The 144,179-nt window shown below is 32.0% G+C and overlaps 3 protein-coding genes and 1 long non-coding RNA gene across 11 annotated transcripts in view; 2 read left to right on the top strand and 2 right to left on the bottom strand.

Moving 5' to 3' along the window:
• LOC139492177 (inositol 1,4,5-triphosphate receptor associated 2-like) overlaps nucleotides 1–23,508 on the bottom strand; it is a 455,884-nt gene extending 432,376 nt beyond the window's left edge. For 4 of the 6 annotated variants that reach the window (XM_071280344.1, XM_071280342.1, XM_071280345.1 and 1 more), the window contains exons 1-9: nucleotides 23,398–23,508; nucleotides 18,899–19,130; nucleotides 16,707–16,822; nucleotides 9,784–9,851; nucleotides 6,971–7,034; nucleotides 4,039–4,197; nucleotides 3,157–3,325; nucleotides 2,262–2,339; nucleotides 543–599 (exon numbers count right to left, since the gene is read on the bottom strand). In XM_071280344.1, the coding sequence (XP_071136445.1) occupies nucleotides 543–599; nucleotides 2,262–2,339; nucleotides 3,157–3,325; nucleotides 4,039–4,197; nucleotides 6,971–7,034; nucleotides 9,784–9,851; nucleotides 16,707–16,822; nucleotides 18,899–19,081 (894 nt within the window). In that variant the 5' untranslated portion in view covers nucleotides 19,082–19,130; nucleotides 23,398–23,508. Of the gene's footprint in view, nucleotides 1–542; nucleotides 600–2,261; nucleotides 2,340–3,156; nucleotides 3,326–4,038; nucleotides 4,198–6,970; nucleotides 7,035–9,783; nucleotides 9,852–13,446; nucleotides 13,551–16,706; nucleotides 16,823–18,898; nucleotides 19,131–23,397 lie in introns of those variants that run through there. The other 2 variants (XR_011656711.1, XM_071280346.1) reach the window with 1 other exon arrangement.
• A 90-nt stretch (nucleotides 23,509–23,598) lies between these two features.
• LOC139492180 (TPR repeat-containing protein DDB_G0287407-like) lies at nucleotides 23,599–50,421 on the top strand. 3 transcript variants are annotated; one of them, XM_071280358.1, is made up of 18 exons: nucleotides 23,599–23,685; nucleotides 25,484–25,538; nucleotides 26,208–26,393; nucleotides 27,139–27,323; nucleotides 28,223–28,333; nucleotides 36,656–36,773; nucleotides 37,123–37,218; nucleotides 38,141–38,255; nucleotides 40,531–40,674; nucleotides 41,773–41,891; nucleotides 42,625–42,730; nucleotides 44,678–44,817; nucleotides 45,697–45,903; nucleotides 46,707–46,919; nucleotides 47,661–47,852; nucleotides 48,402–48,544; nucleotides 49,624–49,696; nucleotides 49,936–50,421. In XM_071280358.1, exons 2-18 carry the CDS (start codon nucleotides 25,494–25,496, stop codon nucleotides 50,278–50,280), a joined length of 2,538 nt encoding a protein of 845 aa, XP_071136459.1. In that variant the 5' UTR covers nucleotides 23,599–23,685; nucleotides 25,484–25,493; the 3' UTR covers nucleotides 50,281–50,421. The 3 variants fall into 3 exon arrangements, with proteins under 3 accessions (XP_071136459.1, XP_071136458.1, XP_071136457.1); XM_071280357.1 differs by having other exon boundaries at nucleotides 23,617–23,712; XM_071280356.1 differs by having other exon boundaries at nucleotides 23,646–23,760.
• Nucleotides 50,422–67,332: 16,911 nt separating this feature from the next.
• LOC139492497 (uncharacterized) lies at nucleotides 67,333–68,705 on the bottom strand. Its single transcript, XR_011656861.1, has 2 exons — nucleotides 68,624–68,705; nucleotides 67,333–67,852 (listed from the first exon to the last, which is right to left on the bottom strand). It is a non-coding gene; the product is annotated as an uncharacterized lncRNA (long non-coding RNA).
• A 16,657-nt stretch (nucleotides 68,706–85,362) lies between these two features.
• On the top strand, nucleotides 85,363–143,312 carry LOC139492496 (uncharacterized). The gene is made up of 6 exons (XM_071280672.1): nucleotides 85,363–85,516; nucleotides 98,778–99,354; nucleotides 119,641–119,742; nucleotides 139,519–139,818; nucleotides 141,228–141,784; nucleotides 142,231–143,312. Exons 2-6 carry the CDS (start codon nucleotides 98,781–98,783, stop codon nucleotides 142,264–142,266), a joined length of 1,569 nt encoding a protein of 522 aa, XP_071136773.1. The 5' UTR covers nucleotides 85,363–85,516; nucleotides 98,778–98,780; the 3' UTR covers nucleotides 142,267–143,312.
• The last annotated feature ends 867 nt before the right edge of the window (nucleotides 143,313–144,179 follow it).

The following is a 144,179-nucleotide window of genomic DNA, read 5'->3' as shown; positions in this document are numbered from 1 at the left end:
TTTCTCACTGACGTATACCAAACATCTCATTCTATTCTTTCAAATCATTTGCAGTAAACAAAAAAGAGCATCTATTATTTCCTATATGTCATATGAAAATCACAAAAGAAGTAAATTTGGCAACTTGATCTCGTGTTTTAATTCATTGCTTCTTGATTTTTATAAACATAACTTAAATCTCCTTGAACAGAGAAATTTCTTATCATACTTTTTGCAATTATGTAGTCATATAGGATTCAGTATATAACAGATAAATTCCTCAAAAAGCTGTTAAATATACTGTGGATTCACTATATTCGTTGGATACCAATTTTCGTGGATTTCGTGGGTACAGGTGAACCACAAATTAAATGTTCAACAAATTACTAATTTTCTATAGGCTTGTATACAAACCTCGGCACAACCATGAAATTAAATATCCACAAACATGTAAGTTTTCCTTAATCCACAAAAATTGGTACCAACAAAAATAAGTGAATCCTCAGTAGTATATATCTTCTGAGCAATACACAGAAAGACAAACCTATAAAAATGAAACTTACTTCATTGAGTTGAATTTCTTGTAAACTTTTAAGATCTCTGGCATGGACCAGCTCATGCTGACAAAACAAAAGATAAAGAATTGATTAGTAATCAAAATCATCTTTAAAACTATCTATCAAACCTTCATATGAACCATTGTTGAAAAAGTTGAAAAATAAATTATCTGAAAACTTGAATGCATAAAATGTGTCAAATGAAACAGAAATGAAAAATGAAGTAAACTTCAAGGTACAATCTAAAACCAGATGCTCCGCAGGGCGTAGCTTTATACGACCGCAGAGGTTGAACCCTGAACGGTTGGGGCAAGTATGGACACAACATTCAAGCTGGATTCAGCTCTAAATTTGGATTGTGATTAAATAGTTGACACAGCATAGGTTTCTGACACAGAATGAATGTGTTCTAATGAACTTAAAATTTTTGTTTTCTCTTAGAGCAATTCACTATGCTGTTGAATATTAATCCTCTCAAAAAAATGTTTGAAGAAATTTTCTTTTTTATTATGAAATTTCAAATGAGAAAAATTGAACCCAATTTTTTTAATCACATCCCCCTTTCCCTTATTCCAAAACTAATCTCAATTAAAATTTCTAATGGAGTTTGCAACAATAACTACTCATTTAAATACATCATAAAATATTATGATGTAAAAAAAACTGCTTGTTATCACTGAATGGTAAAGATTATTTTAATTTATCAGTTGGTAGTAAAAAGTTAATATACATTGTATATTGTATATAACAAAGATTTAAGTTGATTCTGGACAAAGAAAGATAACTCCAATTAAAAAAAAATCTTGCTATTGCACAATATTTTGCAATTAGATATTTCTTGCTTACTATTCTGGACAAAGAAAGATAACTCTAATTAAAAAAAAATTTGCTATTTCACAATATTGTGCAATTAGATATTTCTTGCCATTGCGCAATACTGTGCAATTGAAAAGACTTGCTATTGCACAATACTTAATATAATAATTTTAGATCCTGATTTGGACCAACTTGAAAACTGGGCCCATAATAAAAAATCTAAGTACATTTTTGGATTCAGCATATCAAAGAACCCCAAGATTTCAATTTTTGTTAAAATCAGACTAAGTTTAATTTTGGACCCTTTGGACTTTAGTGTAGACCAATTTGAAAACAGGACAAACAAGAATGTGTCCACAGTACACGGATGCCCCACTCGCACTATCATTTTCTATGTTTAAAGGACTGTGAAATTGGAATAAATTCTCTAATTTGGCATTAAAATTAGAATGATCTTATCAAAGGGAACATGTATACTAAGTTTCAAGTTGATTGGACTTCTACTTTATCAAAAACTACCTTGACCAAAAACTTTAACCTGAAATTTGCACTATCATTTTCTATGTTCAGTGAACCGTAAAATTGGGGTCAAAACTCTAATTTGGCATTTAAATTAGAAAGATCATATCATAGGGCACATGTATACTAAGTTTCAAGTTGATTGGACTTCAACTTCATCAAAAACTACCTTGACCAAAAACTTTAACCTGAAGCCAAAAACTTTAACCTGAAATTTGCACTATCATTTTCTATGTTCAGTGAACCGTTAAATTGGGGTCAAAACTCTAATTTGGCATTTAAATTAGAAAGATCATATCATAGGGCTTGTACAGCTTTTAAAGTTAATGTAAGAAACCAGTTAAATTTTATTAATGATCAAATCTGAACAGTTCTATTGATTCATATTACCTTATACTCTGCAGCTTCTTTATTCAATAATTCTTTCTGGGATGTAAGACTTTCCAACTGTGATGTTAATTCAATTAACTGTCAAAAAAAAAAGAGAAAAAAAAGAATTCAGAAATTGATATTAACTCTAATCCTCTTTCATATTAACGCACAAATGCTCCACAGTAAAATAAAAATACAGTAGAAAATCCTATAAATTTTTCAAACAAATAATTAATTTTGAAATTATAAAGAAACTAAGGGTTCGACTCCCTGAGGCAAAGTTGGCCTTAGAGGGATATGGCTATTTGTTTTAGGTCATTTTTGGTCATATAGCTCAGTATTTATAAATCCTTTCAAAAATTTGACTTTGAGCGTTCCTGATGAAGTTAAATCCAGACAGCATTTATGACGCATGAATTTGTATTACATGTTGTTTTCATTTCTTTAAAGTACATGATCATTTGTTTTAAATGAGGTTTTTTTACCAGGGAAGGAAGTAGGAGTGGGTAGGAATTGAATTAATAAATACTCTAAGAAATTGATTTTGATTTAATCGGTTAAATTTCTCCATCTGTCTGCATAATCTTTATAATCTTTATATATCATGGCCTGAATATGTCAAAAGAATTACTAATGACAATTTCTGTACTATTCTTTATTTTTCTTTTAGCTGTATAAAGGCAGAAAGGGTGTTCGCATATAATTTTTAGTAAGTTGTTTGGGAACTACTTCTATAAGCATAAAGTTGCTTTTCTGTGATTTGGTGTTGGGTATATATATAAAAACAGGTGTTCCCACTCCCAAATACATTTAAAAGGGAAAGGCAATAAAGAGTTGAAACAAAATTAAGAAACTTATAATTTCAATATCAAAATGTTTGACTTTGAACACACTAATTATCTTAACCCTTCACCTTTAGTTGAAGGTCAGAACATTGATTTTCATAACTGAGTTTATCCTTATCAATCTGTGTTATCTTAGTTGATAAATCTTTCTTCTTTTCTTGTAATTTTGAGATTGTTGATTTTAATTCTTCATTCTCTGCAATTGTTTCGTGTTTAGAATCAGCAGTCTGTTGTAAGCTGTAAAAAATAAAAGTAATTTAACAATGAAACTGTGCATGGAAATTTTCTTTATATCATATTAAAACTGTAGGATTACTCATTTCAATAGTGTAAATTCAGAATCGTTGGTTAGTTCTTTCTGTAGGTCATGATATTGTATTTTTCTACTTTATACAATAGTCTTTGATTGTCCCTTCTACATTTTGTATATATGAGTTTACATGTATATTGTGCACATAAAACTACACTATAAATCTTATATATTTATAGATTATCGTTGATCATCTCAACAAGATTGGTTTTCTTGCTTGAGCTAGTACAGCGAAAGTGAGAATAGCAATCGTGTTGAGATGACCAATGATAATCTGTTTATTGCTATTTTACCTATGATGACGATGACAATTTCATGTCAATTTCCTTAGCAACATCACATGCCTCCTTAGTTTCTAGCAAAACTATTTTCCATCTCAAGCAGTAGCATGATATGAAAAATTATCACAACAAAAAATCGAAGGAAAAATGCACAAAATAGCAATAAATGTATTTAAGAGCCAATATTTGGCACCTGGAATTGCAAAAAATCAAAAAGTTTTATAGTTATAACTGCAGTGATCTGGCCTTTAATTTGATGTTTTAAATTTCTTTATTATTGCATGCCAATCAATCAATCATACATTTAATATTTCTTTCTCTAAAACAAAACTCAATTTCATTTAATAAGTTACACACACCTTTTAACTTTTTTGTGTAATATATCGATTTCATTTTGGTTTGTGGTAACAATATCGTCTTGTACATCAATCTGTTGTCTTAGCTTTGTGTTTTCTTCTGTTAGTTTTCTGTTCTGATGCTGAAGGTCTTCTATAGTATTCTGTTGATCTACAGGGTCACTGAAAAATATCAAGATGATGTTTATTTTCATTTATTCTTCTCCTCACTCAGACAAACTCATATTCTCTAATCAAAGCATCAAGGATGTCAGAGGCGGATCCAGCCATTTTAAAAAGGGGGGTTCCCAACCCCGGACAAAAGGGGGGGGGGGGTTCAAACTATATGTCCCCATTCAAATGCATTGATCGTCCAAATAAAAGGGGGTTCCAACCCCCGGAATCCTCCTGGATACGCCACTGGATGTTGTGATTCGGGCTATTTTCCATCTACTGTAATCAGGCTTGTATTGTTCACACTGGTACATAGTGCTCAACCCCCTTCTCACCATAAAATTTCAGGTAAAAAATCTTTTTGTATCTGTTATAAAAATTTCTAACGAATCTCCAGTAATATCATATAGTGTGATGTAGTTTGAGGCATTTTCTTGGAAAACTAAATTAAAATCAGTATAATGAAGTTTAAGGTCTCTGTGGAAAAGAATTTAGTATGGTCAGCAGTATTTGCCCTAAAGCCTTTAAGCATCAGTGTACTGTGATGCTATCTGAATTGATTTTCATACAGATTGTGAGGGAATTTCTCGCTGCATTGAAGACCTGTTGGTGACCTTCTGCTGTTGTTGGTTCTATGGTCAGGTTGTTGTCCCTTTGACACATTCCCCATTTCCATTCTCAATTTTATGTCTTATAAATATAATGCTATAAATTCCAGAAAAAAGAATGTCTTGCAAGATACCCTGCTTACCAAGAGGCTTTATCATGGTTATGAAGTCAGACAAAGAACATACACAATTTACTAGTCAGAATCAAAATGGAGATTGCAAAGATGCTAGTCCAAAGTGAAAGGGTTGGAAGAAACCTAAAGAACATCTAACTTAATTAGTCACAGATCAGGGGTTCAAATAAACATTTTGCACTGAAAAGTTCTGGACCTTTACAACACTAAAGTGGAAGGTCCACACCCAAGGATTAAAGGTCCAATTCCAAACACTGACTTTTAGTTACTGTGGATTCATTTATTTTCGTGGGTATAAATTTTCGTGGATTCAGGAAAACTTGCATTTTTGTGGATATTTGATTTCGTGGTTTTGCCGATTTCTGTGTACAAAGCTGATAGAAAATTTTGCACACATTTCTTGCGATCATAACTTTCATAGCTTTAATGTGGAACTCTTTTTACTGTAGCTACACTCAAAGTAGTTAAAATTTCATCTGCCGCGTCCTTTTCTCTTAGAAGACTTGATGCCACACTCATGGTTTAGCAAAGTTGGCAGCCCATGCATTAATATGAATGTGTACCTCACCCAAAGTACCCATTAAAATTGTCATCTGACACGCTGCACAGAACTATTAATGAATCAGGAAGCATATCATTAAACTAAAAATAAATTTCTGGACAAAACTAATATATCATGACTCATTACCACATCAATTTACAAGTTATAACTAGAGGCTCTAAAGAGCCTGTGTCGCTCACCTTTGTCTATGTGAATATTAAACAAAGGAAGCAGATGGATTCATGACAAAATTGTGTTTTGGTGATGGTGATGTGTTTGTACATCTTATTTTACTGAACATTCTTGCTGCTTACAATTATCTCTATCTATAATGAACTTGGGCCAGTAGTTTCAGTGGAAAATGTTTAAATTTATAAATTTTATGAAAATTAAAAATTGACTATAAAGGACAATGACTCCTTAGGGGTCAATTGACCATTTCCGTCATGTTGACTTATTTGTAAATCTTACTTTGCTTATCATTATAGATGTTTACAGTTTATCTCTATCTATAATAATATTTAAGATAATAACCAACAAGAGCTGTCAAAATGGCAGTAAACCGGATTCTTTAACATTTATTTGTGTCCTGGCATTTATCAATATTACAAGGACCAAAACTCCTAATAGGTAAAATTTATGATTATCAATATCAAACTTGACTTCCATGTTGTCAACAATAACAACATATTTATATAAACTAGATAGAAAATGACCCTCTAGCAGGACAAACTGTGTGCCATTATTGAACTTGACCTCCATTTTGTTGTCAGTAACAACATATTAAAATTTTAAAAGGTTTGGTTGACTGGTTCATGAGTAAATGCACGGACACGACATTTTTTAAACTTTCAAGAACAGTAACTCCTGAACGGTAAAAGTAAAAATCATCATTATTGAACTTGACCTCCGTTATGTTGTCAGTAACAACATAATAAAATTTTAAAAGGTTTGGTTGAACGGTTCATGAGTAAATGCACGGACACAACATTTTTTAAACTTTCAAGAACCGTAACTCCTGAACGGTAAAAGTCAAAATCGTCATTATTAAACTTGACCTCCATTTTGTTGTCAGTAACAACATATTAAAATTTAAAAAGGTTTGGTTGAACGCTTCATGAGTAAATGCACGGACAACATTTGGTTGCCGGCCGCCCACTGTACATTACCAAATCAATAACTGACATTTTTAAAAACAGCAAAATTTCCTTAAAATTACTAATTCAGGGGCAGCAACCCACGGATGATTGTAGCCAAGTTTGGTTTAATTTGGCCCAATAGTTTCAGAGGAGAAGATTTTTGTAAAAGTTAACGACGACGGACGACGACGCCAAGTGATGGGAAAAGCTCACTTGACCCTTTTGGCCAGGTGAGCTAAAAACTTCAATTAATTATTGCAATTTTCAGGAAAAACTCAATACAGATATATCTATTCTTTTTATTTGCAATAACTTAAACCTCACAATCATTTCGGAATTTAAAGAAATCTATCAACTTACAAATCTGTGCCAAAGGTATCAACAATAGATGTATCCATGTTGTGTCCTCTTAAAATGGAAATATCTATAAAAAGAAATAAAACTACGATTAATTAGGGTAATTAGATGGCAATTTGCATGGTCAATATAAATAATTAGATCATTGACCCCATGCCAAATTTAATACACAACATCTAAGTATAGGCATGTAGGGAATTTGTACTGTAAATGGATTTTTGTTTGTTTATTAAATTGTATACTTGATTTAGTATGATTAGAAGGTGATGTTGAGTATATATCAATGAGAATGAAACCAAACAACACAATTAACTAGAAAAAGACCTCTAAAGATCAACAGTCTTTAATCATGTGTTACAATGTGTTACTAATAGCAAACTGCTAATTATGTCTATATACAATAATGTAAAGTCTTGAAGATTTGTGAATAAGTTTACAACAATACCAAAGATCTGACACTGTTAATTAATTCTTTAAGAAAATGTACTACTTCAGTTCAAAATAAGAAACTGTACGTTCAGAAATAATTGCATGCATTTATCACTCTGATTCAATGTGCCAGACCAAAATGTGAAAATAATTAGTGTGATTTTATGAAAATCTGCATATAGATATAGGAAGATGTGGTATGAGTGCCAATGATACAACTCTCCATCCAAGAAACAATTTAAAAAAGTAAACCATTATAGGTAAATGTACGGCCTTTAACACGGAGCCTTGGCTCACACTGAACAACAAGCTATAAAGGGCACCAAAATTACTAGTGTAAAACCATTCAAACGGGAAAACCAACGGTCTAATCTATATAAAAAACAAGAAACGAGAAACACATATAAACTACTGTACATCAGATTCCTGACTTAGAACAGGTGCAAACATTTGCAGTGGGATTAACGTTCTAATAGGTATATATGTATCAGATAAAAAGTAAATTCACCAAAATGCTGAACTCTGAGAAAATTCAAAACGGAAAGTCCCTATTTAACTGGCAAAATCAAAAGCTCAAATACATCAAACGAATGAATAACAACAGTCTTTATATAGCTAGCTAAACCTTTCACTTGTATGACAGTAGTATCAAATTCCATATATATAAAAGATTATGATTTCTTATCAGGGTCTGTGCCAGTCGCATAATTTAATTAACATGATTAATAGAATACTCACAATATTATCTGAATTCATAATATGAAAACCTGGTAAAGAGTCTTACAACATTATAAATAAGTTTACCACAATATCAAAGATCTGACATCGTTACTTAAGTTTAAGATAAGATAGTTTTAACCAAAAGCCTGCAAAAAAAAAGGTAGCTTAGTTTTCCAATGTTATGGGCAATTCATTGAATTGGCAATTGTGTAAGATTCAACTTAAATGTCTTAAAAGGAAAAAATTACAGATCACTGGGGATGTTTTAAAGAATTGTATTTTATTGTCAAACCTGCGACTTTTGTCGCAAAAGCGAGGAATAAGGGATCCTACATTCCGTCCTTGGTGGTGTCCACAAATATTCACTCTGTGGTTAAAACTTATTGAAATTTCAATAACTTTCTTAAACTATCCTGGATTTCTACCAAACTTGGACAAAAGCTTCTTGATGATCATAAGATAGTATCTAGAAGGGATTTTTTTTAACCTAACTTGGACAGAAGCTTCTATCTATCAAAAGACACAGTATCTTGAAGAAAAATTTTCATCATTTTTTTCCCCTTTTTTGTTAAGTCTGTGACTAACAGCAAAAGAAGGGGAGACACTGGGTTCTACAGAACCCTTACAAATTATTTTTTTAAGTGTCCATTTAACTTGAAAGAAAATGATAAAACTTATGTTTTACCCTTTAGGTTCCTTTATCATGTTTATAGTAACAACACTGTTACCATGTTGCAAGGGTTTGCAAGATCATTAAAAACAATTAAGATGTGGACCCCATGATTTATCCAATTTTCATTCAAATTTGGTTCACAATTTTTCCAAAAAGAATATTTTTTTTAATCTAAATTTATTCAAATTATGTTTTTTCTTTTGAGTGGACATTTATTTGATATTTTCTTAAATTAAAAAAACAATTGCCATTTAAAATATCTCCTTAACAAAGCAAAAATAAAACTTACAAAATAAAAATACCCCATCAATTTACATCCTTTTTAAACAGAAAAGTTAAAATTGTCACATAATGGGTTCTTATTTGCATTATAAACTAAAAACTTTCAATATTCTTAATTCAAGACAATAATTCAATTACTGTAAATTTAGAAATTATTGTTTGTATTTATTATTGCAATTTTGTCATTGTAGACCATAATGCGATTTTAATTTTCCCGATATTTAGAAAAATTCTGTTTAATTCATTAAAAAAATTCAAAATGCAAGTTTATATTATTGTGATTATAACCCTGGCACATTTTTCGCCATAATAAAAACATTGCAATAATTTCTGAATTTTACAAGATACAAGATTTAAAAGAATTTTGACAATCTGAAAGGTGTCCTATCTTGCCTTAAATATCATATACTACCTAATTTAAAGGAAAAAAAACATCAAACTGAATATTAAAACCCTCCTCCCCCCGGAAAAAAAACCCAGTTGCAGCGTAAATGAAAACTCTTACCAGATTTTACAATGCCATTTACATTGACCAAACTTCAACAAACCTTTGTTATCAAAGTTTATTTAATCACCCAGGTACTGAACAATATCTTATTAATATTGTTAGCACTTGATAGAGTGTTGGTAAATAAAACTATTAATGGTACTACCAAATGCCATAAAAAATCAATACCAAGACAGATGCTATTACTTAAAATATTATTCTCACCTTTTGATAAACAGATAGGGCCCTTTGATCTTCTATCCAAACCATCTTCTTGGCTAGATTCATTCTCACTTAAAAAACATATATATAACTTGACATAGTATTTTTTGAAAAAAAAGTTATTTTTATATTCTATTAATAAAATATTGAATATCAAATTGCTTGATACTGCTTGATTGCTTGAAATCAATTTGTAATTTTTTGTTTTGACTTGGACAGCCACATTCAAAATTTCAAATGGTCATTAAAAAAAGAAAGTCGTGACATCGACCAGAAGATGAAGATGTTCTTTCCAAAGCATCTTCTTGGCTAGATTCATTCTCAATTTAGAAAAGAACAAAACAATTCGATATGAATTCAATGGAATGAAAAGTCTTCAACATCCTACTATACTATATATAAACAAATACTAAAATGTCAAAACTAATGAATGTCAAATTGCTTTATATTGTTCTTAACAAAAAAATCTGGAGAAATCAATCACAATATCTACTTTTTCTTTTAACTTGGACAATCATATCTAAATTCATATAGCATGTATAGATTTGCTATCTATCAGCAAAGTTATACAAAGAATCTATGACTTCTACAGGAGTGTTTTGATAATACATCATTACAATAATAAGTATATAACATTGATTGATTGATTGTGATTTAAAATCAGCAGTCACATAATCAATAGCGACTGATTGAATGGTGTCTAATGCCACTTTCAACACTATTTTTCTATTTTGTGGCAGTCAGTTTTTGTTGGTGGAGGAAGCTGGAGTGCCTGGAGAAAACCATGAACCTTTGGTTAAAAAACTCATAATCATGGTCAATTAAGATTAGAGTTGAGTGCAACAGCCCTGTGTGGGATTTGAACTCACAACAGCAGTGTTAGCTCTCTAGTGATATATTAGTGCACCAGGCCCCCTAACCAATGTCAAAGTGAGAAAAAACCTGCATAATAAATACTTTATATTGAGTAAATTGCTATATCAATTAGATTTTTTAATCATACATGTAGTAGGTTTTCCAGGATTTCCACCTTCTTGCAATTTTCAAGATTATTTCAAAGCTGAAAACGATTATGTCAGGATTTATCTAGTTCTCAAGGTAGTACATGAAGATTTTAAATATTACATTAATGTTTTGAGAGGCTTATCTACCAAAAGGGAAATGAAACCAAAAACCTGGTATTACCAGTCACAATATCAAAATTCAAATTTGTTTAAGTACACAGAACAAAGCAAAACTCAAGGCAAAAGTTGTAAAAATTGACATTTGAAAATTGAGAATAGGCAAAAACTAAAACATATTACACTTTTATAGCTAATGATATCGATTACTCCGTATAATACATCTACATAAACCGTATTTAATGATATAAAGTACACCTGTCTGTATGAATTTGATAGAATTTTGTAAAAAACTAATCCATTAAAAATCATAGCATTTATATCTACCATCACTCTAACAAAGTAAAACTTTATCAAGCAGAAAATGTTTTTTTCATAAACCATCAAAAGATTTAATTTTTTCCGAGACAAAGTTCACAGGTGCACGTAAAAGGTAAAACAAATATAGAGGAAATAGCTGCATTTATTTCTGCCCTTTAATCAATAGAAAGTTGATAATCTACATATTTATCAGCTATAGACCAAAAGAGGTTATATATCATGTATATAGACTTTTGTATATAGAAATTTAGACATCAATTATGTATCTACATAGAGAAACTGATATCAAAACAGTGTCAAGGTCCTGTACCACTTAAAAACGTTACAAACACTCAATCAAATACAAGATGGAAAGGATGAATTTTAAGGCAATGTTGATTCATTTACTTCCTGCAATCCTGGTTTGATGAAAAATTCTATTATCATTGATATTGACAGGGCCCCATGAAAAGTCGATGAACGATATTTATATAGCTCCATAAAGAAAGATACTGGCATCCCCCCCCCCCTTAAATCTGCATCTGTTTTTTTTGTTTGTTTTTTTTCAATATTAAAAAAAAAATCCAATGAACTAATCTAATATGAATCAGTACACAAGCAAGTTGTTCATCTGTAAAAGTTAAAACTCTATTCTCTCTTTTAGATATATTATGCAGTTCAATCAATTTCAAAATGCAACCATTTTTTTTGGCAAAGTTAGACTTGGTTAACTGTAGCATAAACCTGAACCCTTATTAATGACCAAATGATATTTCTTATTACTGTTAAGGTTTTAATTTTATATCTTCTCCAGTCATGCTAGTCAGTATTGTGAACTTTATAAATAAAATTGACAAGAATTTTTGTTTTTAATTTTTGATAGCACTTGTCAATGCTTGTTACATTATCATTCTCTAAAACAGACATTTTTTTGGGGGGTATATAGTGGTCTCATTGGGATTCATACATCATCTCTACCCATATTATCAAATAAATCTGTTTGCATATTAAAAGAAAAAGTTTTACTAACCCCCAGAGAAGGTAAACTGCCACCCTGGCCTACACCAGATTATCTTATTACACACAATATTTGTTTGTCATTATACATAGAAAAGGTGAATATATTAAGTTAAATAAATATGACCAAACTCCATCCAATTAAAAATTCAATAAACCGTAAAAATCAAACAAGGATTTTAAATTCAAATAAAAGTAGCACCTTCTTTGTTTTATTTGTTTTTCGTCTATATTTTTTTTTGTTCCTCCGACATTAAAATAAAATTTATTCAATTCAATGTGTTTCCTATATTTATTGAAGTCAATATTTTCATAGTGAGATTACGTTAAATGAAACGTATTGATCTGTTCTTTTGTCTGAGTGATCTCTTGTCTTTAAAAATAATCCCAGGGTTTAAAAAAGATAAAAGGACAGCATTCATTTGAAAAAATAACAATCATATCTAGTAACGCCATTTAATAAATTGCAATAGTATGACCTATTGACTTCTCTTTATAAAGTAAAAATAAAACATTTTTTATGACTTGAAATAAGCCTCCTAAATTACAAGCTACAAGTCCCACTAAATATAAAATAAGGTTGGTTACCCCAAAATACATGGTGTAATTTATAGGCCAATAAATGAAGTTTCAAATTAGAAATTAAAATTTTCTTGAAACAAAATCAATCTTAAAGGGTAAAATAACTAATTCAAAATTTCACAGATAAGGAAGGAAACTCAAAAAAAGTTTGTGCATTCTTCATTTTCTTTGTTACGTAAAAAGTTTTCCAGCACAGTTGTCCTATTATTGATAACTGAATGTTTTCAACCTGTCTGATCAATACATTTTGTTCAAATTATTCTGTTCATTTTTTCAATTGACATATTCTACCAAAAATTCCTTATAACATCCTGGTAAACATAGAGATTTAAAATACCATTACATTTCTAGTAGTTTTAGCATCACATCAATAACACATACTAACTATAGAAGAATATTTCAGATAACATCACATTCAAGCATTATTTAATCAGCATCCCATTTATATGTTGCTAAGCCCTAGGGAGAACACTGATTGTACGAACATATTCATACTGAAATCACAAAAAAATCATCATTCTAAAATAATTTACCTATTATTAACAAATATGAAAAAAAAAATCTTCTTAAATTATTCTTTTTCTTCTTTTCACTCATTTTAATTTTTTTAACATGGTTTCTTTTTAGGAAAGATAAAATAGTTTACCTTAAAAGAGGTTATATTCATCCCATTTCTTACAATTCCATTTTACCATATTACACGAAACATTCACACTGTAGAGCCTATTAAATCTAGAGTGCCCTTAATATCACTATAATTGTCAACATAGTAAAAGGCCATAAATTTTCCCGTTACAGGTAATTTTAGACCACTTGATCAAGTCGGAATTTTATTTTCAAAAGATTACGACAAACCAGGTAAAGGGCAGTCGTTTGTTTTGATCTAATAACCAGCCTCCTTATAAATGATATATATGTTTTATTAAGAATTCGTAACATGTAGATTTGACATAAATTATTGTTGTCGTTATGTCATTAGAGAACTCCCACAACTTGAAGTTTTTATTGAGTTCTACATGATGAAAATAGTAATATACATATATAATTTTGATATCTATAATCGTAATGATTTATGTTTTATGGTAATACTCCCAATTTTTGTTTTCACATGGTCTGTAACTTGACATATACCATAACAGACTTTCAAATGTTTACTTATACCAAAATTATCAATACAGTTTGATGTTTAGTTAGAAAGTTGACAAGAATAATAATTACATTTCAGGATATTTGGGTTTGCATTAGCCAATTTTGGCTGCTATAAAAAAATGATTGGCAAAACAAAAATGTAAGCCATATTGTGACTTTATCAAACTTGAATAAAGAAAGGAACTTAAAGAAAAACTAGTTGTTGTAGCCATACAGCACTAAATACTTGCTTCTAATAAATATGAATTAAAAAGGAGAAGTGAAGCAAAAAAAAAAAGGGCAGGCATATATATAGGGGTCATTATTTTGTTTATACACTTTTTTTCCCCATTATAGCAAATAGCAAAATGCATGGAGTGTAGGTAAGGTAATATCATTGGCTAGTTTGCTTGTTAGCTGAACCCCATTAAGTCATTATAAGGTTAACTATACTACCCTCCTTTCGGATAAGTCTATCCTAGTCATACAGACAGATTGTTATATGTCGGACTAGTCAATGCTTTTTTTGTTGAAATACTAAAAAAACGCCCACTTAAAGTATAGAAAAACAGGAAGAAGGTTTCTGGCAGATTTCAAAAGAGCTTACACATTCATGGCATTACATTTACAACTCATCTCTGCCAAACTGTTAACTAAATACAATAAATGACTGACCCGTGTTAAAGAAAGCAATATCTCTTGCACGTATAAAACACCCTTGTAGATTCCGAAAAAGAGCAGGCTAATGTCGCTACAAGGCAGCACTGGCACCAGCAAAGTGGAAAGGGATTAATATTAGTTACAATAACTTGTTCCCAATCCACTATAAATAAATAAGTTTAACCTAACTAAATACGAAGTATCTCTCTATGGGAGAACTTGAGGAAAGGGTGAGGCCATAAAAAAGAATAGGTTTGTTTGCCCAAACCCTACCTACCCAGAAAAAAGCTGCCTACTCAAATTCTTTTATTGTCTTAATTTGAAGAAGTTTTTTTTTAATCAGATAGGCATGAAGACTAATGAACATCCGATACTTCAATTTCTTAAAAAAAAAAAAAAAAAAAAAATGCCTACCTACCTACCCACTGTCTCAACCTTGGGTAGGGTTTGGGCAAACCAAAATATTTTTAATTGTGGCCTGATATAACATTTTTTTAAGTTCACTAATCATACTGAAAAATTTAAAGTATCATTAAACAGGCAGAATGTGTCTGACATAATAAGTTACAATTCATTAAAGTTAAACTGATGATCAAATATGAATTCATTCTATTCAGTAGTACAAGCAGAAAGTGTGACGGAAATATTTGTTGGATGAACAAAAGGAGAAACAGCCCCCTACTTAATATAACCCAAAACAAGAATAAGACTAGAATAATATGACCTAGTGAAACTACAATGTATATATACAGTGCAGAATAAATTTTCAAAAAAATACATTTGAAGATATGCCTATACTATAGAAAGGTTGAGAGAATCTGTCCATTCAGCTTATTCCTAAAATAAATTTTATAAAATAAATTCTATGACATTTATAAGGGTAGAAAAGTTACATTCAAAGACTGATGAAATTATATTCAAATGATATTCAATTATTTAACAAACTTAATTCCTTTATATTATTAACAATCCAACCAAAATCAATTTCCACTTTAACAGGTAGCTGTGTTCATTGCAAATGAAAAAAAAATCAAAACTCAATAAGTTTTATTTTCCTTGGCATTATATATATTTTTAACAGGCTCTTACTAGTAGATTATCATGATGTCAGATAAACTCATCATACATGTACATACCAGGATTAAAATTTTGTAATTGGGCCAAATGCTCATATCAGAATCAGACAAAACCTTTAAAAGGGTCACTATTGACCTTCAAATCCATTAAAAAAAATGTTTATTATCTATCGATTTCAAAAGACTGGATAAACTTGATGTATCATTTTGGTTCTTGATTAAGAGAACAGATTAAAAACTTGAATTATTTTTTTGATACCGTGTTGTTATCATTCTTAATGTGTGTGTGCACAGAAATCCAAATATCATTCATATATCATTTTAAAAAGTAGATAGGACAGTTTAAACTATAAAAGAGGGACGAAAGATACTAAAGGGACAGTCAAACTCATAAATCTAAAACAAACTGACAACGCCATGGCTAAAATGAAAAAGACAAACAAACAACAGCACACATGACACAACATAGAAAACTAAAGAATAAACAACACGAACCCCACCAAAAAACTACGGGTGATCTCAGGTGCTCCTGAAGTCTAAGCAGTCCCTGCTCCACATGTGGCACCCGTCATGTTGCTTATGTGAAAACAAATCCTGTTACTGTTTAATATAAATTTTCTATTTCTGTGGATTCATAATTTTTTTGGACTATGATTATGAATAACAAATTTTCTATAGGCTTGTATGCAGACTTAAGCAAAACCTTTAGTATCTTCAAACATGTTAGTTTCCCTTAATCCATGAAAATTGGTTCCATGAAAATAAATGAATCAACAGTAATCTATTTCAATGGCATTTTGTCTGACATATGACAATTAGATACCGACTATAACTGTTAGTGATTACCATGGTTACCCAAAACAAAATCCACTTCAGCTATCAAAATTTCAGTCTTCACAATCATACTTAAGCCCTACAGCCCAGGCCAGTTAACATGATGTCAAGGCAGAAATGTTTTACTACAGATGCCTTATGAGTCATGAAATTCTGATTTTGGGGATAGTGAGTTGAACATTTTCATGGGTACTGGTTTTCAGCTTACCTTCGCTTCCGAATAGCATCAATCCAATGGTACATTACTTGTCTGTAAGTTTCAATATTAACTTCATCTCCGCCTTCATTAAACAAATGTTCCAAATTCTGTAAGTCATCATCCCTCTAAAATCAAATTGTACATTTTTTATTCAAGTCTTGCAGTTACAGTGACTTGACTGTTAGTGTTGCTCTCCAACAATTGCAATTCATTCAAAATTTTGACCAAATTGCAATTTGTTTTATAAAATTAAATTGTTCAACTGGTCAGAAATTTGAACCAACTGCTGTAGAAAACCACAGCCAAGTCATGAAAGTGCAAGGTGATAAAATAAAACATACTTACAATCCTTTAAGACTTTAACTCCACTTTAATGATGTTGTGACAAAATTAGTTTATCAGTTTGTATAGTTATATTATATTCATTTCCATGCTGAAGGGGAACTGTTTATTTTGAATTGCTATTAAATTATCCAAACTAAGCTTTCATATAGTTTTTCTTTCTAAAAGTATTCTATATTTATAAGAATCAGACATTATGTGAATTAAAACATTTCATATTCAGTAAAACATAGTTGATCTATTGCATATAGTATAAGGGAAAAGACCAAAACTCAAAACCTTAACTTTGACCACTGAACCATGAAAATAAGGTCAAGGTCAGACGACACCTGCCAATTAGACATGTACACCTTACAATCATTCCATACACCAAATATAGTAGACCTATTGCAGTGTTTTCCCCAGGGCCTTTTACTGAGTATTGCTTACAGTACATTTTTTTGTATAAGAAAAACAGACCAAAACACAAAAACTTACTATAACCACTGAACCATGAAAATGAGGTCAAGGTCAGATGACACCTGCCAGTTGGACATGTACACCCTACAGTCCTTCCATACACAGAATATACTAGACCTATTGCTTATAGTATCTGAGATATGGACTTGACCACCAAAACTTAACCTTGTTAACCACTGATCCATGAAATGAGGTTGAGGTCAAGTGAAAACTGTCTGAAGGACTTTGCAAGATAAGCACATACAAAATATAGTTATCATATTATTTATAATACTAATAACATTATAAAAAATCTTAACTTTTTTTTTCAAGTAGTCACTGAACCATGAAAATGAGGTCAAGGACATTAGACATGTGACTGACAGAAACTTCGTAACATGAGACATCCATATATAAAGCATGAAACATTCAGGTCTTCCACCTTCTAAAATATAAAGCTTTTAAGAAAAAAGCTGCAGGCTCAACAAAAATGCTGTGAAAGTATTGATTTTTCATATTGCAATTTGGTCAAAAGTTATTTCAGACAAAATTTTGATAAAGTATTAGATACATGTATCACAATTGTTTCTTTAATTGTATTCTCAGGTGTGAATTGAACAATATTGAAAAGAATCAAATTAATAGGATAAATGTGGCTCTTTAAATATTGGTAAAACCAAACATTGTAGCTCTGGGAGCGAAGGAGCATTATCAAGAATGTTTCCATAGTACACAGATGCCCCACTATCATGACTATCATTTTCTAAGATCATAAGATAATATCATAGGGAACATGTGGACTAAGTTTCTACGTGATTGGACTTCAACTTTATCAAAAACTATCTGGCAGGGCTCACACTACTTCAGAATTATAGGGAGAAGTGACTTCTCTTTTTGAAACTGATAGGGAGAAGTGGTGAGATTTAAAAGAGAAGTGCTCATTCGCGCGGTGCACTACAATGCTTGGATTTTACTATAGTAAATAGGGTCATATGTAAATAATGTTCTTTTTATGTTGTTCAATTCATATCTGAGTATACAATTAAAGTAACATTTCAAATTAAAAGTTGTTTAAGTTTTACTAAGGTTCTTGTGAGAAACTACCAACTAAATATTTAATATCTAGTATCCGGACCAAAAACTTTAACCTGAAACAGGACAGACAGACGAACGAACGCACAGACCTGTAAACTTAATGCCCTTTACTATCATAGGTGGGGCATAAAAATATTCTGAATCTTCAACCACAATTAATATACAATGCTCTTTGGTCTAGTTGTTACATGTACATGCACATTTGTATCTCTTTGACATTTTCCCCATTTCCATTCTCAATTTTATCTACATGTAGATCTGCATATTTAATTTTTTTATCTCCACTTTAAACAAATGTTAAATACAGTTTATCTACAATATAATACCTCACTTATTGCACTAGATGTGAATTTAAGATATTCAATCAAATTAGAAACAGGCACAACTCCGGCTTTCTTTACGTCACATGTTAAAAATAGACTGTCTAATAAATCCTCCTCCGTAAAATGCTGACTATGGTTAAAATCCTCTCCTGATGAATTCATTTCATAATCCTCATCAGTGTCCATTTGTAAAACATAATGTATATGGTACTTTCTTTTCTAGGATAATTTTGTTCTGAAACATGAAGACACTTTAATCATGTTTATTGTACTAAAAAGTATCCTTCCTTGAAACATACAGATTTGTAATAAATGCATAGCAACATCACATTACTAATAATTAATCTAGTAACCTTTTAAATTTTAAAATAATTGCTTTGAATTATAATTTTTCATAGAATAACTTTTACTCCAAAAACAATTGTTCAAATTTTTTGTTGACTTTTCAATTTCGTAGATCATTAAACTCCACTTTTATTTTAAATTTCACCACAATATAAATCACTGTGCCTATAACAAATAATTACAGGTGTTTGGTTTCCTGTTTACATCAAATTGTTGATAGTGACATTATTCTAGCACTTTTACCACTCCAGGCAATAAGTATCTAAACTGGTGCATACTATTTCCTAAGTATCGGTATGAAAAACTAATAGATCACCTTACAAAGATGGAATAATTGAATACTAAGTCATACATCAATCATTGATAATCATTAATTAATATAATTACATGTAAGAACTGTTAAGACATTATTGATTCCCCAAGTTATGAACATTATGATACTATATACTAAACAGAAGAATAAACTTTATTGAATTTTGAAGTTAATTATTGGTTAATAAAATTACATATTTGAAAAAACATGAAAATCATATATATAATAATGAATAATAAATAAGTTTTAAAGGCAAGTATTGATAGATTAATTGAAAATATGGATTAACAAGATGTTGGGTATATGTTTTGTTCAAGATATCATTTTGTACAAACAGGGTTTAAGCTAGGATTTAGAGGGCTTTAGACACTTCTATGCGCTAATAAAATTAACCTTTTTTGTGTAACAGAAAGGGACCAAGGATGTATATTACTAGCTTCATCTTTGACTTTGTCAGATTTTAAAGGACTTAGGCATGATTGGCAGTTATTGTATGATTTGACTGTGTTGGCTCTTTAAAATTATGAAAGATTCTGACATGGGATCCGGAAATTTAGTTCACAATTTCTCTTCAGTTTGTTCCAGAGGACATTCCTGATTAACAAAAGAGATTCCATTTTTTTATTAAACAAGGAATTATAAAACTTGCAATGATTATCTCACTGCATAATCATTTTCCTCATAAAACGTCTAAATCAATATTTGGAAATCATTTCTATTAAGTTTGAAATGAATAAAATCCTTTTTGGAACGATTATAGATACTGTAACTTTTATAGTGTAAGGAGATTGTAAACAAATCAAGAATAGATCACGTTTTCTACTTTCATTTTTAAAATGAAATGAAAACGGGAAGTTTAACATCGATAATAAATTCAAAACGAGTCCGGATTCATCAGAAAGTTATAATTTTTTTATTTAAATTCCTTTAGTAAGAGATATATATTTGTCTCTTTCGTTTAATTCATACTAAATGATTTTGTATTTCACATTTTTGCTGTCTATAAAAAGTCAAGGGAATACTTTCATGCATGCGTAGTGCACAGTACAGGAAGCACCTGTTTGACTCGTGTCAGTCGTGAAAACATCTCTGATCGTTTTGATTAAAGTTCTATATTTTAAATGGAATTTGTCTTAAGTTTTTGATGAAAACTTATATCAAGTATGACGAAAATGCGTTCAAATGACGAAACTATGACAAAAACTAACTCCAAATTGTGATCGTTTGAGAAATATTGAAATTCAAATGCAAACTGTCAGGGGGGAACCATTTTGATGAAATGATGAAACTGTACTCCTGGTTGATGAAATGCCGACTGACCAATCTTCCTGGGGAAAATAATGGTGAACCAAAATAATTATGATGGTCAATTATGATGTTTAATTAACGGATTAGTGACCCGGTTCATTCCCTCTATTCCCACTTTTTATAAATCTGGTAAGAAAAGGTAAAATTTCATGTGGGAATAGAAGGAAAACTTGTGCAAACAAAGGATTATACTATACAAACATTTTTTAATCAACTGTTAATTGACCAGAGTTTTTTTTATTAGAACAGGTAATAAGTTAGTTTTGCATCTGTTTAAATTCTGTTTTTTTTTTAAACAAGATAAATAATGAAGTAAAGTTAACAGTTTTCACCCATTATTCTATATCTTTGATTATTGGTCCAAGTAATTATATTTTAAAGTATACTTTTATTCCACATCTTAAGCCAACAGGAATCACCAAAATCCTTAAATTATCGTTTATTTAAAGTTACTTTGGAGTTTGAGAAATATTTATTTTGGATGACCGGCAGATATCCTTATTTCTTAAATATGGAACTTTGAACATGAAATCTCCAATAGAAACTGGAAGATGGCAAAACATAGAAAGAGAAAACAGAAAATGTGTATTGTGTAATTCAGATGCCATTGGTGATGAATACCATTACATTTTTAATTGTTCAGCTTTCGATAATTGTAGAAAACAATGTATTGCATTTTACAATTATTATTATAGAAATAGAACAAACACATTGAAGTTTAATGACTTAATGATCATGAATTCCCCAAAATGTACAGAACTGAACGAACTTTGTAAACTTATTAAGGAGATCAATAACAAATTGAACTTTTCTGGGTGAACAATTGTGAATGCCTCTATCTACTTTCATACATTATTTATTTATGTAATTGTATTGAAATATGTATAATTAGCTCTATATATATAGATACCTTTCTGTAATTTGGTTTGTGAGAATAAAGATATATATACATATAAGATTATACTTGGTTATAATATTATTTATATCATGATTTATTAGTAAAACAGACAATTTTTTAAAGTTACAAATTCAAAGATTTAAAAATAAATCTGACTCCAATCTATTTATCATAATTTTTCTTCATTTTTAAGTACAAATTCAAAAGTGTAAAAATAAATCTAACTCCAAACTATTTATCATAATTTTTCTCTATTTTGAAGTATCAATTTGATGAAAAAAGAAACATATTATTATACCTAAACAGTGTACCAAATATGTTATGCTTTAAAAAAAAAATACAGGTAAATCTTAGGTGAAATTCTAATTAACCCTGATTGTTATAAAAACAAATTATTTATCAAAACATCTATTGTTATTTGCAAGTGGGAATAGAAGGAATAGTATTTTTAAAAAGTGGGAATAGGAGGAAGACACCAGTGACCCATCTGATGGCGATAAGTGGATTAGTTGTAATCACAACTTGTAACACCTGTTGCAAATGTTAATTACCTCAGGGTCATAAACTTGTCATAAACATAAAGACAGGTAGATTTATTGTATTTTAATAAGAAAATATTTTTACATTTCAAAATTTAAGTGACAAAATTGATTTGAAATACTTTCGTCAATGCGAAAACCATTTCGAAAATTACAAAAGTGACGAGCGCTAGCAAAATCGCTGTGTACAAATTATAATTTGTATTTTGACTTTGTACAAAAAGTGCTTGATCAAATACAATTTGTACATTTTTTTTGTACAAATTATAATTGTTGTTGTAATTATAATTAACCAATGCTATTCGAACATTCTAAATATTTTGAAGTCTCCATAAGTCTCCAGCCAATGCTTCGTACTAATTCACAAAAATATGATTTTTGGTAAGTAAAATATCCAAAATATTTGTCAGAACTGCAAGTACATATATTACATTGTATTTTAGGCATGTAAACTTGTATGTATGTCCAGTGGCCGATCCAGAACTTTTTGTAAAGGGGGGGGGGGGGGGCTCCAGTCACACTTCAGTGATTCCCTATATAATCAACCAATTTTTTCCCATGAAAAGGGTGGGGGGCACCCCCCTGGATCCGCCTATGGTATTTTTTAAATTATTTTGATGATATAATTGAAAAATGAAAATTTTGTCTTATGAACATGATGAATATAAACCATGATAAAAAAATAGATTTTTTTTTATTATTGAATTGTGCATTATTTGCATATTGCATTGCTTAATTGCCTTCTCTCGACTCTATTGTTATTTATCGAAGTTATCTGATTTATGTTTTTATTCATTTATGATAATAAAAGAAAAGACAAAATTATTTCAATTTTATGTTGTATAAGGCTGCACCATACATGTATAAAAAGGTATAAAATTCACAAATTTCACTATTTTTACAAAGCATAATGATTTCTTAGTAATGAAGTCATAAAAAATATTTCTTATTTATAATTTTACATGATAAACTGCACACATTTGCGTGTTCAGGCTAAAGTTTTTTTTACAATGTTGTAAAAAAGGTGTTTTCATATGAAATTAGAGGGGAGTTTGTGAAAGGCGAAACACTTTTGATTTCAGACTTTAGTAGACTTTACTTTATACAGTGTCTCCGGTCAATAATCGTTTAATATGCTGATTTATTCGTCTATTTTTTTTTCTGCTGCAGTCAAACTATCGCGCGCTGTGATGCTGGATGACATCCGGTCAGGATAAAAATTAGAATTGATCAAACTTGGATCCAATCCGTATTTGTTTTAAAATTAGAATTTTAGCGGATTTCTAATAAAAAAACATTTGAAAGATCCTGTCGTATTCGTAAACAAACAACATGTACATGAACCATGTGGAGCGTAAAGAAGTTGATACTGAGACCACAGATGACTGTTAGTGCATGCATCTAATTCCTTGTGGTAAAAATACATATTTTTTTGCCCCATGTTTAAGGTCAGATCTAACAGGTAGTATGAAAATTTTTGCTTTCAAAATGATATTTATAAGAGTTCAAAACTTTGTTGCTGATTTCCACATTAATGATTAAAACAGGTCATGTTGAATGTGGGCAGTATTTTAATAATGAAACACATCAAATGTAGTTTGAGGCAGGTTTTACCTGATGAGCTGGGAAATAATTATTTGGCATGAGTTCCATATGGGTCAAGATGCGTATTAGTTTCTCCATCGGCGGTAATGGTAATGTTTTCTTCTATTGCTCAGTCCATATTGTTAACTTAAATATGTGTGATGGCTCGTTTCGAAGCTGAGACATTTTCACATATGTGGTTAAATTTTCGGGGTACAAAGTGAGATTGTTTTTTCCATAAATTAGCAAACCCCGAGTATCCTTTTGTGATGCGGCTCCTCGTGGTAAAAAAATCCCATTTTTAACACAATAAGTTCTTTGAAAATTAAATACTTTGAACACATTTAATAGCTCCATAGATTTTACACATTTATTCTGTGTTCCCCTACTTTCTAAATTAACACAAATGGTTAAGCTCAGTCACTTTTTTATCATAGAAAAGTGTCAAATATCACTACACAGAGATTTTTTGTTTACACATGACTTTTGAGTTCCTCATTTCAAGGCGCATTAGGGATATTGTCCCATATGTCTACCCCAATCTAGACACAATAAATTAACCCTGTGTTCGCTATCCTACTAAAATGGTTACAATTCCACAACTTGGGCACTAGTTAGATATAATAAAGAAGATATGCATAATGGTATATGATTGTCAGTAAGACGAGTGTTCACAAGAGCATAAAGCATAAGCGTAAAAGATTTATTAGTCGGATATACATTAAACAATACAACATAAGTTAGCTGTTATCGGACCAAATGACACAGAAATTAACAACTATAGGTCACTGTACTGCCCTCAACAATGATTAAACTGATACTGCAAAGTCAACTTATAAGGCCTGGAAATGACAAATATAAAACAATTTTAAACAGAAAACCAACAGCTTTATTTATGTACAAAAAATAGACTGAAAAATAAATACGTAACACAGCAACAAATGACAACAACTGAATTACAGGCTCCTGACAGGCACATACATGTACATACAGAGTATCACAGGATTAGCTAAAAGAAAGCTTTGTAGCATTCATAGAAAATCATCATTTTAAAACAAATAATTAAAAAACCTAAATTGAAATTTGTTTTAGCAATTTGAATTAAATACTTACATGTACAAGTATCCCCTTATGCATGACATTACATTATCATAACCATATGATTAGAAATTCTTTCAATTTTTTTCATATCTATGAACTTATGAAGTGATAATAAAGTCTTGGATGGAGAGTTGTCTCATTGGCACTCACACCACATCTTCCTATATCTATTATAGGATTGTAAATATGCTTTTTTTATCAGTTAAACAGTTTGGTTGATAAAATTTGCAATTTGATCATGTTGATGAGAGTTTTGAATCAACTGCAAAAGGTCACGGGGGAGCAATACTTACAGTCAAGTCACAGTAACTGCCCTCTAATAATATAAATGGTTTTCTGTAAAAATTTCACAGCAAGCAAAACTAGTGTTACATTTTGTATCTTAGCATGAGAACTGTTTAATCAATGAAAAAGGGGATGGGGGTTTACAGATCCAGTTGATAATTAGATTAAAACTGCTGTTAGTATCATTTATGTATGTATCATTCATTTTTTTGCAGGATCAACAAGATGTACATGAAATACAGAGAAAGACTTGAGAAAGAAAATAAAGAGGTTTGTAGATATAAGAAGATGTGGTATGAGTGCCAATGGGATAACTCTTCACCCAACTCTTTTTTTTGTTAAATTAAACCCTTATAGGTCAAACTATGGTCTCAACACAGAGCCTTGGCTCACACCGAACAGCAAGCTTTTATATATATACTTTTTATTTTTCAACATTGATAATATTGTTAACAGTATGTCATAAACCATTCATTGATGTATATTTTGGGAAGCATAGGTTTTGTGCTTATATGTAAACCAGGATTTGGAAGTCCTTATCTAGATTGGCAGCATAATTAAGACAAGGTATAATATTGTTTAAAGAAGAAGAATATTTTATTCAAATCATGGGCCTAGAATAACTATATGATTAGGCAAACAACATAAGTTACATGTGTACATGTTTTAGACAAGAAAAGGATGAAATAGCAGGAAAAAATCTTTTAAAAAAGATTGAAATGATTTATTGACATAGTTTTCTATTGATAGACTGCTTTTTAGGGGGTAGGTAGGCAACATTAAAAAATTAAAAAAATTGTTTATTTTTGCCTTGTGTTTATTAACATTTGATGTATAACACCCTCTAGTAAATGTGCTACTATTGTATTCTGCATAAAGGGTCTTTCTGATAATTTTCACACTTTTTTACACATTACATGTACATATGTGTGCTTTCAGAGTGTTGATGTCAGTGTCCAAACTACAGTAAAATCTTGTTGGAATGAAGTAGATAAACAGTGTCAAGAATACAAGCCTTTTACATCCACCAAACCCCAGGGAAAATCAGGATGGAAGATTGTTAGAGTGTTTGTCTCATCCACATTTACTGATTTCTTTAATGAAAGGGAAATTCTGGTTAAAAAGGTAAATGTATTCTCAGTAATTATAATTATACCCCTGCTTTGAAAAAAAGGGGGGTATACTGTTTTACTTTTGTCTGTCCTTCCGTCAGTCCATCAGTCTGTCAGTCAGTCTGTCCGTCCCATGAATATTTTTTGTCACATTTTTCTCAGGAACTACACTACCAGGATTTCTGAAATTTGGTTTCAGGCTTTATATAAGTCAGCTATACTGTGTGATGCGTTTTCAGATTCATCACTCGACAACTTCCTGTTTACCGAACACTTACATATTTTTACACTATTAACATTATCCACTTGCGACGGGGGTATCATCAGTGAGCAGTAGCTCACAGTTTCACTTGTTGTTTTTGCCGTACCCTGCAATTTATTGGGATTGATTTTGATTGATTTTTGGTGTTTTATTGCCACTTTTAAGCACCGCATTTAGGCTATTTTGTGGCGGCCAGTTTTTATTGGTGGAAGAAAGACGGAGAAAACCACTGATCTTTGATAGGAAGACAATCCTTAAGTCAATTAAGATTGTGAGACATAGAGAAGCTAATATGGCTGTGTCTTAAAATAATTGTATAAAGCTTTATATTTCTGAAGGAAATGAACCTGGAAACAATTTATTGAAGTTTCTGGTGTGCCATTCATCAATTGCTCTTGACTTCATTTTCATTGTTCAAGAAATTGATTTTTAAACTTTGAAAATATATTACTTGTAATAAAACTTCTGTTCAGTGTTGAAAATAATTTTACTGTAGATTTTTCCAGAATTAAGAGAATGGTGCAAGTTGAGACATATACATCTTATAGAATGTGATTTACGATGGGGAGTTCCAAAAGAGGCCACAACACAACTCGTCATTGATACATGTTTAGAAGAGTTGAATCGATGCCATGAGGATACCAATGGTCAGCCTTTCTTTTTAGGACTGATTGGTAAAAGGTGAAGGTTAAAACAAAATTAGAAATATTTGGTCATGTGAAATTCACTTTCTGGTTTTCGAAAACCACTCAGTCAACCAAAAATCTACGTATTTATCACAAACAAATAAAAATAGATATAAAGTATAATTTGGTCAAAACATGTTGTTTGAATTTAAGGGCTTAGCAATTATATGTAGTCCAATAGTAAGTAAATCTAAAGCATTTGGAAAATTCATTCGTACTTCTGTAGTAGGAAGTTTAGATTTAGATTATGGCACATTTGGAAAATGTCAAAATATGAACTGATGTGGAAATGCATCTACCCCTGGATGATTGATAAACTTAAAGATGATACAATGTAACCTGTAAAAACTATTTGTGGATTGAGGTGAAATTATATATTCATAGACACTGCCCTTCATTATGAAATTGGGACACAATCAGCGCTTTTACAGCCCTATAAAATAACATAATAAGCATTCAATTCTTAAAATTTCATTTTTATGCTACAACCTCATATTACAAGTTATTTTGTATTTTTCTTTTTTCGTTCTATGCTGTGTTGTGATGTCACAAGAAGCACTATATGGAAAGTTCAAGTTTATTTGGAAATGTAATCTAATTTTGGAATGCCTATTGATTGTTATTAGCCAATCAAAAGTATGAATTGTGAAAATAAGAATTGTATACTGTAAATTCAGAAATTATTGCATGCATTTTTTTATTGCGATTTTGTCATTTTAGGCTAAAAAGCAATTTTGATTTTTGTGATATTGAGAAAAATCTTGTTTAAATCATATAAAAAATTTCAAAATACAATTTTAGATTATAATTTCGATTATAACCCTGTTGCATTTTCCCCAATAATAAAAAACATGAGGCAATGATGTCTTAATTTACAATATTTTCACTTCCTAGATATGGATGGATACCTGACAAAACAGACGTTTCTGATGAATTAAAAGATAAATTTCAGTGGGTTGACAACACTTCCATAACTTTCATGGAAATACTTCATGGGGCATTAAGGTAAGTCAATATCCCACATCAGATTTTACTCATATCAGTAAAAACTTGTCAAACCATATAAGTGAACAAAAAGATTGATTTAATGACTGATCATTTCGTGTTTAAAGCCACTTTCAGCATTTCACTTTTGGCTATTTTGTGGCATTCTGTTTTTATTAGCTCACCTGGCCCGAAGGGCCAAGTGAGCTTATGCCATCACTTGGCGTCCGTCGTCGTCTGTTGTCATCGTCTGTCGTCGTCGTCTGTCGTCGTAAACTATTTCAAGAATCTTCTCCTCTGAAACTACTAGGCCAAATACTTCCAAACTTTAACTGAATGTTCCTAAGGGTATCTAGTTTATAAATTGTATCCGAAGTTTTGATCTATCAACAAACATGGCCGCCATGGCTAAAAATAGAACATGGGGGTAAAATGCAGTTTTTGGCTTATATCTCAAAAACGAAAGCATTTAGAGCAAATTTGACATGGGGGTAAAAATGTTTATTAGGTCAAGATCTATCAGCCCTGAAATTTTCAGATGAATCAAACAACCCATTGTTGGGTTGCTGCCACTTAATTGGTAATTTTAAGGAAATTTTGCAGTTTTTGGTCATTATCTTGAATATTATTATAGATAAAGATAAACTGTAAACAGCAAAAATGATCAGCAAAGTAAGATCTACAAATAAGTTAATATGACCAAAATTGTCAATTGACCCCTTAAGGGGTTATTGTCCTTTAATGACAATTTTTCACAATTTGTTCATCATATTTGCTAACTTTAAAAAATCTTCTCCTCTAAAACTACTCAACCAAATTCAACCAAACTTCAACTGAATGATCAGTAGGGTGTATAAAATAAAGTTTATGTTTTATTATCTATTTCGTCAAAAAACATGGCCGTCATGGCTAAAAATAGAACACAGGGTAAAATGCAGTTTTTGGCTTATATCTCAAAAACTCCAGCATTTAGAGCAAATAAGACAAAAAGTTAAAGTATTTATTAGGTCAAGGTCTACCTGTCCAGAAATTTTCAGCAGAATTGGGTAACTGGTTTTTCAGGTATAATGCCCCTGAATTGATGATTTTAAAGAAATTTTGCAGTTTTTAGCTCACCTGGCCTAAAAGGCCATGTGAGCTTTTCTCATCACTTGGCGTCCGTCGTCGTCGACGTCGTTGTCGTCGTCGTTAACAATTTTTCAAACATCTTCTCCTCTGAAACTACTGAATGGATTTGAATGAAACTTAACATGATTGTTCCTTAGTATATCCTGCACAAAATGTGCGCTTCGATTTTTGATCCGTCAAAAAACATGGCCACCGTTACTTAAAATAGAACATAGGGGTCAAATGCAGTTTTTGGCTTATATCTCAAAAACGAAAGCATTTAGAGCAAATCTGACTGGGGTAAAAATGTTCATTAGGTCAAGATCTATCAGCCCTGAAATTTTCAGATGAATCAAACATCCAATTGTTGGGTTGCTGCCACTTAATTGGTAATTTTAAGGAAATTTTGCAGTTTTTGGTCATTATCTTGAATATTATTATAGATAAAGATAAACTGTAAACAGCAAAAAAGATCAGCAAAGTAAGATCTACAAATAAGTTAATATGACCAAAATTGTCAATTGACCCCTTAAAGGGAAATCACACTATTGTTTATACGCATCGCTCTCGGCGCCGCCATAGTGTCGTAACTGTATTATGACGTCGCCGTTTTGATTCCGCCGTAAAGGTTGCTAATTTATGAAAAAGCGAACGCTCGAAGGGATGTTCCACTGAAGCAGGAGAAATGATAATGGACATATCATATTTTTTACAACTGATATGTTGTACTAGCAAGTTTCTAGATTGTATTGGGGTTTGCCTGCGGAATACAAAATAATGGGCAAATACTGCAGAATAAAAGGGAAAAAAAAAAGATTGAATGATGAGGTGCTAAAATATAAAGAATAAAAAATCTTGGAAAAACAAAATAAACATTAACAAATGAATGACCCACTATCCAGACCATTATGATAAAAAGGATCTAGCAATACAAAACACATAATCATCATGCATAATCAACACTAAGAACGTTGGAAGTTCATAGCATATTCAATGTAACTTAGTACCCTCTCCGACCATTTTCTCGATAACGAAGTCGGTGACATATAATTTATTTTTAATTTTCTGATGTATAATTATATTCAATATCTAATTGAATTCTTAATTTCCAAAAATATTATGGACTCATCTTGACCTTAAGTGCAAAAATAAAAATGCTACTCGATATGGACAAAATGTATGGCAAAAAATAGCCGAAAGTGGTCAGCGTATCGCCGCGATGCAGTATGTAGGGTTCAGCGTATATTTTCGGGGGGGGGGGGGGGGGGGGGGGGGGGGGGGGGTACATATAGACCAAGTGTACTGACCAGCATGTTAGCGTATAGCTATCGGAATCTGTAGTTTTCTGTTCAAAAGAGGGTTGTAAATAAGAACAATGAGTTTCAACTTACTGTTTTCTCATATCACATGCATGCAACGTCATAACTATTATAGTCTTCTATACTACATGTATAAATAATTCATCAAACATCTAATTTCATATAAGTATTTATCCGGCTCAGCCTGTCGGGTTTTTACAAAGCAGAGTCAAATTCATATGTTCTAGTTCTGAATATGCATTAAACTTGCCACTGGACGTAAATGTGTGAAGTCCTATTTGAAATCGTTATTTATTTAATAATGTGACGACAGAAATGATCTAAGTGTCGTCCATCTTTCCCAAATGTTCCTTTGATATCTACCGCCTCTGAACCCTGAACAGTTGGGGAAAGTTTGGATACAATATTAAAGCTTGATACGGTCTAAATTTGGATTGTGATAAAAATTTTGACATAATATAGGTTTCTGACTCAAAATAAATGTGGTCAAAGGTATTAAAAACCTATTGTGCAATACTTTGCAATTGGAGATTTCTTTTTGAGATCTTTCGAAAAATTTGCAAAAAAGAAATGAAACGCCACCCCTCCCCTCTTGGAGTAATTACCACCAAACTCAATCCCAGCCTTCCCTGTGTGGTATGGAATCTTGTAGTATAATTTTAGATAGATCTATAACACAAGTTATTGTAAAATAGTAATTTTAGTAAAATGCTTGTTTGTTTCCCCTAATTCCTGAACGTTTTGAGCAATAACATGTACCCCTTAAATCAATTTCAGATTTTCATTTGTGATATGGAACCTTGTGGTACAATTTCAGAAAGATTCATTACTTCTCAATGTCATATTAGAAATTTATGAAAATCAAAAGGGTATTTACATCAACAGATATAAACAATTTATCAAAGTTGTATGAAAATTGATGAAAGCGATATTGAGTTATAATTGTCCGAAAACTGGAAAATCCCCCTTTTTTAATGGATAACTCGGAAACGTAAAATCAAAATTTATAAAAAAAAAGAAAGGGAGTTCACGTCAATAGATATAAACAATTTCTTTAAAGTGTATGCCAATTGGTTAAAGCTTTTTTAGTTAATGTCCGACATGTTGACGACGGACGGACAGACAGATGTATACCATAATACGTCCCGTAACCGGGCGTGTAATAATTCAACACGTACTATACATTTGGCTTTACCAGTCTCCAACAAGAGAAATATTTAACACACACACACACACACACACACACACACACACGTATTTATGTAGAGATATACACATGTCTCACAGAGTACTGCTAAACTGTAACAAACACATTTAAATTAATGGTCCGTCTGGTGAAAGAATATTCCACTCATATAGACAAATGTTTTGTGCTGATGTTCGTGTAATATTTGCCACTGAAAGTTTTGCAAAAATCAAGAAAGCAATGGTAAAAAAATTAATAAATAGTAATAAAAGTTCAGATGTAGGTTCGAGTTTAGATCACTCAATGTGATCACTGTCGACAGTGATAAAGGGATATTGTCAAAGACCGTGACTGAAAAGGACATCCAGTTTTTTTACTCTTTATTCTTTGGTTCTTTAAACAAAAATAGCCAACATGATATATCAGAGAGTGCTTAAATATTGGCACAGAAATTCAATTAATTATTTTCAAATTAGCTATCATTAATGAGGGGTTGGGGGTTGAGGGAGGGGGGCTTAAAAACATGAAATCCGGAGGTCCAGAATTTAAAAAAAAATCCTGACAATCCGAATATCGAAAAAAGAAATCCCGGATCCCGAAAGGGTCAATCCCGAAATCCCGAGCTTAAAAACACTTGATCCCGACGTCCCGAAAAAGGTCCTGCCCCCCTCATTAATCAGTATTGGCAAAAATAGGTGCATTTCCCACAATAAAGATAAATGTGATAAAAGAATATACATTCAAACAAAAAGAAGTGCACCAACAGAAAATAGAAACCACATTCTTAGACCCTGTTCACACTAGCATTTTTTTTTATCGATCTTATTTGAATCGATCTAAATAAAACCAGTTAGCGTTCACATTATCTTTAATCATATCGATCTCTATCGGTCTAATATGAACCACTGCGTTCACACTACAATTAAAAACGCAATCGATCTAACCTTTTTTCCCTGTCAAACTGTAAACACCTGACTGTGTATAAATAGAACTGATTTGTCAAATAATTAATCACAATTTAAAATTTTGATACTGGTGTTATTGCAGTTTTCTTTAATTTTGAAAAAAATAACTGTAGCAACGAAGTTACAACACAACGCCGGAAATACTGCGGTTCCTGCAAAGAAAAACATAAGAAAAAAAGACACAGATTTCGCAAATCTATGCTATGGCGAAGACAACATGTTTACAGTTTGTTTTAAAGGTCTTTTAACAGAGAAATATGGGCTAAACAACGAACCTCTGAGATAGTTTTGCCGCTATACATGCGCATACGTTATTTTTGATTCAATCGTACTAGTTTAAACCGATCTCTGCGTTCACATCTAAAGTAAGATCGGTTTACTTTAGATCGATTCAAACTAAACTACCTCTTTTTGTGTTTTAGTTCAGACCGATTGAAGATCGATTCAATGCGTTCACATTAGCCCTTAAACCGATCTAAAGTGAACCGGTCTAGTTTAAATCGATAAAAATGTCCAAGTGTGAATGGGGTCTAACTCTTAATTTCATCGGATCTCAAAATTTAAACTCTTACCAGAATTTTTACTCTATCTAACAGTATATAACTCAAGGAGTTTCTAAGTGTAACTCGAGCTTAAACTAGAATTCTTACTGGAAAAAATATTCGAAATCAAAATAAAACTGGAACTCGAACTTAATTTGTGTCGATTATGGAGCGTTGTGTAATAACAGAAATGTTAGCCAATTTTAAATTTCTTCCGAAAACGGTGTCATTGAGGGCTTTTTTTTTTTTAAAGTGCCGAGTTTGTGGCTTTTTAAACACGGCATTTCGGGTTTTATCTTCCCGGTGCAATGGACAAGTTAGTGAATTTATTTTGTTTGTAGTCTAAATGGAACGTGTTACTTTTCAGCCCAGATACCCTCAATCTTCAGAAGTAGAAGATTCTAAATCTGCAAGCCGTAAATTAATTCTTTAATACGGCATGAGGCACACATTAGTTTTTCCTATACAACAAATGCAATTAAGAAATTTAGATTACTCCAACTTTGACAATTACTTTTTAATAAACTGTTACTGTATGTTTAATAATGAATATTCAAAATCCCTTAAAAAACACTATTATATAAAAAAAAAAATATATATATATATAATTTAACCCAATAATTCCAAGCATTGCAAGAAATGCTGCTATGCTAGCAACGTCGTTCTATAACGTTAAGAGAAAAAGTTATAATTCCCGCCAAAAATTGATAATAAGATTATTTCCACTGTAGCGGATTTGAAACATCGGTGACCCCCCTTTTTTATTAATGCTTTTAAAATCTCCCCTGAAGCTGCAACTAATGCAGAAGTTTGAAGGAAAAAACATTAGTAGATTTTTTTTTATTTCAAGAAAAATCTATAATAAACGGCAATTAAAAATGGCGGGAAATGTAAAAAGGCCTTAAAAAATAAGGAAACTGAGAAAAATAAATGTGTATAAGATAAAAGTTACAATTGACTGTTTTAGTTAAACCAGTTAAACATAGTTTTTCAATAATTTTGCCTTCTTTTAGCATTTTTGAGCGCTATTTCTATATTACGGTATAACGCAATTCTTTACTTTTTGATGACGTCATATCTCGAAAACAACATCGGTGACCCCAATTTTTTTTTCGCCTAAAATATTGAAATAAGTATGATCTGTCTAAATGCAAAATTTCAATGAATTATTATTAGTAGTTTAAATAGTGTGATTTCCCTTTAAGGGGTTATTGTCCTTTAATGACAATTTTTCACAATTTGTTCATCATATTTTCTAACTTTAAAAAATCTTCTCCTCTGAAACTACTGAATGGATTTGGTTAAAACTTAGCATGGTTGTTCCTTAGATTATCCTGCACAAAGTGTGTGCTTTGATTTTTGATCCGTCAAAAAACATGGCCGCCATTATTTAAAATAGAACATAGGGGTCAAATGCAGTTTTTGGCTTATATCTCAAAAACGAAAGCATTAAGAGCAAATCTGACATGGAGTAAAAATGTTCATTAGGTCAATATCTATCAGCCCTGAAATTTTCAGATGAATCAAACATCCAATTGTTGGGTTGCTGCCACTTAATTGGTAATTTTAAGGAAATTTTGCAGTTTTTGGTCATTATCTTGAATATTATTATAGATAAAGATAAACTGTAAACAGCAAATATGATCAGCAAAGTAAGATCTACAAATAAGTCAATTGACCAAAATTGTCAATTGACCTCTTTAGGAGTTATTGCCCTTTAAAGACTTTTTTCACAATTTGTTCATCATGTTGACTTACTTTAAAAAATCTTCTCTTATGAAACTGCTGTATCAATTTCAGCCAAACTTAGGCTAAATGAGTTTCAGAGTTTCAGAGTATCTAGTATAAATTTTATATTTCATTTCCTTGTATGTCAAGAAACATAGCTCCTATGGCTAAAATAGATTATAGGAGAAAATGATTTTTTTTTGCTTTTGAAGAAAATAGGAAGATTCAAAGAACATTTAAATAAATTGAAAAGCCAAAATAATCATTGATGAGAGATTAAACCAAAAAAATTCCGGTGAGCGATTCAGGCTCTTGAGAGCCTCTTGTTGGTTATTATCTTGAATATTATTATAGATACAGATAAACTGTTAATAGCAAAAATGTTAAGCAAAGTAAGATCTACAAATAAGTCAATTTGACCAAAATTGTCAATTGACCCCTTAAGGAGTTATTGCCCTTTAAAGCCTTTTTTCACAATTTGTTCATCATGTTGACTTACTTTAAAAAAAATCTTCTCTGAAACTGCTGTATCAATTTCAGCCAAACTTAGGCTAAATGAGTTTCAGGGTATCTAGTATAAATTTTATATTTTATTTCCTTGTATGTCAAGAAACATAGCTCCTATGGCTAAAATAGAACATAGGAGAAAATGATTTTTTTTTTTTGCTTTTGAAGAAAATAGGATGATTCAAAGAACATTTAAATAAATTGAAAAGCCAAAATAATCATTGATGAGAGATTTAACCAAAAAAATTAAGGTGAGCGATTCAGGCTCTTGAGAGCCTCTTGTTGGTGGAGGACCCTGTAGTGCCTGGCAGGAAAACTGACAATCCTTGTCAATCAAGATTGGAGTCTAGCACACTTGCCATGTGCAGGTTTAGTGTAAACATATTTTATTAATTAAATTCAGGTAAAGTAATGTACACAAATAGGCATTTACATAATAATACAAGTGAAATAATTAATAGGATCCAGAAACAAGCTGTTAGCTTATGTGCAGGTTTCAAACTCACAAACTGAGTGTTGACAGTATTTGAATTACTTAGATCATTTAGCCATCTAGGCCACTTGAATAAGTGGAATACCAATGGTCGTATGTTACAAAATTGGAGGACTTATTCAAAAGATACAATTTTAAACGATTATTTGCAATTCCATTATTCTCTTCAAGGGCTCGTTTGACTGTAAACAGGGAAAATTTTGTGCAGGTGATATCCCTAATGTTACAATCAGTTAAAGTAGGAAAAAGAAAACCCACACCTATAGTTTGCAAATAGTTCATACCAGTTATATAGGTCTTTGTTAGAATTTAACCCCAGTGTAAAGTTTATGGGTTGAAATCTTAAAAATAACATCCGATTAAAATATTGCCTTTTTCCGCCATTGTTAACCTTGAAGACAATTTCATGATCTTCAATTAAGTAGTATTTTGTGTTATGGTTTTGCTATATTTATTTGTTTAATTTTTTATTTATTAAACAAATTTGCTATTGCAGATGCAAGAGTCCAAATGCAGCCTTTTTCTTCAGATCAGATGAAGTGATTGATTCTATCCCTGAAAAAGCTTTAAAACGATTCATAGATGAAGAAACCCTGAGCAAACAACATCTTATTGTAAGCTTTTTAAAATGTATAGTATGCAAAAAATGCAACATCTTGGAACTTTACCTAGGACATATATATTTAAGTGTATAATGGTTGAACTGTTCAATTTACCCATCTTATAATTGAAATTTGCTGTATTCGATATTTAAAAAATATCACAATGGTTTGTTGCCAATTAATACAATTATTTATATTGTTGACATTGTTAAAAAAAGGTTCAGGGAAAAGCAAAATTTAAATGATATGACTAAGGGGAGACAACTTTGTTTTTTTTGTAAACTTATTTTTCAGTGCTTGAATGATATTTGGGTTTTTTCATAACATAGATTTTGTTGACATTTTAAAAAAAAAATTTTAGGCTCTGAAAAAACAATTACAGAAGAGATTTCCAGATCAAGTTTACGATTATAATTGTAAAGTGGACGGTATGCAAGATACTGCAGGCAGAGAGAGGGTAGGTGCAGTGCTATAAACTTAGAAATAAGGACAAGGTATTTATAAATGCTCATAATGTGGCAAGGCAAGTATCAAAATCATAAGAACATACATTCTGATACTTATATTTATATGAATGTATGCACATTTTTGTCTTTTCCTCAAAAATGACATTTATAAAAGCACACAATTGTTTCTGAATTTATAGTTATTATAGTCCATAGAAAAAAAATGAAAAGAACACTTCGTAAATTTTATGTATTCAAAGTCCTTTTCTGGAATTACATTCATACAGAGTGCTCAAAGCAAAGTATTTGAAAGCCAAGGATGTTTAAGAACCTAAATAAGTGAAGAAGGACCAGAAAGGACACTAAAAATTATTGGCTTTTCCCATCTAAGGTTAACTTTGCTAGCAAGAATTTTTTTTTTAATACAGATTATATAATTTTTACACAAAGGGATTACTTTGAATAGTAGTTATTGTTTCTAGATATAACAAGGTAGAATTTTTTATGCAGTGAATTGCATGTTAATGTCATGAATTATCTCCCTTAACAACCTTCTTCTGCATTATGTTCTTACACCAATAAAAAACAAAAAATGAGGCCTGTAACTTACTGGAGTATTTAAATTTTAAACTTTGGCCTAGATTTTACCAATCCATATGTTTACATTTTGGATATTGGCAAATTAAATGTTGTAAAGCAGAAATTCTAATCTTGTCAAGTGAATATCAGACAATATTTGCATATTGCTTTTATGTAAAAATTGGTTCTAAACCAAGAACTGCAAACCAGGGATTTTTTCTTACACTTTAAATCATTCAATAGCATAGAAATGATTATTTCCCTTCTGACTGTTTTTGCAAACACTTCTCTTTAGTAACTTAGTAATTTTTACCAATACTGACAGACATAACAATTTTCTGCTATACTTTTTAGGTTAAGTTTTCTGAACTCGATAAATTTTCTGACCAAGTATTAGACTTCTTCAAGACAGCAATTACAAATATGTATGACGACAACAAAACCAGTGATTATGACGAAGAAGAAATTGGTTTGTATTATATTGATTTATAAAGAAAAAACATATAGTCTTCCAACAACAAATTTTACATGAGAAAAGGTACATATGTATGATGATATGTCAATCTTTCTTTCACTATTTGTAAAATGAATTATATTAAACTTGAATTAAATATTTTGGATAATTCTGCAATTGGATTGGTTAACTTGACAAAGTTCAAATACCCTATATGCAAATACAAAGTTTAAAATGGTCATAAATGTTGAAATCAAGGCACTCTAGTATAAATTAATTGTTAATCAGGCTTCACAGGAGATATAGGTTCATATTTCATGTCAGTGTTCTATATCCACTTTGCCTGAAATCTCAGAAAATAAAAAAACAGTGACATGGAATAGGAGTTCATATCCCCTGTGAAGATCTAGAATGAAATATATAATAGTTATCAATGTAGAAGAGCTAAAATTCCCCATTTGGTAAATGTATGGCTTATGGTATGAAGTATAAGTGCTTGGTTTTTGTGCTGAGAGTAGTATTCAATTACTATAAAATAGGCAAAAAATAAATTACAAGAGGCTGTCACAACGACAGCAAACCGGATTTATTAACATTTATTTGTGTCCTGGCAATATCACAAGAACCATTACTGATGAATGGTGAAAGTGAAAATCGTCAATATCAAATTTGACCTCCATTTTGTCATCAGTATCAACATATTAAAATTTGAAAAGCTTAGATTGAATGGTTCATGAGTAAATGCAACAACCTGAATGGAAACGCCATTTTACGATCTTTCAAGAACCATAACTCCTGAACGGTAAAAGTCAAAATCGTCATTATTGAACTTGACCTCTATTTTGTCATCAGTAACAACATATTAAAATTTCAAAAGCTTTGGTTGAATGGTTCATGAGAAAATGCACGGACACAACGGGAAAAACCATTTTTCAATCTTTCAAGAACCATAACTCCTGAACGGTAAAAGTCAAAATCGTCATTATTGAACTTGACCTCCATTTTGTCATCAGTAACAGCATATTAAAATTTCGGAAGCTTTGGTAGAACAGTTCATGCATAAATGCACGGACACGACTGGAAACTCCATTTTTCAATCTTTCAAGAACCATAACTCCTGAACGGTAAAAGTCAAATTCGTCATTATTGAACTTGACCTCCATTCTTTCATTAGTAACAACATATTAAAATTTGGGAAGCTTTGGTAGAACAGTTCATGCGTAAATGCACGGACAACTCCATTTTTCAATCTTTCAAGAACCATAACTCCTGAACGGTAAAAGTCAAAATCGCCATTATTGAACTTGACCTTCATTTAGTTGTCAGTAACAACATATTAAAATTTTAAAAGCTTTGGTTGAACGGTTCATGAGTTAATGCACGGACAACATTTGATTGCCGCCCGCCCGCCCGCCCGACTGCCCGACCGCCCGCCCGCCCGCCCGGCCGCCCGCCGTACATCCCCAAATCAATAACCGACATTTTTGTCACAAAAATCCGGTTAAAAATTGTTTAATGTTCCCTACCTACCCATTTCAAAAAGCAGCCTACCATCAAAATTGAATGACACACATCGTTTCCCTATTCACTTATTTTTTCTCGGCTCATCTTCTTGGTTGTGCCCTTCACTACCATTTACCGACTGTGCAATATCTTCATGGGCAGTCAAGGTCGTTAAAAAAACCTTGTTATACTCACTACTATTTCTGCACCTCATTATTTATGGTTGACAGATACAAGATATATGCTGTAACAATTTTGGTCTTTTGTAGACAAGATATATGCTGTAACAATTTTGGTCTTTTGTAGACAAGATATAAAAAAGAAGATGTGGTATGATTGCCAATGAGACAACTGTCCACAAGAGACCAAAATGACACAGACATTAACAACTATAGGTCACCATACAGCTTTCAACAATGAGCAAAGCCCATACCGCATAGTCAGCTATAAAAGACAAGATATATGCTGTTACAATTTTGGTCTTTTGTAGACAAGATACATGCTGTAAAAATTTTGTTCTTTTGAAGACAAGATATATGCTGTAAAATTTTTGTTCTTTTGTAGACAAGATATATGCTGTAAAATTTTTGTTCTTTTGTAGACAAGATATATGCTGTAAAATTTTTGTTCTTTTGTAGACAAGATATATGCTGTAAAATTTTTGTTCTTTTGTAGACAAGATATATGCTGTACAAATTTTGTTCTTTTGTAGACAAGGTATATGCTGTAAAAATTTTGTTCTTTTGTAGACAAGATATATGCTGTAACAATTTTGTTCTTTTTGCAGAAGAAGAGAATCAGAAATTTTACATAGAAAATAAATCTGAATTAGTAGTCGGACAAGATAACTTACTGAAGATTTTGACATCATACCTGAAGGGGGAGCCACTTTCAGATATACCGGAATCTGACGACAGCAAAAGTTTTGTTAGTAAGTCATTTTTATCATACCTTTAAGATTTACACAAATATAGAGGTTACAACGAATTGATTTTATCCACAACTCAGAATAAGTGTTGAAAGCAGGTTGTAAAGAGTAATTTTTCATGCAACATATTTAAAGTGTGTATGCCCCCGCTGTAGGCAACAAGGGCATTAAGTGTTACCCTTGACCTTCCTTCATTCTGTCCTTCTGTCCGTAATGTTTTGGTAAAAAATCAGCACTCTAACTTTAGTTTCCCTCATCCAAATTTTATGAATCTCATACACAATGCTGAGAATCACAACACACAGACAGATATATAGTTGTTATTATGTTGTTAACCATGCTAGAGTTATGCCCTTTATAACTTGGAAAATTGCAAAACTTTTAGTTGCTGCATCCTTTCTTAAATTTGTCTCATGCAAATGTTATGAAACTCGTACATAATGCTAAGAATCACAACTCACAGATGGAGTTAAAATTTGGGCATTGAGTCCTTTACTGTTCTAGAGTTATGCTCCTGTTTAGCTTGGAAAATAGCAAAGATTGATCAGGAGCATTCGTAACCTCAGACATATCTTTCTTTTCTTTATTTCATGTTTTTGTGCTTGAAGCTTATTATTAACAACATTGGAAAAAAACAAACTTGCAGGCTACTTTTTTATTTTTTTTTGTTTTTCCTGAAATGACTATTTTATTTCCCACGCATCTGTGCACTTATCCCCCTTTATCAACCTTCTAAGAAAAGAATCATACTATTTTTACCCACCTTTACGACCTTCTTGAAAAAGAATCACTTATTATCTTTGTCTAACACATTATTTTTCGGAGATGAATCTGTAGTTTTATATTGGATAGTAGACCAAATTGATAAAAAGTGTGAAAGTTGCTCTTTACCTTCAAATTGCAATTCCTTATTGAATGGTTTGGCAACTTGATTTAAAAGTTTTATAAAGTCAACTCTATTTCCAAAGTTCAAAAGTTTAAATTGACTTCACCTTAAAACCTACCTGCAAGGAGACATAGTTAGAGATTTTTAAAATAATGTCAGACATAAATCTTTTATTCTTGTTTTACTTTAATGGATAAATAATTTATTCTTCCTAGGAGATCTAAAATTTTGGGGAGAAACTGTGCCAGAGGATAACATGATAATGTGTATAAAAGGTCATCCTGGATATGGAAAGTCCACACTCCTATCCAAGGTTGTTAATGATTTCCTCAAGGTGAGTATATATTGTATCATTTCATAATTAACACTATGAGAGAGGAGTAGGAGCGGTCCTGATCCTGAAATCCCGGGCATAAAAACAAGAAATCCCTAGGTCCCTAATTTAAATAAAATTTTTAAAAAATTCCCGGATTCTGAAAGGGTCAATCCCGAAATCCCGAGCTTAAAAACACCTGATCCCGGAGTCCGGATAAAGGTCATATCCACCCTCATTATGAGTATAGAGAGAACAGAGTAAATATTTTGCAAAATCATACAGCAATTTGTTTGAGAAAGTTCAAAGAGAAACATATGCATATATGCTTATTGCAAACAAGGTAATCATGAGAACAGACTGTTGTTATTTTGATGATGAAATGAAAGTATTCTACATCCTTTATACTTTATAAACCAGGGGAGACACCTCTTATTTTATCAAAACTTAAGATGGCTTTTTGGACATTGAAAAAACTGCTTTTATACATTTGAAAGATTATGGTGACACTGATGGATCCAGCCAATTTTAAAGGGGGGTTTCCAACCCAGGATAGAATGGTGTTTGGGGTGGGTTTCCAATCATATGTCCCCTTTCAAAAGCATTGACCAACCCCAGGAACCCACCCCCTAGATGTACCAGTGGACCAGTCTATGTAACATTGAGTAGAAGATTTCTCTTATTTATTTAAAAAAAATTGTGAACAAAAAATATGAGTTTTACTTATTCAATTTCTTGTTTCATTTTATTAAAGGATGGTTATGAAGTATTTTACCATTTTGTTGGATGTTCAGCTTCAAGCAAAAATACAGAGACTTTGTGTAAAAGATTAGTCAGGGCACTGGAAAAGAAAGTTCTCAGTAAGTTATGTTAAATTTAAAGTCATATGAAACCTCAAATTTAAAAAAAATTATGCATATGTTTTTTATAACTGGATAGTTTTCATTATAAAACCTATGGACATATACTTTTTTATGTAGAAAATTTTTTGATTTGTCCACATTACTTTTTTTTACATGCTTGTTTCCAGGAAGCAATTTGCCAACATATTTTTCGTATGCAAACTGCAAAGTGACCTTAGCGTGACCCGTCTCGTAAAAATCTTGTGATCGCAATCACATGGATCTCTCATTGAAATAAACTATTATCTGATTGTACATGTTATACATGTGCTCAATATCCATGCTTCTTTGTTGATTGTTTACTATAAGGTGACAATCGGTAAACTTCGGCTTCAAAACACGACAAATAATTAGCCACTATATTTTCACATCATCCCGGAGTCCGGATAAAGGTCCTATCCCCCCTCATTATGAGTATAGAGAGAACATCATAACAGACAGAGAGAAAAAAAAATGACGATAATATGATATTTGCGTAAAAAATGATAAAATCGTGCACAATAGACTTAAGTTTATGATACATACATGCATTGGTTCAAGAATTGAATAAACATTATTTTTCACCAGTCACTCGTTTAATATGACTTTAAGCTATTCAGTAAATAATTGAAGACAGTGTGACAGTGTCACTTGGTTTTCACGATAACCCATCAAAAGAGAACTTAAGGTTACTGATAAAAAATTGCAACATTACTGTTGGTTAAATTTTTACATCTTTCAGTATGTGGTTTCAGAGTAACAAGACCTTAACATATCAAGCACTACCTCAAATGTGCTTCATCAATTCACATGAATCATAAGAAAGCCTAATAATTGAGTTGTAAGACATTTAATAGTAAATGTGAGGCAACTCTTTACGTATAAAGATATATTTTTTATGGGCCCGCAACGAAGTTGTCGATGCCATATAGCTTTACCCTTGTCCGTCCTTCCGAAATTCCGTTATTCCGTCATTCCGCAACAAACCATTATACAGAGTTTATTTCTAAACGCCTTCAGATATTGGGCTGATTTTTGGTATGTGAGTTAACCATGATGAGTTACAGATCAAGTTTAAGTTTCGTTCCGCTCTGCTAATTTTTGCTGACATTTCGGGGTTTGGACTTTGATAAATTATTGAAAATCACAGTTATATGGATTTTTTTCTATACGCCTCCAGATTTTGAGCTGATTTTTGATTTGTGAGACTACCATCATGTTTGTGTCCACATGTGCTTACATTGAAATTGCAGATTTTTCAACTTTTTGGGACGGGGCCATTCGTGTCACTTTGACACATCTAGTTTCTACTGCAGAGCTATTTACTGACATATGCATTAATGAGGGGGTGCAGGACCTTTATTCAGGACGTTTGGATCGGGTGTTTTTAAGCTCGGGATTTTGTGATTGACCCTTTCAGGATCTTGGAATTCTTTTTTTTCGAATTTTGGGATGACGGGATTGAAATTTCTTTAAATTCAGGGTTTATCTAAGTCAGCTATACTGTGTGATGCGTTTTTAGTTTGATCACTTGACAACTTCCTGTTTACCGAACACTTGTATGATTTTACACATGATAGCCAAGTTGAAAATTTTCGTCACATTTTTCTCAGGAACTACAAAACAAGGATTTCTGAAATTTGGTTTCAAGATTTATATAAGTCAGCTATACCGTGTGATGCGTTTTCAGATTCATCACTCGACAACTTCCTGTTTACCGAACACTTGCATATTTTTACACTATTAATATTATCCACTTGCGGCGGGGGTATCATCAGTGAGCAGTAGCTCGCAGTTTCACTTGTTCTCTTTGTCTATCTGCCTATTAATAAACTACTAAAGGACTAACACTGTACTGAAAAGGAACACATGTAATAATTAACCATGATCTTAGTAATGTTTACTAAATCTTACTTTTTTTAACAGAAAAAGATGAAAACACAAATCATGCTATAGACGGTGAAGAAGGTTCTGTACAAAGTTCTATGGAAAGGCTGAAATGTCTTCTGCCAGTTTTGAGAGAACAACAAACAAAGCTTTGTATTGTTATAGATGCTGTTAATGAGGTTAGCATTTAACTGTAAAGATTGTTCCTTAATCATAAGTTTTGATTATGATTTAAAAAAAATTCTTAGAGTTATTTTATTTGTCTCAGTGGCAGATCGAGGGGGGGGGGGGGGAGGTGTCTGGGGTTTGGAACCCCCCCTTTTTTTTTGATGATCATTGCATTTGAATGGGATCGTATAGTTGGAACCCCCTCCCCCCCTTTACTCTTTTACTTTACATTTCAAAATAGCTGTATCCGTCGCTGTGTCCATTGACAATTTTGGGGAATGCCCCCGGAATGGGGTATGTCAGGGCACTCACTAAGGTTCTTTTATTTCTGATGAGTTTGGTAATCTGACTTCTGTAACTATATATAGACAAATAAAACTGTATAAGTCTTTCATACCTACAATTTCAGAGCAAATTTCCTTCAGTTGTCTCTTTTCTGAATGATATGTAATGTTTTTATCTGCTAACAAAGATTGCTGACATTATGATAAAAAAAAAAACTGATAATATATATAAGTGAAATTAAATTCATACTATTAAAACAGTACAATGTAATAGAATACACATTAAGAATGATATTTTGTGTCTATAAATAATAAATAAATATTGCTGTATTTGAATATAAAAATAAAACCAGTTGTAAATAATCACTGCTAGGGATTTAAAAATTGTGCAGCGCATTACGGGTAATGTTTAATGCATGTGTGCTTCATGCATGTGTTGACTCATTTATTTTATTCTAATAAAATTGAGAATGGAAATGGGAAATGTGTCAAAGAGACAACAACCCCACCATAGAACAGACAACAACAGAAGGTCACCAATAGGTCTTCAATGCAGCGAGAAATTCCTACATCTATTAGGTATACTATAAAAGTTTACAATTTAAGCTTCCAGATTGTAATACTTATAACCACCTGTCATGGCTGCCACCAAGATTCCCAGGTAATATTAAATGCATCATTAGCTCAGCAGATACCCATCCACCTACTGTTGCAAGGTTGACGGAACACAGTTGTTATGTTTGTGAAGTTGGACCAATCAACAAAGAGGCTGCAGAGATTTTAGTTTCAAAAACTTTGAAGAAATTTAACAAGGTATGCAATATGTAGTAATGCTAGAAAAACGAAAAACTGTGGTTCTATAAAAGATATATATTATGACATGGGACACAACTCAACAGTGGTATCAGTGATGGTATTTGTTTTGTTCAGTGTGTTGTTATTTTTATAATTTGGTTCCATTTTGCAATACACATGTATATGTTCATTTGTAATTGTTGTATATGTATTTTGATGAAAGGCCAATGTCTCACATGAATTTATTTACTTTAATACTCACTTTCTATCTAACTAGCTAAAAGAACTTAAGTTTTCATCGAAATTTGTATAAATACTTTATCAAGACTTGTTGCAAATGAATTATAACCTTTCCCAGGAATCAGTACCTGTTTATTTGGGTATTTAAATTTTTGCAATATGATATGTCCCATTGAGTAAATGAATAAATGAAATAGCTGCATGGTTGTATAATGGAGTTCATTTCAAAGGGAACCTTTAGACATTGATCCATAAAAAGACTCATTTATTTGTTTGGTTGTACAAAAAATGAACACCCATTGATGAAAATACATTTTGATTTTTCTATTGTCAGCTCTTCAACTACTGTGAGTGAGTAATGTTATTCCTTTATACACCTTATCGCTATTTGTCCGCCATTGCTGGAAATCACACAGGTTCCCGTAAAATTTTGACGTCATAAAACAAAATGTCTGACGCCACAATGGAAAAGTGATTGTTGTTGACGTCAAAAGTTCAAGCGGACGGGTCAGCCGGGAATAGCGATAAGGTGTATTATACAATTAATACAATTCTCAGCTTTTAATGATTTGACTTTGAAGCAACTGGATAAAGACCAACTATCTTTGATTGTATCAAGACCATGCGCTACAAACCCTTTATGGCTCACCATGCTGTTAGAGGAGCTTAGAATGTTCGGAGATTTCAGGACGTTAGACAGCAAGATAGAAAAAGTCTCTGATTCTGTAGACAGTCTGCTAACAGATATAGTAAATAGAATCATTGCTGAGGATGAAACAGGCCTAGTGAAAAAGGTATTTATAGTAAATATTTATTCTTTGCTAATTTTGAATTTATTTAAACAAGAGTTGACCAGTTTAATAAATTTGGATAAATCAAACTTTTTGATTGAATTTGTCTCATTAAGTTTCCAGTCGTTTACTTTTGTTACATTTACTAATAAATAGACTGAAACATAGGTATCTGAACAGCACTGAAATCATTGCAATGACCAAACCTAAAATTAGACTTAAAATTTTACCAGTACTATTAAAATAGATGTTTCTTGAGTTTGATAAGTGATCTGTAATAGTTCAAATCTATTCTGGGCTATTTTTGATAGTTGGTCTTATTTACAATCATACCACATCTCCTTATTTTCAATTGTTTAGGTCTTTATAGATTGAAACAGTGATGTTATTTAGCATACTTTTCACAAATCTGGGCCAATCCCCCAGCTTAAAACAAATATTATTCACAATTCCCATTTTATTTATATACACTAATAAAACTAAATAAAAATCATATTCTAAATTTTTGTCTAAGTCATAGCTAATGCCCCTTTAACGCTATATACAGTGAAACCTGGCTAAACCGAATCCTGCATAAACCGAAAACCTATATAAACCAAACTTGTTCTTAAGCACCATCATATCAAATTGTATGGACTGTGAACCTGATAAAAACCAAAACCGAACAAAATCTTCAGTCCTGAAGAGGTTCGGTTTAAACAGGTTTCACTGTATATATCAGGATTTATTGAAATCAAATTTCAGAGTCTTTGTTTACTGGCCTGTGCAATTGAAAGCATACAGTTACATGACCTGTCTAATATGTTGGGAGATATCAGTAACAAGGAACCAGTGGCACCATTGTACTGGTCCCAGACTAGAAGAGTTTTGAGTCCATATATTAAAGAAATAGGAGTCCAGTCCAATATATCATTTTATCATATGGAAATTAGAAGAGTAAGTATTAATGAAGGTCAAGGAAACAATTATTTATGACAACTATATATATTTGTGCATGTGAATTTATGCCCTCGAAATGGACATTAATTAATAGCTTTAGAATATTGGATGGGTCTTTCTAAAATGAAACCATCTACAGCTTGACTCTGTTCATCCTTTTGTCCCAAAGACCATAGGTGGAAAAAATACCTTTCGTAAAAGCAATCTTGGCTTTTATAAAAAGAAATGAGTTGATATTATTTAGTCTGCAGTTTGATAATGTTGAGTTGAAGGGCATGTGTAAACAATTTTAAGATCTACTATGCAGATATTTTTCAGATAGTTTTTTAATCATTTATACACAGGTCATCATGTCTTTGTTACATATTTGTCTTCAGGATCAAGTCCCACATTTCCACTAGCTTATATTTATTTGTTACTCTTTTTTTTGGTTCTTTAAGCACTCTTACATTTAGAAAATGTTAATATATTCTGTGAGTAGGTCAATAAAATAATATATTCACTATTTAGTTATATCAGTTTAAATGGTGTAATTGTTATTTTTAGATTGTCCGCCAGCTGTTAATCACCAATCATGGTAGAGAATGGTACAGATTATTAGCCTTGTATTATACAAAATGGTGTCCTGATGAAAGGTCAAGGTCATTGTTTGCACCAAAATACTGTTTGAATGCCAATCTAAAAGCAGAGTAAGTAACATTGGTACTGTAAAAATATTTATATGAACAAATATATTTTAAGCATTTAAACCAAGTCAAGGTTGATTTAATTTTTTTTATCCTTGTTCTTACACTATTAGGGTGCATTGTTTTCCAGTCTATGCTGCTGTATTTCGTTTTTTTCGTCTGTACAATTTCAGGTTTTTGATTTATGCAGTTTAACATGAAGGTGTGGTTAAATAAACTTGAAACTTTAGACACATGTCCATTATGATATCTTTGTACGAACTTTTACATTTGTTTGACCCAAATAACACAAGATATCTTATGATATAATGTAAGGAGATGTGTTATGTTTGCCAATATGACAACTATAAAAAAACACCACATGTTCATTGTAAAGCTAACTTCAAAATGTGATGACATATTAAGATTTGAATTAACATTCACTGAACATAGCCATAGATAGTTAATGTTAACATTATGGACACATATTCTTATTCATATAATATATATTAATTATTGTGTGTGGTGAAGAAGGAAAATTGCTTCATGAGGAAAACTTTGGACTTAATAATTTTTTCCATATTGACCAATGGGTTATATTATGAAAAATATTTTTTGGGAATATAAAGGATGTTCTTAGGTGAAATTAAAAAAAAATCAAGAATTTAAAATTGATACATTTACTTTAAGTAAATGGAAGAGTACTGATAGTTAAGGAGCGAAATAAGCTCAAAATATTGAAGGTTATGGAACTTCTTTATAAGATATTAGATTTATTTTAAATGGCAGGAAAAGCCTGACTCAGACTTTTGCCTTATATTTGTAATTGTAATATTTGGGTCTGAAATCTCAAGAAACAAATCTAGAATTTGCTTAAATTTTGGTAAATGATTTTTCAAGTGCTTTCAAGTGCTGTTGTAGTCTTGTATGAAAAGAAAAATGAGTGCAAAGTATTTTACCTGTATTGAAGGGGGAAAAAACAAGGGTCAGAGTCCAAACATCTGACACAAATTCCTAAGTACATCCTTAAACCAACACTAGAGCTAGGTTGTATGGTTGATCTTTACAGTACATAATCATATATTAAATTTATATTTAATTAGATTGTTGGAGTTTTATGATAAAGATCCAGCAGCTGAACTTATACATGACAGGTTAAGAAGTCAACATTTCGAGGTGAAAATTGATTAAATATTTAATGCATTTTAAGTATATGAGTTTTAAGTACATTTTTTAAAAATTGCATTATTATATAAAAAAAGTAAAGATCTTCTTTCAATGACAGAATTATAATTAAAATCACATGGATTAAATGATTTTATTGCACAAGAAAATGCTGTATACAAACAATGCTGCCAAAATTAATAACAACCTCAAAAATGTCTGAATATACAATATTTTTTGTACCTTTTCAGAATTTGAGATGTCAATCACAAGCAACTGTCACGCCACTATTATTTCCTGTTGTTATTTGTCAGTTCTGTTCAACGAAAACATGTCGAAAGAAGTTCAGGATCCAGAATAAAGACTGTTGTGTAGTATGTAAAAGTTCTTTGACGTTTAAGAATGCTGTGGCAAATTTGTGCAATTTTCATGCTTTTGGTCACAATGACAAATATGGAAAGTGTTTATATTGTAACATGATAGTACCTAAAGAAAATAGTAATGTGAAAAATATGATGGGAAACGTAGGTAAATTGTGTATGAATTGTAGCTTTGGACATGTTCACAAAAAGTGTGCTATGGTGTCTATTAAGTGATTTTACGATTGAACGAATTATAGTTTTGGACCTGTTCACAAAAGGTGTGCTATGGTGTCATTTAAGTGATTTTATGATTAAATGAATAATTAGCATCAATATCTTTGCTAGATCTTTATGGAATTTTACGAAATTGCATTAAAAGGGGAAAAACATCATTGATGTCTCTTTTTCTCTGAGGGATTAGTGTGAACACCTGTGGGTGTTGAATTGTACATACTTTGTAATACAGGTCTTTAAATGATAACTTAAATGTTAATTGTTCAATCAATATAATTGATTTGTAAATGAGCCTCCTTGTTGGTTTTTTGATTATGTGATTACATGGTCAATTTTACAGTGATTATTTGATAACCAGACCAAATATTTCATAGTTATTTGGTATATAAGACTATTTTTGATTAATTGATTATCTTAAAAAAATAGTTAATGATTATGTGATTATATTGACAAACAATTTGTGATTATGAGATTACTTGGAGACCCCAATGAGGGGCCTCGTAAATAAGAAACTATTATTGTTTTCTATTAATTTTATACTTATATTGTAAATTTATTTCTGTTAGCCAATATATTGATTGATTGATTGTTGGTTGCTTAATGTCCAGTGGCAAATATTTCATGCATATTCAGGACGAGAACAAGTTAACAATAAATACAATAGGTAGGAACTGTCAAAAAAGAGGCCATCCGGGATGATGGTAGGGGAAATTTGGACTGCCACTGGAAAATGAGGGTATATTGGATATGGACAGAAATTTTGCCTTGAAACAGGCCACCTACGAACCCCTCAAAGAGTTGTTGCAAGGGTTCTTAACGTGCAAAGAGCATGGCACTCTCTTTACACGAGGCATCGGATTTAACGTCCCCATTCTGACCGGACATGACTACGAACTTGATACATCCCGCACAGCCAAACGGACGCCCCACTTCGGTAAGCGTTTTTCTGCCGGTCGGGAGAAGACCAAGTGACCATATTTCTATTCCCCAGTCACCCTTGGGGGGGGGGGGGGGGGTTAGCCAATATATTATTTGCTTATATATATTGTATCTTCTGTATCACAGAGTCTTGCTAATGAGTTTTGATATTTATTTTGAAGTCTCTATTTCATTGCTTTAAAGAATTGATTTTTGCAGTTTACTTTGTGTGGCACAAACTGTGTCATACCTGTACACTATAGGACACATTGGTTTCCCTTTCTCCCTAATCACAAAATCAGAATTCAATAAAAAGAAAACTCATGGAAAAGTTCACCATATAATACTGTTTTGCACATCCCATTTTGTTTTTGGTATGAATTATATGTGTGATCTTACTAGTCGAAAAAATGGGCTTTGAAAGGGATTATCATTTTGTGACCTAATGGACTAGTACCTCTAGTTTTTTTCATTATGCATTTGGGGTCTGTATTATTCAACATCAATCTGCAAGGAATAAAATAATATTCATTTTCAAATGAGGTAAATTTTGTGAACTCAAACAGTAAATAAACTAAAAATTATCAATAGTCAACAATTGTGCTGTGAAAATGATAAGTTTTGTTGAAAATGAGCAGATGAGTATCAATACTTATTAAAGAGCAATCATCATCAATGATGCAGAGGGGCAAAGGGTTATTTTTGTGCAAGGTGTTTTGCCATTTTTATTTCACTTGTGAAAAAGATCAACGTGTAAGACATTTTTAATTGTTCATTCATCGTGAAATGGCAATTTTATTTCACGTTCTTCTGTGCAGATACCCCCCTTTACGCCCTTGATGCAAGCATTTCACATATAATATTCCGGTAAAAAGCATTTAATTCATTTATAGTTTGGTGCCATATTTTGGTTCTATTCTTTATGGGATTATAAACCATATCAAAGTCACTGAGATAATTGACATGTTATTGTTTTTATAAGCAATATTTGATATTATATTTTCTTTATTACAAGTACTTTTGTTGTTAGATTAGTAGTTATCTATTTACTCTCTTTAATATACACATATATGAATTTTTATTGTACTTTATACATCTTTACAACTTTATTAATTTAATAAAAATTATAGCCAAAATATCTTGTTTAAGTATTAATATCCAAATGATTATAGAGATATAATATGGCGTTTTAACCAATGCAAGAGAGGGCCTCTATTTGGCTGTTTACAAAATACAAATATTTAGCCGTCTAGTTTTAATCAAATGTCTCTATAGGTCGTGACATATAATCAATGTGTTAACAAAAATTTGCATCAACTTTATGAGTAATTGAGAGATGACCTGTTGCTATGCCGTATAGCCTTACATGTATGCTATGAACTTCGTCAGAGATTTTGTAAAGCATTCAACAAAAATGTCAAAATGTGAGACAGGGGTTTATTACTATCTGGCAATGATAACTTAAACAATTGTGTGAAGCTTTAGATTCCAAAAGGTAGAGATTTAGTTGCTTCATACCTTGTATGCAGATACCTTATGTTACCAAGTTTCCTTCTTGTATATGTCGAATTACTTTGACTTCATTTTCATGGTTCAGGTACCACTTGGGAAAAAAAGTAGTTTTTTGTCATGTGAAATAATTTATGTTTATTAATTGATTACAGACTTCGACAATCAACGCTTTTTCAAGGTCTTTCTTATAAATGTTTACTTCGCCCCTTATTATTAGTAATAGGATAGCTATATATATTAGGTATATGGGTGCCTTGCAGTGTGTCAGACAGGGTTCACCTGACTTGAACCTCATTTCGTGGATCAGGGATCAAGTTTAAGTTTTTGTGGTAAAATCTGATCCACAGATTCTGTAAGAAATTGGTCAACTATTATGTCTATATTTGGTGTATGGAATAATTGTATAGTGTACATATCTGGCTGACAATATTTCATCTGACCTTGACCTCATTTTAGACCATCGTTTCATGGGTCCATCCTCAGTATGACCTTTCCTATCCCATCTCTTGTGTCTTAATAGTGTTGCTGATGCTGCACATGTTGGCTCTTTGTAGCAGTTTTGTGTTAGAAATCGTAGCTGCCACAACTATCCTGTTAATTCTATCTATAAAAAAGAAGATGTGGTATGATTGCCAATGAGACAACTGTCCACAAGAGACCAAAATGACACAGACATTAACAACTGTAGGTCACCTGTTTCTTCTTTTATATTGATTTTGGTGTTCCTACTGAACTGGTTTGCTGTCCATATTTTCCTAAGCTTGTACAATGTTGATCTTAATGTTTTATCCTATTATGATCTATTATTATGTCGGCTGTTGCATTGTTGTTGGTATCTAAAACAGCTCAGGTATGTGAAACTCTGCTAATTCTATTTCTTCGTTGTCCAATGTAACAGGTGGGATATAATTGTTTATCTGAACAACACATCTTCTTATATCTATAGTATTCTTATTACACTGAATTCTGCTTTTCTTCTTGTTAATTTTTATGCCCCACCTACGATAGTAGAGGGGCATTATGTTTTCTGGTCTGTGGCGCCGTTCGTCCATTCAGGTTAAAGTTTTTGGTCAAGGTAGTTTTTGATGAAGTTTTCGATGCATCTGAAGTCCAATCAACTTGAAACTTAGTACACTTGTTGCTTATGATATGATCTTTCTAATTTTAAAGCCAAATTAGACTTTTGACTCCAATTTCACGGTCCACTGAACATAGAAAATGAAAGTGGGAGTTTCAGGTTAAAGTTTTTGGTCAAGGTAGTTTTTGATGAAGCTGAAGTCCAATCAACTTGAAACTTAGTACACTTGTTGCTTATGATATGATCTTTCTAATCTTAAAGCCAAATTAAACTTTTGACTCCAATTTCACGGTCCACTGAACATAGAAAATGAAAGTGGGAGTTTCAGGTTAAAGTTTTTGGTCAAGGTAGTTTTTGCTGAAGCTGAAGTCCAATCAACTTGAAACTTAGTACACTTGTTGCTTATGATATGATCTTTCTAATCTTAAAGCCAAGTTAAACTTTTGATTCCAATTTCACGGTCCACTGAACATAGAAAATGGAAGTGGGAGTTTCAGGTTAAAGTTTTTGGTCAAGGTAGTTTTTGCTGAAGCTGAAGTCCAATCAACTTGAAACTTAGTACACTTGTTGCTTATGATATGATCTTTCTAATTTTAAAGCAAAAATTGGACTTTTGACTCAAATTTCACGGTCCACTGAACATAGAAAATGAAAGTGGGAGTTTCAGGTTAGAGTTTTTCGTCAAGGTTATTTTTGCTGAAGCTGAAATTCAATCAACTTGAAACTTAGCACACTTGTTGCTTATGATATGATCTTTCTAATTTTAAAGCCAAATTAGACTTTTGACCCTAATTTCACGGTCCACTAAACATAGAAAATGAAAGTGGGAGTTTTAGGTTAAAGTTTTTGGTCAAGGTAGTGTTTGATGAAATTGAAGTCCAATCAACTTGAAACTTAGTACATATGTTCCCTATAGTATAATCTTTCTAATTTTTATGTCAAATTAGATTATTACCCAATTTCATGGTCCATGGAACATGGAAAATGATAGTCTGAGTGGGGCATCCGTGTACTTTGGACACATTCTTGTTAATCCAAAAGTTACAGTTATCCTTTGTATATCCGTTGTTCTGGTTTGCATATGTTTCCTTGTTGCTGACAAAAGATCTAAAATAAATCCTGACGTAGACTACGGGCTTAGTGTGGAACTATTCTGAAAGGTTACATTCATGTTAAACTGCACAACTGAAGTGATCATAAAATATTTGTTCTGACGATTTTACCTGGAATTCAATAATTTTTATCATCTTTTTTAAGGTTTCTCAATGAATACTTACAAATATCCTTTTTAATCGATAAAGTTGATAATTTGGGGACTATTCTGTTCAATGCACTGCTCTACTAAATTTCCCAGTATGAACATTTGATTGAGACAGTCCCAAGTCAGGAGCCTGTAATTCAGTAGTTGTCGTTTGTTTATGTGTTACATATTTGTTTTTCGTTCATTTTTTTTATACAAATAAGTCCTTTAGTTTTCTCGTTTTACATTGTCATATCGGGGCCTTTTATAGCTGACTATGCGGTATGGGTTTTGCTCATTGTTGAAGGCCGTACGGTGACCTAAAGTTGTTTTAATGTCTGCGTCATTTTGGTCTCTTGTGGACAGTTGTCTCATTGGCAATCATACCACATCTTTTATAATCATCAACATAATGCAAGATGCTATTGACAACTTTCTAATGAAAGAACAAGCTGGGTTCCGAAGATGATCATCTTGCATTATGTTGATGATTATTCTGCAGAGGACTTTCCATGTTCAGTAAGTAAAGTTTTCTCCTCTCCGTTTGTCACAGTCTTCTAAATTTCTGTTTTTAGAGTTCATTTATAATTCCTTCTGGTAGTTCTGTTGGTATGTCTTTCCTGTTCCAAATCTGTTAAGATAGATGGCAGAGGTTTAAATACATTTTTTTTTATATTTCAGCTTGTACGTTGTATACATACCTTGAGCCTTACCATTACTGAGTGTTTTTATACTAGATATCATCTCTTATACATGTTTTATGGTTCAATATTCAAATAAACATTCCCGGCTGGTTGAATATCTGCTAGTACTTTATATTTCTGTCTGGCAGGGTTCGTCTGACTTTAACCTCATTTCCATGCGGCTCAGTTGCCATTGTTTAGTTTTCCTGGTAAATTCTGTTTTTCAATTACATACTTTAAAAAATTAATGCAATCCAAGGCAAATTGAAAAAAGGGGGAGTACATAAAAACTGACAAAATATTCGCAATGGTTAACTATATTTAGTGCATAGGATGATTATAAGGTGTACATAAAATTGAGAATGGAAATGTCTGTCTGACATGTAACATCTGGTCATTACCTCATTTTCATGATTTATAGTAAATGAAATAGGCTTGTGATAATAGCTTCTATTTTGACAGTGACAACAATAATTAAAATGCAGGAACTTTAAACCGCAAATATTAAAAGCAATGTGGGATTAACAATGTGTGGATCGACTTCTTAAATGATTATTCGAGAGCACCTGGATCATGCCTTGTCACGATTTGGATAAGGGTGTAAAAAATAACTATAGATGTTGCTGGTTATCATTCAGATACAGGAGGTTTCTGATTCGGCTTACCAATAGTTTTTTTACAATCTGGGAACAACCATCAGGAAAACACTCATGTGTCGATACTTTCTTTAGCTTAAAAATGTAAACAAATAAGAAATAATCTATTTTTGTATAAAATCAACTAACTAAAAGTCGTATGCTTAGTAACCCTGTTTACCAACCGATTCATAGTCAAATGTTGTTTCAGGTTTCAATACATATTCTGGTTGTATTAAAAGTTCCTATTTGACAATCACAAAATCGAGTACCAAGTCAGGAATATCACAGTTGTTGTCCATTCGTTTGATATGTTTTATCATTTGATTTTGCCATTTGATTAGGGACTTAAAGTTTCCGTTTGAATTTTCCTCTAAGTTAAGTATTTTTGTGATTTTACTTTTTTCTAGTATCCATTAAACATCGTGAGTGATATAATTCTATTCATTTTTCAAACGCGTAAGTGTGTGGTTTAACTTGGATCACTTGTTCAGTGGAAACCGCTACCTGGTATCTTGCTAATTTAGTTGTTTCTTTTTGTCTGTAGATTTGCAAAAGTTTCACTACATCTAACTTTGTATCCTTTGTCAGCTCTACAATTTTTTCAACATCTTTATACACGGTTCAAGTGCAATGTGTTTTGACGGTAAATGATTGTCTTAGATTAAGATTGTCACAGTGTCTTTCCTCATCTATATTTTTTCTTCGGACTAAGGAATTTCCATTGTTTCAAACATCCAGTCGTCTCCTCCTTCCTTTTAGAAAAATGGTATAATTTGCCCTTTCCATTTATCTACTACTAAGTGTTCCTATCAGTCTGACTATTGCTTAATAATTTAATATTCTATTTATGTGACAACACGTAAACCTTTATATTTGACCTAAACTGCTATTTCGACGTATATATGCGTCCCTCCTACATGTCCTAATAGAAGTTCATGGGGATACTGTGTTGTATATAAAATATTTTATAGCATGTATTCCGTTATTGGGCAAATACTGTAATATTTTTTTTCACATTGAAAGAGTCACGATTCCAAATGTTTCTGCCACCACAAGTTGGAACTAATAAATACCAACAAAGACACTACTATTGAATGACAGAACTTTGTGTCTTGTGGTTAAGGCTGGTCATAATGATCTTGGTATTTTATCTGTGATCCTTTGCTTAAGTCTAAGGTAGCAATACACAGTTAGGAGTTTAGTTTCGCATTTTGGCACCGGTGGATTTATCAAATAGGAAAGTTATTGTGTAATAAAATTCATTTTGAGACAGCTGAGTGCTAATTTAGCCTTCAAAGATGGTTTATAAGAGCATCAAGATTTTTTTTACATGTTTTACGGGCTATTTTCTGTTTGACAATCCGTATATTCATAGCTAGACCGGCTATCGGTCCAGAAATTAATGTAATGTTTACAAACACTTTTTTTCTACACTAATTTTACACGCAATTTTACAAAAAATGAGACGAAAGACATATGATTTTCATTGGATTTGCTGAATGATATATGTACACAGTTTCAGAAAAGTTATTACTTCAAGCGATTGAAATTCTACTTTTAGACAAATTTTGGGGAAATATGTGACATCTTTTCCCCTTTTTGCAATATTTTATAACACATAAAAGCAGATTGTTGCCATAGATACACCCAAAAGAAATTATATTTTTACCATTTTATATACTGAATATAAAATCTATGGAACATTCTGATTACATACATATGCACATATATGACACAAACAGTAAGATTGATATTGCAAGAAAGCAATGAAAAGGGGATGGTAAAATCTATAAGGGCAAATTTCAATATTTTTTCCTAACTGTGTATTGCTACCTATAAATGCTGTGATGTTCATAGGTATTTCGCACTAAGCAGTACTATATATGAACACACAACGGTATAATGCTAGGTTTTACAAGTGCTCCAATAAACCTCTTTCTGAATTATAAACATAAATTTTATCTGGAATTAAAGCCGTGCTTGAAGTTATTGTGATACTGCCTTTTATAAAGGTGGCGTTAATCAGATGAGAATACTAGAAAATTCCAAAGACCTTTTGGAGAATATACAATCTAAGACTCTTTCATCTTGCAAAAGTATTAAACATTTGACTTTCCTACACTCTACACACGTTTCTCCTTTCCAAAATCAAAAATAATATTGAAAGAGTAAGTATTGGTTTGTTTCGTACAAAAAGAATGGCCAACGAAGCTACAGGTATATTGTCTTATAGAGGGATAAATCCCTCTGATTCAAACTAAAATTTCTGTGAAACTGACATTATGATGCTAGATTTATTAATTGACAACATATTTGTTACGTTAGGAGGTTGTGTTTTTTAACATTTCATCTTGGGGGAAAGAAGACAGGATGGTAGTGATGACATTTCCGCTATTATTTATAAAACGGATAATTTATATCGGCCAACCAACTCGTTATATCGTCCGTTATAATTATGGATGGGATGATTTCAACTTAACTACTTGGAACTGTTGGTTTAATCGCCTCCCTGTGAGTATTAACTTCAAAGAAAAAAAGGGATGGGATATACTTGGGTAAAGTATAGAAAAGTCAGTTATTTTAATACTGTTACAAGCTGAAAGCGGTTTAGATTGTATGTACTCAAAAAGATCTTAAGATATTTTTATTATCCACATCTGATTTATCCCACCTAGTTTATGGCACCGACGGGCATACCATACAGACGATTTACTACAATGATTTTTCATTAAGCTTGAGATTTTGACAGAATGTTTATGTTAACATGCATATGCATTCTAGAAATATGCAAAGAAATGTAAACCTTCATGTCTTATTTTCGAGACATTTCAACTAGATGTCCGTATGTTTTAGGTAAAAAAATAAAAATTCAAATACCATTAGTAAAAATATCACAACTATAAAACATGTACCATTCGGAAAAATAACCTAAATCTAAAACGTCTAAACTTAAAGAAGTACTTTTACTGTTCAACACATTCAATATATTAACCTTCCTTTTTAAATCCTTTTATTACCGGTGTTTGAAAATTTTCTTGCCACTTCAAATGCATAAACAAAATTCAGTAGTGATTTTATTTGCAATTTAAAAACGTTCTCGCAGCAGTTCACAGTTTATTGCATTATTTTCATGATGTGCTTATTGAATAGTCTAAACAGAAAATTGTGGGTTTTGTAAATGGTGAGATCCAATTATATATTTTGTATGTAATAACTTACCGATTCATATTCACCGATATATTATCCACATTGAATTAAAACATACCTAAACGGTAAAAACTGTAAATTTACAATAAAAACAAATGAAACAATCAACAACGCTCTTTAAATGTATTAGTATTTCGTGCATATTCCAGACTAGTCGATATCTAATTATCCATCTAGATAACCTCCGATGACGTTCATAATGAATGAAATCAACACAAGTAAAGGCAACAGTAGTATACCGCTGTTCAAAACTCATAAATCCATGGAAAAAAAACAAAATCGGGTTAACAAACTAAAACCGAGGGAAACGCATTAAATATAAGAGGAGAATATAAAATTAATATCAATATAAATAAACAGACATGGTTGTTAATTTCTGTGTCATTTTGGTCTCTTGTTGACGGTTGTCTTATTGCCAATCATACCACATCTTCTTTTTCAGATATAAAGCATAAAAAATATATGTATATCATCATTTTACCTTATAATTCGTTTTTGGTATGAACAGACGGATATTGTGTTAGTAAATTTTCAATATTTATTACTATATATTTTTTGCTTGTTACAAATGGTTATTGAAGGTACCAGGTTATAATTTAATACGCGAGACGCGCGTTTCGTCTACATAAGACTCATTAGTGACGCTCAGATCAAAACAGTTTAAAAACCCAACCAAATTAAAATTTGAAGAGCATGAGGACCTAAAATTCCAAAAAGTTGTGCCAAATACGGCTAAGGTAATCTACTCCTGGGGTAAGAAAATCCTTAGTTTTTCGAAAAATTCAAAGTTTTGTAAAAACTTTAATAAGTTAAGGAATATATACCTCACTCTGCTAAGCTCTCATTTCTTTGCCCGGCTTAGGCTTAGGCTTTAATCAGTTATTTTTTCTAAATTGTTAGAGGTCTGAAATAATTATATCTATGATTACTTGACACATCAATTCACATGATTTGTTTTAATAAATGATGATTTTTCTTACCTCTTCTGTAATACTTAAGTACAAGTTATATGCAATTCATATCATAGATCGGTATTATCTTGAATAATATATTTATTTATCATTGAACACGCATAGAGTTAAATGTGCATTTGGCTTATGAAATGTACAATCTAATAAACGTTAAAAATAGTTTAGTTTAAGTTTTTCGCGGATTTTCAAATTGTGATAGTTTAACTGTCTCAAACAAGTCAAAGTGTATGTTGTTATGGTAATTGTAATAATTTCCACATAAAATATCTTCACTACTCCATAGGTTTCGCAAAAAAGAAGAAAATTGAAATATACAAATGTTTAGCTTTTGCTAAGATATACCATATTATTATATTATATTTTGACAGATCATCTAACCCCTTTATTTGTATCTTATCATGTTACCTATCCTTATCGAGGAACATATAGGAACATTTCTTGTTGCGTCAGAAGCACTTTTCTGGATCTACCTTCTTCAGGAATGCTCACACACAAATAGTGAAAGTTAAAGATCATAAGTACATGAATCTGAGAGAGTAAAACATTTGTCGGTTTATGCTACATCACCGTATAAAATAACTAAATATATATTCGAACGAGTTTTAAAGCGCACACAGTTAACATGTTTGGAAAATACGAACGCAATAATTGATAGTTTTAATAAAAGCCTATCTCCACGACAGCTTTAAAAAGTACAAGACTGACGGATAAATCAGTAGGTCTTTGAATGTGCTAGAGTAATCTTATTGTGCAAGATGGTACTCTACATTTTAACAACAATCTTTAATCAACGAAAATTGAGTGAATATAAAAGGTTTTAAAGAAAATACCGAATGTCAAGGTAAAAACAATACATGGATTGGAAAACAAGTGACTTGTCGTGACTTGTCACTTGTTTTCCAATCCATGTATTGTATTTGTGTACGTATTTAATCATCTGTTTACTGAAGACAATATTGTTTAAACTAAGATAAATATAAAAAGAGAAGGCCTATTCAACCTGAAAAAATCGAACGCTCGATTATATATATCTAACAACTTAATGAATATAAGTGTCACTTTCTTTTGAAGCTATCCACCAAATTCAACCATTTTTTTTTCATTTTGCCCTTTGTCGAATACTTATCAAATATAAAAAAAAGACGTGAAGTTGAAGAAATCGTTAAAAATATTAGAAATATGATTGAAAATACAGAAACACAGGCTTTGCTTTATTGTGGAAATTATCACATGTACATACAATGCATTTTTTTCAAGTTTTGTAATAATTATTGAAAATTAGATTTCTGAAATCAGGCTTTCTTTATCAAAACAATGACGCGATGATTTACACAGACTGATGCAATCCATATTTCAAGAGGAGAAATTACCATTTCCTCATTATTTTGACTTGCTTGTTGTCGCATATTTTAAGATGAACACCCCATTACAATACCATATACTCTGATAGATTATTACGGTATAAAGATGTGATTGTAATGTTTTTTTTCAAACATTAGGAATTTGCAGTACTGTTAATTTAGCGGAACAATATTGATTCATGATAAATGTGCATCAAATATAAAAATGCTGACATATTCAATTGTATGTTACTTGATAAGTGTATTCAGTAAAGGTTGAAATAATAATCATCATAATTTAATAAGGTTCAGGTACATTGATGTTTCATGTACCAATCAATGTGATATTGTCAGCTTAAGAAGAAAAAATAAACGAAGATAAGGGTTGATTTTGTAAAAACTTAATAGACTTAGGTTAATCATTTAGGTTCAACTCACTCATCAGTCGGTGTTTGCTTGTGGTGAGTATGTTTATTGCAACACTTGCCTTATCTACATTTTTAAATTCTCCATTTCTGATTCGTCCATACCTGTATTAAACTATATTTATCTTCTTAATGAAAGTTTATATAAACTATAGGTACATATTTGAAGTACATCAACACCAATAATACATACAATACATACTTAAACATAAATTATGTGACAAAATAGCAGAAGGTGTTGTATTTATACATAAACATTATTTTAACATATAAGTTCTAAGCTTAAAAGATCTAAATATAGATTTACCTAAATTACACAGCTCTTTTACATTGTTGTACTCATTAATTAAATAAATTTGAACATCGATGGTTTTATTTTTAATATGGCTCAATAAAACCTTGAAAAATAATAAATTTGGGGATGAAATGAAACTCATCTTCTATATATAGATATAGGAAGATGTTGTGTGAGTGCCAATGAGACAACTCTCCATCCAAATATCATTTTTACAAAAAGTACAAGTTCTATTATGGCTGGTTATACCATAAATTCTTCCATTTACATCACCTAAACAAATAACAAAAAGTTCATTCTTTATAAAATACAACCAATTACACTTATTATTTGGTTATCTCTCTCATTCGCAATATCAGTAATTATAAAGGTTTTTCAATATACAGTTTGAAGTATTTAGCAATTTAAACCAATATTTTAAAATCTTGCAATCTGCCAAGTTCTTGATATATCATCATAACATTGTTAGTAGACAATTTAACACCAATGTCACCAAGTATATTTTTACAATAGTTCATGTAGACTCTCTCTATTGCCAGGGCTTTATGCGCACCAAGTCAGGTACAGCAGATTTCAGTGAGTATGAAGCTATAGGTAATATCTTTGGTTAGCTTGCTTGTTAGCTGAACCGTTAAGTCATTGATAGGTTAGGTAAACTACCCTCCTTTAATAGTAGACTAGCCCAACATATAACCAATCTATCTCTCTGTAGGAGTAAGCTACTTTAAAAGGAGGGTAGTATACCTTACCTAACAATGACTTCACGGTTCAGCTAACAAGCAAGCTAACCAAAGATTTTACCATTAGCTACATACTGACTGAAATCTGCTATAATTTTTTTTTTTTATCATAATACCATTTCTCATCAATATGGACCCTTCCACCTTTCCTTAAAACTACAATTTTAGTGCTATCAATACTAACACTAAATAGCCATTTTGATGTATATTCATATAATGTATCATGCATATTAGGGTTCGTGTTGATTATTTTTTTAGTTTTCTATGTTTTGTCATTTTCACTTTTGTTTGTCTGTTTGTCATTGTTATGAACGTTTAATTATATTTTCATAGTTTTGTTAAGCCGAAAATATTGTTCCCGGCAAAATTGTCAGTTTCCTATTTTGCGTTACGAAATTCCGCCAACATGTGGTATTCGGAAAACATCAATTGTTTTTCGGTTGTTATTAATACTACATTTCATTAGAAACTGCATTTTACCTGCTTTATATTCCTAATTCGGTGTAAAGTCGGATGACATTGTTCATTCCTTCAGTATAATTCTATGTTTACATTATTAAAAAAAAGTCACATCACTTAAATTTACACCAACAATGAAACAAATTCTTGAATACAACCAATCAAGAGATCATTTGCGCTTTGATCAATTCACAATATTCTAAGTTTGTAAGAGAATGATAATCCCTTACTTTATGGTAAGTACTCGCTATGGCTCGTACTTAACCATGAAGAAAGGGATTATTATTCTCTTACATATACGAGACATATCTTTAATTAATTATCACATTCTTTTTTCTGTCTTCTTAAAGCTTTTCAACTTAAACTTCGTACTTTTTTTGGCCTCTTTAACTTTTTTGGATTCGAGTGTCACTGATGAGTCTTTTGTAGACGAAACGCACGTCTGGTGTATATACAAAATGTAGTGCTGGTTTCTATGATGAGTTTATGTACAACCACTGGCTCGATGCCACTACTAGTGGATATTTATTTCCCCGAGGGTATCACAAGCCCAGTAGTCAGCACTTTTTGTCTGACATGAATTGTCATTGATATGGATATATATATAAATTTACTATTTACAAAATTTTGAATTTTTTGAAATACTAAGGCTTTTCTACCTCAGGCATTTATTACCTAAGCTGTATTTGGCAAAACTTTTAGGAATTTGACCCTCAAAGCTCTTCAACTTCGTACTTTATTTGGCCTTTTTAACTTTTTTGGATTCGAGCGTCACTGATGAGTCTTTTGCAGACGAAACGCGCGTCTGGCGTATATACAAAATTTAGTCCTGGTATCTATGATGAGTTTACTTTAAAATGCAGTCGTAATTACTGATATTCAATTGTCAGTGACAGAGCCTCCTTCGTATCGGATCGCTGTTCCACATCATTCTCTTTTCTTTGATTTAAAATATTGCAAATCTCTTTGTGCCTTTTCGTCGACTTTCAATAATTGTGAAATGAATATTAACGTGCTTCTTTCAGTTTAGATTTTAACGTTTTTTACTTATAGGAGCTTAATTTTTACCAGATTTTGTTTATTGCAAAATATGTGTGTTTTTTTTTAATATTGGTTTTAATCTTTCTGTGAATCAAAAGTAAATTCAATGTGGTTGTATGCATTTTAGTTCGAATATTTATTATTATTGCCTTTAAAATCACTCAACAATTTTTGAATGGTATTCGTTCCTTTTTTTAATTTGGTATAAAACTGGTCAACTCTTTCTCAATACGTTTGAATATTCCATTCATATTGCCCTTTTATAAATACTGTTTGTTTTTACTTTAAAGACTCATGTCAGTAGTGACTTTGCTATGTTCACTCATTCCATCTTAGGCTGATATTTTTTCAATGCTTGGCGAGTTAGTTGGTATTTCTAGGTCTACGTCAGTCTGATATGTTATCTTGACGTGTTGAGGTGTTGCTGCTTAGATAAACGTTTTCATCAATTGTTTCTATAAACTTGTCATTGATGCCTATACTTATAGTTTGATTTTCTAACTTGTGAGTTGCTGTATTCCTATGTTTTAAATTGTATGTTTGCCATGTTGAAAACAACAGTGAGTTCAAAGTTTGGTAGTATGTTCGACTGTATTAGCCGTGAAGCGAATGTTTAAGCTTTCTATGGAATCTATAGTGTTGGATGGTGGTCTATAATATGAGTGCCAATGAGACAACTCTCAACCCAAGTTATAATATTCAAAACTAAACCATTATGGTTCAAATACAGTCTTCAACATTGAGCCTTGGGTCACAGCGAACACCAAAATAAAAAAGATCAAAAATGACTAGCGTTAAAACAATCCAACAGGATAACACTTTCCCCACGAAACATACACAAGAAATTCCAAAAAAATATAGTCATTTTAATTTAATATATTTTTATTTATATTTTTACCTGAGATTACCTGTAAAATGAGTGCTTGCAAAAGCTGCACGTAAACGTAAAACATTACAATCCCCAAATGCGCGCAAACTTAGTGCGCCCACACATTAACAAGTTTAGGGCATATCCAACAGTTTCAGGGGAGGTAATAACAAACGTTACCGTCGTCTATTGTTTCCCATAATTTTATGGTGTTTCAACGACGTCATAATGGCCGTCTGGAAAGGACGGTTTCTTTTCTCAAAGGAAAGGACACGGCGGGAATAGGCAAAAACCTCGTACAGAATATTAACAGGACTAGAACTCAAAACTTATGGAAAAAGATATCTTTATCCTCCTGGTGTATTATAAAAGAACTGCGTTTTTCTTAAACATTACTAGACCATACTCACTTAAGTTTCCGATTGAAATTACCTTCAAATTAACAATACAGTAGAAAACAACGAGAGCAAATGCATAATGATTTCTTATTGCAGTAGAATGCAACACGAATTGTCATTAGTTCTTTAACAAACTTTTCCGAGATTTGTCATTCAGGATAGAAAACTCAAAGTTTGGTTTTACTTGAGAAAGATGAAAAAATTGGTTACTGGAGAAAAATCAAATACGGCGTAAACTATTAACATTTATCATGCATCTAGCTTTGCGTTGAAATGCTAATATATACAGTAGCTCTTTAAATGAATACGACCTTTAACCGGATATTGCTGACTTCTTTTCTTTCTTCCTAAGAATTCCATGTATGTAGTCAGCCTCAAAAGAATAAAGAAACAAGTCAGCAAGAAGAAGGGCACTATTAGTTCCCATGGGTATGCCAATAGCTTGTTAAAAACACAACCTCCCAACGTAACACATATGTTGTCAATTAAGAAATCTAGCATCTTGATGTCAGTTTCAGAGAAATTTTTGTTTGAATCAGAGGGATTTATCCCTCTATAAGACAATATACCTGTAGCTTCGTTGGCCATTCTTTTTGTACGAAACAAACCAATACCAACTCTTTCATTGTTTTATGATTTTGGAATGGGGAAACGTGTGTAGAGTGTAGGAAAGTCAAATGTTTTAATAATTTTGCAAGATGAAAGAGTCTTAGATTGTATATTCTCCAAAAGGTCTTTGGAATTTTCTAGTATTCTCATCTGATTCACGCCACCTCTATAAAAGGCAGTATCACATTAACCTTAAGCACGGCTTTAATTCCAGATAAAATGTATGTTCAAAATTCAGAAAGAGGTTTAGTGACGCACTTGTAAAACCTAGCATTATACCATTGAGTGTTCAAATATAGTACTGCTTAGTGCCAAATACCTATGAACATCACAGCATTAGACTAAAGCAAAGGATCACAGATGAAATACCAAGATCACTATGATCAGCCTTTAGTAGTGTCTTTTTGGTATTTATTAGTTCCAACTTGTGGTGGCAGAAACATCTGGAATCGTGACTCTTTCAATGTGAATTTTTTTTTACAGTATTTGCCCAATAACAGAATACAGGCTATCGACAAAATCGACTAACGTCCCAGTTCGACCATTCAAATCCCCAAGAATTAAAACGTGACCAAGTTCAGAGTATAACTCAATGCTATTTTCTAACTCATTGTATAAATCACAATCATATAACTTATAGTATTTAGATTTAACTGGGGGTATATAAATACAAGCAATATATACAGATTTGTCTTTGGTTTATATACCCTGACTTTGACTTCGGTTGCCCATTCATCTTTTCTTTCAATGCAAATCTGCTTTACGGTTGTCTGAAGTTCTGTTGTTTGAACGGCATGCACGTCAAATAATTTTCTTTTAGCTGTTGGTTCAATGGTAGAATTACCACAAAATAAGCAGTCTTCTTGAAAGCTGAACTGTTTTTCTGATCGAAGTGTAGGTGGTGTAGCTAGCGGTGCTGGTGATGTAGATTTTCTTTTTAATCCTTTGATGACGAGTGGAATTACGTAAGAACGGCGGCAGTGTAAATGCACAAGCTGACCTGACCTGGTAACAATAGTGTCTCCTCTTTCTATACTTGCATTATTTATTCCAATACTGCCCTTTTCTCGCAGTTCAACCGTCTTGCTTCCATTTTGTATATCATCATTACATATTATGCAAGTATCCATGTTGTCTAAATTTCAGCAACCTACAAAATATAACGAAACTTGTAAATATATGTTTTATGATTGTTACAAATTATGCAAATTTATGTATATAATACTAATATACAATCAAAATTGTGATGTATTTTTTTTTTTTTTTTTTTTTTTTTTTTTTTTTTTTTTTTTTTTTTTTTTGAATACTAAATTGTTAGTTCCATCTAACTGTAATTTACTTAAATAATAAAACATGATTCATAGAAAATCCATATCAGTCATTTTCGCTACGAATTAATGATATATAGCCATTTCTATTTTTTAAATATATTTCTCTCACTGAAATATCACTATTTCGCTATTGGTCAATTTCTCTTTTGTAAAACTGTTGAAAAGTTATTTCATTTTGGAAAGTTATATCGTTTTTCCTGTTTCTTTTTCCATGAGTTTATAGCAAAATATCGAAATACGTCAAATAATGACATGTTTTTGTTAATCCTGCGCTTCGTACTTTTTTCCCCCGAATAGGGGAGGTTAGGGTAAAACAGTTTTATCGTTTTTTAATGCGTTCTTTGTAATGTATTTTGTTTTTGTTTTTCAATTTCTAGTTTTATATACTTAAAAAACATAGCAGTTCATTTTATTTACGGCTATATTAATGAAAGCAAAATATCAAATATCAAAGGGAGATAATCAAAATTCGCGGAGTAGAATGTCTTTGTTTTGATTAAAGTTACGCATATATTTGGAATAATTGAGTGTGTATTGGTTTCAGATTTACTACAAATTATAATATCTAAGTTATCATTTGACATACATACCATTCTCTGTTGAAATTGAGAGTTTCAACGTTGTTTACTTCGTGTACCGTTTACATGACGTCATCTTTAACTGTGTATGGTGGGCGGTCTTGAGAAAAATACTCGACGTTATTTTGTACATTTTATTTCCGATTTTTAAATAGGTTCCGCAAAATATATTTTTGTATATATTTTTATTATGTTCTTTTTCAAATACAACACAATGATTTACCAGTTTGAGGTTAATTTTTACATTGACTAGACTACTGCTTAATATTCAACCATACAATAGAGTCTAAAATACAAGTTTCAATATCAATATTAACAGTAGAAAAAACATTTTTTAATCAAAATAACACTACCTCCTCCCTGAATAGATTTAGCTTTCAATCGAGGGAATGAATGACAATTATAATCAGGTAAATGAAATGAAAAAAACCTTTTCAACCCAACATTCCGTAAGAAAAACAAGATCATATGTACATAAAAAATTTACAAATGCTTTATCATCAAGTTTTGTTTGTAAACCACCATTAATATTCCACGAGATAAATTTTAAAGTATCAGTTCAAATGTTAGATAAAACTCTAGTTGGAAGTCCTTCAAGGCTATCCGAGTCTTCCTTCTCAGCCATATACTGCTATCGGGGCCCGGTTCATTGTCGTAACTACCAACTGTGCTCTTCGTCTTCGAGTTCCCAGAAATAGCACCACTCGGAAATACCACTGTTGTCTCCTTTATGAATTGTTTGTGTTTTAAAGGGTCGAAAACATCGTTATCAATGTAAAGCTTGTCCTTCAGCAACACCGCCTTGACATTTTGACTTCGGGCTTCTTTAAAAATTGGAATTAACCTTTTCCGTTTAACACGAATATCTGATGGGTACTGCTCACTCAGACTGAAAGGAGTTGCCTTTAACTTATTCGCTGAACGGCGCACTTTTTCCCGGTCTTTCAAACTTTCTAACGATGCAATTATGGGACGTGATTGAATTTGCTTGAATTCACTATTTATGTTGATTTCAGATCGGATAAATCCTTTTATTGACTGTCGGTATTTTCACCCGGTTCGCCAACGACTCCGTTAAACACCAAGTCATGGTTCAGAGATTCACATTGCAGATCTGTCACGGTTGATTTCAGTTCTTCGTTTTGTTTTTGTATTTTGTCTAGTTCCTTTATAATTTTAGACCCTTTGCCTGGACTACCTGCCCCACCAGCGGCAATAGATGCCCACATGGTATCCTTCTCTACACATAACTCCTCTAGTTTTATTTTATGAGAAACGCAAATATCTTGTACTTCAGTCATCTGTGAAGTTAGGGTTTCAATACCGGTTTCAGTGTTTTTTACTCGAATATGCAAGTTCTCCATATTTTCACAAAACTTTCCAATTTATCGATTTTTTTGTACATATTTTCTTAATTACTAAGCCGGCTATCGATTGCTGTGATGTATTGCATAATATGACCAAGCACGTTGCTGGAGGGGGCCAGGAAAAGGGAGTGGGTACGGGTACTGAAGCGGTGTACTGGTTTGCGTATTGTAGGCATGCTTCTGATTATCCGGTGTCTTATCTGACGACAAGTCCTCGTGAATAGAATGAACACTGATGTTGTTTTTCGAAAGTTTTTTCGATCCGTTTTTATAAGGTTGTTGTGTTGGAGAATCAAATGATGAGTCTGTATTAATTGACAAATCTTTTAATTTACGCTTTGCATTTGCATTTAACTTGTCTCTAGTCATGTTGATAGATAAGGTTCGGAAACAATAAGTTCAATCGAAATACTGATATTGGTAACAAGTTGGCAACATTGTTGACACTGGTATAATAATAATGTAAACAACCGATTGTTAACTTCCGGGTTTGGGTGTACTCGAATATTTCGAACGGCGTGATCTATTACAAAATAACCTTTGCTCGGTAAACGTGATGTAACGATTGTTTTTATACAAATTTTCAATATACAGTATCGTCCTTATAGAATAAACATCTTCTATGAGTCTCGTCGTGTAAACTTAATTATAAACAACAATAAAACTGTTTTTTGTCTCACCATAATACTACAGACGACCTTAACAAACCCTGTCACGTGGGGCCTATATCAAGATCTATCAAAATTCACGTAGAAAAAGTGCAGTGTATATGCTTGGATTCGATCTCAGGACCTTTCGCATATCAAGCCACGACACATACGACTCTACCAGGAGGACTGGACACGAAATCACAATAATTTAACATACTTAAAGATCTTCAGTGGGGCGAGTTGGCAGACATTTTTTCAGTAGGGTTTAAACCTTTTTTCGTTAATAAGTAAGTTGTCAGATTGATTGTTCAATTTGATTTTACGCCTTTTTCAAAAGTTTGGCGAGTCAGTGAATAAGAGTGGGGATCCGGATTTTTTTTTATAAAGTGGCAATAAAGTGTGGGCCGATAGGCAAGTGGGGCGAGTTGACATTGTTTGATATCTACTTATCGTGTTCGGGGGTCATAAAGGGTAAACATCATACAGTAATATATAAAGTATATTATAATGGTTGTGTGGCGTTCCAAACTAGATTTTATGAATTGTAATTTTTTTTCCGTCCAATCTAAAAGAGCTGGGATGTAAAATAGTTATCCCCCTCGGACTTGGTGTGTCAGTGTTAGATCATCCTCTAGCCTCCGGCCATCGTTGTGATCTTACACTGACTCACCGCGTCCTTGTGGGATAACTATTAAAGAGACACCAAATTCTACAATTTCATTGATAGAGAGCACTGTATTCTTATTTGAAATGTATTTATCAAAGTTGTACTAAATCGAACATGTAAAATGTTGTTTGTTTATAGTTGACACTTGTTTGGCTAATTATAGTAAGGTCGGTTCGATTGGGATATTGAGTTCATGGTTTAAAGTCATTCTATCCATATACGTGTACAGTAACATTTTTTTATTTTTTTTATTTTTATTTTTTTTGAAGTAATCATACTTTATTGATATTTTTACATTTGTTAGTGGATACATCAAATACCGGAACCTTATTCCGGCCTCGTTAACCGTTAGTAGCATATAATTAATTTGATAAGTATTTAATTGTTAGTTTCTTTAACTGTAATATATACATTCATAAATTATTGTAAATTATAATATATCCAACTAAAAACATTATCAATATAGAATGATCAATAAATCTGAATAGATAAAAAAAAAAAAATATATTATAAAGAATAAATAAATAAAAAAAACACAGAAGTTTTGAATTTTGGAAAAAAATGAAATAAAAAAAAAAAAATAATAAATATATTTTACTTGCAGGATATATTTATTCAAAAAAAAAAATATTTGCATACAGGCAATAACTTAGAGGAACATACATGTAGTTATAAACATAGACAAAACATCAAGCATATATATAAAACCAGCATATAGCAGTATTAAATTATAACATAGGTGGTGGTGTGGATAAGGAAAGGAATGTATGTATAAATAATTCTGGTACATAATGTACCAATTTTTGATAATAAACTAGTCTTCTAAAATCGGAAGCCAGGGGTCCCAGCAGATATTTGCCTTATGAAAAGGTTTTCTTTTAAAAAACAAATTCTTTTCTAGTACCAGAGATAGGTAGTTTTTAAGTCCTGTAAAATTTACAATATTTTCACAGAGTTTAGTTCTGTAAATATAGAATTTTGTCAGGAGTATTATTAAGTTTGTTATCCTATCATTTCCATTGTTACCTAAATTTCCAAATAAAAAAATATCTATATTAACTGGAATCAATATTTGTGTTTGATTATAAATCCAATCACCAAGTTCAATCCATAAATCTGAAATTTTATGGCATGTCCAAAATATGTGCTCAATATCTTCAATAGCTTCATTACAGAAAGTACATTTCTCTGATTGTTTTACCGTAATTTAAAAAAAAATTCATTTGTGCCTATGATTCTGTGCACTATTCTGTACTGAAACCAATGAAGTTTTTTGTGGTGTCGAAAGACATATTATGCACTTTTTTCCAATAATTTTTTTTTTAATCTTAAAGACCATTTATCTTCACAAGTAGGCCTAGTATTACTTTTTTCTAAGAAAATATTATACATATCTTTTGACCCTTTAACTGACAAAAAAGATGTTCTAATATTATTTGGTAGAACTGGTCCATGAACTTTATAAAGATTTTCTATAGAGATGTTATGTTTGAGTGAATTTTGATATGATTTTATTGCTGATATAACTCCATTATAAACTAGAATGTTAGATTTAATTTCATAAATATTTTTCCATTGTTCAAACGACATTAATTTACCCTCATTATCTACCAGATCATTAATTAACAAAATACCGTTATCAGCCCAGTCTTTATAGAACACAGATCTGCTACCTATTTTAATATTTTCATTATTCCAAAGTGAAACTGTTAAAAATTCTTCTTCATTTTTTGGTTTAAGTTTATTTTGCATTTCTGTCCATGCTTTAAAAACATCTTTCCAGAAGGGGTTTTTACATTTGTTTGGTGGGCCTAGAAATACTAGATCTGCAATATTAATATTTTCTGTGCTTTTTATAAGTTTTTTGAGTTTTGTATTGTTTTTTAGCAACCGTCGAACCCACGTTAATTTTAATCCTTTTATATATTCTTCAATATCTAACATTTTCAGCCCCCCAAATTTATGTTCCAGACATAATATTTTTCTTTTAATCTTGTCAGGCTTGTTTTCCCAAATAAATGAATATAGTGTACGAATAAGTTGTTTAAGAGTAGTATCGCATGGTGTTGGTAATGTTAGAAATAGATGATTTAATTTTGAAATAATTAATGTCATGATAATTGTTATCTTTCCCACTGGAGTAAGTGTTTGTCTAGACCAAATATTGATTATATTTCCAATTTCTTTTATTTTAGGATAATAGTTCAAAGATTCCATTTCTTGCAAATTGAAAGGAAAGTTTATTCCTAATAGTGTAAACCTACTGGAACCCCATTCCAATCCCCACTTTACACACATGGTATCTTGACTATATTATTTCTTTCCTATCCAAACTACCTTAGTTTTGTCTAAGGGAGCTACCATTTGATTTTTATGGGGGGGGGGGGGGGGGGCACTCTGTTCTGTCCTGCCTTTTTTTTTTTTTTAGTTTATCCTGACTTTTTTTACCTAAATTGTCGTCCTGACTTTTTTTTTTGCAAGTGTCTCATCCTGTCTATTTCTTTCAAATTTCATCCTAGCCCCCCCCCCCCATAAAATCAAATGGTAGCTCCCTAAGTTGATACGGAGACCAGACATTTCAGCATATTTATGTAATAAGCGGAGAGATGCGTCAAGGGACTCTGGTGTACCGTCAAGAATAATTGACATGTCATCAGCATATTGTCATCTATTTTAATTCCCTTTATTTCTTTATTTTTTCTAATTAATATTCCAAGTATTTCTGCACATAAAAGAAATATATAAGGAGATAACGGATCCCCTTGTCGACAACCCCTTTGCATTTCAAAGAATTCAGATAAAATACAATTTTGAGAAACTGCAGAACTTATATTTTTGTAAAAGGTTCTCACCCATTGTTTTATAGAGGGGCCGAAATTGAAAAAATCTAAAACTTCTTCAATGAAACTCCATGATACAGAATCAAAAGCTTTTTCAAAATCTATGAGAAGGAGCAGTCCTGGTAAATCATTTAGTTCTGTATGAAATAATATATCGTAAATAAGACGAGTATTCTCCCCTATAAATCTACCCGCAATAAAACCAGTCTGATCACTGTTAATAATTTGGGGTAGAACTAATTTTATACGCTCAGCTATGCAGCTTGATGCTAATTTATATGTGGTATTTAGTAAACTTATTGGTCGCCAATTTTTCATGAACTGTCTAGGTTTATCTCCCTTTGGTATACAGGTTATAATACCTTGTCTTTGAGTAATTGATAATTCCCCCTTTTCGTAACCATTATTTATAGACCGAAATACAAATTTTCCTATATCTATCCAAAAAAACTTGAAAAATTCATTTGTGAAACCATCTGACCCAGGGCTTTTTTCATTTTTCATTTTTCGCAAAGCTGTTGTTAATTCCTCATAAGTAATTTCACCCTCCAAAGATTCTCTGATGGTATTATTTATTTTTTTAATATCAGTATCAGGGATTTCATTTTTAGGTTGACCTTATTCAAACTTTCTGTTTTAGTATAAAGCCTTTTGTAATAATTGTTTGCTTCTTTTAATATTTTATCTTGCTCACTGATAGTGTCACCTTTTTCATTGACTAATTTTGGAATAGTTTATTTATAAAATGTTTTGTTTCTAAATTTAGAAAAAAGTTTGAAGGTTTTTCTCCTTCTTCTATCCATTGCATTTTGGATCTGATGTAAGAGCCCCTCATCTTTTTTTGTCTTAATACTTTAAGCTCAGTTTTCTTTTTTTCAATTTCAAGAAATATTTCTTCTGACAATATTTGTTCTTCTAGTTTTTTAATATCTTCTAATAGTTTTCTTTCTTTTTTATCTTTTTGTTTCTTCCTAAAAGAAGCAATTTCAAAAAATATTTCTTCTGACAATATTTGTTCTTCTAGTTTTTTAATATCTTCTAATAGTTTTCTTTCTTTTTTATCTTTTTGTTTCTTCCTAAAAGAAGCATATGCAATTGATTTTCCTCTAATTTCTGTTTATAAAGTTTCTAAAAAGAGTTGATCGGTTATAGTAAATTGAATTTCTAAGTCATTTATCTTTTCTAATGTTTCTCTGTTGTAAACTAGTGATTCATATTGTTCTTTTACTTTATTTATAGTCTCTTTAACAGCAGCTGAATATTCAATGTCATGTAAAAGTGAATTGTTAAATTTCCATAGACCTTTACCAATTATAAAGTTATTCGTCTTTAAATGTAACATTATTGGGGGGGGGGGGGGGGGGGGGGGGAGTGATCCGATCTATAACTGTTAAGAATGTGTATATCATGTACATGTTGATTAAGGCTTTTCGATAATAAAAAGAAATCCAATCTTGCTTGTTTAATGGGATTATTTTTTCTCCATGTAATTTTTTTTGTTCAGGGTACAATTCCCTATAGGGATCTGTTAAATCATAATTTTCTATTATATTTAAAACTTTCTCTTTGGCTTTCGGGTTATTTACATTTTGGTAATTATAAGTATCAAGATTTTGGTTTTGGACTAAATTATAATCTCCAGTTATTATAAATGATTGGTTGTTCAAGTCTTCTATTGCATCACTTACTCTAGAATAACATTCAGGTGAATCTTTATTTGGACCATATAAGCATATCAAAGTTATTCTTTTTCCTTCAATTTCAATATCAATTGCTAACAGATTTCCTTGATCATCTTTTTTTTATCCTATGTATCTTGTATTCAGAGTTTTTGGTAAAAAATATTGCTACCCCTCTTTTGTTTGTTGCAAAAGAATTGAAAATACAGTATCCTCCCCATAGATTTTGTATTGATATTTCTTCTTTTTCTGAAAAATGTGTATCTTGTAAACAATATATGTGGCAATTTTTTGCTTTTAGATAATCCAAAACATCTCTTCTCTTCTCCTTTGAATTTAAACCTTGACAGTTGTATGAAACAATTTTTATACCATTATCACTCATTTATTCATATTTTTTTTTTATAGCTGAATAATAAATACTTGAGATTTGATAGTGTATTGCGATCGATTTTCCTATAGTATTTTATATAAATAAGTGATAGTGTAACTCTGAAATGTCTGACCTCCTCTACGTTGTCTGCATTAATTTCCTGCTGTATCCTAAATACATCATAGTTTTCAAATAATAAGTAATACTGTGTCAAAATGAAAAACAAGCATAAAAAATAAAAGAAACAAAAAGAAAGAAAATTTGAGATCATAGTGTAAATATCAAAGATATAATAAAAATTAAAAACAAATTACTATTGTAGTGAAGAGCAACCTATCCACTTGTGTTCAAATATTTTTTAATACAGAAATACTGTGTTCAAAGGGAGATAAATCTATCTAATTTAAATTATAATAAAAATTATCTCCATCATATAATGTGTTTTCTTATCAAAATCTAAATGCATTTAATATACACTGTTTTGGTTGATTAAAGTAGGTTTTAATTTCCTTTCAATTCAAATGACCCAGACCGAAAGAAATTAAGGGTTAATGAAGACAATAAAAATGTGTATATTTAGTTTTGTACAAACAGACAAACAAATGTTTGGTTTTCAATAAAATCAGTAGATATTGTTCATTTAGTGTTAACATTTTCAGGATTTTGCAAGTGTATATTCAATACACTTCATGATATTTACACCATGAGCACAGGAAAACATGTATATGTAACTGAGAATTAATAGCAGCTAATATAAAAGCTCTTGACATGTACAAATTAAGCTTCAGTCATGCACATTTTAATTAAGCGTCAGGCAAATCAACACAACTAAAAATCATATTAATATAAGCTAAGCAGTAAGCACTAGTGGAAAACATAAAGCATGTTTGATAAGGATAAGCGATTGATTCTCTTTTAAAAGACATAAAATTTTTAAATTTCTCAATAAATTTTAAATTAATGGTACTCTTTGTGAAGCCAGCTTCACTTATTCATTCATTTGTAATAATCTCACCTTCTATCATGGTATTATTTGAGACAAGATAATAGTATAAAAAAAGACCTGTTGCACAAGGTTTCATTAGAACAAGGCTTCTAATGATGAATTTTGTGTAAATCTAACTGTTTTACAGTTTCTATTATTGGGTGAGAACTGACCTTACGACCAGTCATTTAAGCGTGAGAAAAAAATAGTCATTAAGCTTCATAATTTGGACTCTATATAATATGTATATAAGACATACATAGTTTAACCTAGTATCCTATTTTGACTGTTTCAGTGGGGTAGGAAAACATTCCTGTTTTACCGATTTTACATGCTGGAAAGCACTAAAATAAAAATTTAAAGCTGTAGTTTAGCAAACAAATAACGCAAAAAAAAAAAATAAGAAAATACACCAACATACACACATCACAAAAAGTAAAACAAAAACAGAACATTAACACAACTGTACTTACTGCTATGTTACACCCTAAAAGATATTAAAGTATTAAGTATACATTTTTGTATTCAAATTTATTTATGCATACATATATTTATACCGGACAAGTAAATATACCAAAAAAAAACCACAAAAAAAAACCAGAGATACATATATATATATATAATTTGTGTTACGTTTGTTCTACATGTATAAGTGTTGATCAGACACAACTGATGTCTTTACGGACGTTCCAGACATCTCGTGCATTAAGACGGGTTTCTAAAACCAAGTGTACCCCTCTTACTCTTATCCTTGTTTGTAGTTTTTCTTTAGTCCTGATGTTATATGCCATTTTCGCAAGATCGTTACGTGCCTCTTTCATAACAATGGGGAGATCATCAACAATTCTTATCCTTTTTTTTGCAACTTTGTAAGCCTGGGCCATAATAAATTGCTTGTCGTCATAGTGCATGAGCCTAACAATAATTGCATCAGGGCGTTTTGTACCGTCAACTGGAGCTTTTGCAGGAATCCTATGTGAATTTGCAATAGGGAAACTGTCGGCTTTAAATTTTTCGATACCAAGATCTTTAACAAATAAGTTTTCAAGCACTTCCCAAATTATCTCATTTGGTTTTTGTTCGATTCCATAGATGAGGATGTTGTATTTCCTATCATTTTTCTCAAGTAGTACTTGACATTCTTTGAGTGAGGCAAGTTTTTTGTCTATGTCTAATTTGAGCTTTTCTAATTTCTCAGTTTCTAAACAATTGAACTGAGATTCCAAATGTCCCACACCTCTCTCAAGCTCATTGTGGTCTTGCCTAAGTTGTGTTACCTCAGTGTATGTGATACTAAGGTCAGATTTTACTTGACCTACTTCAGATTTCACATCACTAATAAGTTCAGTCAAGTTTTTTTCAACGGAGTCAAGCCTAGATGAAAAGTTTGTGACCTTACTGTCTATACTCATCATTATCTGTTTAAGGTCAGTGACGTCTTCTTTTGTCGCCATGTTATTCATTCAAATTTCAATCAGTCAATCTATCTACGTATATTTTTTTCGATATATTGTTTTCGCATTGGTTATTTGTTACCACAGTATTCTGAAAGTTATATAACTATATGTATAAACACATAATAAATGGATAAGTTACTCTTTTTTCTTTAGCTTGAAATTTTCATGGGCGCCGCCATGACAGGGGCGATAATCGATAAATGAAGATTAATATGAATTATATTATTTATTTTCAGATTCGTGGGCCACAAGTATGTGGAAACCATTCACGTGAAAATCTGCTTAATATAATAGCTGTGTATTTATATTAACTTTCCCCGATCTTATATTCATATTTATAATAAAATGTGCACTTTTCTCTGCAAGTAGCGTCTCCCATGTAAGAGTTTGTGGTTATTTGATAAATATTTTATGTTCGTTTGAGTTAACAAATTAGAATTTAAGTCGAATTCATGTTAACTCATCGAACAGGGTATTTTCAAACACATAATGCAACAGATATCTTTGAAGATTACGAACACAGCTTCAGTCAGAATAGCTCATAAGAATCTTAATTAGTAACAACAAATGAAGATATAACCAATAATCTGGACAAAAAAGTTATCAAAGGTACCAGGATTATAATTTAACACGCCAGACACGCATTGCTTGTACATACAAGACTCATCAATGACACTCATATGAAAATAGTTATAAAGCCAAACAAGTACAAAATTGAAGAGCATCGAGGAGCCAAAATTCCAAAAGGTTGTGCCAAAGTTGACAACAAAGAGCAATTGAGCTGATATGTAAATATTAGACTTGATCAAAGCGGTTGATGTAGCACCACACATGTGCTTTTTCAGAAGCGAGACCATTACGGAGTAAAAGGCATAATACTTGAATGGATTAAGGCTAGGCTCACACAACGTCAAAAGTGTGTAGTAGTTGAAAGCTAAGCATCAAGAAAAGCTTTTGTGAAATCAAAAAACAGTTCTAAGTCAATTGATGTTACCTTTGTACATCAATGTTATTGGAGATGAAATAAAGTTTTCATTGATGACATTAATCAGTTACTAACTTACTAACCCTGTTGCGAAATTTAGTGGTTTTGAAGTTCAACCAAACAAACTGCAAAAAAATTCTTGTGATCGTACTTTTAAAACCAATGTATATTTTTTGGCACATTCCTTTAACATCTAGGAAGCTTTGATTTATAAATGAACATTTTTTTTTGTAATTTTAGGTCAATTTCGGTAAACATTTTCCCTAATTTAAATTGTTTTTGGTATAATTAACATTGGCCGCCATGCACGATTCAAAAAGTTTTAATATTGATGTATTATATATCAAAATTAGAACCTTTTGGTAACCCCACAATGGATCGTAGGAGGCGGCCAAAGGTGTTTCTAAAGCTTTTAGGTCTGAAAATTGCACAAAATCATCATAACTCGACAAAATGTCTAAAATGGGCCTACTTTGCAGAATAGTATGAAGAAAAGAATTTATTTATGTAGCATGAAATCTTTTGAAAAAGACCCATTTACGAATAAATTTTTTATCCGTTTTGATGTTTTCTGACAAAGTTGATATTTTTGGCCATGTTGTGCCATAAATGAACCATGTCCAAATTTGTTTAGGTTAATCGATGCCTCTGCTGGGGGACTGATAGTCCCCGAGGGTTTTATAAGTGCAGTGGTCAGCAGGCATGGGGTAATGCAAATTTGTAATTGTAATGCATGGTAATATAGTGCATAACATTGTAATGTAAATCGCCCCATGTCTGGTAGCCAGTACTTCGGTACTGTCATGAAAATATGGTGTTTATGTTATTAAAATTTGCTGTCACAAAATTTTGATTTCTTTTGGTTATACTTTTTGGTCTTTTTTTGTTTTTATCTCACCATATTTTTTTATAAGCTTTGGATTTGCAAATATTTTTATTTTATTGAACGGCATTTATTTCCTGAATATCCCCTTTATAGACGTTTCGACCACTTGTCCAGTCAATCTAGCATAAATTTGACCCTAACCTGAAAGTAATTGCAACAGAAGATTTTTAAGTTTGAATCTTTAGTATTATACCCCAAATATACACAGAAAAAAGTCCCATAAAATCTAACTTGAGGAAAACTAAAAAAATCACCATTTAAAATTCCTATGGAGATTTGCATTGAAAAGGGAAATAACTCTTGCAAAAAAGGCAGAAATATCAATACAAATTGATACAAAATTATAACTTTACTGCTTCTATTTATCCGAATGTATTGATTCTTGATTTTTTAGAGGTCTTTAGAGTATAACAAACAACTCTAAAGGTGTTTTCATATATTTTAACAAGCTATAATCTAGACATCGTAATTTATTAGTTGACCATTTATTGAATTTTTCAACATGTCAAGGTAAAGAATCTCAAATTTATTAAAAATAATTAAGCATGTGTTCTTCTTTCTGTGGTTTAAAATTTCTTAAGATAAGTAAGTTGCTGAAAAAAATATAATATTCAGATATAAACAATACCAAATTTTCATATTATTTTTTTAAAATGGTTATAAAGCTTCAAATTTGCAATTTCTTTAAAGAAAAATGTACGAAAAAAAAACTACCCATAACACTTCGGTTTTGTACATTTCATGAGCAGAAAATTACATAATTAAGTCAAATACAAACTTATAACCCCATCAAATTATCATACTATACATAAATTTCAAGAAAAACAACCAAAATCTGACCAAAAAAGACTAACTTTTGCAAGAGTTATCTCCCCTCCCAATGTTAATTTCCATAGGAAATTTAAAATGCTGATTTTGAGTTTTCCTCAAGTTAGATTTTTTGGGACTTTTTTCTGTGTATATAAAGGGCATAATACTATAGATTAGAACTAAAACATTTTCTGTTGCAATTAGTTTGAGGTTAAATCTTAGTTTGACTGGACTACACTGAATGTTATAACAAAACAAATAGTTTTCGGAAGTTCTATTAGAAATGTGCTTAAAAGGGCACTAGCTACGAGATATATATAAAAAATAAATTATGATTGGTTTTTTTAAAAACAATAATGAAAGTGGAATAGTGAAATAATAATTCGCCTTTAGCAGCTAGTACGGTTCAATTTTGTCAAAATAAGCTAAGAATCATTGATGATGAATTATTCACTTACAAGTAAATAACTCGACTTCATTGAATCGGTATTTGCTTAAACTTCAATTTAATACCTTAGGCTTAGGCCGTGTTCACATTGACCTAAACTCGGTGTTGTGTTAGTGTTACTCGCACATAAACTAAACATTATTACGTTCCCATTAATAAAACTCAATGTAAACATGTAGTTTAAATCATGTTTTGTCTACATGCAGTCGATAGTCGATGTAGGCCTTGTATAGACAAGTGTACACAAAACTTGGCATTCAGAACTTTAATTTCCCAATGTATATTTAAAGAAAGAAACGAATTTTATATAAAATTAATACTTATAAAACTTATTAATTAAGTTCTTTACAGACATATTTGTCTAAACTTGATATATTTATTTGTTATACAAACACTTTACGTAGCTTAATTAACCTCTTATCTAGACTCATCCATCATCATTGCCGAACACATAATTCATTTGAAAAGGTCTTTCAGAAACGACTGGACGTACACAGAAATATTTGCCACTGGTCTTTGTTCAAACAACGATTCACTCAAAAATGCATAACTGAAAAAGGTTGAGGTTAATTGTTTGTTTGTTTAGCATGTCAGATTCGTTAATATACAATTTTTTATAGATAAAAAAACAACTTTACCCCTCCCTTTGCCAAACACTCCTTAGAGAAAAAAATACTAATTGATACACACATATAAGATAGAAATGTAGTGATCCTTAACATCGGATTTTTTTTCTTCGTCTGTAAGCACGCTGATGCAGCCTACGTTTTAATGCGTAATCGAGACATCTTTAAACTCCTGCAAATCATCCAAAATGACTTTCAAAAAGGAGCAATCACTTTGCTTAAAGAAAAGGGGGAGTTTCTGAGTCAGAATTTTTCTCGCGCAAAAGTTTATATATTTTTTTTTCGATGGAAACAATTCAATATTTAAAACTATAATGTATGGGGAAACTTTGGATTCAAAATATTTGTTTATTCTTATCATCTGTATGACCCGATTTTTTTAGAATCAATTTGTGGAAAAATCCATCACCCAACTTTTTTTTAATTTCAAGTAATCGTTCCCTTACTGCTAGAAAAGTTGTCCGAAAATAAGAACCCAGTTCTACGTAATGAACATTTAAATGACATATAGTTTACAAGTGTGAACAAATCGTGTGTTCAGGTAACTGAACAATGTGTAAAGATGTGAACAAATTTAATGTGAAACTAGTGTACATTACATTAAACCAAATGTAAACATGTTTACTGTACACGGCGTTTGGTGTGAACACGGCCTTAGCTAGTGATAAAGTTATTCAAAGGATTTTAAAATATTGGTTTAAATGACTAAATACTTTAAACTGTATATTGAAAAATCGTTATTATTACTGATATTGCGAATTAGAGAGATATCCAAATAATAAGTGTAACTGGTTGTATTTTATAAAGAATGAACTTTTTGTTAAATGTTTAAGTGAGGTAAATGAAAGATTTTATGGTATAACCAGACATAATAGAACTTGTACTTGTTGTAAAAATGAATTCAGAATTCTAATTTTCAATCATTGTTACAAAACTTGAAAAAATGCATTGTATGTACATGTAATGATTTCCACAATAAAGTAAAGCCTATGTTTTTGTATTTTCAAACATATTTCTAATATTCTTAACGATTTCTTCAACTTCACGTCTTTTTTTTATATTTGATAAATATTCGACAGAGGGCAAAATGAAAACAAGAACTATCTTCAAAAAAATATATCCGACGTATTTAAATTTGAGTATATGTTTAAAACTATCACTTCGATAACCTTCAGAAGCATAATGACTTAATGATGCAGGACCTCTTTAATACAATCTCCATCTGAATGTAACTTCAAGAAATGTTTTACTATAAGTCTGGTTATATTAAGGCAATAATATGTAAGAATATTGTGATAACACCTAAAAATTTTATTTGTCAAAAAATCCAGTTCAAATAACAAAAAACAAATATACATTTACTTCTGTTTACATTAAACTTAATTCATGGTTAACAAAGCTAGAAACTGCTAGAATAAGTAGTATCTTTCTGTTTACATTCACCAAAACCCCGCGGAAATCTCACATCCGTAGGTGCGTTCTAAGAGTTATGTACGTGCGACAACAAAGTTTACATTAAAAATTATATAATTGTCCCGAATAAACAGCTGTCAAAAAAAAATATAAATCTTTGTAAGATCTAGTTCAAATATTTATAGTTTTTCACTTGCTTTCCATCATGATATAATTTTCAAGACGTTTTTTCAAACACAACCAAATAACCCACCATGACAGCATTTTGTCCAATCACAGAAAGGATTTTCGAGCATGCGTATTCTGCTGCCAAAGTACAGCGTCCTTAAGTTCAAAGGACACAAACCGAAACTATACCGACTACGTCGGAAAAAAATGGTTGAATTTGGTGGATAGCTTCGTAAGAATGTGACACTTTTTTCTTTAAGTTGTTAAATATAATCGAGCGTTCAATTTTGTCAGGTTGAATAGGCCTTCTCTTTTTATATTTATCTAAGTTTAAACAATATTTTCTTCAGTAAACAGATAATTGAATACGTACACAAATACAATACATGTTAACATAAACATTCTGTCAAAATCTCAAGATTCATGAAAGATCATTGTAGCAATCGTCTGTATGGTATGCCCGTCGGTGTCATACACTAGCTGTTATTTTCGTTGTACAGCTAATAAAACTATCTGTCAAAAAGTTATTGTAAAACTATCTTTTCTAGAGGTGGGATGAATCAGATGTGGATAATAAAAAAGTACATACAATCTAAACAGCTTTCATCTTGTAACAGTATCAAAACAACTGACTTTTCTATACTTTACCCAAGTATATCCCATCTCTTTTTTTCTTTGAAGTTGATACTCACAGGCAGGCTATAAAACCAAGAGTTCCAAGTAGTGAAGTTGAAATCATCCATTCGTAATTATAACGGACGACATTACGAGTTGGTTGGCCAATATGAATTATCCGTTTTATAGAAAATAGCGGAAATGTCATCACTACCATCCTGTCTTCTTTCCCCTAAGATGACCTACCGAATTAGACTTGTTACCCGATTTGTACTTACATGAGCAACACGATGGAGGTTACATTCAGAACAGGATCTAATTAACCTTCCGGAGTACCTGAGAACACAAAAACAGTTTTTGTGGGGTTCGTGTTGCTCAGTTTATAGATTTTTTTTTTGTGTGTAATGTCGTTTTTTAGATATGGAGTTGTAAGTTAATTTTTTACGTTGAATTAGGTAATAACTCATATTACGGTAATTTATAGAGACGGCTATTTGAAGGATTGAAAAGGTACATAAATGTGTTATTTAAAAAAGTATAATGAAACGGGAAATATGTAAAAATATGGACAGTAGAGAAGTGGCAGTATTAGAAAAATATGAAACGAAATTAAACGGTTGATACCATGAAAGATTACTAAATCAGCAAAGATTTAATGGCATGTCTCCATATCGGATATGTAGCAATATTTTAACATTCAACAAAGCGTTTGCATTCCGTCATATTTCTATTGAAACCACTGCAAATCTATCAACAAAATCATTCAGGTAAAACATACTAGTAATCATTTCTTGTCCAAACAAGTGTATACAAATGCATCAACTTAATAGATCAATATAAATATATTTATCTGATGGTGATTGTAGTTTATTTGATATGCAGATCTGTAAATGCTGATAAATAACCAACTGTTTACAACAGGTCGTACATCAAACCGTAAGTTGCGATTATTTATATTCAATTAAAATTTAACATTAATGTACCTTATTGACAAAAGCAATTTGTATAAATATCCAATCTTGTAGTCCATTCGATTTCGCTTTTGGGTTTTGAACACAAAAGGTTTTTGTCTTTTGATATGTAAACCTGTCTGAGAACGTAGTAGTATTTTTTTTAACATGTTAACTTCATCTTAGTAATAGAATCTATGACAAACGAGACGATTTTACAATTGAATACCCCCCCCCCCCCCCCACTAACACACACAAACATAGTAGCAATATGGGTATCAACTTCAGGTAGCAATACACAGTTAGGAGTTTAGTTTCGCATTTTGGCCCCTGTGGATTTTTCAAATAGGAAAGTTATTGTATAATAAAATTCATTTTTAGACAGATGAGTGCTAATTTAGCCTTCAAAGATGGTTTATCAGAGCATTAAGATTATTTTTTACATGTTTTATGGGCTGTTTTCTGTTTGACAATCCGTATTTACATAGCTAGAGCGGCCATCGGTCCAGAAATTAATGTACTGTTTACAAACACTCTTTTTCTACACGAAGGTTTTGACGCAATTTTACAAAAAAATGAGATGAAAGACATATGATTTTCATTCGATATGCTGAATGATATATGTACACAGTTTCAGAAAAGGTATTACTTCAAGCGATTGAAATTCTACTTTTAGCCAAATTTTGGGGAAATATGTGAAATCTTTCCCCCCCTTTTTGCAATATTTTATGACAAATAAATGCAGATTGATGCCATGGATACACCAAAAAGAAATATATTTTACAATTTTATATACTGGATATAAAATCTATGGAAGGTTCTGATTAAATATATATGCCCATATGTGACACAAACAGTAAGCTTGCTATTACAAGAAAGCAATGAAAAGGGGATGGTAAAATTCATAAGGGCAAATTATAGTATTTTTTGCTAACTGTTTATTGCTACATCACCTTCATACGGGTTTATATTTTTTGAACTCATTCGGTATTGAAGTGCTTCCATCTGCCTCTAAGACTTTATAAAACGTCGCCAGTGTCTGAGTAGAAAGTTTACGAACTAGGGTTATATCAAAGTTCATTTCGTCCTTTTACTAAAAATGTTCAACGGACGATAACCATTCTTTGTTGATAAACATTCCGTGTCAACTTCACAAATGATACATAATGCAGGGGTCTGGGACTTTCACGATTTATTTTCACTCTTGTAACAGATGACAAAAGGATGACAAATGTGCGTACATATATAAATTTTGCATTTATGTATAACTTTTGTCAATTATTGGTATTGAAAAGAAGTCATATGGATGAGATGCTTTATAAATGAAGCATATCTATATATATATAATCAAATAGTTATCAAAGGTACATCTTTAAACGTTATTGTAGAATATACCAATTTCTAGTTTATTCATATTCAATTGTGCATGACATAAAATTTTGCATTGAAATTTGAAAGTTAAAAGGCTGTAGTTGGCGTTTTAAATGAGCTTCTAAATATATTTAAAAAACAATTTATTTACAAGGTAAATATATATAAACATAAGTGTTATAAAAACACTAATATAAATAAAAATAAGAGTAATCGATGAAAAAGCGGTGGCATGATTTTGAAAAAAAAGCTGACGTGCCATATACGACAATATATATTAAATAGCTATATAACCGTATGGCCTAAAAGAATTACCAAAACCCGTACCAAAGGGGAACCTATAAAAGCAATTCGTAAAGCAAAATGTAGAATTGTTCAAAAATAGAAGTATCTACAGCAATGTACAGGGTGATTATAATAGAATAACAATGCATTTTCAACTAAATGTTTAATTATCGATGATAATATCGACAGTGACAATATCCAAAGAATTTATAAGAATATTAAATCGATATCTTTCAAAACTGAGCTTTATTAATGGATCAGTAAAAAAAACCAGAGATCTATATTTGCTTTTCTGTAACCAACATTACCGTCAAAATCAGGTATTGATATCATGTTTGTATAATTTCAAGAATCCTCACGGATTATTTTTTTGGTAAATAATTTGCGTGATTATTAGTAACGAAATCCCTGCATAATGATTCATTACTTCTGATCATTGATCGTAAAGTTTCGAAAAATACGAAACCCTGTTTACAGAACATGCAGAAGTAGCAATTTAAGTAACACAATATCAATAAAAAAAATCCGTGAAGAGTTGAATTTTAGTCTGTATTTATAATATCGCGGTCTAAATATAGATAGATCTAGTTTTTCTCCAAAACGGTTTAAAAGAGCGTATTGACAGGATTAAATTGAGTGTTCCACAAGCATGTAACTTGTCTTCGATATTTGATATAAGCACAGAGTGAGGATTTCAAAATGGAATCTATCACAAAAACGAGGATTTTGACTTTTAAACTGTCAACTTTCCGTTGTTAAGCCGTAACATACACAGGCAAATTTCACTCACATCAATTTCACGTGAATTTAAATCTATGTGAATCTCACGTGAAATTCACATCAATTTTACCTCGAACGAGCTTAAACGTGAAACTTTTTTTTTCGTGATTCTCATTTGAAACTCATTTGAATTTCACACGAAAATCACGTAAATTTTTAAAATAGAGTAATTCAAATAACATCTATATTTTAAAATTTAATTAAAATCATGAAAAATATAAAAAAAATGTTGTAAATTTCACGTGAAATTCATTTGGAAAATCTCATATCAGATTCATGTAAATCTCAATTCACGCGAAATTCACATGAAAATTTTCACGTGAGTTTCATGTGAAGGCTCGATTATTAGGCATTATATTTGACCACATTTTACACCTCGCTGACGCTTAGTGTAAAATATCGACAAATTTAATGCCTACCCATGTTAAAATGAGCATAGAGCATGACACGAAGTAATTATTTCTTAAACAAAAGAAAAATAAATAAAATGACAATAATACATAAATAACAACAGACTACTAGCTGTTAACTGACATGCCAGCTCCAGACCTCAATTAAACTTATTGAAAGATTATATCTTCATCATATGAATATCAGGCACAATCCCTCCCGTTAGGGGTTTAGTATCATACTATCATAAAATATATTAGAAGAACGTAGCTCGTGTCATCCCTACAACTGTGTTTTTTTTAATAAATGTGTTTAGTTCCGATGCAAAGACCCTAAAATTGAATCAATATTCAAGCCAAAATATGTTATGTTAAATGACCTGACACCATTATCGTAACTATATCCCTTCTTAATAAGTCTGTTTAAAGGTTTTTAAAAGCTTTTAAGGTGAATACTGACATTTCTGTGCTTTGTAAAGAATATTACAATAAAAGATTCGATGTGAAATACCTGAACGTATAAGATGTCTGCATGTTAAAATTGAGTAAATGTCTTGACCAGTTTGTGATAACAAAAACCCTGGTGTAATAATTTTTCAGTAATACATAAATTTCTCTTGCTAAAATCTAGTACGTTGTTACATACACGAGCGAATCGTACAAGTTGAAATATATAAACACCATAAGATGGCGACAAAGGAACGTCACCATCTAAAAATAGATAATAAACGAAAAATGAAATGAAAAATCATCTCTTTATAACAAATTTTTGTATTAAGCTTTCCGTTAATTAATTAGATATCAAGATCGAGGAAAGGGCAATGGTCATTGTTAGTATTTTTTTTATTTTTTTTTATAACGTAACAATATCTTTATTGCATATTTGCTGTAACAATTTACTAAGTGTACAGCTTTAACTTAGTATCCCTCATGTTATCTTACCTAATAGTTAAGGGAAGCACTATTTTGTAAGATATTATTTCTTCATAATATTAGTATTCATACCACAAGTCATTTCACAAAATATATTTAATAAAAATTGTGATTACACATACATTTAATTGTGCTTCTTTTTCTCTTTTTCATAGTTTTCAATTTTTCAGGAATCAAGTCCGTTATCGGTATGATCCGTATTTCCATTAATATTGGGCACAATATGTGTTGTTTTTCACATGTGCGTTATCGGATATAGGTGGCACGGTAGTATTTGCTTTACAGAATTTAGGTTGCTCTTTTGTGTATCCTACTTAAGTAAATGTATCTAAACAGTGTGATTGGACAAAAAATACAGTATCAACTGAACATACTTTCCCAAACTGAGTGATGAATCAGGTGTAGAAAAATATGAAATAATTTTACATACAGATGAAAATGAATTTTTGAGAAATTTTTTAAATTTTGCATTCACTGCACCATAAAAGACCTAAAAGTACTAGTGGTCTAAGAATTTTAAAAATAGCAAAAAAAGTAAACGGTCATGATATATATTCAAATTCAGTTCTGAATGGTAAAATGAAAGTACTTCAGTTAACTGTGAATGTAGAATATTTTGTAGTGTTAGAAAGTGGTGAAAATTCTAAAAAGGCTATCATTATCCCTTATGGCCCAGGAAATACTACCGTGCCACCTTAAGGGGGATATATATTTTTACACTAAATCAATAAAGGAATTTTTTTTACCTATGCAATTTGTAAGTTTATCAATACAAAGTTGATTAAGGGCAACTATGATAAAAACAAGCCTTAAATATCACCCCTGAGAGTAAAAATTGCTGATTCAGCAAATTTTGCCTGATCTGTAGGTAATAATGTAAAAATTTACCTAGAAAGTAGAAATTCATTGTTTTTATGTAACTTGCACTACATTTTTAATTATAAATGCTCTCTTTGACTTTTCACAGAGTCTGACACATGTGCAACCACTGAAATTTGAGACACGACATTCTTCGGTTGCATGTACATCCTATTATTTTCACTGAAATAAATAAATTGCATAATTTCTTATTTTTTTCAACACAAGTACAGCTATACTAGTTTTCTTGAGGTTAAATTTGTAGGTCTGATGTAACATGACACCAGTTGGAGCTTTTGGGGAACTAATAAGTGGTGAAGGGGTCCTTACTTATTCATTAAGCTCTCATACTGGTCTGAAATAGAGATAGAAATAGGGGTTTCTTTACATTGAATAGACCTTATTTTTGACCAAGAATGTATTTATGATGTTATATCAGCAAGATTAAATGGTTTATTCATCCTCCATGCAAATACCATTAGTTGTTAAGATTTTCTGACAGTGAAAAGCACAATAAAGGCAAATTGATTATGTAAGGGGACATAATTTAACTTAATGCATACATGAGAAATAGACAAACAGTCAACTTAGAGATGTGTTCTAGTACATGTATTGTCAAACAGATTTTGGAATAATAGTTAACTGCAATCTAAAGACTCTTGTTGTATTAACCTCATAATCTGGAAATGTTTAAAGTAATATAAGGCATGCTGTAAAATGTGGAATGGACTTTAATTCCAGTTTTCATGATTTGGTGCTAAAAATGTTTCTTTCAGTCAGATTAACCATAACAATGCATAAACAGAGTTGGCAATCCACTAATTCCTCCTGAATCACCATGTTTGACTTCTGTGTTGATTTGAAACATCATATATTTGGGTTTTGTTCACTCCTTAAGATAAAATGGGAAGATGAAAAAAAAGTGAAAATCTGCCAGATGGGGTAGGGATGGAATGTTTCATTTTTTTTTGGTAAGAAATGAGTGCAGACTGGTATTCTTTATTGTAATATTTTCCAAAATAAGAAGTCTATGCATCATAGGTGTCATGACTGGTTTCAAGTTTGTTATGTCTTGGTTAAGGTGGCACGGTAGTATTTGCTTTCCAGAATTTAGGTTGCTCTTTTGTGTACCCTACTTAGGTAAATGTATCTAAACAGTGTGATTGGACAAAAAATACAGTATCAACTGAACATACTTTCCCAAACTGAGTGATGAATCAGGCGTAGAAAAATATGAAATAATTTTACATACAGATGAAAATGATTTTTTATCGAATCTTTCTTTTAACTGGAGATATGTTTCATTTATAATATGTACATAGTATGTTTTTAGTAGCACACATATTTTTTCATTTCAGTAATTATATTTTTACATGGTAATATTCCTTTTTCATCTTTTGAATACGTTTTCAAAGTTTTAACTTAGATTTGATAATTTTTAATAGCAATCTTATTTTAGACTTTTTTGGTTATTTTATTTTACCAACTTTATTCAGTATAATTTTATTTTACCAACTTTATTCAGTATAATTTTATTTTGATTCATTGATATATATATATTCCACTTTTTTGTAAAAATTTCCACATTATTAATCCTTTTATCCAGAAAAGTTTTAACACTTAAATATTTATTTTGTGTGTTCATGTTTTATATTTTTATCACTGTCTGTGTGTATATTTCGTTTAACATGTGATGTAAAGCGCTTTGAGTAATATTGTTTTAGATTTAGCGCTATAGAAAAATTGTAATAATAATAATAATGAATGAGATATTTTTTAAATTTTGCATTCACTGCACCATAAAAGACCGAAAAGTATTAGTGGCCTTAGGATTTTAAAAATAGCAAAAGTAAACGGTCATGATACATATTCAAATTCATTTCTGAATGGTAAAATGAAAGTACTTCAGTTAACTGTGAATGTAGAATTTTTTGCAGTGTTAGAAAGTGGTGAAAATTCTAAAAAGGCTATCATTATCCCTTATGGCCCAGGAAATACTACCGTGCCACCTATAGGGAAAACGGTACATATTATTCTGCCATAGGCGACAATACTAGCATTTTCTAAATTTACCAGTTCTTATAATAAAAACCTGGATAAAACAGTTATGTGTGGTGTTAGTACTTTATTACTGTATTCTGAAAATTGAAGCCAAATAGTATCATAACCAATTTCAAACGGAGCTTGTTTATGTTATCCATGCTCACCGTCAATTTGAACCAAATATATGAAATTTTGGAAGCCTATTCGAATTATTCTCTAGAACATATTTCAATAGGTTTTAAAATTTATATTGTAAATTTACACACTGCAGTTATTCATAGATAAATAAACAAATATATTGTACCATTACATCCAATCACAGCGCTCCTAAGTTGATTTCCTTCACCTGTCTTGAGTACACAAAAGGCCAACCTAATGCTGTTGAAATGTAATACTACCGTTTTTCCTATAGTTTTGATGTGTGTCGTCTAAACATAATTATTATCCATTGGATTTAACGATTTTATATGGTGAGTTTACTATTTAAGTTTTCTTTTTGTATATACTGATCTTTTTTTTGTCGAAATGTATATATATGTAATGCGCAAGTAATTAAAAGTTGACATGTTTAAATTGGAACACTCATCCGAAATTATACATTTTTTCCACATTATCCAGAAACGTACGGATACCTAGCAAATCTTTCTATCTTTTGTAAATACACATTTTAAAATATAAAAAATGCAATATAATTTACATGTGGTGACTCATGCATGGCTGAACAAGTTTTGAAACATTGAACATGCATGGGGAAGGTCTAAAACGCGGAAGTAAAACATTTGAATATTGAGAAGGATATTATAGTTAATATTTATCTAAAATCAAAGTATGCTGAATCTTCAATTTTGTACCCTGTTACTAAATGTTCAAGGCTTATAATGTCTTTTTCAATACCTAGGGATTTCATTAATTTCATTACTATTTTAAGAAAGTCATTATTATATGAGCAATTGACAAACAAATGTTCATAGTCTTCCTTTGTTTTACAATGCTTAAATTCTAAGGCTTTTCTACCTAAGGCATTGATCAACTTAGCTGCATTTGGCAAAAATTTTCAACTTTGTACTTGTTTGAGTTTATAAATATTTTTGATTTGAGCGTCACTGATGAGTCTTATTTTGACGAAACGCGCGTCTGGCGTACTAAATTATAATCCTGGTACCTTTGATAACTATTAGGAATTTTGGTTCTCAGTGCTCTTCAACTTCGTACTTTATTTGGCATTTTAAACTTTTTTGGATTCGAGCGTCACCAATGAGTCTTTAGTAGATGAAACGCGCGTCTGGCGTATATACTAAATTTAGTCCTGGTACCTATGATGAGTTTATTTACATAAGTTGTCTTCAGTAATTTTTCACTTTTTTAATAGTTCATTTCTTGGAAGTATGTGGTGGATAAGTTTCCATCTAAATATTATCAATCTATTATCAGTAAGATATTGAAAAATAAAAACAAAAGTATTTTTCAATTTAGAATTTAAATGTTTATCAAATATTTTTTCCCACATAAGAAAACCATTTGGTTTATCACAACTATCTTTCAGTGTGAATATTTTATAGAGTTCTTTTGTACTTATTAAGGGAGTAATTGCTTGTGGATAATTTTTAAATAATTTATAACCTAAACTTAAGTTTTGAATGAATCTTCAGTGCAAAGAATTGTTTTCCAATCAAATGGTATTGCTTTTTTTAACATATATAATTGCCTTATCCAATTTTGTTTATTTTTAAGTTTAGTTGAAATGATAGTTTCAGAGATATTGCCCTGTTCATCAATTACATCATTTATATATATATATATCACTTTTTATCCAATCTTCAAAGTTTAAACATTTTCTATTAAACCGGATATTATCATTTCCCCATAAAATTTATTTTCTTATTTCAAGAAAAAATTGAGATATTTTGTATTACCTCCCTTAACAATTATCCAATCTTTAATCAGTTGTTTATAGAAGTCCGGTAAATATTGTTACTTACTTTTATCAATGTCGTTTATATTCTTTAAATTCATTTTAAATACAAGAAGATTTTTTCCAAATTTGTTAAAGTAAAATTTGGGAATAATTGTCCAGTTGTCATTTTTATTTTCACTTAATTTAAGAATCCAGTTGAAATGCAGTGATTTTATATAAGCATCAATATCTGTCATTTTAAGTCCTCCTTCCAGAAAATCATTTGAAAGTGTTAATCTTTTTAATCCATCTCTTTTGCCTTTCCAAATGACATTGAATATTAAAGTTTTAAAGTCTTGCAATATTTCATTGTTAGCTTTATTTAAAGTAAGTTCAACAGGATAAATTTCTTTAGTGTACCTACTGAAGTCGTCATTATTGAGAGCCAATATATCATTCAAATATCTAAAAGTATTGTTAAATTTTTGTATCAAATGTTGTTTCGATGGGTCTTTGCTAATTTTAGTCATAAATAGTAACTCATAACAATACAAAAAAACAGGTCTGCAATAAGTGGTGCACAGTTAGTCCCTATTAGAATTCCAATAACTTGACGATATACGGAATCTCCAAAGCGAACGAAAATGTTATCAAGTAAAAATCCAAGCGCATATGTAGTATCAAAGCATGTCCAATTGACATATTTCTGTTGTTTATTGCTACTAAAAATGACCTAACAGAGTTTGAACATATGTACTCGCATTCTAACTTTTTAAATGCCCAGTTAATTAGGGATGTGATTCTTTTCTTAATAAGAATATGAGGCAAAGTGGTATATGGGGAAAATCCAAACTTTTAACAGATTCAAAATCACCAATATATGAATGCAATTTATCAAGTACTTCCAACGAGTTTTTGACACTCCAAAAGTAATTAATTCCACTATTTTCAAAGGCCTTATTTGCACAATTTATTATCAGTTTTTTTTTTTATTGTACCAAGTGTACTAGTAAGTAAAGCGAAACAATTTAGTAGTGGAACAATGGCTTGAAGATGAAATAAATCTATATTTGTAAGTCTTTTTGTGTAGCTTCGGAAGCCAGTACATAGTTGGGACTTTCATTGTATTTGGTTCTGCTTGTAAAGAAGTAGCTAAAAGTTTGTGTTTGTTATATATGTCGTTTTCTGAAAATGAAGTCAGTTGGAATGTTGGTGAATTGGTGATTTCCTTTTGCAGAACCTCTGTATAAAATTAACGTCAAACAATAATGATATTATTAGCAGTTTTATCAAACGGGACAAAAACAAATCCCTTGGCTAGTTCTTTTAGTTTATGTTTGATACGCGAAATATGGTTTTTATGGTTGTTGTTAACAGTAAAATTTTCTTCAAAATTTGTATTCGAATATCAACTATCTCCATTACTGAATTAAAAAAGAGGTACGGAGTGAGTCGTGGATGATATTACGACACTCATTCCAATTAATAATCGACGGGGGACGATATTTAGGTCCTTTACTGAGGAATGATTTTAACTCTCGGTCGCGAACGATGTTAAGGTCTCCTGTTATGACATGGGAAATGGGGCCATAGGTATATTCGGAATTTTTGCAATAACACGACATAGGTGTATTTTCAATGATATTTACATCTTTACACAATTGGCTATAATCAAACACATATTTTCGGGTAGATTTCTTAAATTAGTATCAAGATGTCTTGTGTGCAATTATTTTCTAATATATCCTACTTTAATTTCCATGCCATTATGTACAAATACAAAAAAAATATATATGATTTTGAGACAATGGGTGAGTGATAAAAAAAAATATTTCAACTAGAAAAATTTACATCCAATATGTCATTTTTCTTTCCAAATTTCTTAGATATGTATTTTTTCAATCATTTTTAATTAAAAAGTTAATATGCCTTTTAAAAAAATCACAAATTTACAAAATTGACAGCATGATAAATTTGACACTAAAAGCATCAAAATATGATAAGACTTTCTTATACTAGCACCTACCTATAGTTTTTGTAAGTTGAATTTTTTCAGATTGGTCCATTTCATCGTTTTTGAAAGTATGAAAAAAATTAGTTGTGAAAATGTGATTTTTTCTCTCACAATAATTGACCAAAATGTGAAATTGATGAAAAATATTAAAATCATCAAAAGTTTGGTTTAAATGATAATTTTAATTAGATTGATACCTTTCCTGAACCTATAAAATTGGTTTTGCTTCGAAAACAAGTAAGGAAGTATTAATAGCAAAAATGCTTCCAAAAATGTTGACGTTCAGCTCTGACATTAAATCTATTTAAAACTTATAGTGACATTAGAAATTTTAAAACTTAAAATGACATTAAAAAAGCATTGCTATCATATTTTAAAAGTATCGCATCCATATTATTAGTTACATGGTGTTAATGACCTAATACAATATATATGGGGTCAGCAAATTACAAATGGGGTGAGAGCTAAGCTTCAATTCCCATATAGAATAAACTGACCGCATATATTTCGTACTATGTCACTAGCACACCGTGTAACGAATTTATCTTACCGACAATCTTCTCATGTAATATTTTGACTTTCGGCCTTTCAAAGTGGTCAAGTCTTCAACACTAAGTATTAAAATCCTGCTTCCATATATTTGTCTTTACAGAAAATAAATGCCAATGCTCTTTATCTTTACATTTATTTTATGATTTTTTTTCAATAGTTCATTTCATGTAACATTTTCTTCGTCTGTTGAATCCTTTTATATTCTTTTTTTTTATTTGAAAGGTAAGTAACTGCGTTATGCAAACAAAAACAACTTGTAAGTTTTGTGTTTTCAACCTTTCATCATTGTTTTCTTCGTCTGTTGAATCCTTGACCGTGTTGTATTTATAAAGGGTTGTGGCATCTTTTTTGTTGTGAAAGAGAAACCCCCGTAACTTACCATATATGGTTACTTACCCTTTAACCTTTAGGACACCCTATATCAAATATACATAGTCACCTCGTGTAGTACTTTAACCAATCTTATCTCTGTAGGAGGTAAGATAAGTTATTAGTTAAATGGTGTGGTAGTGACCTTATACGATATATGGGGTCAGATGTGGTTAGAGCGGAACCCGAATCCCCATATGAAATTTACTGACCCCATATATCTAGTATTAGGTCACTAGCACACCATGTAACGAATTTATCTTATCGGCTATCTTCAAATGTTGTATTTTGACTAGCGGCCAATCAAAGAGATCAAGTCTTCAATATTTAGTATTAAGATGATATAGTTCCATTTTACAAATGCCAATGATAACAGATTTTGAGCTTTGAATGACTGTATGGATTCAATTTATTTCAATCGTGTTTTACATGTATTTATTTCTCCGTCTGTTGCATCCTTTCAGATTTCTTTTTTTCTCTTTTGTTTTGAAAGGGAAGTAACTCCGTTATGCCAACAGTACCAACTTTAACAGCTTTAATTATGTTTTATGTACTTATATCAAGCTTTAATTGTCAATTTCGTCGTCTGTTAAATCCTTTCAGATTTTCCCTCAACACCGTGTTGATTTTAAAGGGTTGTGGTATCCTTTTTGTTTTGAAAGGGAAGTAGCTCCTTACTAACATTATATGGTTGCTAACCCTATATGGTAACTAACCATGTGCCACCTTATATCAAATATACATAGTCACCACGTAAAGTCCATTAACCAATCATATCCCGATAAATCTATTGGAGGTAAGATAAAAAAAAATAGTATAAAACTAGAAACACTTATGAACCGCATCAACACACGACAACTTCTAAACATCAGGTTCCAGACTTAATTACTGTTTGCATTTGAACAATATGTTTAAAATTGGTATTTTATACGTTTTATATAAACCAGACATAGGGAATTGATTTTTAAAAATAATTAACATACAGTTATTGATCGAAAACAACTTTTCCTGCATGCAGTGTCTGCATATTTACAATTTCATATGAGACAATATTGCTATTCAATTTAAGAAACGATTTGATCGATTGGCTTCTTCCATAGACTGATGCTAGTTTAAATCTTAAAAAAACAAATTGTGAACGCGAACTGTGTTGTAAAACAATATTACAAATTCCAGGAAATGTATTACAATTTGGATTATGTTTCACCATATGCAGTTACCTCAACTACTGGACCTCTCGTTAATTCAGGAAATTTTTGAACCAATGCATGCGTATCTATAACATTGAAATTTCGAGAAACTTGTTTTGTTTTTGAAAGCTTTTTGATTTAGAGGAAAGTTTTTCTACATGTAGGTACAAGATGAGATGGATACTTATATGACCGTTAACTAACTTTAGTAAAAGGTAGTTAAATGAACATGTTTTGTTATTTTTGTAGGTTTTATAACTTTTTCATATCGTTAACTGTTCCAAACATTTTAATTTTTGCCCTGCAATTTGGAAATTTCTCACAGTGTTGATGTTGTGGGCGTTTGTCTTTTGTATGAAATTTTTCTTAATTATTTTTCAAAGTCCCTGAAATAAATCAGTGAATCCTTAAACAAAATCTTAATTATTTCGGGGATTTTCTTTGTATAAGGTTATGAATTTATGAGATATAAACATCGGTAAACTGATGTTGACTCTAATTACTACAAAGTTATCTGCAGTTTTTGAAACAATAAACTATTACAATGAATCATTTTTCTAATTTAACAGGTCATGATGCAAACAAGTGATAGAACGAGATATGCTATAGCCGCAATGACTGTGAAGGAGCTCCATCCCAAAATGATGCGAAAACTTGCTTGTGTGCACATAAATGCAGCAAAGCTATATGAGATGATAGAAAGTAACACACATGGCATTCGATCATATCTAAACAGAACGGAAATGGACGTGGTTTCCACCTTACTTCAGTCTGGTTACGACATGTTTGATGAATCATTAATGTACAAAATGATAAGTTACTTCACTATAGTTCAACGGCCATCGAATAATTGGGGAACTTCACCTACAGGTCCACATCAGACGACATTAGGCGATGACATTGAAAGATTAAGGAAGAGAAGGAATGCTTTAGTGCATTCACCTTCACCGATATTGTCTCAGAGAACATTTGAAGAATTCTTTGATGAACTTCATGAAATAGCTCTACGCTTTGATAGACATCTTCATCAGTCGACACACATAAATCGATTTCAAGATGAAGTAAACATTAAAAAAAATCAAAGTCCTGACCAAGAAACAAAAGCGAAATACATAGAAGCTTTAGAGAATGTTCTTGATTTGAAAAGTAAGTATAGTCAAAATATTTACTTGATTGTATCATGAAATTTTTACTGCAAAACAAAATCAAAACAACAGAAAGAAAAAAATATGGGCAAGGTAAACAGTTGCATCTTAGCATTATTACAGCCACAACAAATACATATTTCTTGGCAACTTCACAAATCAGTTTTTTTTTTAATGAATGGCTGTTATTTATTTTGACTTTATTGAACCATAAAATTAATTTTTGACTCTTCACATTGAATAATCCGCGAAGCGGATTATGTTAAATGTGAAGAGTCAAAAATTAATTTTATGGTTCAATAAATTCAAAATAAATTATTGCCATTCATTATAAATAAATTTCTATCAAAAATAAGGCTCAAAGATATATATTAATACGAATAACAACGTACACAGGATGTTTGCGTATGAATACACAAAGTTAGAGTGGGCGTGTTGCCATAAAAATTGATAACATTGAAAATAAAGCCAATTATTTTAACCAATCAGAAGACAGTAAATACACCAAATTTATTTATCAATTGATGCTTACAAGGAATTCGATTGGATACAATTATTATTGTTGCATCTTTACCAGGTTATATACCTGTTTTATGTTTAAATTTGTCTTACGTGTATTAACATGAAATTTTGTTAGTCAACAATAATATTTTAAAAGACGTATGCTGTGGTAGTGCTTTTTTCGTCATTTTCACTGGTATTAAAGAGATAATCGTAACTAAAATAACGACTATCGCAATATGGCGACGACAGATATAGGTAAAATATTTACAGTCCTTTTTCTCAAATGTAGCATGTTTTTGTCACTAGTTACTCAGCTGCAAGATTTTTCTATACCATTACATCATATTTGAAACGTAAAGGTGCACCGGAATTGTCTAAGCGCTTTGAAAATTGCCGTTGAAAAATTCAGGATGATAATCGTAACTCGGGAGAAAGATAATCGTAATTATGGTATTAAAAAATTAGAAGATAATCGTAACTGAATAGTGTTTTATTGATATTGACACTAAAAACGTGTATCCGATAGCATATGATGAAATTATGGTGATGAACTAATCACGTTTCAACATCTATTTCAATTATTATTAATATATGCACAAAAAGAAATGTCATAAGATGGTGTAACGTGATTAATTCATCACCATAATTTCATCAAATGCTATCAGATCTACGTTTTTAGTGTCCAGTTTTTAGTATCCAGTTACGATTAAATTCTCATTTTTTAATACCATAATAACGATTATCTTTTTTCCGAGTTACGCTTATCATCCCGAATTTTTCAACGGCAATTTTCAAAGCGCTTAGACAATTCCAGTGCACCGTTACGATTCAAATATGATGTAATGGTATAGAAAAACCATGCAGCTGAGTTACTATTCACAATTACATCCCAGCTCCTTTGTTCTAACAGAGGTGATCTTTGTCGGATCACCCCTACCAGAACACCCCAGTTTGAGTTTCTTTGTTATTCCTGCTTTCATTTGTTCTGTAACATTTTGGCGGGAATGTCAAATCCACCATAAAACTTATAATTAATTATAAGGAAAAGACTAGCTATCAAAATTCACATAGAAAAAATCCAGTGTATACGCTGGGTTTCGAGCTCAAGACCTTTGGCAAATCAAGCCACGACACAAACCACTAAACCAGGACAACTGGATACGAATTATCAATAATTTAACATACTTAAAGGAAGCAAGATATTTTTACAAGTGGGGTGAGTTGGCTGACCTTTATTCAGTGGGGGTTTAAACCCTTTTCGTTAATAAGTGAGTTGTCAGACTGATTGTTCAATTTGATTTTACACTTTCTCAAAAGTGGGGCGAGTCGGACAAAAAGAGTGGGGGGATTTTTTGTATAAATTGGCGATAAAGTGTGGGCCGATTGACCAGGGGGCGAGTTGGCATTGTTTGATATCAATTCATCATGTTCGGGGGTCATTAAGGGTATACATCATATAGTAATATATAAGTATATTATTATGGTTGTGTTTCATGAATTGTAAATGGTTTTTCGTCTAATCTAAAACAGCTGGGATGTAAAATAGTTATCCCACTCGGACTTGATGTGTCAGTGTTAGATCACCCTCTGGCCTCCGGCCATCGGAGCGATCTTACACTTACACACCAAGATCGGCTTGGTATGGGTTTAAAACACATTTTATATGTCCATAATATTTTCAAAAGTATAAATATGAAGATAACAAAAGAGTTTTTTTTTCAATAGAGGGTCCCCAAAAAAAAGGATTCATACCCTTAATAATTCGCTACCGAAAAATATTATTACAAAAATCTGGATAAACACAATTGTCTCAATAAACAGAGGTGCTAGCAATGTTGATATTGTCATTAGTGTGAGAGAAACAAACATAGGTAAGTCGGAATAGATAAATTATTATCTTTATCACTGGCAAAAAAAATGCCCAATAGTGCAACAATTCATTATTAAAGCATTCTGCAAAGATCTAGTAGTGTATCAAGTGTATAACCATGAAAGGTTGCAGATGTGGAACTGGTAAACCGAAGTCTCATTGATCATTGTGACAATTACAATTTACAGTATATAGATCATAGTAAGTATTTTCATGCTAACTATGGCTATGTCAAAACGTTTTTATTCTGATGAATTGGTATAAAAAGATATTTTTACATTAAGTTACTCAATATGTTAACATTCTACATATTTTCATCTGACAATGATTGCTGTCAATTCTATGATGAACGAGGTCATGACCTGAACACATGTAGGCATGGTAACCCTGTGTCTTGTTTTTCTTGTTAATCGGTCATATTGATATATTGTGTCATTTGAAGATGAAGATATATCCATTTCATCCTATTTTTTTTATGTTTTAAGAGGTAAAACTCACTTAAACTGATTTGATGTAAACATATAATGTGTTACAACTGTAATACTTATAAGCGTGTCTGTCCAAAAATAGCAAGCTTTACTATTTATCTAAGGAAAAAAAATAATAACCAAACTTCTATAAATGGAAGGGAAACGTAAAGAATCAAATATTTTGATAACTAGTTAAAATGATTTCAACACAATTTTTATCACCGATGTGCTGGAAATTTAACAGCTATTTACGCTGATACTGTAAATGTTACAAAAACTGCTTTATATGTTTCTTATTAAAATAATGACGTTATTAATTTACACTGTACTAGTTTAACCCCTGAGGCAATATCTTCTGTTTATTTTGCGTTCTCTGTTTTCGATTTGGTAACGTGTATTAGTAACAGCATGTTCATTTGCGTTCTCAAATAATAATTGTTATGAATTTAAACATACACAAGAAATAGCTGAAGAAAAACTAGGGTATTTAGATATGCATTATGTGTTCACAAAATGTCAACATACATGAAGACAAGACAGATGTTTAATGTTCTCTGGAAATCCAGATTGTTCTTATTTTTGGAAAGTGAAAAAAGAGAAGTTTGAAGGTAAAAAATATTTTCACTTTGAAAATATCATTTTTTTTTAAGTAGAAATTTTACGTTAATGAAATACAATAATAACATTGATTTTCAGTTTAAGATAAAAAAAAAAAAAGATATAAGATAAATATAATTAAAATTCAAAGTACAAAGTTAAAATTTAAACAAATAAATGAAAGAATGACTGTTGACATATCGAAAACAAGTGAAACTGCGAGCTACTGCTCACTGATGATACCCCCGCCGCAAGTGGATAATATTAATAGTGTAAAAATATGCAAGTGTTCGGTAAACAGGAAGTTGTCAAGTGATGAATCTGAAAACGCATCACACGGTATAGCTGACTTATATAAATCCTGAAACCAAATTTCAGAAATCCTTGTATTGTGGTTCTTGAGAAAAATGTAACAAAAATTTTCAACTTGGCTATCATGTGTAAATTCATAAAAGTGTTCGGTAAACAGGAAGTTGTCAAGTGATGAATCTGAAAACGCATCACACGGTATAGCTGACTTATATAAATCCTGAAACCAAATTTCAGAAATCCTTGTATTGTAGTTCCTGAGAAAAATGTGACGAAAATTTTCAACTTGGCTATCATGTGTAAAATCATACAAGTGTTCGGTAAACAGGAAGTTGTCGAGTGATGAATCTGAAAACGCATCACATGGTATGGCTGACATATATAAATGTTGATACCAAATTACAGAAAGGGTGGATGTGTAGTTCCTGAGAAAAATGTGACGAAAGTTTCATGGGACGGACTGACGGACTGACGGACTGACGGACTGACAGACAGAGGTAAAACAGTATACCCCCCCCCTTTTTAAAGCGGGGGTATAATAAGAAGATGTTGTATGAAATGGCCAATGAAACAACTCTCCAAAAGAGACCAAAATGACACAGAAATTAACCACGATAGGACATTGTTCATTCTTATACAATGAATAAAACCTCTATTACATAGTCATCTATAAAAAGCCCAGAAATGATAAATGTTTAACGCCACAACCGAGTAAATAAAGGCAACAGTACTATACCGCTGTTTAAAATTCATAAATCGATAGAGAAAAAACAAATCCGAGTTAGTAACTAAAACTGAGGGAAACGTATCAAATATAAGAGAATAACCAATAGCCTAATTTTTGTACAAAATAATGAACAAAATACAAATATTATATGTAGCAACAAACGATAGCCATTACATTGCGAACTCCCTACTTCGGACGGGCACATAAATAATGTGAAAGAGTAAGCCTAGTTTGATGGCACCTACCCTTTCCTCACTTGGACTTAGAGTAGTGCTGTTATTATTCCTTAACAAAATTAATTTCAAACATACAAAAAGAAATACAAAATATTAATTTATTGCCAACAAAGGAAGAAAAAAAAAAGATTTACCTGATTTTTTAACTGGGAAACTCAGTTTACCTGCACAAATTATGATTACTGTTTGTTTTGACTACACTAAATTTTGATAAGACATTATTCCTTGATGCTACATTATTTTTACCTGAAATTCGTCGGCAGATCAAAAGGTGTTTCAACTTAAGGTATAAACAATCTTTATCATGTTGAATATACAGACCCCATGCTTAATAAATTAGTTCATTATTTCAGTTGAAAAATAATAAACCCTAGCCGTCAGTCACAATCCAGGCATAAGTTAATTTGGTGATTCTAATATAGATTTTTTTAAACAAAAACAAAAAAACAACCACTACAATTAAGTTTATCAGAAACTTTTAATCTCAACCAAATAATCTTTGAAGAACCCATCTGATTCCTTAAAGCTGTTTTGTGTACTGTCCTGAATTAAAGGCGCACTAGCTGTCAAATTCATGTCCACCGATTTTAATAAAATTTTCATATTTGATTTATAACAATGTAAAACATTTATCCAAACTATTAAAGTCTAAAATAATCAATAAACAGGGCACAGGGCACGGGCATGACAATACTAGCTTCGTTTCCTATTCATTTTAGTCTAGACGCAATCTAATTAATTATCGAGTTGACCTCTAAAGTCATCCGATGACCATATAAGCGATGTAAACATAACTACAGATACAAATAGATTGCTTGAGCAAACTCGTGCTGTTGGATTTTTCTATGTCTATTTAATTTCATACTATAGATGAAAAATAAGTGTTTGTAAAACGTTTTTACCTGTTTAAGAATTATTTTTTGTGGAACGAATCATTCAATCAAATGATTTATCTTGGTTTCACTTTCAATGTTGACATTTTTTCGTTTAAATAACTATACTCATACAATTCACGTGTTATCCATCTGAAGCTAAGGGGTTACATTGAAGTTCAGTAGCATACTGATTCAATTAATGCGATTCTTTAGTTGCAAGTGAATGCTTCATAATCAATATTTTTAGCTTATTTTGACAAAAGAAAACCATAATGGCTTTTAAAAGCCAATTATTATTTCACTATTTGCATTTTATTACTGAACGAGGAAACAACATAATAAATCAGATTTTTAAATATCTCGTACCTAGTGCCCCATTACTTATACTGATTTGTGGTTATTCTGGGTTTTAAACGTGTCGAAATGAACTATTTTATTATTTATTTATGTATTTATTTTGGGTGTTTTTGCGTTTATTTGTGATGTGTGCCCGTCATATAAGTTTGTCAATTTAGCTGTATATCTAACATTGTCATAAAGCGTGGAGGTTTGGCTAGCCACAAAATCAGGTTCAACTCACCATTTCTTTCTTAAATATCATGTACCAAATCCGGAATATGCCGGCTGTTATCTTAAAGTTCGTTTCTATGTATGTTGCATTGTCGTTTGGTTTTTTGTTGCACCTGAGTGTTATGATGTTTCGTTGTTTTCCTCTTATATGTGACGTGTTTCCCACGGTTTTAGTTTGTTACCCGGATTTGATTTCTTTCAATCGATTTATGACTTCTGAACAGCTCTATATTACCGTTGCCTTTATTTTTATCACCTGTAAGGATTTGATACTAAATCCCATGATGGCAAATTTTGAATAAGTGATCATTACCTAGTATGTGCAACTAATGAAAGACAAAACTGTCATACAACTTTTAAAAAAACCCACATTTATACTACCATTTCTTAAAGATACTTCAGTTAATTAGATATTGTACATTTTCCTAAGAATGAACATAAAAGTCAATTAAATACATATATTCAGATGTGGCAGGCCATATTGAACAGACTCTTTGATTAACGTCATGCAACGTGAATGGTTTACACATGTAGTTATATTTGGCAGAAAAATGTCAGAGAAATACCATTAACTTTGAATGCGGTCTGAGTTTAAAAAGGAAACAGGAACAAACACATGTTTGTTGAATCTTTCAAACATAGAACAAAAGCATAACAGGATTTGCGGAAATGTATGAACAGTTGAAACCTATTCCGGAAAGAAACACTACTAGAGCATCGAAATAAAGATAGTATTCAATGAAAGTCTAAATGAAATTTGTAATGTTGTTACGTCTCGTGTTTTAAAAATTTGTCAACTAGTACATCTGTCAGCAATACTCTATTGTGCAAAATTAACTCAATCTGTACAAGAGGTTTTCAATAATTTGAAATAAGTATAATCTAAATACAACCAATCACAATAAATATCATGTGATGAAGTCATCAGACTTTACCTTAATAAATCCACCTGCTATTCATAGAACCAAAGACCTTAAAATTAAGTGGTCAATTATACTGTCATCTTTCTCTTAGATTTCTAACATGATGATATGTACAAGAAAATTGGACAATGTAGCAAATTTACCTGACGATATCGGGATATTGGTATTTAGTAGGATCTTAACATGTACTAGTAATTTGTTTAAAACCGGTTTTGATCAAAATAAATGAAGAAATGTCGAAATTTTCAGGACTTAATTCAACCTGTATTTGGGTGAAATGATGCAAGCATACGGTTTTTATTGGGTCCTACACTTTAAGAAGCGAATTATCTTTAAATACTTTATTAAAATATTGTGTTTAAACGTTAATTATGAGCTATGAAAGTCAAGTGGTTTGTTCATTTTTCTGAGGAAGTTTTAAAAAATTGCAAAGAAATATTTTTACAGTGGGTTAGTTTTCAATAGTTTCACTATCCTATAGATTAACAACTTTTGGTTATATCTATAATTTAGAATCATTATTGAAGGTGGAGCCCGAATGCACCGTTAATTAATTATATTGAAGTGCCATTTGTATGCAAGAGTGACATTCCTTTGTATTATGTGCCGAATCGAAAAAGTTATGGGAATATTGTCTCCCTTTAACAAGTTTATTATTTTATAATTAAGTTAAGGTTTCTGATATAATTTTTGAAATCACAAAATGTATTTATTTAATATATTCAAGTTTTTGTTATTGGTTTATCAAAAAATATTGATGTACTAATATACTTTCATAAATTTGAAACGTTTAAAATGATTACATACCAATATAAAGAACCGTTCATCATTTTTGAAAAAAAAACAATAAATGTAGATCGAATTATTTTTTCATTCATCATTCATCAACACAGTCACGTCTCAGTCCTTACAGCTGAACGGACGTGCTGGGTCAGCTCTCCTTTACCCGCTATCTTCGATGAGGGTTTATTGCTAGATGGTCAACGACATACTACTAAGATGACAGAAACCAATCCATGCCGTACAGAGAGACGTAGTAGTTGGCGTACCCGCGTTAACATGCACTCCAAAACCATTGTATATTATGGGGAGTGTCATGCCGATTAACGTCCGAGGGCTGTATCCTAGGCTGTTGGGTGATACGACCTTCATTTCACTGCCTCACGGCTTTGGTCCTGATAATGCTTCCTGTCATCTTTAGAACTACGTCCACGATTCATCTACCAGTACTCCATCATCGAGGTTAGCGGGCTGCCAAGCTGACCAAACTGGCCCTGAAAGCAGCCGTTGTGAAGTAGAGAAAACAACAAAATAGTCAAAAAGTAAAAAACAACTCACCAAAACCAAGATGGCGGCCTCCATTCGGCGTCCTTTGCTACCTGTTCCTGACCCACGGCACAAAATATTCAAACGCTCACCAATCGCCTTCGGGTACCGAGCCGACCGTGCGAGGGCTGAAAAGCCAGTCAAGGTCGTTAAACACTTCCATATATATATCGAATTATTTATCTCCCCTTCATTATAGATTGATTGGGAAATCAACCAGAGTTATCTAATATAAATCACAGAGAGGGACTAGCAAGCAATTTTTAATTGTAGCTTATTTAACGTTAAATTTCCCACTATAAACGAATGTTATTTACACAAATATAAGGACTTTGTTAGCTAAATCTACAAATTTTATAAGAAATTATGAATTTTTATTACAATAGATTAATATGCTAGACAATGTCATAAATATTTCTCATCTTTCTCTTAGATTTCTAAGATGATAATGTAAACAAGAAAATTGCACAATGTCATAAAAAAATCACTAGTATCCAATGATTTTGAAGATGGGGCAAAATTCATAGCAAAATAAATCATAGATTATTTTCTGTACTTCTGTTACATCAGCTTCTTTATTAGCACGTTTCAAAACATATCTATGATAATTTAAAAAAAAAACTTATCTTTGGCACCCAAAACTTTCTTGGTAAAAGCTACAAAACTTGTTCTTAACTCTCTAATGTCATAGATAAATGAACTAAAATATGAGATACCATGGGACGTTCATAACTCGAGTCAAATAAAACCGATCACGCCTTGGCACACACCGGTTCAATAGGTGGAGGAATTTCCTTTAGCGAAAAAATTATTAAGCTAAATATCTCTTTACTTTTATTCCTAGTTATATGTCTCTATTATAAAGGATTAATCTTTTTTAAAAAGAGAAAAAAGAGAAGATTTTTATTCCAGGACCCCCCTGGATTGCCCAGTGGCGGATCATGAGGGGTCGGACCCTCTTTTATTTGAACGATCAATGTATTTGAATGGTTGCAGCTACCTTTTTCTCCTTTAAATAAATGGCTGTATTCGATCTGGTTGCCCTATATATTCAATTTGTATTTTTGTATGTTGATCATGTCTGGTCGTCGGGTTGTTTATCTAGACACACCTTCCCTAAGTATGTGCGAAAATAAATGTTTATTCTCGAGAAGAGGGGATGGCTTTTGTTTTATAAAACCGGAAGATATGAAATGCTTGTACAGTTATGATAACGTTTATGTAACAGTTACAGGTGTCACGTGTATATCGGGTAAGTGTGTCTATTTCTATTTTAGAATGAGTCCGTCACAAGTTTGATACTGGATCCAAAATGTTCTATTTATAAAATATATAACAAATACATGTAATATTTATTCATATATTATCATCAATTGACCAAAATATGAACAACTGATTTTTGCAATCTCCAAAAGATATCTATAAACTATTCTACTTTTTAAATATATGATACACTGGTACAAACTTGCCCTCCAGGTACAATAATGTACCCTACATGTTTACATACTTGTCTTTGTTCTGTTGGTACACTTATGTACTTTAAAAGGTGGTAACACAGAATCACACTTATCCTATACGGTACAATATGGCTCAGCTTGTAAACGTACAAGTCCATATTTATAACAGGCACCAACCTGTTCTTTATTACTTGTGTAATAATAACTATACATCTAATATATAAGAGACAGCGATCTCGTATATAAATCCGCGTACCGTACATTGATCTTCTGTCTCATAGACTTATGTCAATCGACCCTGAGCTACGAATATCTCCTGCTTTTATACCCCAATGGTAGCTGTACCATTATTCAAGGAGGGGTGTTCTTCCAAAGTGTCTCATTAATCGTATTGACAGTTTCCTTTGGAACACCCCTTTACATTTGACCTGACCCAAGGTTTACCCGCGAAACATCCAATTCTTTTCTACATTTATTACAGTACTATATGAATATATAAAAAAAGACTTCTGCCGAACTGTAACCAATACAAACAATCTAGACTTAAATACAAAGTAATCACATAACCCACGCCTCAAAAACACATGTCTAAAACTTACTTGAAACAGCTTTAACATAGAAGTACTATATATACACTTTTTTAATTCAGTTAAATATATAAAATCTATTCAACAATATAATTTTCCATCCATGCTGGTTTTCGCCTTGTACGACGCCCTTCAGGATTCCATTCTTGCATATCTTCCTCATGCAACATTGACTTATGAACAGCAATATCTTGTGAATAAGGAATCTCTTCTAGTTCATTTTAGCAGTATTATTTTCAGGGTTCAATGGACTAAAAGTGTTGTTATCCAGTTCTGTCTGTGTGTTCTTTTTCTGAAGTCTGTCGACATGTATGACTTGTGGTTTCCCTTTGTATCCACAGTCAACTTTATATGTAAGGTCACCATATTTGTCGAGAATTTTAAAAGGACCTTTCCAGAAACTAGTCAGCTTTGAAGGCAGCCCAGTTTTATTTACCGGGAAATAAACGTATAGCTCGTCATCTGTTCGGAGGTTTTGGTATAAAAATGTGAGGTTGTAAAAGTGTCTTTATCTTTGCATTTGCCATTTGATTTTACCTCTAACAAAACTGTGGGAGTGTTTTAACTTCTCCTTAAGTTTCCAAGCCCATGTATGTGCAGGGATGTCTTTAACGGGTGGTGGCATTTCATACATGATGTCTAAAGGAGTTGATAGTTCTCTATTTAACATGAGAATATTTGGAGTTTGTCCAGTCGTCTCGTGTTCTGATGCCCTATATGCCATCATGATAAAATGAATGTATTCATCCCAGTCTCACTGGTTCTGTTTCACAAATGAACTCAACAGTGTTGCAAGAGTCTTATTAAACCTTTCCACCAGACCATCAGATTTCGGGTGATATGGGGTGGTACGTTTCTTCTTAATATTCAAAATACGAAACACCTCTTAATATAACAAACTTTCAAATTGCCTGTCTTGATTTGAGTGTCCCCGATGAGGAACACCAAAATCTCACAATGACTTCTTCAACTATAATATTAGCCACAGTCTTAGCTTCCATATTTGGCATGGCAAAAGATTCCGTCCACTTTGTGTAGTAGTCAGAACCTACCAAGATATATTTGTTACCACTCTCTGTTTCTGGCAACTCACCAAGGATATCTGTAACTATCCTTTCCATTTGCCCATTAGCTTCAACTTAAGCCATTGGAGCTCTTTTGGACTTTTGTGGATTTTTTCGCTTTGCACATTTGTCACATCCGTTTATGTAAGTCCTGACGTCGTTTTGCAACCCAGGCCAATAACATGATAGTCTAATTTTGCCAAAGTTTATGGATACCTAAATGAGCAGAACATTTATCATCATGAGAGAATTGTAAAACCTTTTTGCGTTCTGATAAAGGAATGATTGCCTGCTTTTTTACAATTTTGGTTGCAGGGTCTTCAAATCGTCTGTAAATAAGTCCGTCTCAAAACTTTAAGACGTTCCATTGATTCCAAAGTGATTTCAAGAAAAATCCCTTATCAGAAAAATCTTTGTAATCACGACGTTCGTCTGTTTCTACCCATTTTGTCACTATTTTCAGGACATGATCATTTTTCTGAATTTCTATTAAAGACAGATTATGATGTCCACTGTTATCAACTTTGTCATTACTACCATCAAAACGGATGATAGCATTAACAGTGTCATATTGGTCTCTTTTTTTAAACCGGAATGATAACCGCATTGTTAACAAGGAATGCTACTAAGTACGTCTGCATTCCTATGTTGCACTCCTGGTCGATGTTGAATTTGCATCTCCAATAATCCTAATGTTTCAATCCATCTAGCTATCTGTCCTTCTGGGTTCTTGAAGTTAAGTAACCACTTTAATGATCCGTGATCAGTTCTTACCGTAAATTTCTACCGTATAGGTATGGTCTGAAATGTTTAATAAAACAAACGACAGCAAGCAACTCCTTGCGTGTTACACAGTACCTTCGTTCTGATTTTGAAAGTGTACGACAAGCATAAGCCACAACATGTTTAAGCCCTTCCTTAGATTTCTGAGTCAGGACTGGTGCGTTTATTTATTTACCTTTCAATTGATCAAAAGATTCTTGACATTTTGAAGTCCAAACAAACTTAGATTCTTTCTCTGTAATTTTCTGTAACGGTTTAGCAATGTGGGCAAAGTTTTTGATAAATGTTCTGTAGTACCCACAAATACCTAAAGAGGAACGAACTTCAGTTATATTTGTAAGGGTGGGCCACTTTTTGACAGCCTAAATCTTGTCAGGATCGGTTGATATTCCATCCTCAGAGACAATATGTCATAAGAAACGAACCTTGGTGGTATACAAGGTGCACTTCTTTGCCTTCAGTTTAAAACCAGCCAATTTAAGCCTAGCTAAAACTTCTTGTAAATTGTTAAGCATTCCATCTAGTGTTTTTCAAAAAACGATCATATCGTCAATGTAAATCAGGCATGTTTCCCACTGCAAACCAGCTAGTATGGTTTCCATCAATCGCTCAAATGTTTGTGCAGCGCAACATTACCCAAACGGCATTCCCAAAATTGAAATAAACCCCTTCTTGTTTCAAAGGTTGTTTTGCGTTTGTCATTTTTGGCCAGCTCCACTTGCCAATATCCTGAACAGCAGTTCAAAGTACTATATAGATATAGGAAGATGTGGTGTGAGTGCCAATGAGACAACTCTCCATCCAAATAACAATTTAGGTTAAAGTAGGGCCTTCAACACGGAGCCTTGGCTCACACCGAACAACAAGCTATAAAGGGCCCCAAAATTACTAGTGTAAAACCATTCAAACGGGAAAAACAGCGGTCTAATCTATATAAACAAAACGAGATACACGAATATATTACATAAACAAACGACAACTAATGTACATCAGATTCCTGACTTAGGACAAGTGCAAACATTTGCAGCGGGATTAAACGTTTTAATGGATCCAAACCTTCTCCCTTTTTCTGAAACAATAGAATAACATCACAACATAGAAAAACATACGATAAAATATCAATTGGCAGGCTTAACTCAATCAAAAAACGTATGATTACACAATGAACGAATAAATTTGATCTGCGATATCTGAATACAAATGCACAGTTAATTAAATATTAGAGAAAAACATTCATGACCAAAAAGCTAACAAACAAATTCAAACACAGGACATCACTGAGAAATATTTAACCAATCAATGTTCACTTTAGAAAACAAAAACTGTTTTTTTATAATCTTGAAGTTTATACAAATGTTGTAAGTGAAAAATTGAAGATATTACAAATAAACAAAGCTGATGTACAGACAAGATCCATATAAATAAAAAATAACAAAAAAAGCATTATAAACAGTATCAACAGGTCGAATTAACAAGAAAATACGATTTGAGAGTACTCGCAGTTACTGACAGCTAAAACCAATTAATATTAAAAAATCATGCATCAGAGACTAAAATCGACTAAAACACATCACAGGGATTTAGTATTTTAATGTATACCATTTATTTCCCGCTAAATGGTCTGACGAATCGTCAATCCTCGGTAAAGAATACGTGTCTTTATTAAAGGTCACACTGTTTAAGCGTCTATAATCTACACTATGATATACACAAAAGCGATAACTGTCGTCCTTTTTCTTAACTTAGACTATCCCTGCCGCTCAGGGACTGTGGGGGTTCAATATTCCCTTTTTGTAACATTTTGGCAAGGTTGTCATTTACTACCTTGTTCAAATGAAGGTGTCCGACGAGGTGGTTCTTTAAATGGTCTTGCGTTTCCCGTATTGTGTTCGTGTTTTACAAGATTGGTCCTCCCCAAGTCAACATTAGATGAAGCAAACAAGTTGTGATTTTCTATCAACAAAGATTTAACTTTTTGTTTGTTTTTCGAAGTCAATTCATCTGATGTCCGGTCTAACAAATCTTGTAAATCTGGCCTAAGTCGGTCATGTTTCTGGTCATTTGAACTAATATTACCATCTAGTACTTGGTCAACACCAGACATTTGGTCTATAGTTGTACCAGGATAGATTGCCTTAAGATCTAGTTCTGTGTTCATTAATCTATAGCTAACAGGGACTTTTTCGCCTGACCTTACCAACGTGCTAGCAGTCAAAATGTAGTTTTTTCCTACATGATCGTTTGCTTCTAACAAAACATTGTCAGCATGTATTGTTTTACCTTCTGCTAAGCAAACCGTGCCATTAAGGACAATTTCCTACTTTGGCGGTTTGACAACTGCTTCTGAAGCAACAACTCGGTAACAGCCTATTGATCCCTGAAGAAAAACAAATCTACCTAAAAAATCCCCAATACAAAAGTGTCCATTCTTAACATCAATTAAACAATTATGCCGTTTCATGAAGTCCAAACCAAGTATACCACCAACTTGCAGAACAGTAACAACCGCTTCAGATTGCAACATATTTGGACCGAAATGTAAATTGAACCTCCCTTTTCCACAAAGCTCTAGCTTATTGCCACACACTGACTTAACAGTTGTCTTTACTTCGCTAAGATATGATTTATCTAAAGGAGTCAACATATCGTATAACTTAAAAGATACCAATGTCAAAGTTGCTCCTGTATCAACCACAAACTTGGCTTCAATATCTCCTACATTCAGTTTGACATACATACCAGCATCTTCAGATGGTGTTGTAAACGCACCTTCGTTTGTCTTACGGTTATGTTGTTTCCTAGTTTTTATCAATGTTTTGACAGACCCATTTTCATTATAATTGTTTTGAATTCTTCGAGGTAGGCGACAGTACCTTGCTAAATGACAAAATTTTCGACAATTGTTACAACGCTTATTTATCTTCTTGCTTTGGATATATCTCGTTTTATTATAAGAAGACTCCTGATTTGTACCACTTGTTTTTGATTTTGCCATTTCTGTTGTAAGAGTACTTTGACTTTTCTCCACTGTTTGCATCCATGATGAAATGTCTTTGTTTGGCGAGTCACTTTTTGAAATCTTTTGTTCCCTATCTAGCTCGTCATCATTCATAGTCTGCCGTAAATAACCTCGTCCTTTTCTTACTTTATTTTCGGTTTTATTGTACGCCTCTAGGTTATAATCCTGGTACTGTTGATAACTATCCACAGTTAGGTGTGCAGTTTCGCATTTTGGCCCCTGTGGATTTTTCAAATATGAGAGCTAGTGTGCAATAAAATTCATTTTTGGATAGCTGAGTATTAAAATAGCCTTTGTATTAGGTTTATATGTTCATCAAGATTATGTTATGTATGTAATATAGTCTATTTTCTGTATGACAGTCCGTATTTGCATGTCCCTACCATACATTGGTCTGGCATTTATTGTACTGTTTTTTCCAACTTTTTATCGCACTAACTTTGTGATTGGATTTTACGAAAAAAGGAGGCGAAAGACACCAATTTTTTATTTGATCATTAGGAAGATTTATGAAAACAGTTTCAAAAAAGGTATCACTCACAGGCATTGCAATTCTAGTTTGATACAAATTTATGGGGGATATGTGATATGTTCACCCCCTTTTTGCAATTTGTTATGGTAAATAAATGCATAATGTTGCCATGGATACACATAAAAGGAATTAATTTTCACTCTTTTAACTTTTGAAAATCAAATCTATAGAATATACTAATTACATACATATGCACATGTACAACACAAACAGTTAGGTTAATGTATTAGAAATCCAGGAATAGGAGATGATAAAACATTTTGTGGCTCATTTTCTGTGGAGTGCTACCCTATGGCACATCAGAGAGCACAGAAATACACTTTTTAAGATAAAATTTACCACAAATCTTTAGTCTGTTTATGTTCTTGTTTGAGTTCTGAAGGTAAAAAATCTGCTAGGTATGCAATTTATTTTTATTTTATTATTTTCTGTCCTTAGCAACCAAATATACACATTTTGACACTTAGACATGTTGCGGTCTTAAATTTGTACTCCATCAGCTTCGCCATTGTAACCAAAGATTGAACTTTATATGATATATCCTCAGAATGTATCGCTTTATACTTTTAAATGCGAATAAGTCAAATAAACATTTAGCAGGATTTTAGATCATAATTTGTCATTAATTAAATTAAATGATGCCAGTACTGCTAGAAATTTATACCCTGCTTGAGAGCTTCTAAATCAAGGTTAGGTATGCTATTTACAGCAAAATTGACCTACAAGTGCTTTCAAATACCTAAAAATTGTACAATTTGTCCTATTTGAAGGTAAGTGTATGATTTTAATTTTCATGTATTTGGTTTTGATGTTATATTTGTTATTCTCGTGGGATTTTGTCTATATGTGTTACATTTTAGTGTTATGTCGTTGTTCTCCTCTTATATTTAATGCGTTTCCCTCGGTTTTAGTTTGTTATTCCGATTTTGTTTTTTGTCCATGGATTTATGAGTTTTGAACAGCGGTATACTACTGTTGCCTTTATTTAAATAAGATAAAGGGAAAAGTTTTAGAAATTTACCCCAAAAATGAGACAGACTTGAAGTTTTTCACTATGATCCAGCATTTATTTTTAAATCACTTTTTTTGGCGTTTCAACATCAACTGCTAACCTTCATAAAATCTATATTACTGAACCATTTTTAAAAACTAAGCTACCATTTTCATCGTAACAGCTAGTAAAACACAGAAAATATGATAAAAATTGAGGCAGGAGCGGGAAAGATTCACCTTCAGGTAACACTCCTCAGTTAGTAGAGTAGTTTGGCATGTTGGTCCTTGTGGATTTTTCAAATATGAGAGCTAGTGTGCAATAAGAATTAATTTTTGGATAGCTGAGTATTAAAATAGCCTTTGTATTAGGTTTATATGAACATCAAAATTATGTTATGTATGTTATATAGACTGTTTTCTGTATGACAGTCCGTATTTGTATGTCCGTACCATACATTGGTCCGGCAATTATTGCAATGTTTTTTTCAAACTTTTATCGCATGAACTTTGTGATTGGATTTTACGAAAAAGGAGGCAAAAGACACCCATTTTTTATGTGATCATTAGGAAGATTTATGAAAACAGTTTCTTAAAAGGTATCACTCAAAGGCATTGAAATTCTAGTTTGATCCAAATTTTAGGGGGATGTGTGACATGTTCACCCCTTCCCCCTTTTTGCAATATGTTATGGTAAATACATGCAGAATGTTGCCATGGATACACATAAAAGGAATTAATTTTCACTCTTTTAACTTTTGAAAATCAAATCTATGGAATATACTGATTACATACATATGCAAATATACAACACAAACAGTTAGGTTAATGTATTAGAAATCCAGGAATAGGAGATGATAAAACATTTTGTGGCTCATTTTTAATTTTATTTTCTAACTGTGGAGTGCTACCTTATGGCACATCAGAAAGCACAGAAATGCACTTTTTAAGATAAAATTTACCACAAATCTTAAGTCTTTTATGTTCTTGTTTTAGTTCTGAAGGTAAAAAATCTGCTAGGTATGCAATTTATGTTTATTTATTGTTTACTGTCCTTAGCAACCAAATTTACACATTTTGACACTAAGACATGTTGCGGTCTTAAATTTGTACTCCATTAGCTTCGCCATCGTAACCAAAGATTGAACTTTATATGATATTCTCAGAATGTATCGTTTTATACTTTTGAATGCGAATAAGTCAAATAAACATTTTTATCAGGATGTTCGATTATAATTTGGCATTAATTAAATTAAGGTGGCTCGGGACTATTTCATTGTGCATTATTTGCTATTTAACGTCTGTGCTCTACTTTACCAGTATATAGGAAGGCACACAAATAATTTCATATCGAATTCGATATAACTATGAAATTCATACGAGACGAAATGTATGTATCTTAAATAAAAGAATATTGACTTATATCTAAAAGAGGGACGAAAGATGCAAAAAGGACAGTCAAACATTGACTTTACATTTTCTTGACCTCACTTGTCAATTAATTATAATATGACCCCTCTATGAAAAACATAATGAATAATAGGATGTTTTTTGAAAGATTTTCCAGTTTGTGCTTCACAGCATGTCAATATCTAAATTTTATATTTAGAATAAATGTACATGTTTCTATGTGATAAAGTTTGCTTATAAAAATTAAAACGACTAAAGATCATCGCACGGCTTTACAGAATGAGCTTGGTTAAGTAACTCCAACTGTAAAAGTTCCAGGGTGACAAAATGGTAAATAAATTACAAGAAAAACCTCGACCTTTTAATTGCAGAAACAATTTAGTTATGGTAGACAGCAACCAATGTTAATAACTGAATTTAAGGTTAATGCGACACATTAGAAATTAAACGTGATTAACATTGTTATCACCTTACCTTGCAAAGTGGTTCATTGCACGTCAATCAAACGAACGGTAAAAACAAACGCCTTGGGCTTAAATCTTCATAATACATGACCAAGTATTGTCTAACCTATAATTGGCAATACCATATTCAACCAAAATATTATATTTTTTGTCACAACCTAATCTCTCAATCAGTTCACACCCGGCAGGTTTAGCTCATTATTTTGTTCAATTAACTGTTTTCTTTCAAATCCATGATATTAACATTACTCAATCTGTTATGCTTGATGACTTTTCGTTTTCAATTTGTCTCGGAGGTCGGTAATTGTATTAGTTTATTTCTAATTTTGTAAGCAATTTCAAATCTTTATCCTGTCAATGTTATTTACTTATGTTTTGGCATTGCACAATCCAATGCCTTTTACTGACTGTTCATGACGGCTTAAAACCTAATCCATTTGATGTGTAACTATTTGCTTCAAATAACTTAACTACACTTTGAAAGATTGAGCCCTCACAAACATGATTAATTCTACAATGTTCTGTATGCGCCTGCTCCAAGTCGGGAGATTGTTATGTAGTGGTTATTCTGTATCTGTGTGTAGTGGTAAGTGTAGAATACTGTTTAGGCTTTTATACACGGCGGAGAAGAGCGCAGTTGTTATGGGCAGTGTTCTTGTAGAGCGGTCTTAAATGCCTCTACAGAACCTGCATGCACAACTTTATCTTGTAGTTGGTTCCAGTGAATAGTTATTTCCACAAAAAATGAATGTGTGTACTGTGGTTTGTTGCTATTTGGTACTTTAAGTCCTCTGGTGTTATTGATAACTTGACGTTCGATGATATTGTCAGTTTCACCGTTTAAAGCGTATTAAAACATTGTTATTGTCGTTTGCTATTAGCCTTTTGTTCATTTTTTGTAATAAACCCTATTTTTGTTTTTAAATTACTGAACTTTTTGTCATATATGGCTGTATACGGGGGGGGGGAGATGGCGGCAATGAATATTACTAGGGGAGATGCGATGATTCAAAAGTTATGAAACGAGCACCAGCATATGGCATAGAATGAAGATCATCTTTTTTTCTTCATTTTCATTTTATAATTTTAGCGTTGCAAATTTTGAATCAAGGAATATTGTGTTTCTGTTAGGGAGGAAGACAATGTATTTGCTTTGACATTTTCTAAGGTTAAACAGTGCAACATTGTAGAATTGAAGAGTGGGGGAGGGGCCTTTCTTTAGTCTTCAAGGGGTATTTTTTTCGTCTGACTACTCTATATTTAGAATATTTTGTAGTGTTGTCTCCTCCGACCTGGTGGTATCAGTAATCATATTCTAACCTATCGTACGTCCGGAAATCCAAAATATTTCTCAAGAAAATTCCAATGTAGTAAGTGTCGCTCATGCACGATATGTGTCCGAAGTTCCACGACTATTATTTAAATATGTCAAAATAAAGGATCCCCAAAACGAGTCTTACGTATGATTCGTCAAGCATACGTACCTTTCGTCAATTTGTAAGAAAGCTCTAATGAAACGCTCATCTGAATTAAAATGAATCCACTGAACAGAAAGAAGATTTCACATTTTTCAGAAGAAAAAGTATATTATGAGGAGAATCGTCATCTGGAAATATTTTATGGTAAAGATATAAAAGAGTTATTTGGTGAAGATGGAGGACAAGCAACTCGTGAGGGTAAGTTTGTCTTTATTACTAAACAGAAAATATATATAGTTCACATAGGTTTTTGCTTATTTTGTAGAATAAGATTGGCTTATTAATTGTTATTTTCTTCTTATCTTTAGTTGATGAATACAAAACCTTTATTTTGACCGTAGTTATCATAATCATATTTAACATACAATTAACAGAACAGCCTGAGGTCTTTGTCTAATTCGCATATCAAATCATCTGCATTTTACCTAAATATTTGTTCAAAAATGATAAATAGCATTTAATAGGTTTAAAACCATGCATATGATTTAAATATACTCATTTGAAATTATAGAGTGTTCTAGTGTCTATCTTTCGAAATACTGACGTGTTTCTTCCTAATGATAGACTACCTCGGTTGCATATAGCAAAACCTTTTGAAAATTTAGATACCTATTAAAATGCTATTCAACTTTGAACTTTATTTGGCCTTTATTTTATTTTATCCGAGCGTCACTGATGAGTCGCATGTGGACTAACGCATGTTTAGCTAGTGAATTGTAAAACTGGTATCTGTGATGAGTTTTTATTCCTTGCCCTTTTCTTGAACAATTTATTGAAAATGGCTATCATCTCTTTATGTGATTCATTTTACAGCATACTGATGAAGGATTTCTGTTATCTGAAATATTTAATCTATTAGTATTTGTATTTTCTGTTACTTTTTAAATATTGATATTTTGTAAAATTTTTAGTCGTAAATACAATGTATTTATTGTGTACAGTATCTTTTTTTTCATTCCAAGCAAACACCCTTGAAAGAGAGATTGTTGGCTAATATATAGACATTTATTAACATCTACATAAATATTTTTACAAATTATCACATGAGAGAACAAGGTATATACAGAATGCAATACGGTTCTTATAGTTTTATGAATTTTTGTTTTTCTCTGTCAATAAACTCATCATAGATATAGGAGTGAAATTTTGTATTTGTGCTAGACACGTGTTTTGTCTACAAAAGACACTTGAATAAAAACAATAGTTAAAAAGGCCAAATAAAGTACGAAGTTGAAGAGCATTAAGGACCAAAAATTCCTAAAGGTTTTGCCAAATACAGCTAAGGTAATCTTTTCCTGAGGTAGATAAAAGAGGTATTTCAAAAATTAAAAGTTACTGTAATAAAGCATTTCAAAACCTTCGATTTTTTCCACCCTTAACACCACCATACCACATGGTAAATGAAAACCCTATTTAAGATTAATAGTCCACAATGCTTTCGTCCATAGAAATGGAACCATAAGCTACAAATGTATTGTTTTGAGATATCATAAGCTCTTCCCACTTTTCCGTGGAATCACCTTTTGCCCTTGTTCTGATTATTATGGGGTTTCACTTTTTCGTTGAATGATCATTTGTTTTGTTCTGATATAATATAAAAAAAGATGTGGTATGATAGCCAATGAGACAACTATCCACAAAAGACCAAAATGACACAAACATTAACAACTATAGGTAACTGTACGGCCTTCATCAATGAGCAAAGCCCATACCGCATAGTGAGCTATAAAAGGCCCCGACTAAACAATGTAAAACAATTTAAACGAGAAAACTAACGGCCTTATTTATGTCAAAAAAAGTGAACGAAAAACAAATATGTAACACACAAACAAACGACAACCACTGAATTACAGGCTCCTGACTTGGGACAGGCACATACATAAATTATGTGGCGGGGCTAAACATGTTAGCGGGATCCCAACCCTCCCCCTAACTTCGGACAGTGGTATAACAGTACAACATAAAGTCTTTCCACTTTCCCGTGGAAAGCTTTTTCCTTTTGTTCTGAGAATAAGATCTTTCCATTTTTGTTAATGACCACATTGCATATTTTTTGATTAATTTGTACACGACCGCTGGTCGTATATTGGTATCACGTTGGTGTCGTCGTCTGCGTCGGCCTCGTCGTCGTCGTCGTCCGAGGCTTTTAGTTTTCGAACTCTTACTTTACTAAATATTAATAGAAATCGATGAAATTCAAACACAAGGTTTACGGCCACAAAAGGAAGGTTGGGATTGATTTTGGAAGTTTTGGTCCCAACATTTTAGAAATAAGGGGCCAAAAAGGGCCCAATTAGCATTTTCTTGGTTTTCGCACTATAACTTTAAATTAAGTAAATAGAAATCTATGAAATTTTGACAAAAGTTTTATGACCACAAAATGAAGATTGGCTTTGCTTTTGGGAGTTTTGGTTCCAACAGTTTATGAATAAGAGCCAAAAAAGGGCATTATTCTTGGTTTTCGCACAATAACTTTAGTAATAAGTAAATAGAAATCAATAAAATTTAAACACAAGGTTTGGTGACCCCAAAAGGAAGGTTAGGAATGATTTTGGGAGTTTGTGTCCTAACAGTTTAGGAATAAGGGCCCAAAGGGTCCAAAATATAACTTTGTTTGATTTCATCAAAAATTGAATAATTTGGGTTCTTTGATATGCCAAATCTAACTGTGTATGTAGATTCTTAATTTTTGGTCCCTTTTTCAAATTGGTCTACATTAAGGTCCAAAGGGTCCAAAATCAAACAAAGTTTGATTTTAACAAAAATTGAATTCTTTGGCTTCTTTGATAAGCTGAATCTAAACATGTACTTTGATTTTTGATTATGGGTCCAGTTTTCAAGTTGGTCCAAATCAGGATCCAAAATTTTTATATTAAGTATTGTGCAATAGCAAGAAATTTTCAATTGCACAGTATTTAGCAATAGCAAGAAATCTTCAATTGCACAGTATGGTGCAATAGCAAGAAATTTACAATTGCACAGTATTGCACAATAGCAAGAAATCTTCAATTGCACAGTATTGTGCAATAGCAAGTATTTTCAATTGCACATTATTGCGCAATAGCAAGAAATATCTTATTGCACAATATTGATCAAAATCAAGAATTTTCAATTGGAGTTATCGTTCTTTGTTCCGAATAGTACCTGAATCAACTCAAATCATTGTTTTATACAATATACAATGTATATTCACTTTTACTACCAACTGATAAATTAAAACAATCTTTATATGTAACAACGTATTAGATTTTAGCGAGAGAAATTTATGTATTACTGAAAAATTATTACACCAGGGTTTTCGATATCACAAACTGGTCAAAACATTTACTAAATTTTATCACCGGTATAAGGAAATAATTCGTAAATATAACTCAACATGCAGACATCCACTGTCCTTTCCTCGATCTTGATATCTATATCACTAACGGAAAGCTGAATACTAAAATTTATGATAAAAGGGATGATTTTTCATTTCCTATCGTTAATTATCCGTTTTTAGATGGTGACGTTCCCTTGTCACCATCTTACGGTGTTTATATATCTCAACTTGTACGATTCGCCCGTGTATGTAACAATGTATAAGATTTTAACGAGAGAAATTTATGTATTACTGAAAAATTATTACACCAGGGTTTTCGATATCACAAACTAGTCAAAACATTTACTAAATTTTATCATCGGTATAAAGACATCATTCGTAAATATAGCTCAACTTGCAGACTTTTTATACGTTCAGGTATTTCACATCCAATTTTTATGGAAATATTCTTTATAAAGCTCAAAGGTGTCAGTATTCACCTCAGAAACTTACAAAACCTTTGAATAGACTTATTAAGAAGGGATATAATTACGATACTGTTGTCAAGTCATTAAAGATTGCATATTTTGGCGTTAATATTGAGTCACTGATAAGGTCTTTGCGTCGGAACTAAACACATTTATTCTAAAAACAGTTGTTGGCATGACACGGGTTATGTTCTTCTCATATATGTTATGATGGTATGATACTAAACCCCTAACGGGAAGGATTGTGCCTGATGTTCATATGATGAAATCATAATCTTTCAGTCAGTTTAATTGAAGTCTGGAGCTGGCATGTCAGTTAACTGCTAGTAGTCTGTTGTTATTTATGTATTATTGTCATTTTGTTTATTTTCTTTGGTTACATCTTCTGACATCAGACTCGGACTTCTCTTGAACTGAATTTTAATGTGCGTATTGTTATGCGTTTACTTTTCTACATTGATTAGAGGTATAGGGGGAGGGTTGAGATCTCACAAACATGTTTAACCCCGCCGCATTTTTGCGCCTGTCCCAAGTCAGGAGCCTCTGGCCTTTGTTAGTCTTGTATTATTTTAATTTTATTTTCTTGTGTACAATTTGGAAATTAGTATGGCGTTCATTATCACTGAACTAGTATATATTTGTTTAGGGGCCAGCTGAAGGACGCCTCCGGGTGCGGGAATTTCTCGCTACATTGAAGACCTGTTGGTGACCTTCTGCTGTTGTTTTTTTTATTTGGTCGGGTTGTTGTCTCTTTGACACATTCCCCATTTCCATTCTCAATTTTATCTTATACGTTCAGGTATTTCACATCCAAAATTTTATGGAAATATTCTTTATAAAGCACAAAAATGTCAGTATTCTCCTCAGAAACTAACAAAACCTTTAACTAGACTTATTAAAAGGGGATATAGTTACGATATTGTTGTCAGGTCATTAAAGATTGTATATTTTGGCTTTAACATTGATTCACTGATAGGGTCTTTGCATCGGAACGAAACACATTTATTTCTAAAAAAACCAGTTGTTGGCATGACACGGGTTATGTTCTTCTCATATATTTTATGATAGTATGATACTAAACCTCTAACGGGAGGGATTGTACCTGATATTCATATGAGGCTCCCACAGGGTACCCCCCTCAGGTCGCAAGGTCGCTTTTAAATTCGTCGCAAGGTCGCGTGGTCGTTTTTAAGGGAAATGTACAGGTCGCAGGTCGTTTTTTCCAACATAGAGGTCGAAAGTCGTTCTTATATTTAAAGGGTCATGATGTCTTCGTGCCTTAAACCCATATCCGTTATTTTCCATATTGAGACCAAAACAGGACTTGAACTTTTTCGCATTTTCAGAACAGTAGTTTCAACCAAACATTCAGGTTCATTCAGTATTTCACTTAGGGGACGACCATTTGCTATTCTGGGGGGGGGGGGAGGGGGGGGGAGGGGGGGGGGGGGGGGGGCAGGAAAATTTTTGTAAACTGAGAGGATTCAAGATTTTATTCATAACCTCGGACACATACATGTGCACAAGAGGACAAGATATACAAACATATAAAGATAATACATAGCGAGACAGGACAAACGAAACACAAATATGTAGTATATTATAAAAGACAATTGGTATAATTTGATTAATTAAATAAGTATTTTATACTTTTCTTCACGAAATGAATCATTTATATTTCCAACCAATATACATGCATTGCATACATACATAGTATTAAAGTTTGACATATTTAACCTAGCCCCTTTCAAAAGTATTGTCAAAGATATTTCGCCGAACGGAGCGAGGCCAAAACATTTTTGAAGGGTTTTGAAACTGCTGAAGGCCCAAGAAACTACAAAATGTATAAACCTTGCTGAGTTATTTATTTTCAATACATTGCAAGTCAGGTAATTTATTTTCAAACCACCAAAGAACAAACCATTTATTTTTATGATTATCAAGGCTGAGTTATTTATTTTCAAAATCCGCCTCCCCCCAGAATACCAAATGGTCGTCCCCTAATCAAAACCAATATTCATATTGAGCAAGTTCCCAGAACTCTTATAAAATCACCGGGGATGTAGAGCTGTATTTAATCTACTGATACTTTGAACACGATCTATAGACTGATGGCAACAAGGAAATGTCTTGAAGACAGGGGTGTCTCGCTCGGCGTTTATGTCCATTTCCGATGGGACTCCCCAATTTTTATACAGTTGTTAGTCCATATCATGATAAATACAAAGTACGGTTCAAATTTTCATGAAGATTCGACTTACAACTTTTTAGGAAAACTGAAAAACTATTTAGAATTCTATTTACCGCAACAAAGTTGATTGGACCATGACATAAAACATGAAACTGATCATCAACTTAACTTTGTTTCTTTTGAGCACACACATAGACGGTAGTAGCTAGTGCGCTATGCGCGAGTGATGACCATCGCCCAACGTATACTTGAAGCAATAACCCAAACCAACTTAAATCTTTTTTAAGTAACAAAAATTGTCCAAAAATGATCATAACTTGACAATTTGATAGCTTACCACGGTCTCTAGAAACAAAGAAATGAAGACTTATTATCGACTATAGATACAAAAAGGGTCACGAATAGTTCAAAATTGATTATTTGAAAATTGCATGTTGATTTAAGATGAATATCGAACTTAACTTGTACTTTATAGTGCTAATACCGCAGTCCCACTAGGCCACGATCGCACTACGATCTGTGAAAAAAATGCAAATTTTGATGATCGTAGTACGATCGTGTATAGATCGCAGTAAGATCATATCACGGTCGTGTTGAGGTCTTCACGATCCTGATGAGGGTGGCCAACTTTGAACATGTTCAAAGCAATCGTGGTGTGGTTGTGTCGACATAAGGTCGTAGAAGAAGCGTATTGAGACCGCACTAAGGTCGTAGTAATATCGCAAAGGTACGGATACGGCCAGAATTTTTGTTTCAGGCAAGAGTCAGAGTAATTTTTTTTTCTCTCAAATATCTCAGACTGCCTCCTCAAATCAAATGGTTCGTACATGAGACTTGAAATCTTTCTGGAGCTTATACTGACTGAGGATCATCATTCAACTTTGTCATTTATAAAATAGGCTGGGGCATTTGGGGTTAAACATGTTTTCGTAGGTAAATAATATTGTGGAACTTTTTTTCATGAGAGTGTAATAGTCTATAGAGTATTTACTATTACTTTCTGTTTGGTGGAATAGTGACATAGAAGTCAATACTTTCTTGCTCAATCCTGTGTCGCTTTGAAGGTTTCCTGATTGTCATGACCTTCTTAGCCTAAGCAATGTGTATTACTGTAATTTGAATTTCAAAATGACCGAGTACCGTTTTTTCAACGCACTAGTCAACTCCACCATAGCAATCAGTAAATACCAGCGAAAAATATCTTTATAAATAAAGAATTATCGTATAAAAATTAAATACTCGGAAAATAGCAAAGTTCACGAAGTCTAGTCTGATTAATCATTTTTACAACAACAAAAAAAGAAAGTCCGAGCAAAGGAGGGGGCGTACGCCCTCTAGGACCCCTTCTGAATCCGCCACTGTCAACCATAATGCCATGTAAAACTTCTCTACTGCGTGTAGTGGGGTATAATACAGTAGACACATTTGTGACTGAGATGGCCGGAAAAACAGTATGGCTGACCATGGTTGGTTGGACCAACAGTCAGCAGTTTATGTTAAATAACAGACATGTGATTTTGGCATTTTATTTCATCAGATCGGTCCGATGACGCCAGCCAATTGTTAATCCCGATCTGGTTCTACTAGTGGAAAGAACATACAGTCATTGGGGGAGGGGGGAATAGGCTGAGACAGAGAACCAGTAAACGCGCGCCGTTTTGCCGATCTGTCAGATAATCGAAGTGGCGACAAAGGACCACAAAGGAAAACATCGCGCCTAAAATGGCAAGGTCGTTTTAGCGCGGGTCGTTTTTTCCAAATTTTACAGGTCGCAGGTCGTTTAAGAAGGCCCTCAGGTCGGAAGTCGTCTCTAGAAGAGCCGTAGGTCGCAGGTCGTTTTTGACCCTGCGGGAGCCTCTCATATGATGAAGACATAATCTTTCAATCAGTTTAATTGAGGTATGGAGCTGGCATGTCAGTTAACTGCTAGTAGTCTGTTGTTATTTATGTATTATTGTCATTTTGTTTATTTTCTTTGGTTACATCTTTTGACATCGGACTCGGACTTCTCTTGAACTGAATTTTAATGTGCGTATTGTTATTCTTTTACTTTTCTACATTGGCTAGAGGTATAGGGGAGGGTTGAGATCTCATAAACATGTTTGACCCCGCCGCAATTTTGCGCCTGTCCCAAGTCAGGAGCCTCTGGCCTTTGTTAGTCTTGTATTATTTTAAATTTTAGTTTCTTGTGTATACATCGGAGTTTAGTATGACGTCCATTATCACTGTACTATTATGCATATTGTAACGATTTCGCCCCTTAAACCGAGTGGTAAGTTTAAATGAATAAGGAGGCTCGATCGAACATAATTTGCATGGATCCTTTGAGTTGGTATATGGTTGAAATAATAACTAAGTCAGGTATAAAGTTCAGATGCATTTTATATAACATCTATATAATCAAATATTTACAATTGATCATAAAAACATACATTTATATTTATATACATTTTTGCCGTAATCGTCTAGGACGGTTTCTCTCTCTGCTAAAGTGAAAGTAGGTTTCCAGAAAACCTCTCTCATCGTATTTATAGTAAGTTGACTAAGTGGAACGACAGCTGACGGGACTTTCCCGTAGGTCGAAGGTCGTCTTCTTCTTGTCCTCTTTTTCAAAACAATTGCCATGTGTAAGAAGGTTGAGTTTTCTTAAAACCATTAAAACCTTCACACTAAATTATAAAGACATCGATTCAGGACAGCATTAATTGCGACTACTCTTGCAGGCGATGAGAATAATTATAAGTCTGAGAGTAATTCTAAAGTTCGTTTCGTCAACCTTCTATTTATAATTTTCCGGTCAATGGATCGACCAATCAAAACGTTTGTTATGTTCACAGGCAATCTCGTGTATTAGGCCGCCAAAACACAAATAAATATGGTTTCTCTTGTAAATAAAGTATGGCACTGCTGGTATTTAGACGATTACGACTAAAACACAAGTTATTACATTAAGAAATTAAATAAGCTAACAAGGTAAACACATTACAACATCATGTATCATAAAAATACATGCCAACCAACCGTGAATATTCTGTACGAGGTGACATTCCATCGTAAAAATAGCGTTGCGAAAACGTAAACAAAAACAGCTGACTCGTAAAATTACTACAGTAAACTATGGAAAACATGAGTTCCATTAATTTAAGAATACGATCACTAAATCGTAACACAGCCCCCTAACCACTAGGCGTTTGTCCTCAAATGCACAGAAACCATTTATACATGTATTTAAATTAATCCACTAATTGATTTGTTGGCTCAAAATTTGAAACACAAAATTCAATAAGACAACCCTGTTTTATAATACAATTTCATCATCAATATGCACAATAAAATCATTTACAACACACATATAAATAAATATATAACACAATGTTCATTTCTTCCAATAAATGTTTTAGGTTGACTGTTCAACATCTTCTTCTGTACTGCAAACTTCATGTATTTTATTTAAACCAAACAGGAACATCTTCTCCTAGATATGGCTTCAACCTGTCTTGGTGTACCACCTTAGGTTTCATCTTTGGTCCTTTCTGTATTCTATATATAACATCATTAAATTTATTTACAACAATATATGGGCCTTCCCAATTATTTTGTAATTTAGGACACAATCATTTTACACGACGAGGATTGTGCAACCATACTGGATCTCCTGCATCAAATGTTTGCATGTTAGTTCCAACATCATAATTTCTCTTCATTCTGTCGCTTGACAGTTTCAATTTATTCCGTGCAAATTTATGAATTACCTCCAACTTTTGGGATAATTCATAGGCATAAACCGTTTTTAAATGCAAAGGTGACTTTTCAGTCTCTGGTCTACCCAGAATTAAGTCTACTGGAAGATTAACTTCTCTTCCAAATAACATAGAACATGGAGATGTACCCAAACTCTCATGTTCTGATGACCGATAGGCCAACATCAATAAATAAATATATTCGTCTCAATCTCTCTGGTGTTTGCTTACAAAAGCAGATAACATCGTCTCAATGGTTGAATTTGACTTTTCAACCATACCATCCGATTTAGGTCGGAATGGTGTTGTACGGGTTTTATGGATACCGAAAATAAAGCACATCTCTTTGAACACATTAGATTCAAAATTAGACACTTGGTCTGAGTGGATTGAAAGAGGAACCCCAAAAATGGTTACTATTCTTTCCACAAATTTCCTAGCTACAGTCACTGCTTCAGTGTCTGGAATTGGTATAGCTTCCGTCCATTTTGAAAAATAATCCTGAACAACCATCAGATAGCGATTATTATTCACACTTATTGGTAAAGGTCCTAGAATGTCAATAGCCATTCTTTCCCAAGGAGCACCCACAAGATACTGCTTCATCGGGGCCTTAGGTTTTTTACAAGGTGCTTTCTTAGAAGCACAAATATCACATTTGGTACACCAAAATTTAACATCCTGTCTCATCTTATACCAAACATATCTCTGTTTAATTTTCGATAGAGTCTTCCTAACACCAAGATGACCACCTGTCACTGTGTTATGTACTTGGTTCAACACGAACCTTTTAAAATTAGCTGGAAGAACAATATGTAGATCATAATGTTTTCCATTATAGCTTTCCCACTTTCTATATAATATTCCATTGACAAGAATTAAAGAATTTAATCTTGACCAATAAAATTTAACTTCAGGACTCATATGGGATACATCTGCCCATATGGGTTTAACTTCATCTATTTCCATTGGATAATTATACTGATTACATCATCAGATAACTGAGATTCTGAAACATTTTCAAAATTTATCTCTTCAACTGGGTCGTCCTTCTTATTTCGACTGCAACCATAATCCTTAGATCTGGTACAAACTCTTACTATCTTAGACTGAACAGGGAGTACATCAGGGTTTTCATCTGGACCCTTACTTCTAAATTCATTATGAATTACATGACTTTTTACTTTGTGGCAAGTTTCGTCACTTGTCATGTTTGGCCAATCTTCCTTTTTACAGCTAATACTAGTTGTTGTAACTGATTGTTTGACACTAACATCTTGAACATTACTGCAAGATTCACGAATAGTGACATTATCATTACATTTTTCAACCGTTAAAACTTTTTCATGAGTTGGAACCAATTCATAATTCATTTCTGCTCTAGCATAGTGAGGACACTCTTTATTATAGCAAGGACGTCTACTTAGGGCGTCTGCATTATTATGGGACCTTCCAGCTCTGTGCTCAATTTTAAAATCATATGATGCCAGGACCTCGAACCAACGAGCTAACTGACCTTCTGGATTCTTAAAATTGAACAACCAACTTAATGCACCATGGTCACTTCTTACCTTGAAGTATTTACCATATAAATAATGGTGGAAATGTTTAATAGAGGCAGCTACATCTAGTAGTTCTCTTCTGGTAACACAATATTTTCTCAGTTCTACTGAAAGTTTTACTAAAGTAACAAATTACTCTTTCTACTCCATCCTGGAGTTGGGATAGCACTGCTCCCATACCAACATTACTTGCGTCGGTATCCAAAATAAATAAATCCTCCCTAGTAGGGTAGGCTAAAATATGTGCACTAATTAAAGTAGTCTTTAATTCTTCCAAAGATTGTTGACATTCTTCTGTCCAGACAAACTTTTGGTTTTTCTCCGTACCCTTATATAAAGGTTTTGCTTTATCAGCATATTTCAAAATAAATTTTCTATAATAGGATGTCAATCCTAGAAAACTTCTCACATCTTTCACACTCTTGGGCACTGGCCAGTCCTTAACTGACTGAATTTTATTTGGGTCAGTAGCTACTCCACTTTCGCTTACAATGTGACCTAAAAATTTAACTTCTTTCTAGAGAAAGTTACATTTCTTGGGATTCAGCTTTAAATTAGCTGCTTTTAATCTTTGAAAAACTTCTTTCAAGTTTTTCATATGCTCCTCAAATGATTTTGAGAAAACAATTATATCATCTAGGTAAACTAAACAAATTTTCCAGGTCAAACCTGATAAAACTGTCTCCATTAATTGTTCAAAAACAGGGGCACTATTACATAGACCCATTGGCATTCTCTTGAACTGCCATAGACCACCCCCTGGAAAGGAAAAGGCTGTTTTTGGTCTATCTTCTTTGGCTACTGGAATCTGATAATATCCCGGCTTTAAATCTACGGTTGAGAAGAATTTGGAGCCCGACAAGGAGTCAATTGTGTCATCTATACGGGGCAGGGGATATGATGGGCGTAAAACCAATAAATTTACGGCGCGAAAATCAATACAGAATCGCCAACTACCATCTGACTTCTTCACGAGAACTATATTAGAGTTCCAGGGACTTGTAGAAGGTTCTATAATATCTTGCTTTACCATTTTCTGAATTTCAGCTTCAGCATCCTTCATTCTAGCTAGGGGTATTCGTCTGGGTCGCTGACGTACTGGAGGGTGATTTCCAGTATTTATTGTATGTTCAACTAAATCAGTTAAACCAATGTCCTCAGAGGACTTTGAGAATATGTCACTATATTCTATTAAAAGGTCTCTAAATTTCTCTTTTTGATCTTTATCAAGATTAGCTTGATTAGACTCAAATACATCATGTAAATAATCAGGTAATTGTCTCCCCGTATTTACTATAGTTTGGCTACCAGCCACACTACTAGTATTTAAAAACTCAGAAGTTTGAATATCTTCTTCGTCTACTTTATTGCAGGTTGCAATAATTGTACCCTTATATAAAGTGCAGGGCTCTTTATTTAAATTTATAATCCTCAAAGGAATATTATACATCTCTGGATGTACAATTGATCTTGCCACCAATAAACCATTCTTCTCCATAAACTTCTCATTAGGTTCTATTAACCCAGCATAACCTCTAAAAATAGGCTCATCTGACTCCCCAGAAACAATCATTTCTGAGTTAGGAGGTACATCTACTGTCTCTTGTATAGCAACTCTATAACAAGATTTAGCACTGCTTGCATAATGATAACATTGCATTATCTCCCCTTTAATCTTCAACTTATTCTGACTCAACAAGACATCACAGTCATGAGTCACAAGAAAATCCATTCCAATGATACTTTCATTGGAAATATCAGCCACTAACACATTGTGGTGATAAATATAATTTCCAAGACAAATTTCAACATCAATTTGTCCTATAAATGGTGCACTATCACCAGTAGCAGTAATTAAATTAATATTTACAGGATTAATTTTTGGAAGTAATGAGGGATTTATTTCATCAATAAATTTCTTACTTAAAATAGTAACATTTGCTCCAGTATCCACAAGAAAAGCTAAACATTTATCATTAATTTTAGCTCTAACAAATAGTCCCTCATTATTTGCCAAAGATTCATTAATCTTTATCGACTTGGGCCATTCTGTCCCGGCCTGGCTCCGACCCCTGAGTCCGACCTCAACTGGTTTCCCTGTTGATTATAATTATTCTGATTCTGACCAAAATTATTATTTCTCTGGTTAAAATTTCTATTGCCCTGACCAAAATTCTTATTCTGGTTATTATACCCTCTCTGACCATTCTGATAGTTCCTCTGCTGGTTACCTCCCCCTTGGTTCCTATTTTGGTTTTGAGACATACCCTTTATATTTCTGGACAATGAGATCATTTCTCTTTTAAAATCACTCAATTCATTTTTTAAGGATTTTAAATCTTCCCCCTTGTCATCATTCAACTCTGTATTAAATTTAGCATTAGTCTGAACTGAATCTGCCTGTCTAACCATCCTCCCTTTTTGCCTCTCTGCTAACTTCAATGTTTCTAGCCTAACAGCTAGTGTTTCTGCTTCATGTATAGATTTAGGGTTAGATTCCCTAAGTCTTAGCCTCAGATCACCATCTGATAAAGCATCTATAAAATGTTCTAGTGCTAATACACTAGTTATCGTGGATTGGGCACTTGGATAAGCTTGCCTAGTCAATTTCTTAATTGACTGAGCTAACTCAGGTAAACTTTCTTCTTTACCTCTCATACGGGTCTGGAGTTTTGCCCTAAAAAGTTCTGATTTCTCAGCTGAACCATATCTATTGTCCAAAACTTTTACTAAACTATCATAGTCCTTCCTAGATTCTTTATCTAGTTCATTTAAAAGAGCTCTCTCTCCCCCTTTTAAACTACCAGCCAAATATAATGATTTGGTTGCATAATTCCAACCGTTTATTTCAGCTAAAATTTCAAATTGAGCTAAATATTCATCAAAATCTTCATCTCCCTCATACAACTGTGGCTTCATGGTTACATTACTAGACTTGGGTGAATGGGTATGGGAATTGGTAAATCTTGGAACCTGAGGTCTATCCAGTACAGCATAGTTTTGATTTATATTATACATTTTATCATTATTAAATGAATAAATATCATCTGTGTTTTGTTGTTGTTTTTCTGTATTTTCACTTGTCTGGTTAGCTTCATCAGGATCTGCTTGCCCATCACCTTTAGATTTGTTTTCAGTGTTTACAATGTCACTCATGTGATTATTGTGATTTACTACATTTTGTTCAATCGTTTTATAATTGGTAGAAATATTTCTCTAGTTTTCATATACAGCATCTTCAATTTTGCTTATGCGGTCTTTAATACAAGAAATTTCCTCTTGAAAATCTCTTTTTATCTGATTTACAGCAATGATAACTTCTTTTTGACAATTAGAAAACTCATGGGTTATCTCCCCAAATTGGTTATGAAATAAACTTTTAAGGTTTCTTAATTCATTCATAAATAAGTTTTGCTCTTTGTCATGGCTTATTGTCTGCTCTGCATAGTCAACACTATCAACCTTCTGTTCATTTAAAGGAATGGTAATTTCCCCATCATTTTCCTCTTGGAAAGAATGATTTACATCTATAATTACTTCTCTAGAATCATCCATATTGTACTAAAATTTTAATAATTCTTACTATAAAAATTTAGTGAAATCAGGTAAATATACTAAAGCTTCTTTAGTATAATTTATAAATTATTTATTTCAACCACCAAATTCAAAGTTAATAGAATCCCACTTCTGAAACCAATGTAACGATTTCGCCCCTTAAACCGAGTGGTAAGTTTAAATGAATAAGGAGGCTCGATCGAACATAATTTGCATGGATCCTTTGAGTTGGTATATGGTTAAAATAATAACTAAGTCAGGTATAAAGTTCAGATGCATTTTATATAACATCTATATAATCAAATATTTACAATTGATCATAAAAACATACATTTATATTTATATACATTTTTGCCGTAATCGTCTAGGACGGTTTCTCTCTCTGCTTAAGTGAAAGTAGGTTTCCAGAAAACCTCTCTCATCGTATTTATAGTAAGTTGACTAAGTGGAACGACAGCTGACGGGACTTTCCCGTAGGTCGAAGATCGTCTTCTTCTTCTTCCTCTTTTTCAAAACAATTGCCATGTGTAAGAAGGTTGAGTTTTCTTAAAACCATTAAAACCTTCACACTAAATTATAAAGACATCAGGACAGCATTAATTGCGACTGCTCTTGCAGGCGGTGAGAATAAGTCTGAGAGTAATTCTAAAGTTCGTTTCGTCAACCTTCTACATTGTATTTATAATTTTCCGGTCAATGGATCGACCAATCAAAACGTTTGTTATGTTCACAGGCAATCTCGTGTATTAGGCCGCCAATACACAAATAAATATGGTTTCTCTTGTAAATAAAGTATGGCACTGCTGGTATTTAGACGATTACGACTAAAACACAAGTTATTACATTAAGAAATTAAATAAGCTAACAAGGTAAACACATTACAACATCATGTATCATAAAAATACATGCCAACCAACCGTGAATATTCTGTACGAGGTGACATTCCATCGTAAAAATAGCGTTGCGAAAACGTAAACAAAAACAGCTGACTCGTAAAATTACTACAGTAAACTATGGAAAACATGAGTTCCATTAATTTAATAATACGATCACTAAATCGTAACAATATTTTGGGGGCCAGCTGAAGGACACCTACGGGTGCGGGAATTCTCGCTGCATTGAAGACCCATTGGTTGCCTTCGGCTGTTGTTTGCTCTATGGTCGGGTGGTTGTCGCTTTGACATATTCACCATTTCCTCTCTCAATTTTATTTACCATTCAGTGATAACAAGCACTTTTTTTACATTTCAATAATTTATGATGTATTTAGATGAGTTGTTATTGTTGCAAACTCCATTAGAAATTTGTATTGAGATCAGTTTTGGAATAAGAGAAAGGGGGATGTAAAAACAAATGGGGGGGGGGGGGGGGGGGGGGGTTCAATTTTTCTCATTTCAAATTTCATAAATAAAAAGAAAATTTCTTCAAACATTTTGTTGAGAGGATTAATATTCAACAGCATAGTGAATTGCTTAAAGGCAAAACAAAAATTTTAATTTTAAGTTCATTAGACCACATTCATTCTGTGTCAGAAACCTATGCAGTGTCAACTTTTTAATCACAATCCAATTTTAGAGCTGAATCCAGCTTGAATGTTGTGTCCATACTTGCCCCAACCGTTCAGGGTTCAACTGCTGCGGTCGTGTAAAACTGCACCCTGCGGAGCATCTGGTCTAATTTTATTTTTCTTCTTCCGCCTATTTTTTTTTCATGTCGCTTAGATATTTTGCATTTGATATCGAGCAGTTGATACGCTATTGAAACTGACACTTCTTAACCGAACACTTTCTCATGCAAGATTTTATCTCCTAGGCAGATTTATTTTACCAAATTACTCGTTGCAACTGATCTTCTTTGAACAAATTTCTTTTTAATTCTACATATTTTGAGTTTTTCATTGACAACTTATTTGTTGAATTTAGAAGTAGAAATTTTTAAAGGGATGTCGGTATTCCTAAAAGAACCAGACACTTAACCAAACAGGAAGATCAAAGAACAACTTCATTTAATTTTAGCATACATGTAAATTGATAACGTTCTTTCCATTAACAATCCAAACTTTTCTCATTGTTTTCGTTTAAAAGATCTTCCCCAGCTAGAGACTACAGAAACCACAGATACAGCTTTCTCTGCATCATTTCTAAAGAATTACCTCAAAGAGGACAACAGTGTCATCTCAGCATGTGAATCTATACAAATTATACGATTTCCATTTGGAAATTAAAAACATTCCCAACCACAGCAGCCCTATACCAACCTCAACCACATATGGAGTATCCCTTTCTCAACTCATACGATAGTAAAGATCTTTCAGATGCTTCTCAGACTTTGTATTACGTCATCAATGTCTGAGCATCAAATTGCGGAACCAGGGTTTGTCATTTCTATTGACAAGTACCAAGATCGTATAGATAAATATTCATTGTCTTCTTCGCAAATAATACAAGACGGTATTGGGTTTTACATGATATGTGCTGAAGTTGTGTAGTAATTTGTATTACTTTGTTTTCCCAGTTTTTGTTTTCATGCCATGTTTCTATTGGTTGTATGACGTGACAGGGTTTTTATGCATGCCGACAACGGGTTTTGGTCTTTATGACTTTGGGTGTTCCACGTGCTGTAGAGTCCTAAGGTGGTATATTTGAATGAATATACCTCAATTTATCTAGAAGTGTTAACCATATACGGAATGTACTATCAACGTCAAAAAACTTTTTCAAACTTTTAATATAAACACTTTTTTTGTTAAGGTCTTTGTCAAATTTATTTGTTAGTTTGTTTGAAAAACGTTGTCAGTTTAGTTGGGTGATTGCTGTATTTTAACACAATGGCTACCTGGACTCAACTATTCTAACAATAACCTTATTTTTCTGCTTAGAATGCTTATCTAATTTGTCAATATAACGGTATCATAAACAACTGGCATACAAATGGCAACTTTAGCTAGCTACAAAACCAGAAATAACCAACTCTTTTTATCGGAAATTGTCTGTATCAAGTCAGGAATAAGACTGTTGTTTTGAATTTGTTCCAGTGATTGATAAAGTTTCATTTTGTCATATTTTATGAACTTCCCCTTTTTGAATCAGCCTTGGGGTTCAGTATTTTTGTTATACTTTTTATTATAAAAAAGCAATTAACGAAAAAATAAATAAAAAAATAAACGGCTATTCAAATGAACTCCATATTCCTGACTTAATGCAGGCACATAATGAATGTGGCAGGTTAAACCTGTTTGAATGCATTAATTTGAAGAAGAAAAAAAACCAAGGCTACAACTCTAAACATGTTAAAGTATCTTTAATACATGAGTTTGATAGTCCAATCTTCAACCAACATTATCTTTACTGCTAACAAAAACAAATGATCGCTTAACATTTTGAATGAGAAAATAAAGATTTTGAGTTGATTGTGAGGAATATAATAACATTTGATTCTATTCGATATGTAATGAAAACAGTAAAATCAAGCAGCAGCCACATGAAGTATAAATCATTGAATTGTCTTAATTTTTGTGCTCAAATTATAATCTGTGATTCTTCATAATCATGGGTTCTCTCCTAAAATAAGTCTGTCAGAATTGTCCACGAAGACGGTAGTCAACTGTGACCTGTTCAAGTACTAATGAATTATAAATGATTATATACCTATATGGAGTTATTTTCTTTCAGAACGACAGATCATTCTTTTTCAGAATCAACCCGGACGATACCATGTTTCAATAAGATATGCTTCAAGGCATGCAATAATGACCTGTGTGAGGTCATTATTTTCCTTGATAAACATGCAATCTATAATTTACTATGATTTACTTCAAAACTTTATTCGTCTAATAGATTTGTGTTGCCGATTTGGAAATTTATTTTATTCAATCGATGATAGGTGTAAAAGAAACCGTCATTGTAGTCCCGCATTTAAATTTTAGAGACAAATAACGTGAAATTTTGTTAATTTATCGCTACAATAAAGAAACATTATCATATATGTCAGATGAATCTTAATGTAGACTTTCATAAAATAAATCCAGATTTAATATATTTGTGTGTAAGATTTTGAAAATCTTATTGATTCAAACTGAAAAGGTTGATTGATTTTTTGTTGCTTGTTTAACGTCCAGTGGCAAATGTTTCATGCATGTTCAGAACGATACACACTGAATAGGAAATCATACTGTGACCTACATGTATTTATATTCGTCTTCGTGTCAGTTCTTAACTTTTTAAAATTTATGTATACCTTTTACTCTATCAAATGATCAACTAATAAGATAATCGTGTATTCTATTGAATAACATTAACGCAACTAACGAAAGAGTCGGGTGCCGGGGGTATATATTCATATCCTGATTATCTTTTAATAAAATGTATTGCTCTTCAAAAGACAATCTTTCTGAATTTTTCATTCGATTCAAGTAAAATTATTAAAAAAATAACCACTTTTCCGCGATAGAAATAACATAACAAATAGAAAAAAACATACCCTCCCCCTTTTCCATAAGCTAAGTGGTACAATAAAGTACTTACAATGTGTCTTGTATTTGTCATACACCGTTAGTGGATGGTAACAATACATTTGTGTCTTACTTCATGCAGTTAAAGTAATATTTTTATTGTGTATGAATAATAATAATTTAAAGGTTTATATTTAAATTATTTTGTGAGTTTTATTTCACGTTCTAAATGAGCCGCAGGGCGTATTTAAACATGAACTCAGGGTGTCAGGATTGTTCAAAGAAAGACCTCCCTCCGGTCGGTCTTTCATTTGATCAATCCTGACACCCTTCGGTGTGTTCTACGACAAGAAAAACCTTAAAATATGCATTATCTATAACGTAATGACCCGTATCGTGTCCATCAAATGAATATCAAATAGATCCCATTGGCAATCATACCTCAACTTCTTTTTTTTTATAGGTAACGTTTACGTCTATTTATTTTCCTGTTTATGTCGTTTTCATAAACAATCCTTCATAAGTCACATACAGGTAATATGTATACCCTTTAAGTGATCAAAATGAATATTGAAGGCATTTTATTTATAGATTAAGAGTATGGCTTCAAATATTATTAAAACCTATTCATAATTGTGTGAAAAACATAAATTTTTTGCAATCTATAGTTTGAATTCGATATTTTTACAGAACTAGACGACGATATATGGCTGAATATGTATCTCTTTCGCGTTAAAGATAAGAGAAGAGCAGTGCATTGCTTTCGAAAGGCAATCAGTGCATTGGAAAAACTGGATGATCAAAAAATAGTTGTAACAGATGTTGAAGAAAGTAGTGTTCTGTTACATCTAAGAGCAAAAAAGTACTGTTTCCAAAGTAATGAACATTTTGAAAGAGAAGTTCTGCATCTTTTAAAGTCTATACTGCGGTCTGCAAACTTAATCATGGAATATCACTTTATGGTTGTAATGTCTATTGATACTACCAAAGGTAAGTTGTAGTTATTTACTGTAAGCTCATAAAAAACAAATTATATACATAAATGAATCTTTTGCGTGTTTTAATAAAAAAAAATGTTTCTAGACAACGCAATCACATATCTTTATCCGACTTTAAAAAAACAGTGTTTAGTCAACTTTACTATTATATATTATCCAAATCCATCAAGACGCTTCCTTTGCCTGCCTGTCTCCCAACATTTCCAAACAATCGTCTTCTGACTGGTCCGATCCTAGAGAAATCAAGCCTCTTCAAAAGCCTACGTCAACTGGAAAATACCATGTTTGGCAATTCTTGTTTTGGTACTTTACAAGCTTTCCCTTGTGAGCTTCTTCCGGTTTTGTTTTCAATAGCACTGTTAGCGTTACAAAAATTACCTGTCTGCTAGTTCTGGACAATAACACGATGTATGATTGAAGGTCTTTTCCCAAAGTCGGCTACATCTCCTAGCCATTCGCTGTTGCTGGTATACTATTGACGAGGAAAGGCAACACTATGCCACAGATAACTGAATATTCAGTTCAGTCTATGTGGTTAAGTGGTCATTATTACTCTAAATGCTTCTTATAAAAATATATTGTGCAATGTAAGCAGGCACCTTTCTGTTCAGTTGTTTGATAATGATTTAAGAATAGAAATGATACAGTTAGAGTGATGGAACGTGGCTGTGTACTTATACATCCCATATGAATAGAACCTTGCAATTTAATTCCAGAATTTTAAAGTTGACACGGTGAAGGAATAGCAACAGAAACTGCGAAGTAATATAAAATATAACCCTTAGGCTAATATCTGAGGTGCACTTCGCGAATTAGAACTACTAAAGATTGTAACAACTACACTTTTTCATTGATCCAAATTTGGTGCCATTTTTTATTTTGTTTAATCCAAAATCTTTACCGAGCGAGTCTATTTTTCCTAAACAAAGTAATGAAGTGGTCTATGATTGATTGAAAAGATCTGTCAATTGAAATTTGCCTTAGTGTGGCCTGGGGGTTAAAATGTCGACTTCGAGGAAGGTCTGGCCTTGAAGTCATTCAACTTCCGAGTCAGTTTTTTTGTACTCATACTCCAAAAACATTTGTTTCGAGCATGCTTTGTTTTGTTCCAAGCAAAGTATTATTACTTCCACTCCTGGCTTGCATTTATAATCGCTACGATGGCCGTTCATATGTGTATGTTTATATCGCACATTACATAATACAGTCATTTTTGTTAGTAGCATATCTATGCATTATCTGTTGAGTGAATAAATCAGAACAAATTGATATTCACATTAAATGGTTCATTTTGTTTTTAAATTTTGGTGTTAAATTGCCTATCTAAATACTAGTATTATTTTAGATGTTATTACTGCTCTATAACTTTTAAGATGACATAATTTCAATTGCTCATTTTAGATGATTTGTACGTCGATTCACGGAAATGGAGGCGTGTTCGCTTTGAAACTTTACCTCGTCTCCGTCGTGTCGAAGAAAGACTAGATAACGCAGGGCACAGTGTCAGAAATTTCAGAAGAGGAAGGAATGTCTTTACAGGATTGGGATTGTTTGGGATTTTGTTTGCACCACTCACTAGTGGTGCCTCCTTAGGCTGGACGACAGTTGCTTTATTAACAGCTACTGTTGGAACTGCAACTTTGGGAACAATAATCATAGAACAATATTTAGCTGGAGGTGTTCTCGAAGCCGCACAAGACAGTATTGATAAAGATAAAACACAAACGATTTATTTTCAAAACCGTGTGAACTATTATATGCAAAGGGGAGGTACATATCATGAAGAAGAGTTCGCAAGACTTCTTAGTGAACTTTTCCCGGATGCAATTATCAACGTTGTAAATCAGCCTTTTCAAGATTTTATCAAAAGCTTTATCAACACAGAGGTTGGATCTGTTTTTCGTGCTAAAGACAAGGTGTTTCAGCTTAGAATGGAACTTGAGATCGAACTTAAAAATGTATGATTTGAGTAATTGTACTTTTATTAATTTAAACAATTTAATACAGAATTTTAACCTTGCAAAATTATACAAGCTGTATTATTTCAAAGGTATTGTTATATACTCAAGCGGCATTTTTTTAAAACAACAAAAAGCTATTTATTGAAAATTCACCCCTTACACTGACACATATACTTTATGATTTAAAAAAGAAACAGGTAATATGCTGAAATGGATCTTTAATAAAATTCTTTGGTAGAATCTGAAGACGGGTTATACAGAATCTGTGAAAATAGCCTGTTAAGGATTCTTTTCACATAAAATAGCGCGTTAATTATTCATTTTTTTTTATACAGGATTACTAGTATCAATCTGTTTTATTATTTGAAAATGTATTTTAAGCTGTTTGTCACAAAAGAGCTTGGTTATGTATAACAATATTATGATATGTTTATTTATTGTAGGTGGCGGATATGGAAAGAGAATATGGCTACTACTAAGAAGAATTTTGCTGATTTTTTTAAAAAAATTCAAATTTTCTTGCAAACATTTACAGATTTATTATGATAAAACATTTACCTTAGGTTGCGTTAGATAAAATTTGAATTCTCAGCAATACTAGAAAATGGTTTAAGATTCTAATACGATACAGCACGTTCCATGTATTTTTCATAGTTCAGCAGATAGTCAATTTCAAATCAAAACCATCGCCAGCATACTTATACCACCAAATATTTGATATGGCAAAGAAAACACTACAATGAACGAGTTTAACACTTTTCACTAAAAAGTCCGAATTTATGTATAATGCATAAATTATGTATAAATTCCATTATTTCGTTTAAATCAAATATATTGTGTTACATTATTATACGAGCGAAAAACACAAGTTGGTGTCAATGGCGAGTCCCTATCTCAAAATGGATATTTGACTTTACAAAACTAAAAATCATCTCTGTTATCGTAAGTCTACTCTTTAACAGAATTAATTTAGATGAAAATTTATTTTTCATCAATTTGAGAAAATTGTATAAAATTTTGAATAACTTACAAAATTATTATTTTTCAAAAGAAAGATTATTGATAATTAAACAATACATTTCAGCAAAACAAACATGACCTAACCATTTTTGTAAGAAACAATGTGTATCAAATGCACAAGAGAAGTTGCAAATTTATCAGACTTCAACTCGGATTATTGGACAACCTGAGAAATTTTTGAAGCGAAACGAGACATACTGATCCTTGATGCCATCGTCGTATGTATCATCATTTTGTCAGTCTTTTTTAAACATAAAAATTTGAACAGAAGCTTTTTAATAATCTATAGATACTATCAATAATAGTAATATATTCAGAATATATTATTTCTTTTTTTCAATTTTTTTTAGGTCATTGTTTTTTACAGTTAGTAAATAAATACAGTCTTGGGTTAAAGTTAGTGTCACACCAATTTATTTGTCAAACCTTGATAGAAATTTATGAAACTTTGGAATATTTTTTTTTATATTAAGATATATAATTTGAAGCAAAATTAAAAATAAAATTTCACCTGTATGTTTTACTGTAAGTACTTGGTTTCCATAAATTAAGATAACCAACCGGCTTAGAAAAATTAACAAGTTTATTACAGTCAAGTTAGTACATCTTCTTGGACTGCACTCACTCATTAACGATAAATGGACATTTCGTTGATAGAGAAGACAAATATCTATTTATATACACAAAAACAAGATATTTATTTCATACAATTATTATTTACATAGATACTATTAGAAGATCGTCTCCCACAACGGGGGTAACGTCTTCGCTTTTTTCAATTATTTCAGCATTCTGATTTTCTTTCTTCATCTGTTCTGTTCGTTCGGCATCTTTTCTGAGTTTCCCCCCTGTCTTCCTAATTTTTCTTTTTATGATTGAGTCTCTTCTCGCAATCACCTCCTTTCTTTGCTCTCTGCTCTTCCTTGCAATATTACCTATCAAGAAGAAGTACATATTTCCTGTAATTCAATATTTTACAAAAGAAGAAATAGGATGATAAATAAATAAATAAATAAAATTATATAACCAATGTACACTTTCTGTTTCTAATCTTCATATACTCAAGCATATAGTTTATTTCACATGTCATCTTTGAAACTCTTTATAAAGTATTTACATGATACATTTTAATTACAATTTTTTCATTTACATGACTTGTGTTTAACGCATATTTATTAACACACAGCTGTTGACCAGTTAATGTCGTTTTATTTTTTAAACGTTTTATATATTTGTCTACTAATTTTCAATCTTTTTGTATTTAAACATTACCCTTTTCAGCTAGTGCCCTGTTTCTCCTTATTTCCGCCATTGTGTCTTTATCTTCTCTGTCATATTTAATGTTATTTCCTGAGAAGTAAAGCTCTAGGTG

This window comes from Mytilus edulis, chromosome 10, assembly GCF_963676685.1.
Source record: "Mytilus edulis chromosome 10, xbMytEdul2.2, whole genome shotgun sequence".
Classification (NCBI taxonomy): Eukaryota; Metazoa; Mollusca; class Bivalvia; order Mytilida; family Mytilidae; genus Mytilus; species Mytilus edulis.
Note: the sequence above shows the minus strand (reverse complement) of the source record. Positions and strands in the feature narration are given on the sequence as shown.

Bases quoted from the DNA above. Each gene is read 5' to 3' on its own strand.
- LOC139492180 (XM_071280356.1), top strand. From the start codon at position 23,738: ATGTTTAAGGTCAGATCTAACAG. The intron at 41,892-42,624 runs GTGAGTATATAT...ATTTTATTAAAG, and splicing joins TTGTTAATGATTTCCTCAAG to GATGGTTATGAAGTATTTTA. The intron at 44,818-45,696 runs GTTAGCATTTAA...TTACAATTTAAG, and splicing joins TTATAGATGCTGTTAATGAG to CTTCCAGATTGTAATACTTA.
- LOC139492496 (XM_071280672.1), top strand. From the start codon at position 98,781: ATGATGCAAACAAGTGATAGAACGAGATATGCTATAGCCGCAATGACT. The intron at 99,355-119,640 runs GTAAGTATAGTC...CACATTTTTCAG, and splicing joins GAATGTTCTTGATTTGAAAA to AAGAAAAAGTATATTATGAG. The intron at 141,785-142,230 runs GTATGATTTGAG...TATTTATTGTAG, and splicing joins TTGAGATCGAACTTAAAAAT to GTGGCGGATATGGAAAGAGA.